We start from the raw sequence: 144,179 nt of genomic DNA, 5'->3' as shown, positions 1-144,179 counted from the left end.
ATGATCTAAAGTTTTGTTTGGTTAAAGAAATCTTTTTAAAGATTGTTTTATTGTGGAATTTTAAGGGAGTTTTTCAAACCTAGCTCCTGTTGAAATCAATAGGAGTTTTACTAGCAATTTCCATGGGACCGGAAAAAAACTTGAATACTTTTGAAAAATCTCAGCCATAATGTTCATATTAAATATATTCATATTCTGTCTTTCTGTGTATTTTGAAGTTGTGTGCTTGATAAGTTACTGATTAATAGCTTAATTCAATTATCTATAACCACTGAGGAACAAACATGCTGGCATTACTTTATGAAGTTCAGTAAGCATATCTGCTCATTGCTCATCCTCTGTTACAGTCACAGAAGATGTTATGTTTTATTAATAAAAAGCTACAAATTAACTGTGAAAATACAGGGCTATTATATAAATCAGTGATGTCTTGTCACCTTGAATACTCTATAGAGGTGTTTCATTCTGTCTCAGAAGAGATATTGTAGAATCTGTGAAGGTTTAGGTTTAAAGCAGGTTCAGTGCTTAGATTGGAAATGTAAACTAAGATGAAATGAGAGTAATTTTTACCTGGGATTGAAAAGTCATCTAAGTATTTCTAATTATTCCAATTCATAAAATACAAGAGAAAAGGGATGCTAAATGAAATTTAAATGCAACAATTTGAAACCTGGTAGAAATACTTTGTGGCTTGTATTTAAGTCATATGATAAAGAGGAGACTCAAAAAGGTGTAGATTTTCATAAGGGTGATATGTTTGTGATTAGATGGAAATGTAAGAAACTAAAAGTTTAGCTTCGAGTATGTGGGCATAAAATTGAGGCTGCATTTAATAATTTGTTGTAAGGTATGTGATTCCTTGCATAGATTGCAAATGCAGTAATTAGATATCAGAAGATTTGTAAATGCAGGGAATTAAGTTCATAATGTTTTCTCTGGTTTGTTTTCTTTAATCAACTTGTATGAGATGGAGTATGTGTCTTCTGGCTCAGGTTTAAAGTTCGGTGGTAACTGTCTGGAATGAATAAGAAACTGAGGTTGTAGAACAGCTATTGCATCATTATTCTTTGAATATTTTAAGCTCTTTCTTCTCTCCATTTTCACTACAGTTCTGATATTGTTTAACATCAGAAATGAACTGGACTTAAAGACCCCAGCATGATTTGTATATTTTCAGGTATTTATTATATTTGTAGACCTTTTTTTGAACAGAATTCTCCAGTCTCCTACCAAAAGAGAAGACTTTAAAAATTCTCAGAGGCTATTTAAAGAGTTTCTTAAAGAGACTCTGAAAATGATGTGCTTATTCCCTTTTGTTTTCCAAGTCTGTTTTGATATATTTTTCTTAGGTAGACCACACAGACACCCAATTCTTATGTTTCCATGTGTACTACTCTGAGGAGGAAGTATTAGACGGGAGCAGAATCTTTCCAACTGGTTAGTGAGTTACTTTTGTAGAGGCATTCCTATATTTGCTTGTGGATACTGGCAGAGTGAAGTTGCAGCAGGACTTGTTTTTATGTTTGCTTGTGTTAACTGTTAACTTAATTATATTTAAACTTACAAAAATTTAGTTTCTGTTTTCCTGTAGCTAACATTCTTTAAATGATCCCCTAATGTTAATACAATCAATCAATAATGGACATGTTTCTAGGAATTAATTGTTGTCAGGAGATTTATTTAAGGTGATATCAAGTTCATTGGCTTAAGCAACTGATTAAGTTTGTAAAGAAAAAGTGCTACTGATCAATGTTAGTCTGGGGTTCCAATGGCTAACAAGCTTTAATCCCAGCCTCCTCACATCTGTTTTATGCTAGTGTCACTACTGAGGTCAATGGATTAAAAATGTAGGAACTGTGAACTCTACAGACTTTTTTCTCAATGGATTGCTTGTCACAGGTGTATAAGGCCATATTAAATCTTTAGTCATGTTTATGGACTTTACTGAATTTTGTGGGGATAGTACTGGATATACTTCAAACAGGAATTAAAACCATGTATTTTCATTGTCTGAAAAGGAAGACTCCATTCCTTTCTCTGGTGTATTTTGTAAAGAAGCATTAGACAAAGAAAATAATATCTGTGCTGTCTAGGTCTAACTCTGCTGCCATTTGAGTCAACGGTAAATCTGTTACTGAATTTAATGAGGGTCACTGGGGACAAAACAATGCCTGATAAAATAATTATTTTAGGCAATTTAATAAGAAACTGTAATAACATGTTGAAACAAAGCAATTATTTGGTGGCCACAAATGGAAGTTATTGCTTATATGTGCAGGTTTTAGAGTGGGTTTGTCCCACTTAAACTACATAAAATTAGGCATCTAATCAAGGGTAGTCATCTGGACCTTCCTTCTGACGCCACAAAGAAGGTGGACACCCTGAGTGGGTCTAGGCTAATACCCTTCTCTTCACCTCAAGAAAATTCCCTTGCAAAAGTGTTGACAGTCTTTTGTTAATTCATAGTCAATGTTGTCATGGTGTTACAAAGATCTGCGAGAATATTTGGAGTGGGACCAATGTTTGTTGATTGGGGGATAATGTTTTACAAATAGTATTCATTGCAATTTTTTTCTTTTGTAAATCCATTAATTTCTTTACAAATAAATATTTCCATTATTTAATACTCAGTCTAGACAAAAATAATTGAGGTGTTTGAGAGAGTAACAAAATGAGCAGTACAAGGTGGTGTTTGTCCTGGTACTGTCCAGAGATGGTATCGATTAGTGTGACGAGCACAGTAAATTATGCTGAAAAGAAAAAAGGTGATAATCTTATGCAAATGTTAGGAATAAACACTTATGTATATATGTGGTTGGTTGACTATTGTAGATTACAGTAAGAACAGTATTTTAACATGTGTGATACATTAAGCCAGGCAAAGCAGAAGTAGGAAAGCATGATTCACTTTTTCTGGCAAGTGAAGTCAATTGGCTATGAATGCTCTAAGTATCAGAGATACAGTCTGTACTATATAATTGTTAGATGAAAATGACGTCACGCAATTTTGAAAATATAATGATTATGTACAGTCACACTCAGGATGAAGTGGTTGACAGTGACTGTTAGACTAGATGGGAAACTACAGTGGTTAAGATTTAAGCTCATATAGGAAGCTTAGCTATCCTTCCCAATGCTACTTCCATCTGTGTGTATTTAAAGGCCCTTCTTTCTTTACTGCCATTTATTATCGGACCCTGTAAACACAAAGACAGAAAGAATAGCAAGGAAAATCCATTGTGTTGTATTTAATAATGTCCTTATTTCTTCAAGTTTTGTGTGATTTTTTTTTTATTAGTTCCTTTATCTCTATATTTACAAGATCCTGTGATAAATGGCAGTGAGGAAATCAATAAGGACATTATTGAAGACTACACAATATTTTTTTTTCTTTAGATTTTCTTTTTTTCCCTATTTAAAAGATCCTGCGATTAAACTCTGTTCAAGGAAACAATATGACATTATGGACACAGATTATGAGTCATGCTGTCAACTTGTATCAATCCATGTCCATCCATCTATCATTCATACTCATATGTGATTTGTATAACTCTGGGAACTGCAGTGGGAGTTGATTATAAACAGAAGGAAAACCAGCCCCTTTTGTTTGTGAGGAGTACAGCATTCAACAGCAGTGAAATGGCATGTTCAGCCTTTTCCGGAAACAGAAGGAATGTCTGATTCATTTTAATTTCTTGCACTTCTATTTGGATTTACACTGATTACTCCAGTTAGCACTCTCAGTATGTGATGTGTGATTTTTCTGGTGTAGAATTTGGTCTTTGTTATGATTTTTCTTCACGCTGAACAGCTTTCTTTTTTCCTCCCAGTGGCTGGTTTGAGGCTACATCATTCTCTGCAGCATTCTACAATGTTCACATTTATTTTCTTCTGCATCCTTCTCCTACCTTCCCCATGTTCTTTATTTTGCTCTCTTGCTTGACAGTTATTTTAATTTCTATTTTTTGACTCACATGTAGACAGATTTTTTTTTTAATTACGCAAATATCTTACCTGAGCTTTGAAAGATAGTAGGAAAAGTAGGATTTTCTTCTTTCTTGCTGTTAAATCCTAGTGACGTCTTTCACAGCATTGCTGCTGTCTCACATTGCCCTAGCAGATCCTTTTTTTGTCTCTGTTACACAGAAATTCTTTTAATGGTCATAAGTGCCCCGTGTTGATGTCTTACTGGTTTCCAAAAAATATTCAATCAAAATTATTTGGATTCTCTGAATAGTTACTTAATATGTGACACTGATTTCATTTGGAAAGTCAGTGTCAACAGAAGTTCTATTGAACCAGTGCTAGTGATTATTTTCAAGTAACACTTTAATTACCTCTGACTGAGTATGTCTCTCATGTCCTACTCCTCTGAACTATTTGTAGAGTGCCTCATCCATGTACTGTTTGAATGCCACACTGTATTTGGATTGCAGATATTCCTGGAATTCGGTTCCAGATGTTCCTTTTCCATCCTTCACTGATGTTCTCCAATTGCCACTGTGGCCACAGCATGGATATTGGGACTGCACTTTCTTAGACATAGTGTCTGACAGAAGGTAGCAGGGAGTTTTCAAAGACGTTTAATGCTAAAGTTTCCTTTCTGTGCTGGCTCAGTTTAGGCAGAATCTTCAGAAAATGCAGTTTTATTAAATGGAAACTAGTCACAGGATTGCATAAAAAGTCAAAACAGATGCTGCAAACTTGTTTCATTTTGATATTGTTGAAATATTTAAATATTTTTTTCCATCTTGACCCCTTTTTAAAGTATTTGTTATTAATATACTACTCCTTTCACCTTGCACATGTTCGATATCACAGGTATAGCCTGTGAAGTTCAGCAGTTTTTCCATGTTATTGAGGTACAATGCCCCAGCATTAGATAAAACTAATTTATATTAAAATGTGTGTTTTAAAAACTTTAATTCCGATTCTAATTCAAAACAAAATGAAATTAAAGCATGTTGGTATATTATGGAAAATATAAATGTCTGGTTACAAGCTTTATTATTGAATGTTATGGTATATGGCCAGGGCTGTATTTCTGATTTATGTGTTTATTCTGCTAGTTTGACATTGTGCCTGGTTTTAGGGAGCTTGTGACTGAGGTTTTCAAATGGGGTTATATAATATTAGAAAGATGACCTATATTTAAGGAGATAAAACGAAATGTTGACTGCATCCCCTCTCTCTCACTGTTTTCATAGGCAATAGCTGCTTCTTAGAACTTCAGAGAAATCTAACAATGTGATAGTGCACAGGTTGCCGCAAAGTCTTGGGCAAACTTGAAAAGTTTGTGTTGGGTTTTACTTTAATTTTGCATATATGTCTCATTTGGTAAAGTATGCCTTTTTGTCCAGCTCTCATGTAATTGGAGAAACAGTCACCATAAATGCTATTTCCAGGTAGAATTATATTACATTCAAGAATACCATGGGGGAAACAAAGAGCATCGTCATCATCTTTTCAATTGATGCCTACTGCAGTTCAGTTAAGTTTATTTTTATCAAGCAGATAAAGATCGATTTTCACCATCACAGGCAGAGATTACTGCATATTCAAAAGAAGTCTTGTGTAGTGAGATTCTTCCAGTTTATCTTTTCAACTTATTTTTAACATTTGATTTTAAAATAGCAGGAGAAATGTGCCACCTCTCTCTGACTCCTAGTCAAATCCTGATCTGACTGAAGACAATGAACTGAGCTGTTGTATTCTGCCCATTGTTTGGGCAGAATTTCATTGTCCTTCTTCAGCACTGTGTCAATCTATAGTGGATCAAGACAGTGTTTATCCTGGCCATGTATAAGCTAAATAAATTTTCCAAATAAGCTCAATAAAGCTGTTATTTATCACCAAATATGAAGAATTAAGGCAATGAGGTGTAGGACACAAAAAAAAAGATTAGATCTTTAAGCTTGTTTAACTGCCTGGTGATGTAAAAAAACATCAAAATGGGCTTTTCAAAAACATCTTTAACTCAAGGGATTTATATGCATGTGTAAATCCTTTCTTGACCTTGTTTTCATCTTTAGATATGTAAGCACCTTTGAAAATACAGCTTCAAGACCATTAACAAGTCAGAGGTAAAGTGGACAGACATAAAAATACTAAAAGATTCTCAAGTGAGGCAGTGGTTAAATTTAAACATATCCACGTTCCAGTGTTATACCTATGCCTTATATATATATATGGGGTTTTTTTGGTCCAAAAATCTGCTCTGGTGCTTCATTATTTGCTATTCATTGTTCATTGTTTGTTATTCTCTTGTTTAAACCATTTTAGTCATCCAGTCAGAGCACTAGAAACATTATTATATAATCAAGTTGGCCAAACATTCCAGAATCATACAATGGTTTGGGTTGGAAGGGACCTTAAAGATCATATAGTTCTGTGATGGGTTGACCCTGGCTGAACACCAGGTGCCCACCAAAGCCGTTCTATCACTCCCCCATCCTCAGCTGGACAGGGGAGAGAAAATATAACAAAAAGCTTGCGGGTCGAGATAAGGACAGGAGAGATCATTCACTAATTACCGTCACGGGCAAAACAGACTCAATTTATTACAAATCAACTAGAGCAAGGTAATGAGAAATAAAACGAAATCTCAGAACACCTTCCCACCACCCCTCCCTTCTTCCCGGGCACAACTACCCTCCCGGATTTCACCACCAAGCCCCTCCAGTGGCACAGGGGGACAGGGATGGGATTTATGGTCATCACACGTTATTTTCTGCTGCTTCACCTCCTCAGGACAAGGGCTCATCACACTCTTCCCCTGCTCCAGCGTGGGGTCCCACCCATGGGAGACAGTCCTCCACGAACTCCTCCAACGTGGGTCCTTCCCACGGGATGCAGTTCTTCACGAACTGCTCCAGCATGGGTCCATTCCATGGTGTGCAATCCTTCAGGAGCACACTGCTCCAGCGTGGGTCCCCCATGGGGTCACAAGTCCTGCCAGAAAACCTGCTCCGTGGGCTCCTCTCTCCACAGATCCGCAGGTCCTGCCAGGAACCTGCTCCAGCGCGGGCTTCCCCACGGGGTCACAGCCTCCTTCGGGAACGCACCTGCTCCGGCGTGGGGTCCTCCACGGGCTGCAGGTGGATATCTGCTCCACCATGGACCTCCCTGGGCTGCAGGGGGACAGCCTGCCTCACCAGGGTCTTCACCACGGGCTGCAGGAGAATCTTCGCTCCAGCGCCTGGAGCATCTCCTCCCCCTCCTTCTTCACTGACCTTGGTGTCCGCAGGCTTGTTTCTCTTACATGTTCTCACTCCTCACTCTGGCGGCTGTTTCTCCCCATCCTAACTTTTTTCCTTCTTAAAAATGTTATCACAGAAGCGTTACAACTATCACTGATTGGCTCGGCCTTGGCCAGTGGCGGGTCCGTCTTAGACCCGGCTGGTATGGGCTCGCTTTCTTTCGAACACAGGGGAAGCTTCCAGCAGCTTCTCACAGAAGCCACCCCTGTAACCCCCCTGCTACCAAAACCTTGCCACACAAAATCAATACAAGTTCCAACCCTGCTGCCATGGGCAGAGACACCTTACACTAGACCGAGTTGCTCAAAGCCCTATCCAACCTAGCCTTGAACTCTTCCAGGGATGGGGCATCCACAGCTGCTCTGGGCAACCTGTTCCAGTGTCTCACCACCCCCACAGTAAAGAATTTTTTCCTAATATCTAATCTAAATCTACCCTCTTTCAGTTTAAAACCATTACCCCTCATCCTTTCACTACACTCCCTGATAAATGGTCCCTCCCCATCTTTCCTGTAGGCCCCTCTAAGTACTGTAAGGCTGCTATAAGGTCTGCCTGGACCTTCTCTTCTCTAGGCTAAACAACCTCAACTCTTTCACCCTGACCTCATAGGAGAGGTGCTCCAGCCCTCTGATCTCCTTTGTGGCCCTCCTCTGGACCCACTTGAGCAGGTCCATATCATTCTTATGTTGAGGGCCCCAGTGCCGAACACAGTACTCCAGGTTGGACCTCACAAGAGCAGAGTAGCAGGGGAGAATCACCTCCCTCAACCTGCTAGCCACTCTTCTTTTGGTGCAGCCCAGAATGTGATTGGCTTTCTGCTCTGTGAGTGCACATTGCTGGCTCATATTCAATTTTTCATCCACTAATACCCCCAAGTCCTTCTCCTCAGGGCTGCTCTCAATCCACTCATTGGCCAGTTTGTATTTGCGCTTAGGATTGCCCCAAGCCATGTGCAGGACCTTGCGCTTGGCCTTGTTGAACTTCATGAGGTTGACATGGGCCCACCTCTCAAGCCTGTCAAGGTCCCTCTGGATGGCATCCCTTCCCTCCAGCATGTCGACCGCACCACACAGCTTGGTGTCATTGACAAACTTGCTGAGGGTGCACTCAATCCCACTGTCCATGTCACTGACGAAGATGTCAATCAGCACCGGTCCCAATACTGACCCTTGAGAAATGCCACTTGCCACTGGTCTCCACTCAGACATCGAGCCTTTGACTGCAACTCTTTGAGTGCAACCATCCAGCCAGTTCCTTATCCACTGAGCGGTCCATCTGTCAGATCCATGTCTCTCCAATTTAGAGACAAGGGTATCATGCAGGACAGTGTCAGATGCTTTGCACAAGTCCAGGTAGATGATGTCAGTTGGTCTTCCTTTATCCACAAATGCTGTAACCCTGTTGTAGAAGGCCACCAAATTTGCCAGGCACAATTTGCCCTTAGTGAAGCCATGTTGGTTGTCACCTCCTTATTTTCCATGTGCCCTAGCATAGTTTCTAGGAGGATCCATTCCATGATCTCACTGGGCACAGAGGTGAGACTGACTGGCTTGTAGTTCCCCGGGTCTTCCTTTTTTCAGTTTTTAAAAATGGAGGTTATGTTTCCCCTTTTTCAATCAGTGGGAACTTCACTGGACTGCCATGACTTCTCAAATATGATGGATAGTGGCTTAGCCACTTCATCTGCCAATTGCCCCAGGACCCGTGGATGCATCTCATCAGGTCCCATGGACTTTTGCACCTTCAGGTTCCTTAGATGGTCTCGAACTTGATCTTCTCCTGTAGTGGGTGGTTCTTCATTCTCCCAGTCCCTGCCTAAGGGACCGTACTACTAAGTAGTATGGTACTGAGTTGAAGATTTTACAAGCATTCCAAGGACTGAAATTTGTTGACATAAAATATTCAGCAAATGCTTGCAGGTAGTGCATGTCTGAATAAAATTATGGTCAATTCCTGGAGAATTTGTGATGATTTGCGATGTCAAAATTCACAAGAATCTGATTCACAATGAATAATTCAGTTGAAGCAGAACTAACATTTGAAAGTTTGGCTTGCTTCATATTTCACAATTTTCATGTCTTGTCATTTATTTACCAAGAGTTAACGTCTTTTAATTAGTTTTCTAAAAATCTGAGGACTTATCAGTTACACAAACTTAAAAAGTTCCTTTACATGGCTGTTGTTTTTCTTTGAAGTTCGTTCTGTGTTTTCATAAGTATGAAAACATGGTTTAATTGGTCCTAATGAGGTGAAAAATGCTATATGCATGTCTGCAGAATGAATCTCTGAATATGTTAAATAGTAAATTCTAGAAATTCTGGAACCTAGATGTCTTGTTAAACTTAGTTTGGTGCTTTTTGATGTTTTTCTCTTTTGTTGAATGGAAGCACTTTGTCAGTTTTCTTGCAGGAACAGGAGGTTACACTTGGGTTGATGTTAAAATTATATCCTTTTTTTTTGGTGGTCATGAATTATTTGATAACAACTAGAGACACTGGTGTTTTACGGTGCACACAATGTATTTTGTGTATTTGTCCTCTTTTCAGCTTACAAATTACCCATGAATAGGTTAGTTTATTTGTATTTTTAATTATTTTCAAAATAGCCTTGATCTGCAGACAAATGAGGATTCACTGTTCTCAGACTTCCTAATAATATATTAGATACCAGTAACATTTATGGAGTGGGAATTTGCTTCATAAAAGCAGGATTGTGGTACAAATTATTTCATGGCACTTTCAAAATTAACTTTCAGAAATATGTTGCATTAGTTTATTTATAATTCATTGTCAATGTTGATCCTGCCCCTTTTCCAGTTTGCTTGCAGAATATGATCACAGAAAGAACATGGATGTAGTTGGTGAGAATTCCAGGCTGTGCATGAAGTTGTTTGATGTAAACTTCAGGTTAGCCTTTGACTAGCTTTAGATAAAAAGATGTGAGTTTGTTTCAAGTATAACACTGGTGTGTATCAGCAGAAAAATGTCGAAATGCTTTCTGTAAGACATATTTGACAAGATTGATAATGAAAAAATGGAGAAAATAATGAGATTATTGTATCATGAAGCATATAAGCTAGAGGCAGCTTTTAAAAAAAAGTTTGCTGTAATTACTTTAACTGTAAATGTCATAAAGCCTTGTCATCTATGTGCTGTATGACAGACTGTACGAATAAAATTGTAGAGATAGTGGTTTAGCAACTAACTATTAACTACAGCTTATTCTGTGTAATAACAGATTTTAATTAGCATGAATTATGCAACTGCTTCCCAGAACTGGCAGAATTATATTATTTCTTTAGTTTCTTTTCTATAAACACAAAATTGCTTAAGTTATTCTCTCCAAACTGACAACTGCAGTGTTGGCAAAATAGGCGTGCTGCTCAGAGGTACCTTATGTTTCTTTAGCATTTGTCAGACATGTAGGACTGCATCTCCACATAAAAAAAAAAAGTGCTGGTAAGGTCATAGTTCTGAAGATACAACAGTAATAACAAGGAATACTGTAATTATGTATTAGAAAAAAGCAGAAAGGACTAGCATTTGTTAATTCAACAAAGATGTGAGACTTGCTTCCTGGGAGCTTTTCCAAGCTTGGAAATAGCAATTTTTGCTGCTCTTTCCCCTCTGTAATTTTCAGCTGAATTTTGTGGAGTTTTTGGAACAGGAGAACATGGGCTGATGGGGAGATGGAGCAGCTGAGGAAACACTGATTTAAGGAACACCCAAATTTTCACAGCAGCAACTTTGGCCTAATGCATTGCAGTGTATTGTTAGGTCTATTTCTCTTGTATAACCATGCAAAAATAGGAAACTGAACAGAAACTGAGTGGCCTTAAATTTGAGGACTAAAGGATGGACCCCAGCTAGGGCTGATCCTTATTCTGTAATTTGTCCAGTAATGATGAGTCGCTCAGATAAATGAATACAAAGCCTACTGTTATATAGGGGTAAGAAGCAATTGTTTTCTTCAGAATGTTTGTCCTGTAGTAATTTCTACAGCCTCCTCTGTATGCTTTTCAGGTCTTTGTGCCTCTAGTTCTGATTTTTTTCTAATTGCATATCAAGATAATTTGTCACTTTAGCCAAAGGTCTAAAATAACGTTTTGTAGAACAAATTTCAGTTGAATTCACTGAACATTAAAAATCTACTGAACTGTCCATGAGAGGAGTTCAAGTTGTTCTGCGAGACAGAGTCTGATTTGAAAGCTAGTGATGGCATCAGGAAGCTTTCTATTTGTTGCAGCAGGTTTTGGATTAAGCATTTTGTATGCAGACATTTTAATGAAGAAATAAATTTTTTTCTGTCCTTTGTATGTACCAGTGGGTAGTGGATTATTGAGCTGCACAACATATTAGAATTCATCACTGTTTCTATTTGGGTAAATCACTTGTCATATATTATTAAAGTTTTAGTCAAACTTAAGAATTCCCAAGAGATAATTCAGAAGAAGGTATCAAAGCACTACATGCTTGATAACACAAATTTTAATTTCTCCAAATACATAATATCTAATCATTAAACAATTTCTATTTTATGAAGCTTTGCTTTTGGAGAAGATAGGGACTAGTGGATATACAAGAAGGGTTTCTGAACATTGAAGTAAAAAACTGTGAAGTCGTTACGGCCTGAGGGTTTGGAAAAAACCAGACAGGGAGTGATATTTTGGACTATTCACAGTTTCCAGCATCCTCAGATAAGGTGAAGTTAATTCCTTGATCCTCAAGGAAGATAATTACTAATTCTCTATAATCCCCCAGAGGAAGTCTTCTTATTATGATGCTAGATCATATACCAGTTCGTCCCTTATCTAATATGACTGGCTAATTATTAAAATACTCCATTTTTCTCCAGCTGTTGTCTTCCTGGGTAAACAAATTGCTAAGTTCAATTGGCTTCTATTTGCACTTCATTGCTTCTTGACAGCAAACACTGTAAAAATGAGCTGCCTCAGGGTGTTTATAATCTCCAAGGGAAGAAGACACAAATGTATGCATAATTACTCTAATTTTTTAATATTGGTTTCCACAAAACATAGCACTTTAGTTTTGAGTGCAAAACTGTTTTTTCAATAAGCTAATATCAAGGTTACAATATTACCCTTTTTGTAGCCGTGAAGGCAGAAAGAGTCCTTCATCAGTGTTTCAAATCAGTTCCTGTTACACTGCAAATTGTCTTCTGAGAAGTGCAAGGTAATTAAAAGGTCAAAATAAGGGCAAGAAGTACATGATTTTACTTGCATGGAGTATTTCATTTAGAAATGGCTCAAACCAAGTTAAACAGTGAACAAACTCTGCTGAAACATGTACTAATCGAGTATTTGGTTTCTTTCCTTTGTATTAGGGGGCACAAGTCCATCAGTGCATCTGTGCCAATACCCTTCCTGTAGGGATTTATACTGTGGGCGTTCTAAGTCATATTTCTGGTACAAAATACTCATCTGTTACAAGCTTTTCAACTCATTTTGTTTCCATGTCAGGTCAGGGGTAGATAATTACTAAGTAATGGGTGTCAAGGAATTAAATTCTTTAAGAAGGTTCCAGAATCTCACACAAGAAATAGCTACAAGGCTAATAGTTGGAGCAGTGATTTTACCTGCCAATTTTTAAAGGTTCCTTAAAAAAAGGAAGAGCGGGGGGGGGGAAGCCTGCATAAGTTTAACTGTTGAATTACTGTATATTATTTTGCTCTGTACTCCATTTTCCTTTCATGTCAGTTTTCATGTGAAAAAAGATTTTGTGAAGTAGCAAGAATTAACTTAAGAAAACCATGATGCTGGGATTCCACTTTTTCTTTATGTGCAGGCAGCATGAAAAGAGTGGCCATAGAAGAAGCAATTAATATCCAGGGTGCATAATATTTTGTGCCTTGTGAAATCTACTGGAGTAAAAAGGGTCTCCATGTGAATTTTATGACTGTATAGTGCCTGTTGGATTGAGGGGAGGATGGCAACAAGTCATCCTCCAGTTTGGACATATGAGGTCTATCCTGCAGAAAGATCAGGGTTGTGAAGATATTCTGGTCATTATATTCTTCAATGTTTGGTAGCACACAAATTTTGATGAAATAGAAGATTTTCTTTCAATAAAGTATTTAGAGTGGTAAGAATAGTTTAGAAATAATCAGCTTGTTTAGTGAATTTTCTTAATTAAATACTAATAAAAAACTCTAGAGAAGTACATTAAGTCACATTTTTTTAATAATATAGATAAAAGAAAATTCTTTTGCAAAAGCTGTCTTTCCTATTAATAATTTGAAGTTATGATCAAAAGTATACGAGATCTTACTCTCATATAATACTAATGCCAAAATTAGTACACCCAGAGCTAATGACAAACCAAATAGCAATTTCCGGAAGCATAATGTAATGTTCAATCATACTGGCACTTGTTAGAAATCCATACATGTGTTCTTTTTATTTTTTCCCTCTCTGTATAGTGCCTTCATGCTTGGTCTCTCAACCTCCCTTCTGATCATAAGCCAAGACTTCTCCCTTATTGACTAGTGCTTATTTATATACTTGAGTTCATACACATATATTAAAATATATGTAAATACATGTGCATATATTGTTCTTCATTCACATATGGGGAATACTTTTGCTGTTGATGAAGTCTGGAGCCAATGATGATGAATTTAATTTCCAGTAGTAGGTGTTAGCATCTGGTTTATGACAAGGATGGCACAGATGTGGCTCTGGATGAATCATTTAATTGCTTCACCTGGGTTTTCTGTGCAATCATATAGCTTTTTTTTTTTAAGGAAAGAAGTTAGTGTTTCATGAAGATGCGTAAGCATAAATTAAAAAAAGGTCTATTAGTAAGAATTGATTAATACCATATAAACACTGCATGAATACTGCAGCACCTTCAATACTGGAGTAACGTGGAAGAAGACAGTAGGAAAATGCCCTCAAATCTAACTTCTCAAAGTGAAAGATCATTTAAAAAAACCCCAAACACCAGAGAAAGTTGGTAACATGCTACAAGTATAATCCATGCCATTCAAGAAGAAAAAGTATCCTTTATTGAGGAGCCAAATTGGCTGAAGTAGTATGTGAACATCTGTAGGTATTTGGCTCAGTCTGTTCTTGTGGTTCCTTTATCACACCAAGACATGTTCCCAGGTTCTTGGGTTTTTTGGCTTTTTTTTTCTTCTGTAGAATTTATTAATATTATAGTCTATTGGCAATCTATAAGATAAAAAAAAAGGGAAAAAAGAAGAAAGCACATAATATTACCAGTCTGATGTATTCTTTTTGCAGAGATCCCTTTTGGCATCTGGCTGTACTTGCTATCCTCATATTACTACTAGATTAACAAACAGAAACAAAAAGCTAATGATGTAGTATAATGTTATAAACTCAACCTTTTTGCAATGTCTGAAATATCTTTTTTGGAACTGGTTTGATTTATGTGGGAGCTACCTGGAAGACTCTCATTAAGTAAAATATGTTCAGGTCTAGCTATTGTCCTTGATTTTCTTTCTGAACAAACCAGAAACTTTTATGCCAAGGACACAAAAGAGAGAAAGATAGTGATCACAAAATAAATGCTAGCATGAGGGGTAGGGACCTGCAAAGGGACAGCCGTCTCCATGACCTGCCTGGATTCCTGTGGGGAAAGGACCTGGCCTTCTCTCATGCCTAAGCCAGGTGTCCTAATGAGAGCACAAGGGGCTTGCTGGCTGCCCTATCTTTAAGACAAGCTCTGCTCTTCTGACTGGGCACTCTATCCCAAACCAGGGAAATCCTTGCACAGAAGTTATTTATAAAAGGTGCAAACAAATGTTGATTTTTGGGAAATTAGCAAATGGTAGAGAAATGGCAGATTGACCCAACCAGGTCAAATGTATGTATGAACCCAGTTTTAAAAACATTATCAATACCAAAAGTATTGATAGGAGAGAAACAGTATGCTTTTACCATTCTTGGTTTCATTGAATCACAGAATGGAAGACGTGGGTTCTCCAGTTTAATTATGCAAGAGGTAAAAAGGAAATTAAAAATGAACATCTCTTTGGGGCCTATTAAAGAAAGAGTGCAGGGAATACCAGAGACTAATGAGATTGCTGTAGCACTGAGAAAGAAGCAGAGAATAACTGTGACAGGAACGGGCAACATAAGAGCGGAAAGAGTTCTTGGGTATTTCAAAGCTGCAGTGGGCACTCTGGGGAAAATACTCAAGAAGCTAATGGAAACAATAATTCATTAATATTTTATTTAAAATATTTATGAAAGTCATGTTTCAGATATTTCCAGGATAATTCTATGAGGTAGGAATATAATGAAGCTGAAGAATTAAGGAGAAACAACATGACTAAATGACACGGCGAGGTTTGCTAATTGTGCTTGATCCAGATTGGCCTCTTCAAGCAACATAAAGTGAATGTATTGCTGTAGCTTACTGTTTCTTGCAATACAGGCAATCTCTGCAAGTCATATCCAAATGATCCCACAGTTCAGAGAAGGGGAAGGGCTGAGAGATTCTTGTGTTATACAAGACATTTCTGTGACAGGTATTTTGGTGGAAGTTAATCATTCAGAAGCCTGTGCAGAAGATTGTTGCTGATTGTCAGTGATAAAAATGGGCAAAACCAGCTACAGCAAACTAAATTGCTGAAGTGCTCTGTGCTTTGTCAGTTGTCTGCATTCTAGATCATAGTAAGCTTAATATTTAAGAATGAACAGTAGACATATGTGGTAGAAAAAAAGAGCTGTGCACTTTTCCCCACTTCTGCTTGTCTCTTCTGTTTTAGAGCAAGCTGTCATAATAATGGCATGGTACATGCTCAGCCTTATGTTAACAACTTTCTGGAGATGATATACTATTCCCTTTGGGCAGCCTGCGTGCCAGCATTTGGCATATGCACAAAGAGAGGAACTGAGAAAGGGAAAGTGGATATTTCTGTCATCAGCAAATATCTGGGAAAGTACAAGATAGCAGACTATTTTAAACAGCTTAGTGATTGTCATGGTTTAACCCCAGCCAGCAACTACGCAGCACCACGCAGCTGCTCACTAACTCCCCCCCATCCAATGGGATGGGGGAGGAAATCGGGAAAAAAAAGTAAAACTCGTGGGTTGAGATAAGAACGGTTTAATAGAACAGAAGAGAAGAAACCAATAACAATAATGATAACACTAATAAAATGACAACAGTAGTAATAAAAGGATTGGAATGTACAAATGATGCGCAGTGCAATTGCTCACCACTTGCCGACCGACACCCCGCCAGTCCCCGAGCGGCGATTCACTGCCCCCCCACTTCCCAGTTCCTAAACTAGATGGGACGTCCCATGGTATGGAATACACCGTTGGCCAGTTTGGGTCAGGTGCCTTGGTTGTGTCCTGTGCCAACTTCTTGTGCCCTGGCTGGGCATGAGAAGCTGAAAAATCCTTGACTTTAGTCTAAACACTACTGAGCACCAACTGAAAACATCAGTGTTATCAACATTCTTTGCATGCTGAACTCAAAACATATCACTGTACCAGCTACTAGGAAGACAGTTAACTCTATCCCAGCTGAAACCAGGACAGTATCCACCCCTTATTCTATACCATTGACGTCATGCTCAGTTCCCATACCTTTAGTTACATCCTGATTAATCATCACCACCTTTCCATTCCTTTGAGACATATGAACAATGATATATATCTATATATATATACACACAGAGAGATATCTTTCCTTTAGTTCATGAGTTATGTTCATAAAACATTTGTTGAGTTCAATTAGTTTCCGACTCTGGGCTCCATCTGTCATACCAGTCTGTCTGGGCAGGAGGAATGGTGCAAAGTCCTCTCAGTCGGTAGAGCAGAATTGGGTTTCAGTGCAGTGTGACGAGCAGATGACATTTGACGTAGCAGGAGGATGGTGTGCACCGTTGGATTGTTGCATGCTGGAGTCAGTTCTGGTTCCATCACTACTGCATTTTGCTCAGTTTTATCGCAGTTCTTTCTTGCTTGATCCAAATGATTCTTACTATAGTACTATGGATATAGCATATAACAATTATAGTAATGATAACATACAGTAAGCAGGGTTATATAGCAACTAATATCATACAGTTTAATTTTGGCTATTTTCACCTAAAATCAAATCCCCTTGAGGCACACATCGGACTTCTCCATCTTTTCGCATCACCCACCAAATGCTCCCAGGCCCTTGAGAAAAAGCAATCCCACGAATGGGTTTACCTTTGCCTGAGGCAGGAGTAACCCAGACTGTTTTCCCGAACATATTTTTCATGTGCACTACAGGGACTTTGTCCCCTTCTACAATATGTAAGAATTCTGACTGGGCAGGACCACCCCTATGGGCAGATCCTCTGGTGTTGACTAACCAGGTGGCTTTTGCTAAATGTGTATCCCAATGTTTGAAAGTTCCACCCCCCATTGCTTTCAATGTAGTCTTTAACAGTCCTTTGTATCGCTCGATTTTCCCAGAGGCTGGTGCATGATAGGGAATATGATACACGCACTCAATGCCATGCTCTTTGGCCCAGGTGTCTATGAGGTTGTTTTGGAAATGAGTCCCGTTGTCTGACTCGATTCTTTCTGGGGTGCCATGTCACCACAAGACCTGCTTCTCAAGGCCCAGGATAGTGTTCCGGGCAGTGGCGTGGGGTACAGAATATGTTTCCAGCCATCCGGTGGTTGCTTCCACCATTGTCAGCACATAGCGCTTGCCTTGGCGAGTTTGTGGGAGTGTGATATAGTCAATCTGCCAGGCTTCCCCACATTTATATTTCAGCCATCGCCCTCCATACCACAGGGGCTTTAAATGCTTGGCTTGCTTAATTGCAGCACATGTTTCACATTCATGGATAACCTGCGTGATAGCGTCCATGGTCAGGTCCACCCCTCGATCTCGAGCCCATCTATATGTTGCATCTCTTCCCTGATGGCCTGAAGTATCATGGGATCACCGAGCCATAAATAGGTCACCCTTATGTTGCCAGTCCAGGTCCACCTGAGCCACTTCAATCTTGGCAGCCTGATCCACCTGTTCGTTGTGTCGATGTTCCTCGGTGGCCCTACCCTTGGGTACGTGAGCATCTACATGACGTACTTTTACAACCAGATTCTCTAGCCGGGATACAATATCTTGCCAGAGTGCGGCAGCCCAAATGGGTTTACCTCTGTGCTGCCAGTTGCTCTGCTTCCATTGCTGTAACCACCCCCACAGGGCATTTGCCACCATCCATGAGTCAGTATAGAGATAGAGCACTGGCCACTTTTCTCTTTCAGCAATGTCTAACGCTAACTGGATGGCTTTCACCTCTGCAAACTGACTTGATTCACCTTCTCCTTCAGCAGTTTCTGCAACTTGTCGTGTAGGACTCCATACAGCAGCCTTCCACCTTCGATGCTTTCCCACAATGTGACAGGACCCATCAGTGAACAGGGCATATTGCCTCTCATTTTCTGGCAGTTTATTATACAGCGGGGCTTCTTCAGCACGTATCACCTCCTCCTCTGGCGACATTCCAAAATCTTTGCCTTCTGGCCAGCCTATGATCACTTCCACAGTTCCTGGGTGACTGGGGTTTCCTATGCGAGCTCACTGTGTGATCAGTGCAATCCACTTACTCCACGTGGCGTCAGTCGCGTGATGTGTAGAGGAGACCCTCCCTTTGAACATCCAGCCCAGCACTGGCAGTTGGGGTGCTAAGAAGAGCTGTGTCTCAGTACCAACCACTTCTGAGGCGGCTCGAACTCCTTCATACGCTGCCAGTATCTCTTTTTCAGTTGGAGTATAGCGACCCTCGGATCCTCAATATCCTCGACTCCAAAACCCCAGGGGTTGGCCTCGGGTTTCCCCAGGTGCTTTCTGCCTGGCTCCAGGTAGGGCCATTCTCCCCAGCTGCAGTGTAGAGCACATTTTTAACATCTTGTCCTGTCCGGACTGGTCCAAGGGCTACTGCATGAACAATCTCCCGTTTAATTTGTTCGAAGGCTTGTTGTTGTTCAGGGCCCCATTTAAAATCATTCTTCTTCCGGGTCACCTGATAGAGAGGGCTTACAATCGAACTGTAATTTGGAATATGCATTCTCCAAAACCCCACGACACCTAAGAAGGCCTGTGTGTCCTTTTTATTAGTTGGGGAAGACATAGCTGCTATTTTGTTAATCACATCCATTGGGATCTGACGACGTCCATCTTGCCATTTTATTCCCAAAAACTGGATCTCCTGTGCAGGTCCCTTGACGTTACTTTCTTTTATGGCGAAACCGGCTTTCAGAAGGATTTGGATTATTTTCTTCCCTTTCTCAAAGACTTCTTCTGCTGTGTTGCCCCATACAATGATGTCATCAATGTATTGCAGGTGTTCCAGAGCTTCACCTTTTTCCAGTGCAGTCTGGATCAGTCCATGGCAAATGGTGGGGCTGTGTTTCCACCCCTGGGGCAATCGATTCCAAGTGTACTGGACACCCCTCCAAGTAAAGGCAAATTGTGGACGACACTCTGCTGCCAGAGGGATTGAGAAAAACGCATTAGCAATGTCAGTTGTAGCATACCACTTGGCTGCCTTTGACTCTAGTTCATATTGAAGTTCTAGCATATCTGGAATGGCAGCACTCAGCAGTGGGGTAACTTCATTCAGGCTGCGATAGTCAACTGTTAATCTCCATTCCCCATTAGACTTCCGCACTGGCCATATGGGACTATTAAAGGGTGAGCGAGTTTTGCTGATCACTCCTTGGCTTTCCAGTTGGCAAATCAATTTGTGGATGGGAATCAGAGAGTCTCGGTTGGTGCGATATTGCCACCAGTGCACCGTCGTAGTAGCAATTGGCACTTGCTGTTCTTCAACCTTCAGCAACCCCACAATCAAAGGGTCTTGTGAGAGACCAGGCAGGGTAGACAACTGTTCAGTGCCCTCCGTCTCCAAGGCAGCTATACCGAAAGCCCATCGATACCCCTTCGGGTCCTTAAAATACCCTTTCCTGAGATAATCTATGCCAAGGATACACAGAGCCTCTGGACCAGTCACAATGGGGTGTTTCTGCCATTCATTCCCAGTTAGGCTTACTTCAGCTTCCAATACAGTTAACTCTTGGGATCCCCCTGTCACACCAGAAATACAGATGGATTCTGTCCCGTTATAACTTGATGGTATTAGAGTGCACTGTGCACCGGTGTCTACTAGAGCCTTATACTCCCGTGGGTCTGACGTGCCAGGCCATCGAATCCACACAGTCCAATAGACCCGGTTATCCCTTTCCTCCACCTGGCTGGAGGCAGGGCCCCTCTAATTCTGGTCAGAGTATTCAGTATTCACTTCTCGTAGAATTGGCTCAGAAGTCCCTTCAAGAGGATCGGAAATAAAGTCAGCCCTTCTACTCTGTTTGGAAACTGGAGCGGCATTTTTCCTGGTAGAATCCCCTTTTGTGGGGGTTTTTCCTCGCAGTTCACGTACCTGTGCATTTAGGACCGAGGTAGGTTTTCCGTCCCATTTCCTCATGTCCTCTCCCTGATCACATAGGTAAAACCACAGGGCACCTCGTGGTGTGTACCTTCTATATTCTCTCTCTTGGGCAGAGGAGCACTCACTCCTAATAGCTGAGACATTGGTCCTTACAGGTGGGGAATAGGACATATCCTTTTTGAATTGCTGGAAATCCTCGGACAGCTTCTCCACAGCTGAAATGCAGGCTTGTAGGGAGGAGGAGAGATTTTCTTCGTATTGACGCATTTGGCGAGCCACTTCATCCACTGTCGGTGCCTCTTCATCCTTCCAGGACATTACTGCCAATGTGTTGGCATAGGACGATGGCGAGCTCTGTACAAACTTCCGCCACATGGGTCGTGTGCATTGGACTTCGTCTGGGTCTTTGGGTAATTGTTGGTTGTCCGGGTCATGATGAATCGTCTCTAGCACGGCTAATTCCCTCAGATATTGGATACCTTTTTCCATGGTGGTCCACTTGCTTGATTGACAAATAACATCTTCCTTAAAGGGGTACCTTTCCTTCACACTTGACAGGAGTTGCCTCCAGAGGCTGATGGCTTGTGTCCCTCTTCCAAGTGCCTTGTCAATGCCACCTTCCCTGGCAAGTGATCCCAGCTGCTTGGCTTCCCTACCTTCTAATTCCAAGCTATTAGCCCCATTGTCCCAGCATCGGAGGAGCCAGGTGATAATATGCTCACTTATACGGTGGCCAAAATCTTTTCGCAAATCCCGCAGCTCACTCAAGGATAGGGACCGGGTTATTACCTCTGGTTCTGCCTCTTCCTCCGGTTCCCGTGATGACCCTGGTTCACCCTCATCCTTCACTAAGCGAACTGATTTTTTTGTATATTTCCTTTTCTGTATGGGGGCAACTGATACTGGTCCAGGTTGGTTCTCTGGTTCAGTTGCAGTATCGCTCGCCGGGTTCTGGATAACCGCAGTGTCTGTTGTTGAGGTTTGGGTAGCCTGAGTTCTCGTTGCCGGGGCTGGAGGGGTCATGGTGCCTGTTGCCAAGGTCTGGGTGCCTGCAATGCTCCTTGCTAGGCCTGGAGGGGCCGCAGCGCCCATTGTCGAGGTTTGGGTGGCCGCGGTGCTCATCGTTTTGTTGTTAGGTCTAGAGACTTTCTCTTCCCCTTGAGGGTACTGAGTAATGTCGAACAGGGCTTGATAGGCATGGGCCAGGCCCCAGCACGTTGCAGTGATTTGTATCTCTCTGGAGCTGCCGGGGTGACAGCATACCTTTTCCAAATATTTTACTAGTTCTTCTGGATCCTGCACTTGTTCAGGGGTGAATTTCCAAAACATTGGAGGTGCCCACTTTTCTAGGTACTTGCCCATACTACCCCACACACCCTGCCACTCATAATTATCTAGCCTTGGGGCACATCTCTGGGTGATCTTCTTAAATAGCTGTTTAACCTTAAATGATAGCTGAACCACATTCAGAAGTATGCTAATTCGTAGCAGTAGGGCTAGGACCATGCTAGTCCCAACACCCCAGGAGTATTCAAATTTTTCAAAATTCTCAAACACTATTGTAACTGGACTGAAGGAGAAAGGAGAGGGGAAGAAAGGTACCCCACCCATAGACTGGTTTTCCATGGAGGAAAGGTAAATGGTATAATTATTAATAGTTTCCCACAGGTGGCTCCTGCCGTATAAAGGTACAATGCTAAGTGCAAATACTGGATTAATCCCACAGCCGATGACTTTATCATACCATAAACCAGTGTTATACCATACATCAAAGCGAAAACCTTAATCCACCTCCCACGGATGATAAGCAGTAGAAGAGGAACTATATACAGCAAGCGAGGTGATACATAACAGAGCTTTAAAAGCCAGAGCAACAACTCTAAGAACACATAAATCAACATAATGAACGCTTGGAACAAATTTGTTTTAACAAGCTCTGGTCAGGTTTGTTGTTATCTCAACCCTTCGTGCCCCACGTTGGGCGCCAAAATGGACTGTCGTGGTTTAACCCCAGCCAGCAACTAAGCACCACGCAGCCGCTCACTCACTCCCCCCCATCCAATGGGATGGGGGAGGAAATCGGGAAAAAAAAGTAAAACTCGTGGGTTGAGATAAGAACGGTTTAATAGAACAGAAGAGAAGAAACCAATAACAATAATGATAACACTAATAAAATGACAACAGTAGTAATAAAAGGATTGGAATGTACAAATGATGCGCAGGGCAATTGCTCACCACCCGCCGACCGACACCCCGCCAGTCCCCGAGCGGCGATTCACTGCCCCCCCCCACTTCCCAGTTCCTAAACTAGATGGGACGTCCCATGGTATGGAATACACCGTTGGCCAGTTTGGGTCAGGTGCCCTGGCTGTGTCCTGTGCCAACTTCTTGTGCCCTGGCTGGGCATGAGAAGCTGAAAAATCCTTGACTTTAGTCTAAACACTACTGAGCACCAACTGAAAACATCAGTGTTATCAACATTCTTCGCATGCTGAACTCAAAACATATCACTGTACCAGCTACTAGGAAGACAGTTAACTCTATCCCAGCTGAAACCAGGACAGTGATAGCCTGATATTTTTTTCACTCTTTTCCTTAAAAAGTTGGAGAACTGATTAGAACTCAAATACTTTTTTCGTTCTATTTAAAAAAAGAAAAAAACCCCAAACCAACCACCACAAACCCCACCTGAAACTGTATCTTACCTGCTTTGTTTTGGGAGTGTTTTATCACGACGGAGGTTAGCCAAGGTTTGGAAAAGACCTCTGCAGACTAAAGACTGATACCCTCAGAATGGTAGTGGAGCGTCTAATAGAGAAAGGCAGGGTTGTCTGAACTGCACTGCAGTACATGTGAGGGTAGTGCTGGCCCACAGAGCAGTCTGCAGAACGTGAATTCCTCAGTGCTCTGAGCCAGCCTCCCTGAAAGCTGTAAACACCAGTGAGCTCACATACACAGTACCCTAGTAAGATAATTAAGTATAATTTTGTTTCATTTCCAAATATGGGATCTGAAGTATATAGGTCAGCTCAAATTTAATTCTGATTTTTAGCTTTTGGGTGAAGAACAATGGTCATCCAAAAATCTGCTATTTATACCACAGTCATCATCATGTCCTGTTTAGAGTTTGTTTTATTTTACGGTGGATCATTGAAGACATGGTTCCTAGCATAGCTTTGCATTGTAAATATCTTCTGTGGATTTGGAGACGGTCAGTCCCTGCCTCTCCATCAAGAAGTGGAGATTATTTCTTCCACATACTCTAGGAATGGCCAACCCTTCAATTCCTCTTAGCCAAAATTTTCATTTCTAGATTTAATACTCAAAGTTCTACTAGCTTGCTCTTGTCCAAAATACTTTGTCTTTTTCCACATAAATATCTGAATAGTAATAAAAAAAGTTCAGTTTTGTTGTACCAAGCACCCTTCTGATACAGTCTCTTGACAGTATATGAGCACCACTAACCACGCTCACAGTCAATAAACCCTGTTTATCAAAGACATTCAGATTTCTGACGTATCCTTGTTTCAGTGTGAGCTGTATACCTTTACATATCTTTAAAGCTCTGACCCCCAATATATTTCAGTGTGGTAAAATATTGTTTTTAACTCAGTAAAGCAGAATATAAACTCTAGTATAATAGCTATGCTTAAATTCCTTAAATACTATTTGTTGGGATGTTAGGTGGATCCTAATATCTTTTCTTAATCTCTCCTTTGTTTGTTTGTTTGTTTTTGTTGAACAAGATTTCAGCAGTTGCAACTGTTCTTTGTCCTGAGCCAAACTATTAGCTCAGGGTTACATTGTCTAAGCAAATTTAAAGGACATATGGTGGAATTACATGAGTATTTTTTCCACTCACTCTTAAACTCAGAAGAAAGTGTGTTACTTCAGAATAAATTTGAAAAAAAAAAAAGAAAAAAATAAAAGAGCAATCCCAGTGTATTTAGTTGAAGTTTCTATGGTAATCTATAATATGCAGAATACAGTTTTTGGGAAGACTTAAAGTGAAATATTTTCTTTCCTCTAGTGTTTGGCTCACTCTATTATTAAGAATTTCTTTTACCAACAGACATCTAGAAACAGAAATATACTTTTTTCCTTGTCTTTGATTCTGAGGAATTTAACATTTCCAGAATAGCAACTCTTGAAATAATAGGTATTTAAGAAAAAAAAAAGGTGCGTGTGTGTTTGTCCATCACCAAGTAGCAACAGCTTATTCTCACAAAAACTGTATGTAACATGCTTTATGCATTACTCTGTGTTATGTGTTTCAGTTAGATTTGAACTGCTGTGGTTTTACTGTTTCAGTCTTGATTTATACTGGTATTAGTGAGGTCAGAATCAGGCTTACTGACTTTCAAGATAAAACATAACTCAGAGTACAAAAATAAATTTAAAAGTTCAGAGTATAGCAGCACACTGTAGATCAGAGTTACAAATGTAGTAAAAGTAATGTCCCAGTAGAGTTTTAGACTGCCAAGCTATCTGTTCTGTTACCTTGTAGGAAAAGGCAATAATGCATATGTGAAAGTAGTGTAATTGCAGTTGCTATGGGAACCTGCCTTGGGCTAGGAAGTTCTGAGTTGTGTGGATTAAAATGTCTCAGCAATGCATCAATATAATATTTTGAATAATATCCCTCTAAATTATCTCCCTGAAGATGATGTTAAGATTGCCATAGACAGTATTCAACATAAAATAATCTCCTCTGATATAATTCTTATTAGCATACAGTTGTATGCATTGTCAGTTGATCTACCTAAAAGCAAAAAATTCCACTGAGCCTTTTACACGAATATTTTTTTTGTTTTATTTTTTTATAAATTGATTTTTATAATGAGTGTTAAATTCTAAGAAAGTCCAGGATACAAGTCAGCTTCCTGACTTGCTGCTTTTTGGAGAGCAGCTTAAGCTGTTGTTATTTTTGAAGACTTCAGATAAATTTTCAGATTTATTTTCCCCAAATAAATCAAATCAACTAAGAAATATGTTTTAAAAACAATTCAGAGGGATTTTTTTGAAGTGCTGTTTCCTGAAAGTAATGATAAATTTTTAAAAGCTTTTGGTTTCTGAGATTTTCATTAACATTTGAAGTTCAGATTCTTAAAGTAGCTCCCTTTTTTAAGTTCTGCTTACCCACAACTTGGGCCAAAATTTCCAAATTAAATCTGCGTTTTCATGAATACTTCTTCATGGTTGTCATGTGAAATATAAAATGCCAGCACACAGTAATTCCCATCACAATTCTTACAGACAGTTTTTTAAAACAAGCCCTTTTGAAGATTCACTTGTGATTTCTGGTTTTTTCCTCAAATCTAGTCCTCAGAGGTTGTGTTGATATGTGGTGAGGTGTGAGTCTGTGCTATTGGCAGAAACGTGCTGTGCATAGAAATATGACTGTTCGCTGGGTAAGACCTCTCTCCAAGAACTGCGAATTTCATTAGCTGTCGTTCCACTCTATATTAATAAGGGGTGGCAGCTGGTCCTGTCATATTCTGTGTTACTGCATTAACAAGGTGACCTTCACAAAAGCTTTCCTAATTTATTGTTCTAGAGAGAAGTCATGTAAATATAATCCATTAAAAGTAATTATGTGCGTGTTTTCTCCATTACATTGCATCATGGGAAGCTATACATAACACAAAGTAATAGAACAATGTAGGTAAAAATGAGTAAGTTATGTACTGGTTAAGCATCTTGCTTTCTCTGATTGCCACTCTGCATTGTCTTCCCCAAGGCTACTACATTATTTCTTCATTGTTATTGCAAAAGGAAGTTAAAAATATCAGGAGATAATCACCAGGAGAAAAAGATGGAGAAATGAAAGTCAAACAGCATGTAAGAGAAAATGTGATCCTGGAGAGTAGGGAAATGAGAGTGCAATGGCAACTATTATTTTCCTGACTAGCACAACACGTGATATTTCACACTATGTACCAGCAGTCCACTGAGTTTAGCTCATGCCATTGTTCTCAAGGCAAAAACAACTACTAGGCTTGTTCCCTTCCTTCCTAGAGAAAAATCTGTGGTAAAGATGGACAATAGTCCGTATTTTGCCACCAAGTGTAGTTTGAAAATAAGCAGCAAGGAGTTTGTGACATCTAGTGCTTATAAATTCAGCAAACTGTCAAAACAATGGCGATAACTTTTCTCCTTTGACAACTTTGAAGGATTTAATTTGCCAGCAGGAAATACATATAGACAGTCATATCCAGTAGTAGCAGCTGCAACATAGCCTTTCCTCAACAGTTAGGCTTCTTGTCAGGATATGACATTAAAACCTAATGATATAATAAATTGTATTTATTTTAATGGCAAAAAAGTCTGGCCGAAAATATTTTTTCATCTGTTCCTAGCAGCACTATATAACACAGATGCAGTAACATGTACATGGGGATATATACTATGTGTTAAAATACAGCAGACTTGGGTTGAACTTCAATTTCAACACAATCATTTGAGGAATAAGATACTGCTCAATTTGAGCAAATTAATCAGAATCTGGTCCAAAATGAATGTTCACAAGCCTGAAGCTTGAGTTTTCTGGTTGCTTGGATAGAGTAGTGTCAGGATTCAGCCTGCCACTTTGTGCTTGGAATTTTGTATTTTCATTTAGGATTATGCATCTGAGATGTGGCAAGCAGCACTAGTGCATATTTTTCAGCACATGTTGTTTGGACACTTCAAAGACTGCATTTTGAAAAGATCAACATTCTTCTGTAGAAATAATCAAGCTTGGCACAGTTTTATGAACTCAAACTTCTTCCCCATGGAGCATGATTAAAAATGCTACAATGCTAACTTTTCCGGTAGATGTGATGAAGTGGACTGTTTGTAAAAATGGATATTTCCCATGTGAATTAAGAAAGAGCAATCCTGAGCAATAGGTCTGATACTGCTCACAATTCATCCTTTTGGAGGCTCACCCTTGCCAGCTTCCTTGGAGCTATATTGGGTCCTATCAGAAACTGAGAAAGATGAAACTCCTAGGTCCTTCTTCATAACTTTGATAGCTAATTCCTACTATGGGATTTCAGCCAGGCAGAATCCCTAAAAGCTGTACTCTTCATTGCTCTGTCACTACTTTTGTATTTGTGGAGCTGGGATAACCTGGAAGCATAGACTACAGTCTCTACAAAAGATTATCTAATCCTATACAAAGGATTATCAAGATAAATCTTAATTTCCAGGGTTGCTGTAAAACACTGTAGAAGTGGTCCAAAACTGCGTAACCAAGTGTTTGTGGCAATCTCTGTACAGGTGCTTTTCCACCCAGGAATGGTTTTGAAACATTTCTTCTGGCTTATTACAGTGTCTCTTCAGGAGTCTGAAATGAACTATGGACCATTGCACATAGCCACAAATGCTAGACAGGTTTTTCATAAAGAAGTTAGTGCAGTTGAGACTGGGGTGAAGTGATTCCTCTTCACCATGATCTAGCATCTTTTAAACAAACTGTGTTCTATAGATCAGTGTAAGAAAACACTTACCATGTAACCTTTTATCATGCTGTTGTTAAAAAACAAATTTGCATGTACAGGACTACTAAATTACACATATTCAATGTATTAAAAATGAGAGTTAGAAATTGTTCTAATTGGGCAGCTAAGGTTGGTTACAAAGATAAATCCCTATGCAGAAAAAAGGCAGCAGGTTAGCTCTCTGCTCTATTCTTCATTCTCAGAATATACTGTATTGCAGCAGCCTCTGGCAGGCATAATTTCTCTGGCTTTTGCAGACAAAGTGGAATTTAGAGTAGCTTTGAAGCTGCTCTAATTTACATCAGAGAATAAGTATGTTCAGTGTGTCCCTGAAAGGCTTTTTGTTAGTGGGTCAAAATAATCCACTTTTTCTGACCTCTGGGCAAAACCTTTTTAAAAACATGATAATATGAATTCTTTGAGCTTGGTCATAATGAATCTCTCTCAGAATCCATAAAATTCCTTATAAAAATAAAATATGAAGTCACCCTCAAACATTATTCTTTCACTTATATTTTTCAAAACAAAATACTGCAAGGTCTCTGCATGAATGTCATATGTTGAAGAGCTGGAAAAATGGATATGTGGCCATGGTCATCTTTACTGTAAGATACAGCTGGGACCAACCCAGTTTTTAGTTTTACAGTTCAGATTCTGTGCCTGTGTCTTTATAAGCATCAGAGAAGGAATGAAACTCTGGCATGAGTTGTTCAGATTGTATGCGCACTTACAAGCATCAGAGAGGGGATGAAACTATCCCCTGAATTGTTTTCCTTTGCTATGCAAATGATAGTTCATTTATATTTTCTGTTTGAGTCTAGATCCTCAAGCCAAGTCTTTGATTTTCAATACACTGCAGGTTTTGGAATGGTCTTTGAATGAACTCTGCCTATCAATATTTCTTTTAAGGCGTCCTACTTTGGGCATCCACAAGTGGAGGTGGATGAAGTCACTAATCAGTTTCTAACCTAATCATGGACTGGCATGTCTTATCCCTTAGATATATCTTATCTGTAGTAAAGTATGACTTTAGCTGTGCCTGTGGCTTCAGCAGGGGATATTTCCTAATACACTTGAGAAAGAAAAGATTTAGTAACAGAGGAGAGCTGGCTGAGTCATGATTATAGACCTATTAATTTTGAATGGGCTATAGCATATAGCACATGGATTGCTGGGTGATTCTCTGGTTCAGCAAGAGAAGGGGTGAAAGGAAAAATCCAGCAGCCAGGATATCTGATCATATCTACAATCCCTATTTTAATCTGTTTTTAAAATATTGTAGCTAAAAACATCTTGCAGAATTTTCATACCAAATGGTTTCTATTTTTGCCAGCAGCACACTTTCTTTGGCACATTTTAAAATTTTCTGATCTCTGTATCATTCTGAAGGCAGCTGAATGTCACATTAGAAACCAGTTATTTACATGTTGCTGCTGACATTGTGTGAAAGCGTTTTGTCAACTTCTTTAATTTGCTTGTAAACAAGTATTTTTATCAACATTAGAGTGCTGGTATTCATGTCAAGTTGCACCTGCCTTTCCATCCATTTCCATGCCTGCAATATTCATGGACAATTAACTATCCAGCAAGCAATTACAGTCTCAGGTGTATTCTGGTCTCCAGTGAAAATTGGGCCATTGAATCTAATGAAGCCAATATTTCAGACTCACTGTTTAAATACTAAGGACCAGAATGTGGTCTCTTTGCTCACTCTTGATTTGTCCCTTCCTCTACTTGTAATGCTCCAGAGAGACATATTGTGCAACAGTATAGTTGCTAAAAGTATGACTAGAGAAATTGCTGTTTCTATTTAACTTAATTCCCTCCACTTGTGCAGGGCATCCAGAGAAAGAAAAAAGTGCAGAACTTGCAAAATGTTGAGTATTGAAGGGGTGAGATATGTTCTCATCTTCCTTTGCCTGGAATGAGACGAAGGAATGACCAGAGTCTCCAAGGCAGCATTCTGTACAGGTATAGTGGAAACAGCAGAAACAATATTCACAGAATATTATGCCTAAGAACTGAATCAATTTTTCTTTGACATAAGCTATAGCAAAGCATAACATACCATCTTCTTTTGTAATATTTTTATACCATTTAATAAGTAGAACTCATTAGCATTATTTGATTAGCTATACAAATTGTGGTATAAAGGAGCCTAAATAGAGAAATTTGGGAGCAAACTGTACAGTGCCATGTTACTACATTCCATTGAGAAGTATTGATAACAGTCAAATTTTGCTGAAGTTAAAGGTAGTTGCAGGCAGTCAGTATCTGGAGAATATACAGAATCTGATTCTTTACACCTGCTTTTATATATCTAGCTGTTATGCTGGGAGGAATCTAAAAGGCCAAAGAGGCCCTGCCTATGTTTTAAAATCTATGATTTCTTTTAGCATATATGTAGGTATGGTGTTGTCTGCTTAACTGAGTGCAGAATTAGGAGTTTCTCATCCTCCTTCTTACTCTTAGTTTCTTGGCTGAGATCTGCCTTTGTAAAAATCACATAGCAACCTGCTCCTTTACTTTCACCGTTTGTGCAGTAAGGATGAACTTAAACATGCTCTGTAGACTGCAATGGAAGTTACTTTAGTCCTTTCAGCTTGAACAGTGTTAAAATAGAGAGGAGGTAGACTATAGCATCGTACCCTCTCACTAGTTATCTGCCAATTCTTACCCTACCTGTGAGGGAATATGTAAGCAGTAGCACAGCTGACAACTCCGAGGCATCTCATCCTGGATCCAGCTTCTGCCAGCTGCCTCCTACTAGGTCTGGTACAAGCCTTCTGCTCTGCTGTCAGGTCACTTTGTTGCAAAGGGAAAGCATTGTTATCTTATAAATATACAATCTTTCTCTATTGCGGAGAATTCTTGGACCTCGGAGATAAATAAGCAGAACGTACTGCTAGTATAATACTAACTCACAAAATATTTTCCTAAGAGAACAAACACAGGTCTAACATCTTGGAATTTATCCATGTTGCTTCTGCAGTTCTGAAGTTCCTACAGCAACTTTTAATCTTTAAGTTCAAAATTGTTTGGGTGTGCAATACATCCTGGCAGGTACTTCAGTTTATTTGTGGTATCATTTAATTTATGGTTTATCTAAATGCTATTTTAAAGTCCCACGGTTAGGATTACAAGTTGGGGACATCTTTTAATGGTCTGAAACTATTGCTTCACAAACATTTCAGGATGAAAAGCAAGGGTATTTTCTGGTCCATTGTTTGACCCTGTGCTTGCATTATGTTTAGTATTACTTTCCTCAGCTATCATATCAAATATATTTTGATTAAACATCTGATTAGAAATAAATTAATTGTGTTCTTGGTAGTAGAACTGACTCTTATTCTTCAACTGAATTCAGACTAAAGCTGTCAGATCATGGAAAGAGATATCCAAAAGCAACGGAAACAAATCCATTAGTGTCAAGTATGTGTGTATTGCCATAACGTTATTGCAGCATTAATTATTTCTAACACACAGTAACAAAATGGCACTTCAGTAAGAAGATAGATAGAATATAGACTACTGTTGTGGTTTAACCTCAGCTGGCAACTAAGCACCACACAGCCGCTCACTCCTCCTGCCTGCCATGTCACGTCCCCCCCAGTGGGATGGGGAGGACAATTGAAACCAAGTAAAACTCATGGGTTAATATAAGAACACGTTTAATAATCGAAATAAAAAAAAATAGTAATTGTAATGAGATGAAAGATAACAAAAAGAGAGTGAAATATAATCCAAGAAAGACAAGTGATGTACAATGCAGTTGCTCACTACCCGCTGACCTATGCTTAGCCAGTCCCCGAGCAGTGATCTGCCCCTCCTGGCCAACTGCCCCCAGTTTATATACTGGACATGACATCACATGATGTGGAATACCCCTTTGGCCAGTTTGGGTCAGCTGCCCTGGCTGTGTCCGCTCCCAATTCCCTGTGCCCCTCCAGCCTTCTTGCTGGCTGGGCATGAGACGCTGAAAAATCCTTGACCTAGTCTAAACACTACTGAGCAACAACTGAAAACATCAGTGTGTTACCAACATTATTCTCATATTAAATCCAAAATACAACACTATACCAGCTACTAGAAAGAAAATTAACTCTATCCCAGCCAAAATCAGGACAACTACATATAAACTGGATGAATGATATATAACTATAGAAAATCAAATACCTTTGAATCAAAAGTATCTCAAGTTTAAATAAATTGAATAGATTGGCCCCACGTCTTCATAATTTATTGATTAAAGAACCAGGCAAAATACACTGAAGAGCTAATTAAATGCTTAGTGTTGTATACAGATATTTTCTTTATTGCCTGAATTCAAGAGAATTGTTAGAGTCATTTTGGCAATATTCACTAAAATCTTTTTTTCGGAGGCGTATCTCCTCTAAATGATAAGCTTTGTTACTGTCTTTGCCAAAATTTTGTAACAAATGTAATCAGCATACAGTTGATAGCATAATGAAATAAATGAAAGAGGTGATGCTTTCTGAAGAAATGTTGAAGATGCAGTATTTATGTTTTCAAAATGAAGAGGCCTGTCCAGTAAAACTCTGTAAATTCACGTCATTTCAGACAGGCAGAAAGAGTTTAAGTTTTACAACAGGGTGGAAATGGAAATTATTCTCTTTCCATTTTACAGGTGAAGAGTGGTGGCAAAGGGAACAAATTGCCCAAGACAATTTTAAAATCTAACCTTCGATTGCAAGCAATGGGAGCTAGGTGTGAAAATGTACTTACAGAGACTTTGTTATGTATAAGCAGACAGAAGCATATATTAACCTGAAATTTGATAAGGTCTAGTTCTCAGCAATAATTAACAAAATACGCAGATCTAAATGGAAACCTGAGGTGTTTGTTATGCTTACATAACATCTGCAAGCATCATTCTCTTGCTCTGTTTTAGCATTCAAAAGTGCTCTTTGTAATCCTTACACATAATATAGAATCATCACTTATTCACCAGAAAAATCTCAGTATAGAGCAGCATAACTTAAAGGTGGTCTAAGAACATGATAATTGGGGCGGAGAGGAGAGCTTAAAACTGTGACCCCAATGTTGCAGAGGCTTGTATGTGTATTTGTTTGAACTCTAGAATCTGCTAATCACTCTGAGTGTTATACTTTCAGAATAAATTCAGTGAATATAAAGTCTATGTGGAGTTACTCGTAGGTAGCCTCAATACAGTGCCAGTCCACAACGCAATGTCACTTCTTGCAGCAATTGGTATGGATGAGCACCTGTTGTTGGAGAGAGTGAGAAGAGTCAGAAAACCTGATCAGTTAGAAAATGTAATGGAAACAATTATCTCTTGCCAGCTGCTGCAGGGCCGTTAGACCCACAGGCACTCTTGGATATTGCTTCCATGCAGCCCACCCTTCAGAACAGGTTGCTGTCTTGGCAGCCGCCACAACATCGTTGCCTTATGAACTTTAAGGAGGAATGGATGAGTCAGAATCCAATTTTGTCTTGGATTCACTGGGTTGTCTGCTTTGTGAATAGCTGCAGAAGATTAAATACAGAAATACAATCAGTTCAACCTTTTTTAATTCAAACTGCTATAATAAAGTAGGTATAAATGGAAACCATTTCACTCATCAAGGTTCATTATGGAGTCACAAGGTTTCAGCATTTTGCTAATTTTTTTGAGTGCTTGATCAAATATTTAGCTGTGAAATATTCTATACTAAATTGATAATGTTCATATTTGAATATCCTTTGTTACTGTTTCTTTGAAAGTCTCCGACCCTAAGGTTAGTTAATTTATTATCTAAAAATTCTTTGTACTTTCAAAATAATAATAAAAATAATAAAAAAATTAAAAAAATTAAACTCACAGTACTATAGTTGGCAATGTACATCTAAATCTGCTCCCAAACTGGAGGAGTTTTTTCTCCTTATAAATTCAGAAAGACAAGTAATTGAAAACCTTTTGTAACAAAAATTCCATCAGTTTTGAACTGACAGGCCACGTACAGACTTTCAGCTTGATTTGATTTGAAATTGCCTGATAGTAAACGTAAAAAACTGGGGGCAAACTGTTAAAAGTTCGCAGAGCATGATTTGAGCTCTTGTTCAAATAATGCTGAAAAAAGGTGGTTTTTCACCCTGTATTTTTGGCTTTATCTGTAAAATATTGCTCTTGATGTAACTGGGAAGATAATTATTCTGTAATGCCTTGTATTTGCTAGACAAGCACAGGGCTAGGATTCATATCTGATTCACTCAATTACTGTTTTCAACAATGTTCTTAACCAGGATATTGCTTTTTGGGCACTTAAGAAAACTGAATAAGATTGGATTTTATGCAAGACGAACCATAAAGGAAAAAAACCACACCACCAGCACGTGGTTACTGGCCTTAAAACCCATAAATTGTCAATTTAAGACTTGATGTTTCTTGAATGTTCTGATTTTTTTTTTTTTTCAGTATCAGGGAACAAAGGTGTCTGAAAATGGTAGCACAATCAACATGAAATCTATTAAACAGCATAGTAACTGCCTTTTACATGTTTCAAAACACAGCTGTAGTTCTAATTTTAGGAAAAAACAATCCCATTTGTTCGAAGCACTACAGAATCCCTCTTCATGTACCACTGGCTAACCACATCCCCCCCCCCCCCCCCCCCAGTTCTGCAGCCACTGCTACTAACATTAATTTCTGCTGTGGAGATCACACTCAGTAAAATATTTCTTACTCTGTCTCTTTTTACACATACCCAACTAGGAAAGAAAATGCAAATAAAGCCATATCAGCATTGCATTTTCTTATGGGAGAAAATCCTGAACCTGTAGAAATTGATGGGTTTTTTTTGCTGTGCTCTTTAGTGAACTAGGCACCTTTTTCATGCCTAATATATTTTTTCCTTTTTTTTTATTAACTCATACACTTCACAATATGTAAAGGCTGACCACATATTAAATATATTCAACTAACAGAAAAATAGATTAGGGTTGAGACAGTAGTTTGAGCAGCTTATCTATTTAGTAAGAATATTTTACATAACTTAATCTCCTTCTGCAATTTAAGCTTGTTACTTGTCCTGCCCACAATGAACATGGAGAACAGTTCTTTTTTCTTCACAGCAGTCTCTTATAAGCACCTATCACTATGTGAATCCTCAATTTTTTCTCCCATACAGTAAAGAAACCTTTCAAGCAGAGGTCATATTTTCTAGATTTCAGATGATCTGATGATCTTCTCTGGGCTTTGTCTAGTTGTTTCTCACATTTCTTGAATGGGATGCTATAAATCAGCTACAGCATTATAGCCTATGTGATGAATTTCCAGAGCTTCTAAGATTTAGTTCACATATTTATGTCTAACACCTTTACTTTTATGTGGCATGTGCCAACATGTATATTAGTACAGTTGATTTTTTTTTTTACAGCAGGAGAGTTTTAATTTTGCTTTCAGCTGGAGGTAAAGAATAACCCCATATTCTTTTTTTTTTTTTTTTTAGAACAACTGTCATTGCTACCCTGTGTTTTCCTATTAGGCTGAAAATAGCACTTTATACTCACAGTTACTGCACTACATTGCATATATTTCAGACCATTTCTTTGGGTTTTTTTCCAAGAATTTTTATACCATTTCATCAGAAATAGCTTCATCAGAAGAGCCTTACACTTCCCACCAGCACACCAACCTTTTTTTGGAACCGCAGTGCTACCAACAGTAGTAAAAAAATTAGCAAGTCTTAGTTTGTGGCTCTAGGCAAAATAAAAGTTGACTTGGCATTGAGAAGATAACATTGATTCCAGCTGAATTTTTCTTTTTAACCATACAGAAAATCTGCCAAACAAATGGCAATTCTCAAAATGGAGCATGGAAGAAAACTTCCTTTAATTTTCAAATCCATCTTGGCTAAATAGTAAGGCTAGTGGCAGGGACTTGTCCAGCGCTTGCTAGGAGACTGTCAAGGAACTGTTAAGTTAGCTGATAACTACATTAGATTATCCAGAAAAGCTACTGATTCCCAATGACACTGTGCATTCAGTAACTGAACTGCTAGAGGAAGAAATGGTACAGATAACACAGCTGCTGTGTTTGCCAGTTCAGGGACTGTTACTTTTGGGATCTGAAGGGGCTGTAGATAGAGAATTAAGTAAATTGATAATTCCTTCTAGAGGTCCACTATAAATGCCTGTTGCCTAACAAAAGAGAAATGAAAGCAGAATCGAAGAAGCATTTCATGATGAAGTTAGGGGCTAGAACTGAGGCATCTATCTAAATGGCCATTGCTTCATTAGAAATGTTTTTTTCCTCAGGCACAAATAGGTGTGGGTGCTGTGTGCCCAAACTGGTGCTGGGACCAGGTGAATGGAAAGCAGTGGAGGAAAGTTTGGTGGCTCTTAGTAATTGATAGAGAATGTCAGGCAACTGCTGAATAGTTCCTGTTTATACATTATTTCGTAGGAATAATACAACTCATATTATGACTTATGTCTTATCTTCAGCAAAATATTATGGGTAAATTTCCCTTTTATTCTTTGATAATTGTATTATTTTTATGAGTAGTAAAATATACAGTGTCCTGAGTTGAATGTGAACAGTTCTCACCATCGGTTTCTTGGTGCTTTAAATAATTCCACAATTCCTTTCAAGGTGGCTAGCCACAAAACACGGACACCAGCAGACACCATGACTGAATATACATATGTGCCCTGAATCTTGTACTGATGCAGATGGGAGATCACTTAAGACCACCTGTTCATAGGCAGGTAACTGGAGCATCAAAATTGGGATTAGAGCTCCCTGAAGTTGTTATCCTGAGGGATTAGATGAGTTAATATATATACACAGTTTAGGATTACCACATTTCTAGGTTGATCATTTTGGTTAGGTGCTTAAAGAGGTGGAATGGATCTAGGCAGAACTGGCTAAAATAGTTTTACTTTAATGAGATGCTGTCAGGCTGCATTTGATTTTGGCAATTATTAAGGGAAAAGCCGCTGTCCAAGCATCACTGGTACAGGCTGCACCAATCAAGGAATTGCACACACGCCACCTGCTAGGACCGGAGTCCCTTCGCAGTGGGTGTCTCCAGTGAGCCAGTGGGTGCCCTTTTTGACTACACACACACACACACACACACACGCACACACTCACTCTTGGGTGCTGCTTCTTCCCTCAGGCTCGACCCTAGGTTCCCCAAAGCAGAATCTCTAATCAAGGCCTTCAACATAAAAAGTGTGATTTATTCTATCTATGGTGCACAAATTTAGACAGCTTGAGCTGGGTGCCTCTGGAGAGGGACCTGAAACTCTAAGTCCTTGGGCAATTATACCCTTATAATCTAAATTCCCACCCCTCACACCATAGTCTAGTCCAATAGTAATACTCGGGTCTGGGCTGGTCTTCTCTCTCATCGGGTCCTTTTTCTCATCTCGAGGCTGGTTCTTTCTCTTTCCTGGTTTATAGGTTAGTTGTTCCTCTATCTCCTTTTCCTGGCTTGAACTGGCTCTGGGGATTTCCAAATCTTCTTATTTCTCCAACCAGAGAATAGGTCAATCTTAGGCAAAAGCATTAAGCAAGCTGAGTTCTGCTTTATCATGAATGACTACTTTTAAGCAGCTGAACAAAGTCCTTAAAGCCCTCCAAAACATATTAACAGCTTCTATAATTTATATACATTCCTGTGCTATTATAGCTTCCCAATCTTATCCCATTATTGACATGTGCTGTTTAAGTCTCATTTGGGTGTGGTCTGCATGCTCAAGTAGCTCAGCTTTGCCACCCTCTGCAACAGCGATATTTAGTGGTTTTACCTCTTTGAATTAATTTGTATGCATGCAGTCTAGGGTCAGGAATATTTTTATGCTACCCATTATGCTTGAACTAAAGGCAGAAAGCCAGATATAGGTGCCTTACATATGTAGGAAGAATTTCCGCAATAGTGCTTAATACAAATCAAAAGTGCTGTACAAAAGTTGTTTTCAGTACAATCCATGATTTGATAGTATTAACAACAATGGGAAGTATATGTCCAATTCACTTCAGACATTGTTAAGATGTCTTGGTAGTACAGTTTGCCTATATTACTAGTTTTATTCATTTAAAACTTGTCTTCAAGGAAATGTCAACGGAGACTGGCTTCAGTAGGTATTTGAAAACATTAAGTTCAAAAAATTTTCCCTCATTTGCATCGATTCTGTCTATGGGATATCAGTAGTAGGACAGATTATAAAGGAGTGTCATGCGTGATCACTAATATTCTATGTATGAACATATCAAATTTTAGAGTTTTTATTTGCTCTAAACTTGTTTTTTTTAATATATGTCACTAATCCAAGAAACAATATATGCTGCGACATTGATTATATCCCTGTCTTTGATTTGGACCTTGGATTTACTGTTCTACTTCTTTTCTAACTCATTGTCAGCCTATGATTTTCCAGACTCAGAAAAATGAACAGAGTTGTAAAGAAGCACGACTGTGCTTCTCTACACTCCTGCATCCTGAGGGAGCCCATGCTTGTATGCTTGTGGTCTCATCAGTGGGACTGCCCTTAGAAGCTCAGAATCAGTTTGGCCTCTTAAAGCTCAGTACCTGCGTGATGAACAAAGAACATGAACAATGAAATATACAGTGCCTGCATATGTGGTAAATGGGCAGATTTAAGAAGCAGAGTAGTTTCAGGGGCAATACACTGGAGATGAGGTGTCTCTGAAATACCTTGTTAAAGATTCTCCTTTACTTTATACTTAAGGCAACATGTTTGTCTGGAGCTTTGGAACAATTCTCATTATGCTTGAAACTAATATTTCGTTCAACTATGCAAACTGAGAGGAAATGAATAAACATTGACTAAGAATGAGATGAGTGTTTTGTGTTATATCAGGCACACAGGAGACACTGTATGTTGCTGAAATAATTAGTGTTGACATATATACATATCTGAGGCACAAATGGGAAAAATTGAGAAAGCCCTAACTAGAGGTTTCAGCTGTTTGCTAACAATGTGGCTGCAGATGTCTCTCACCCTTAAAAATGTTCTTTACATTCTTAACGCTAGTGGATTTTTTTTTTCCTATGGAAAAGGTAATGAACTGTTTAAATTAATGAAACCGTCAGGCTGTTTTTTTTCTTCAGATAGCTACATTAGTCTTATAAAATACCTTAGCACTTTCCTTGGACCCTTGTATTCACCGTGTTGAATTATTATTTGTTAGATATTCTTGAAGGCTTGTAAGCTACTTTGGCATGGTTAAATTAAGAGAACTGGAATCCTTAATAGTTATTCTGTACAGACTGAACTATTGTATAGTTGGTGAACCAGCTGAATGTGGTCTTTTCATCTACTGAGGGATGAAATGGAAAGGATTGCTATAGAAATGTGAATGTTTCTGTCTTAAGTTGAAAATATTCTAATAAAAAATGAATAGTAGGCCAATTTTAGCACTCACATAAACTTCAGAAAGTCATAGTGCATTCAGTGGGTAGTATTTTATTAGAATTTGCATTTTGGAAGCAGATATTTAGCAACTATTTTTTTTTTTCCATTTGATTACATACTGTGAATTAAAGGCTCAGGAACTTGGGGGAGGTAAAGTGACACTATTATGATACTGCTCCTTTGACATCTATAGACTTGTGTTAATTCCCACCAATTAAGCATTTGACATAATGTGCTCCATGGAGTTCAGCCCTCATCACCAAAAATTAGATGTAACACTGGATGCAGTTTCCAGAAGTCAGATTTGAAAATTTTAACAACTAAAAGCCTTGTTTGATGTGCTATTTGAGGTTTATTTCCTGATGAAGTGCAATTTATTCTTTCACCAGTAAGGGAGTCAGTATCTCCTAGACAGGCATTAGGATAAATGCTAGATTCAATAATTAAGTGAATAGTAAAATCCAAAATTTGTCACATTTCTGCTCCCACTCTTGTGTTCAGCCATGGCAAGATAGCCAGAGAACTTTCAAACCATTTCCAAAATTGTTATAATGTTGCTTCACAGTGCCGTTAAAAAATGAGTATTTACATATAGTACATTTTCTGAACAAAAATTCTTACATCTATTGTAAGAATATTAATGATATTTCTTTGCATGCTCTTAGACTTGAACAATTAGAAAAATAGCATGAGTATGCACAGATGTGTGCAGCAACAGAGATGCTTCTCCAGAGGTAACAAAGCAGTGCTTTTTATGTAGCTGTTTATTATGGATCTGATTCCTTTGCAAGGTAACCATGCCAGCTTAAGGAGTCAGTTCTGTATTTTTTTCTGTATGTATCTGACAATTATTTTATGCAGTCATATGTAACTGTGGCTTTTCTTTGTGGAAAAAAAAAATCCAATATATAGTATTTGAGTTCCAGAAATAAGATTTGACAACTGAAGAAACCCATCTGATTCCTACACAGACAGAGTGAGGGATTTAAGAGATTTCATGTGGAATACTTCTCACCAAGCATCTCTGCTCTTTTGTGTGCTGTAGCTTTTGGCCAGCGTTATCGGTTAGGCACTCTCATAATGCTGTAGGTTGAGCATACATCCGAACACAAAGTTCATGGTCTAATAGGAAAAACCCATGGTCATGTAACAGAAGACATGCTTCTCTTGAAATTATGCTTTAACTAATATGTAGATACTGCAATATTTATGTACAGCGCTGCCAGAAACAAAAAAACAGAAGTCCTCAAGGACTTGCTGTGATGCAACTATATGCAGAAGGATCTTTTATAAAATAGCTGGCTTTTGAGTCTGTCAACATACTTACAGGTGTTATTCTTAATGGCTTTGAATTTTCAAAACACTTCAGATGCCTGTGAAAATAGACAATATATATCAGTCAAGACTATCTATCCAAACAATATTTCAATCTCTCCCTTTTCTTCTAAATGTTAGTGGGGAGGGATCAGGATTGAAATTTTTGGTAATTTTTGCATGGGCTGCTTTCCTGTTATCTTTCAGTCATTAATTGGATGAGTATAGAGCTTCTATAATGCTCAATTAATTACTTTGTTTGCAAAACCTGGATATTAATTTCAATCTGTATCCTAATAAGCATATGTATAAACAAAAAAACACATTTGCAATTTACATGAGATGTCATCATTTAGTAAGTGAATTTGAAATACAAGTCTGTGAAATGTAACAGGTAAATTGCCAGTAAGAATGATGTCTATTCTCCTTTCTCAATTAGGGAATCAAAACATCAGATGTTCAGTTTTTATTTTATTAGAAAACTCGCATTGGATTTTTTTTCCCACAGTCCACTCAGGTGAAGAACTTCCATTGACTTTTTATGGGATATAACTTTAATAATTCCCATCTGCTGTAAGAAACCTTCCGTAAGAGATATATAATTACAATAAACTATAATTATTTCCATGGGTCTGTTTCTGTAGACTAAAGATGATCTGTGTAGTATATCCCCAAAGTTAGTAAGTGTATACATGCTGTACAGCCACAGCTGTGAAATGTAAATATAATTTCAAGTCCCAGAAAACAGGTAGGCATTTTTTGAAGTTTGCCACATATTTATTTTTAATCCATGCTTAACAATGTGCTGTGTTTCACAGACACTTCCAGCATCTTCACACCATTTGATGAGGCATAACAAAATCTTTCACTGTCTACAAAAAGTGCCTTTATCATGTGGAACCAGAGATGTGCACAGAGGCTAACAGATCTACTCTAGTGACTGTAAATCAATGTTTAGCCGTAGGGAAGCAGGGAACAAAGAGTCTTTTAGAGTCTTTATTGATCTACCGAAATATGAGTGAAGAGATAATGATACGAAGCTGTGTATCGTCCACTGCCTTCACAGGACAGGAGGAGCAAGAGGCAGTGTCTGTGGGAGGAGCTGTGGCACAGCACATGTACGTGGATGGCTATCCTTTGTTAATTTATCTGATCTGTTTTGCCTTTTGTAGCCTTCAGGTTCTATGTATAAACAGGAATTAAAGCGAAGTGAAGGCAGCATTTATTTTCTCCTCTTTCATCCTCTTATTCCTTTCTTCTTAACAATGACATGGGAATTCCAGGTTGTAATGTTTAGCATACATGTGTACTACGTCTCACTGCGTGCAAGGAAGCCTGCCCTGGAGAGGCTAACCATGGGTTAGGGAAAAACAACAGGACTCAGAGTAGACTGGAGGTCACGAAGGAAGAGAGAACAGAGGGTAACCTGCCTGATGTCTTCAGTTTGCTGTACGAGGACATGATCACAAAACACTCCTTGTTCCATAGCTAAGGCAGATACTCATCCTGTTATTTTGCAGAAGTGAATTTTAAACTGCCGAAGTCTCTGTTGTGCGCTCTATATCAAAGCACAGAAATGCAGGAAAGAGACCATGCAGTTGCAAAAAAACAACTTAGTGCTGGCAGTCTAGAGTGCAGGAAAACCTGGTTAATTAGAAATGGATTTTGTAGAGAAAACATAGATTGAGTCTGGATTTATTATGTTTTTTTTTTCCCGTTTGACACACAACACTGTAACTACTAGCTAGATTAAAAGGAATCAAAGTAAACACTGCTGAATATTCCTCTTTGCAATTTGATCAATACAACGATTTTATTGTCTATCACCAAATCCTGTAGAGCTAAATAACACTTATTTTTCAATCATATTTAGTATTTCATAGAGGGAAAAGTAAAGAATACAGGTTGTCTCTCTACCTATTTTCTTTTTGTTCTTCCATAGATAAAAAATGATTGTGACACTTTGACTTTTCAAAATAATTTGCATGTAATCTTCCAAAGCAAGCCAGGTATTTTAAGTGTGTACAGCTGCTGACTCTTCTAGTTCAAAGAAAGGAAAAAGAAAGCAAGAAGGGAAAAGAACAGATACAGTAGGTGGCATTTTTTTCTGACTACTCTTAATACATCATTTTTTCTTCATGCTGTGACAGTTTAAGTTTATGTATGGTTGTACTGTCAATGCAATGTCTATCCATCATAAATGCTTTATAAAGGTCAGAATAGAAAAATGTCACAGCTTTAGGAGGGGAGGATTATAAACATTTATCTGAGCCTAAGTACCGGTGGAAAAAAATGTAGATTTGCTGTAGTCACAGTCAAAAATACTGTCAATTACAGTTTAACTATATATTTTGATGAAGTAATTTCATTTAACAAGACACCTTGTAGAGTAAATTACCTATATTAATGGAATGCATAAAGTAATCGTAGCTGATGATTTTACAGTGCATTGAAGTGAATGAATGGACTTCAGTATTAGTTAACCTTCAGTGGACTTCTCATTTTATGAATATAAGTGACATTACAGTGCACATTTAGTTTATTTGTCTTATTTATCCCCACGATCAATGCTGTTCAAGGTATGGAACTTCAGGTTCTCATGTTTCTGTCTACACTATGATGCTTCCTGTAGCTATCAGACTCTCTGCTTCTCCAGTGCTTGAAAAAGGCTTGAATAAGTGCTAAGACATATTTATCCTATATAGCCAACATTTGTTTGATAGTTGTAAGATTCTGCATTAGTTCCTGGCAGAAACTAGAATAGGTAGAAGGATGGAGACAGTTGCTTTAATTCAGAAAAAGATGGTAGGCATTAAATATTGGTATTTTTTAAGTCTAATACATCTCCATGGGTGTTCTATTCTGGTAGTGATTACCCAAATCATTGAATTCTACGTTGCTTTATTTTTGGCTGTTGGGTATGGCAAAAAAAAAACCTTATCCACAGCCAACATCGGGTCCCTTCAGGTCTAAATTGAAGGTGTTTGTGGTGCTATTTTGCAACACGTATGGTGCACAGTAATCAGAAGGTATTAATCCCCTGTAGTTTTCCTGTTGAGGGCAATGTAACTTTTTGTTTTCTTATGCATGGGTGTGGGTCTAGGAAGTACAGTTTATGTTGGACTTGGCAAAAGCAAATTCTCTTTGCTGCATCCTAGTCTTTGTTGATTTGCTTTGAAATAGCCTGTAAACTATACAGTTTACTTTATCTTACCACCTAATTATCTTATCAGCTGCTGCACTTTTGTTTTTTAATAGTCTTAGGAATTTGGAAACTGTTGAAAGAAATGGTGTAAAAGCAGGTCCATCTAAGAACAATATAAGGCAAACTCAGGAAGGAGGAGGGCTGGTCTTGAAATTACACACACTGGCACATCTCTGTTTCATTTCTCATTTAGTATTTTAGAGACTAAAGCTCCATTTCCGTTAGGGTTTTAGCTCAAACAGCACATATTTATTGAATTATGTTTTCTAGGCTAAACGAATAATATAGGTTTAAACTCAGGTCTGATGCTTTTATGCTGCTTGAATAATCTGATTCATTACTGTACGTGGTGTTCCTGTGTGGTATGATGTGCTCTCTTTCATTGTAATTTTCAGTCACGTGTAATCTGAATTCTATCATTTCTGTCTTATCAATAGAGTCATAAAACCAAACTAAAACCCCTCCAAATATTAATTGAAAATACTTGTTGCTAGCAAATATGAAGAAACTGAGAAAGCTTGTCTGATTCTAAATATAGCCATATATAAAGACAGAACATTTAAAATTGCTATAGTATGGAGGAAAAGGCTGTTAAAGTCAGCTATCAAAATGGAACTGCAAAGGTACATTAAAAATATGAAATATGAAACTTTTAACTATGGGAAAGTCGGCATAGAAAATGCCATAAGGAAATTCTTCAGAAAGTTGAAGACTTAGAGTAGACTTGTTATATGTACATCCACAGAGATTTTTTTTTTAACCTGTAGTCTCTGTGAACAAGAAATGTATTTTCTCCAAATGTTTGTCTTTATTCATGCAGCAAAGGTAGACTGTGCAGCTACCATCACTGCATTATTGGAGACAAAATGCTCTTTCAGTATTGGTACTGAATTGAGTATTTTCTAAGGCCACTGAGGTGAGCAAATATCCTTAGAGAGAAGAAAGAATAGCACCAAAGCCAGTATTTTCTTTCCAGAACCCCTGAAGTCATCAGTGTGGGTAGCAGCACAAGTTCTGAAGCCCATATCAGACTAGAAAATGGCTAAATCAGAAAAAATTGCTTTAGGCGAGGTAAATTAACTTTCTCTGAGGGTTTTCTGTAATTCTGATGGGCAATTTCCATGAAAGTATATTAAAGATCTCAAGTCCTAGTGAAATAAATGCAATATTTCAAAATATAGATAAACATAATGACATCTGAATATTGAGTCTGCTCCCTCTGATTCTGAGAGGTGATGAGCAAATCTCGATCTGTTCTCTTTCTTTGACAGCCAACAGGGAATATTTTCCTGGTTCAGGATCTATCCTGAGTGTGTACAGGTTTGGCTGGCTAAAGACAGAGAAGTATGCCAGGATTAGGCACGCTCTTCCCTTCAGCCTTTGAAGGAAGCTATGGAAATAGTAATTAAGGGTAAAGTATTAAAGTAGGTTATATAGGCTCAGAGGCAGGACTTACGAGAAGGTAATTTTAAGGGATCCATGTGCCTCAAAGGCACTCTCAAGGACTTACCTTTCTCTTAGTGTGAGCTATTGCCAAGTTTGATTGTTGAGGAGCCAGGACAGAGGGTGAGTTAATCCATGGCTGGTCCCTGAAGTGGCATGCGAGTGACATGAATGGACTAAGACCTTCTGAGAAAGTGCTGACAAATGCGTTGTAAGAATGGATGCCAACAGTTTGTTGCTGGTAGTCCAGAAATGGAGTCTTGCACTTACCTTGATGGAAGAATCCCTGTGGATGCTTAAGTCAGTGACTTTTGCAGTTGGAAGGATAGCTCTCTGCCGCTTATCAACCTGTGTCTACCAGTTCCTGTGCAATTCCCAGTATGTTGTTTGTGTTGCATCTAATTTCTGCCAACCAATGCAATTGTTGGGTGAATGACATTCTTCATAAGGTTGAGAACTCACTTTCATCTGTAATGGCAAAACAGATGTCTCTTCCTTACATTAAGCGAAGTATGTTATCTTTGCACTAGTAGTTCAGAAACAAGATATTCAGAAGTATCATATTATTCTACAAGTTAAATCTCTGTGTGCAAGTATGTTTGGGGTAAAAGTGCCTTTTCATGTTTGACCTGGATTTGTTTTAAAACTATTGATATATTTTATGTCTTACATCTGCTTTCTTCTCCTTTCAAAAAAGTGTTTCAGAAGAAATCTTCCTCCCTCTTGGATAAGTTCATACAATCTACTCCCCCCCCCCCCAAATATTTTTTCTCATACATCTTTCTATGTTTTTTGACATCTTTCATTTTCCACCAATGTTCAGAGTATTTTGGGACAAATCTGACATAATCCTTCATTCTGTATTCCTGACCATTATGCTACTAACATAGCAAGTTACAGTAAGAAAAGTGATCATCTCCAGCAGTTTTTCTCATGGTTTGATCTTGCTAAAGTTCTTAAAGGTACTTAGGTGATTTAAAATAATGTTGTCAGTAACCTCTTGATTTAGGGAGATTAAAACTAATTTTTTAAGATTCATTGTTGTTTTGTTGCTAAAGAATGAGCCAAGAATGATAGCTGATCGTTCTTTCACAAACATAATACCTTATAGAATTCTTTCTATCTATTTATGCACAGAGCTGCTGATGACTGAATGGAAATAGGATTTAGTGGGATTTAATAATATTCATGGTAGAAAGGCTTAACTTAATATGCAAGTTCTAGGGGGAATTTTATTTCCCAAAGATATTTTTACTAGCTTTTAGATACTTTAAAGTGTACAAAATAGAGATCCAGCTCTCAAGCAGAGAAACCAAGTCCCATCAAAGTATTATTGTATTTAAATGTAGACCTTTAGAGAAGATGCATACTAAACTCATGAAGATAAAATGTGGGCTTACTTCTTTTAAGGCTTTGAAGTGTGTTCTCTCTCTTGTTGTTGACTGCATTTAATACAGTCTTTGAATTTATGCTTGATTTAGTGCCAGTAAAATAGAATGAAATTATCCACAACTGGTCAATGATAAAGAATGATGAATTAACCATCAGCTACTGGGCACTCATCCTCATACAGTCTGAGCTTCCTCCATATGGGTATTTGTTATCAGCAGTGATCCTGAGAACATCTTCCACTTTCCATGAGTGACGGATTTGATACAGCTGCTGCACCCTGGTGTGACAACACAGATAGAAACTTGGCTGTAAAACGGACTAGTTATATAGGTTTAGACTACCACAAGGTAGCTGTGAAGCTGGTGCACCATCTTTTCCCCCCAAAAAGCCTCAATGGTTGTGAACAACATGACTGATATGGTCTAGCAACTTCAGCTTCTGTAATAAATTATTAGCCTGAGAAAACCTATTTAGTATCTCTGGAAATTATAGCTGAATGCTAGGATAGCATCTCAGACAGTATTGTTGTAAGTGATACTGATGCATGCGTTCTGTAACTTTGAAAGAATGGAAGAATTTTTAGAATATTAATGCAGTAAAAGCTATGTCTGTCAGCTGAGTCATTGAAACAGCAACAATCAGTTACTTAGTGCAGATTTGGAGATTCTTGAAGATGGTGTACTAAGCCAGAAAATTGTCTAATAAAGTGACTTTTTGTATAGATGTTTTGTGTAAGTTCATGGTTATCTGCTAAACTACATTCCATGTAATTTTGTACAGTGTGAAAGGTATTTATATCAGCCTTTTCTGCTGAAGTTAGATGGAGGGGCCTGGATCAATTAGTCAAGAAAATACTTTCTGAAGGAATGATAGCTATTTTAAAAAGAAGAGAACTCAGATACCTCAGAAATATTCAGAAAGGTGAGGCTGGTGTCTTCATATATTCTCTCAGAAATATTTCTGTTCATGGCTATTTTAAGGTGGTTTCGAGGATTTCTGAGAACATAAACACATACACACACACTGACTATAAGGGAAAAAGTAAGCATTTTATTAACTCTACACATGCATTACATTAAGGATATTTTACAAAGTAAACCAACCCCAACTATTAACATACCGATTCAAGGCTTTTGAAGAAGATGAACTATCTGTACATTCTGTACATTCTTGTGTTGTCTAGTGTTGTGAGTCTAGCCCAGCAGTCAGTAGGTGTCAGCTTTACGTCTATCTCTGTTTTTGGGATACCTTGCTCCAACAGCTGTTTAAACAAGCGATTTCACTTTCTGGACTGTCTTCGCTTAAAGCATATTTCTTTTGTGATTTGGGATCGGGGAGTGTTATTTTCTGTTGTTGCAATGCCTGTAAGGTCCCCCATTTGACTGAGCTTTTCAATTACCTGAGATATGGGGTTCCCCTGCTCCGCCATAAAAAGGGGAATCAAATATGGTCTCCAACCCGTCGGATAGCCCTCAAAGAGCAGGTTACGACTCCCACGGAGGAGTGGCTGCTCAAGATAAAGACTGGATTCTCCCATACTCACTGCTAATTTCATACCCTCTGCCTTCAGGAGGGCGATAGCCTGCTGTAAAGCAGCCCAACTTTTTGCACTTGGCAGTTACGCCCCATCAGTTGTATGTCGATCTGCAAGTCCTTCAGCTATTATGGTAACTAAGGTGTGGTTTACACCTGGAGTCATCTGCCACAAGGCTGAATGAACATATGAGTCTGTTGTAAATCCCAGGAAATTATTAGTGTCTACACTGCCTATCAGCGCTGTATCCCCTCCTTCTTCCATAAGCCATATTAGCCAATGTTGTGGCTTTTTCCCTGGTTTTTGGTTATATTTTGTTAAGAGGTTTTTAATGCCCTCAGGGGAATAATCTTCCATCTGGTCTTGTCGGATAAATATGCTGTTGCGAACTTGTACTGCCTTTTGCTTTACTATGGGAGCAGTTTGCTTCCCTGACTCAGGCACTGCAGAGGTCAGGGGTGCTGCCTCTTCGCCCCTCTGTCTCAATGGAATCATCGTCACCACTTTTTTATATATTATTGTTCCATGTTTCGGGATTTCACCCAGGGTCAGTTACAATTGTCTGGACATGATGACCACCCTTCAGCTTTTGGGAGCCCTTTTGCCTCCGGCAGGCTGCTCGCACTGCAAATCGTGTAGTGAGATTGGCACATTTCTGCACCAATACCTCCTGCTGTTTTGTTTCACTAAGGAGGGCTTGTTGTTGTAGGACTGTAGCCTCTCTAAGCTCCTGCAACTGATTCTCCAGCTGTTTAACTTTTGCCTCCAATTCTTGTGTTTGTCTTCATTGTATTTTATAAGCAAATAGGACGGCACTCCCCATCCGCCCAGCATGCTTAAGACGGTCCCTTCATATTTGTATGTGAAGTTTCTACGAACCTTTCCCAATATTTTAAAACTTCCACAGGGGATTCATTAGTTTATGGTTTTGGGTATATTTGAGTATAGGTTTTTCACTTGTCCCAAAGGGTATTCCAGGGTTTTGGGGTCCAACTTAGTCTCTCAGCTGGGGGTGCCAACCCACTGGTACCTGTCCCAGATTTCCAGGGTATTTTCAGAGTTATTATATTGACTAAGTAAAAACTTCTTTTCTGTATCTTATACAAAAAATAAACTACTCTACCGTGTGTCAGAGGTGTAGTACACCCGCAACGGATACAAAAGGACTTTAGGGATTTATTCAACAGTAGATAAAATGTGTCGTCCGCACCAACCACAGTCTATATTAACAAAACACAAACAATTCTTACACAAGCAACAAGGACTCCATCCCGTGGTAGACCTTGTTATCAGATTTCTCTCTAATCCTTCATGCGGAGAGCTTCCCGTTCACTCCCTCCACAACTGAATGGCGCAACTGACAGATAGTTACCGGTTCCACTATCTGCATCCCACCCACTTGCGTCTGTGTGCCTCCTTCTTTACAGGAATCCCATCCTCATTACCAATTTATGTTTTAGGGTGGTTTCAAGGATTCCCAAGAAGGTAAACACACACACACACACTGACTATAAGGGAAAAAGCAAGCATTTTATTAACTACACACATGCGTTACACTAAGGGTATTTTACAAAACAAAAAACCCAACCTATTAACATACTGACACAAGGACTGTGAAGAAGAACTTGAACCATCCGTACATTCTGTACATTCTTGTGCCTTCTTGCGCTGCGAGCCCAGCCTAGCAGTTGGTAGGTGCTAGCTTTACGTGGGTGTCCCCACGGAGGCAACGGTGACCTTGCCGTACACCAGCCCACCACTCTTCGGAAAACTCTGTTATTTTATACATTTGTGGAGGAAAGGGTGTTGACACTTGTGGCCAATGAGTGCTGAAACATGCCTCAATTGTAACATAGGGAGCCTATGGCACATGCGCCTGCTGACCAGGCGCGCTGCACGTGCCATAGCCATCCCTTCTCTTGGTTCCTGGGCTCTGTGCACGCGGTAAATTACCATCATCTATCAGTCACATCCACTATGCTCTAATCAATAGTAGGATTTTTGCAAGGTAAGCAAAATTATGTGTGGTGCCTTGTATTCCTCCGTTATTGCATGTACTACCTCCCCTAATATTGCTAAAGTTCCTTATCCCCATGGTTAGCATTTCAAACAATAGACAATAAACTATCTGTTCCCTGTGCTGACTGCATTTTTTAGTTATCTACTTCTTACTCAGTGTTAATCCATGGACCAAAATTCCATCTTTTATCCCTTCCGTACACAATGGCATTTTAATATACTGACTTGGAAGCTGAGTAGACAAAGAAAATACTCTCATAGGACTATTACTGCATCTTCAAGGATGAAAAGCAAAAAAGTACAATGACAATATTTGGGCTTCTCTCTCTGATAATAAAATTAAATGGAAATATGGAGGCCTCTAACTCACTCTTGTATATTTGTAAAATAAAAGGTGGTGGTTAGGAAAGATGGCTGTTATTTATAAGCATCATCTATATATACACCACAGTATTCACTGAAGTGAATAAACAGCCAGTTCTTGACTCATAAATATGTAGAAGTAACGGTCAGGTTATCTGGTGGCTAATATCTGCCAAGATTATCTGGCACGTATTTTTCCAAACTATTTGGGTTTCTTTAAGCCATACCGAGACAGGCTGAATCCTCTCACTATGCCTGAGGTTTGTGTTTCAAATGCAGACAATCCCTCTAATGCTTCTCTCCTTACCCAAAGAGGTTTACTCAGTGAAATCCATCAGTAGCTCACCATGATCTTCCATGTAGCTATTGTAACATGCTTTTGTTTTAACCAAGGCAATTTTTAAACTTCATCTTAAATTTCTCCAAAAATAGGAAAGTCAGTTTGCTGCATCCTGCTGTTTGTAGTTGGTGCTTTTGTGTTTTGTGCCTTAACATTTATATTCCATGTGCAATGTTAACTTTACTACAGTCAAGACAGAGGTCTGAAAGGGTCTGTATTTTGTTACAATTCAATATCCAATTTTGTTGTCATGTTCTGAAATGTAGCGGATACTAAATCTTTCTTTTCTGTTTAACTTAATTTCTAATCCAAACCAATAAGTACTGCATTTTTCTACCTCATGAGATGCTTTTGGCTATTTTTCCCAGTCTATGTGGCAATATCTATCCAGTTGTCTATATCTCCCCCCCCCTTTTTTTTTAATTCTTAACCCTATATTATTCCATTTATCAATTTTGCAGCATACCCCACAAACAGTTGTATCGTCTCAAACAGGCCGTGAGTTGCAGCAGAGAGGGGGAAGCAGGGACAGGGAGAGAAACATGGGAAGCTCTTTAACTGAATTTACTACTACTACTGAAAATGAAATGTAGAACTATACTCTTTGTAGAAACTCGTGATTGCAGTCTTGATTCATGCCAAGTCTGTAACAGTCATTGACAAAACAGAAATCACTGTACAATTTTTTTCAAGTAAATTACTTATCCAATAAAACCCCAAAGTTAATGATTTTTGTGTTAAGGACAAATTGTTAAAAATTGATTAAATGCTGGTATCTTACATGTATTACCAAAAGACAGCCCAAAGTAACCATTGTTTAATATTATCTGCTTTTGAAAAGCACAAAGTCATGAAGGGTTATTCATAACAACTTTCATAAATACATGTGACTTTCTAGATCAGTAATTCAATAAGCACAGGAAAGTGTGAATCAATGGGACGATGTTTTCATGTTGACCTTTTTATGTTTCTTGAAGCATTGCTATGTGTTTATTCAGTCTTTATAAATCCGAATGGAAGAATGGACCCAAAAGCACTGATAAATGCTTTAGATCTAAATATGTCAAGAGACTACTGCAGTCAGAGTTTAAGGCTATAATGAATAATGCATCACCTAAGCTGACCTTTCCTATTTCACAGACCATTACACTTCCCAAAACTGACTCCAGTATGGGCTCCTTGTTGAGTCCGATAGCTTGGGAATGACTGAAGCAAAACTGAGGTGGAACTTATGACGGTTCACACATAGCCAACATCGCTGGGTACAGAAATCTCCTCAGTCAGTTCTTTTACAACTCTTACTGGTATTAAAATGTTTTCTCTTTAGAAGTTGTTCCTTAATGCCGCTTTTAAAATTAATGGATGGTATTGCTTATGTAACAATGGAAATGGAAAATAGAGCATTTACTGAACTGGTATCTAATGATACCTAATTACTTGAAATGCTAAAGCCCTTTGTCTGTAACTTAGTGAAACAACTTGTGAAAGGGCTCAGAAACTTTACAAGTGTGGGCCCAGTAGTGTCAGTGAATGATAATTCAGCTGATGATATTGATAGGTAGGTTCAGACAAGACCATATCCAAACATGATAGTGGGGCCAATTTGTATGTCAATGTATGTAAATGTATGCTAATTTAAATGGGTTATTTGGCAGGCCAGAGGAATCCCTATTTAGCAGCAGATGAGTAACTATCCAAAAAGAATACAAATTAGAAAGAAGTTGTAAAAAGCCTGATTAGCTTTTCTGGGCCTGCTATAGATGTCTGCTCATTTATCAAAGTTTCTGTAGTAAATCCCTCATCTCCCTCACCTAATTCCTGGGACGCCAGGTGGCAAACATGGAAAAAAATTCCCCCTTTTCTGAGTCTGTGCCACCAAGTGGACCAGCTAGACAGTGGCATGAAACATTGGTAAACGGGGCTTATTCTGTCAGACAGAAGCTGTTTACACTAAGATTGCTTTCTTACACAGCTTGTTACGCTGTACCGTTTGCTTCACTTTATTTAAAAAGGTTCATTTGATTATTCAGGTCAGCAAAGGAGGGGCATTTTGATTTCTCAGGACCATCTGCTGAGAGCTGTACAGCTTCCATACGATGAATATATTGCTGTTTGCACTGCACAGTGGTAGCTGCCTGGGCACTGGGGTCCATGACTGTCCATCTCTAGCAGGCTGCAGCCCCCGCATGGCATTACAAACTTTGTTCCAGGTAGAAGAAATATCTCCATTTCAGGGAGTCAGACTAACAAGGGGGTAGTTTTCTTATATTGCCTGTTGTTGGATTTTTTTCTGGCTATTTTTTCATCAATGTGTAAGTGATTGGCCAGAGATGCTATATTCTCTCCAGGCATGGTTGTAAATACCATGTAGAATTTGGGTACAGTCATGTATCTGTATTTACATCTGCATCTATGTCTATATTATCTGTAAAATCAGTTCTGTGCTTTTTCTAAGTGCAATTTGGAAAGGAAAACATAAAACTGAAATTTATGTAGGTCTTTCATCCAGACATATATGATGCATTGTATATACTGATTTCTAATTTATATCTTTAATATAAGTATCCTCTTATACTGTGGTGTAAAATATTTATATTTCCATATGTTTTCTTACTTTATTTTAGTATGGCAAATAAGCAGTGTTCCATACTCATAATTATAGGATTTTCTGGATTTTTTGTGAGCCAGTTGAATTACATAAATATCCATTGTCATATGGTACATAAATATCCAATTCCATAATTACCTAGGCTTATGTCATGCATATTGACATTCAGTAAATACTAATAAAATCAACTGAGTTGGTATTTATTTAGTATATTCTATTGAATAACTATAACTGAGTGCTATTAAGCTAGAGGATGTATTGTGAAACAGTCCATTAGGATAATTTTATTTATTTTAATATGTTACATTTTACAGTGTTTATTGCCTTTCAGATAAGGGACTCTGCTGTCTTTGGTGTCATTTTTCTGTTCTGTGTTATGATATTGCCATACTATTAGAATAACAGCATATTAACATTCACTGTAAGAGTGCAGTTTAGTCTTTCAGAGTGAAATTCATTCCTGGGCATAGGGCCAGGATGAGGCCTGTGAATCTCCCAAGTCCTACTTCAGCTCTCAAATCAGTGTAAAAACATATAAAAATTGCCATGTTTTCCTCACTCATTTGGCCTGGTGAACAAAACTGCTTTTGTATATACTTTGATGAGGTTCGCGCTCTGAAGTGAAGAGAGCTAGTCCAGAGATCTAAGAGCCTAAAATATGTTTAGGCAGGTACGCACTGTTCTTTCTGAATGCATATGTGCACCACTGTGGGCCAGTGCACAGTTCTGCTAAGGGCTATGTGTGAGGTTATACTCCATCCCCTATACTGCCCTGCTGCAGCAGCATCTTGAGTTGGATAAAATGATCTGCACTATGGCTAATCCTCTTCATGACCAAGGGAAGCTAGTAAAGTCTAGCAGTATTGGAGTTACTGTAAGTCAGTCTGTAGGAAACATAGACCTTTGCAGCTATGCAAAATATGGGCAGCAGAAAAGTAGTCCCATACAGCACCCTTTGGATTCCTTCTCCATGAAATAAAGTACCTCCTTATAGAAGTGACGTTTTTTCCTCAGAAATCATTATAAGTGGTTATCCGTGACAGGCATGATGCGATTATGAATTAACCAGCCACGTCTGCAATACATGCCACCGAGGCTGGAACTCTTGAGTTAAAATTAACATCTTGCCAATGAACAAAGTCCTCCTTACTAGGTTGAAAACAAAATAGGAAAAGCCATTAAAAAATCAGTGTAAGAGTGTGGGAACTGAACGTTTGGGCACAGATGCTTGCTTCTGCAGGAGAACTAATGAATGATATACTGACTTGAGAGATTGGAAATCTAACATCAACTCCTGGTGAGCCAGTGAAACCCTGTTGGGCTTAAGCTGAGCTGTTCTTTGTCCAAACTGCTCAGCCTGAAGAATGGAATTTGTAAAAACGTCCTTTCTTTCCTGACAGAGTGGGAAACTGTGTTAATTAGCGTCTGTAAATTGCCTTGCAGTCCTAGGAAGTAGCTGCTACAGAAATGCCAGGTGGTGTGTGCTCTTTCTCCAGGAATAAGCTACTGTTAGAGTTGTAGTAATGAGTTAAAGCAGTCGTCCTGTGTACTTTAAAAGACACTTGTACCTCGAAGTGCTACACTGACAGTGGCGGTCCTGAGTAACCATTAATCTGTGATGTCCTTCAAGGTGACAGTAAGCCCAGTGTACCCAGATGAGGGAAGCCTAAATAAATGGCCTGTCTGTGTGGTGTGACACAGACTTGGAGCTTAACTCAAAAGGCATAAACACCTTTGACAGGATGCACACTCAATTACTGTGATGCCTGTTTTCCTGGAGATGGAAGTGTTGCTGACCGCCTTGAGGGTGTGATCCAGAAGGGAGAAATGGATGTCTAAACCTGCTCTGGACAAAGATGATTCTAATTTAACTTCTCACCATTGCAGATATGAAACAAAATATTTCCTTAAAAATAAATAACTAAAAGGGAAGAAAGTTATCCTGAATCTGTTTTAACTTATTTCTGGAGAGCAACCCATGATATACAATCAGTACTGCTTGTAGGCAGTTTTATGGGCATACTAGAGCTAAATTTTACATAACTGGGAAAATAAATTTAGGCCTTCTCCAGAAGAAGCTTGCCGTGCTATAAATCTGTGCAGTTTGTGTTCTGTCTGAACAGCCGTTCATTAAAATTCGCACTGCAAGAAAGAGGGGTTGGGGCAGGTTTAGTGAAGATCAAGAAGATTAGAATGAACAAAAGAAGATAAAATGCAAAGAAAAATAATCTGGAGAGGTTTGTACATGTGCCTGATACTGAGTGAGGGAAAGTAAAGGAATGACTTCAGGAAGCTTAAGAAAATCAAAGGAACAGCACAATTCAGTAATACAATATGGTACATTTCTTTCAGATTACTTTAAAACAACAACTGTGCTGTATAGGTATTTTCCTCTCCAAATATTTTTCATGTCGTCACCTTTCAAACTAACTCAATGTATCACTTTACATAAAGCATGTATAGCAGTTGAAATTTATTTGCACAAAAATCCATTTTCCTTATTCTCACAGAAACTCAGAGCAGTGACACTCAAAGCCAACAGGTCCGTGGAGTAGAGGAGTTCTTGTCTATGTACACCAGATCACATTGCCTTAGATTGGAATGGAATGGCTGCAGATTGACTGCACCTACTTAAGCACCCAGTTTGGACTCAGGCCTATGCATCTGCAGAAGGGAGCAACATCCATTGGTTACCAACATGCAAGTACTCCATTCCTTCTGGCTGCAGATAGTTGCCCAGTACCCTGTTCTTGGATCCTTGTCCGTCTACCTCCTGATGTACTGGCTGGGATAGTAGCACTCACTAGAAACCTAAAATAAGCTATTCCCTCCACAGGGACCAGACAGGAGTAGAGAATACTGGGCAAGTACTCTTTACAGAAGTCTGAAATTAGTGGCTTCTTTGATGCTTCAGTGGCTCATATTAACAGTAAATGTTTTCATCTTGAAGGGCTCCAAACCATTTATGTTAAAAAAAAAAAAAAAAAAAAAAAAAAGGATATGGAATCAAACGTAGTGTAGAGTAAAATATGCAGCCATCACTTTAACCAATTTATAAATGCCACTGTAGGTGCAGTTTTAGTATTGTGAGTTCTTCTGAACAACTAACAAAAGTAATCCTAAATTATACAAAGCATATAAAGCTACAGATAACCGTACCTGTCAGTAGGACCTTTAAGTGTAACAATGCTTGAAGATACTTGACTTGTCTATAAATAAGCAGTTGCAGCAACGTGGAGGGCCTCATGAGCTCGTTTGGACTCTTTCAATGGAGAGCTGTAAATGCATGTACCCCAGTGTGTTCTGACTACCAGATCCAGAAGAGTCTTTGGCTTACCTTTAAGAGCACCATGTCAGGAACATAATTTCTGCTGTGAGATGAATAAGGCTTAAAATACTGAGCTAGTGTAAAGCTCAGAAAAACTGTTGGCGAGAAAGATTTCATTAGCTTCAGAAAGATGCAACTGGCTGTGGAGAGTTGCTGCTGGCTTCGATGTAGGTTGTCTGAGGAGGTATTGACTGTGTTTTCTGCTGGGAACAAATGTTGGGAATATCTGCTCAGGGTACGGAGCCCACAGCATGAAGCACTGTACTATGTCACTGCAGGCTGAATAAAATGAGTATTTCTGACCTAGTGGATTGCTACCCTTCACGTTCACTGCAAAAGCTGTGTAAATATGAATTCAAGCTTCTGTATAAAAAGCACAGTAAAATGGATTGTATTTTGAGACGCCAGATCTGACCTGTTAGCTGCCATTTTCGTGTGTCTTCATATACTTTTCTGTGCTGCGATGATATATCAGTTGCACAGCTTTCAGGTAAAATGGGACTTCTGTATGGTGGACTCAAAGGTGGGGGCAGAATGCAGCTGATCTAAATATTATCTGCATTTATAGTGGGTTGTGTTTAAAACTGCCATTTTTGAAACAAAATTCTGAAGAAGCTTTGTTTCACTTGGACTGCTGAAAAGTTTCTGCAATGTAATTATTTTAATTGAGTGTTCTGAAGCAGTAGATACAGGAAAACTCCACAGGCTCTGCTGATGATACTCAGCTGGCAAGCTGCGTATGAGTCTAGCAGAAATTTCTGATTCTAAAGAAAATATGAACTTTCTTTGCTGCTTCCATTTCAGAGATATAGACAAATATCCTTAGTCTTGAAGAGGCTGAACACTTTTATGAGAAGCATGTACAACTGCTGTTGATATAAAAATCAATAAACATGATTTGTATTTTCAGAGTGAGGATTTCCTCCGTATGGTGGTTTCAGAGGAAATAGAGTTTCGATGTCCAGGGCCAATCTCTACATTTATGAATAATCCCTTCTGACTTGAATGAGAGCTGCAGAAAGGATGTGTTCCTTGCACTTGTCACCCTTGCAGCTTGTCTGACACAATGTGTGCTACTTACGTTAGAGGCCTCTGAGGAAAAAGAGAGAGATGTGGAAGGCTAGAAGTTGTATTGAAATGCTTACTCAACGCGCTGATTGATGGCAACTGAAAGTCTACACGAGTTCACAGATTATAAGAGTGGTAATTAACCATGATACCAGAATAATCAGGTGGATGACCTGCTTGCAGTTTGGAGAAAACCCCTGCACATCTCGGTTTTCTAGAGCCCAGCAAAAGCCATACTGCACAAAACATTCATGTTTATATAGTCTTAACAATGTGGTGCTGGGTAACTCTATGTCTCCTCAGTTTCCCAGTAACTGAATGTAGAAACCCCGGTAGTAATGATCTTTGCATAACCTAAATGGTCAGCTTTCTGTGGGAGAAATGACCTTATTATTTTGTAATTCTAGGATTAGTTTATAGTTAATTTATTTGCTTGCATATTGATGTGCATGTATATGGTCATGCGTGGGATAATTACTGTGGAAAGCTCAGCTTAGAAAAAGGGTTTTGCTTTTTGTTTTGGGAGTAAGATGGACTCTATTCTTGGTGGGGAGGTGAGTTTCAGAACTTGGCTTTACGGTCTGTGGAGGTTAGTCTTTGCATGCTTGAGTCCTTTTGAGTGTAAGCTTCTGGTGGGATGCAGTTGTTAGAGTATCATGGAGCAGGAGTCGGTCTCCTCAGAATTAGTGCAGTGGGAATCTTGTCAGCCCAACGGGCTGAGATGCAGCTCTGTCCCAAACCTCTGCAGCTGCAGCCCTCATCGGCCTCTTGTGGAAAAGATGCCCAAATGCTCAGCATTGGTTCCCGAATGCCAGGGACATAGAGTAAGATTCGCAGCAGGGAATGCTTGGGTGATTTATAGGAAGGTACATGCTCATCCAAATGATTTTCAAAACCATTGTGACAAGCATAAAAATCAGTATGAATCAAGACTGTTCCCTGGCAATCCTTGAACTGGAAAAGGATACAATTTATTGGATGAATAATTTGCTGTGAATGGTTTGTTCATCGCTGCACTAGTGTTTTCTAAGCAATTGTTTCTTATGACAAATTACCAGGTAACAGATTTATGCAGGCTGTGGTTTGAAACAAAGATCCTGTCTTCCTTTGCTGCGAATCTAGCCTGCTGAGCTGAGTGACAGCTAGTGCCCCTGAGCTTGTCTGAAAATGAATAATCTTAGATATAAGCAATCTGTGATTAAAACATTGTATCACTCTGTCTCATTCAACTATTCTCTTTTAATTTTTCAAATTGAATACCATCTTTTGCTAGCAGTGACTACAGGGCCGAGTAGGCTCCACAGAGTCACTCTGCTAGTGGTCTGCTCAGCGCACTGTGACAGATATGGTAGGCTGAACAAGCTATGTGCATGACAATAGACTCGGTAGTTACTCACTGGAAAAAATAGCCAGAAGGGACTATAAAAGATTATTACTATTCAGGAAGCTTTCCCTGGGGAGGTTTGTTCTACCTGTTTTGTCATGGGGAATGGTTAGCCCGTTCCAGGGAGAAAGCTGTGGGCTTTGCAGCGTGCATCGTTCATGTTCCTTAGGCTCCCTCAGGAAAGGCATGCCTGATGGATTGGCAGACTTGTGTTCGTTCCTGTGCTAGATTTGTGGTTGTGTGCATCCCTCTCTGCTGGCAGCACAGCAATGATGTGGTCCTTTTATATGTTTATCCCTTGAAGCAGGAAGTCACTAAGATATTAAAATAGGCTCTACAATTAATTTTCTCATGTTTAAAGAGAGATGGGTTTTTTCCCCTATAGTACCAGTACCTCACCATAACAAACAGCCTATGCTTCAACTATAAGAATAAAACTTTACCTGCTGATATGTATGTAGGTTGCTGCTATATTGTGAAGATTTTCTGCTTGTGCTGCTCAATTACGAAGGCAAAGCTTGTAACACAAATTTGCTTATATTGAGGCATGGTGTTTTCAGCCTTTTGGGAATATGACTTTGGAATTTCCAATTTGGGAAAGACAAGTGATCAACACTGATTCACAGAAAAATGAATGCTCCTTAGTAGGAAGCAATGCTACTTGATAATGTCTCACCAGGTTTCATTGTATTGATGCTGTGCAAGCTGTTATTTCATGTTTAAAGGTACTGGAATCCAACCCACTGTTACAATTTAGAAAGGCAGGATTTATCTAGGTATGACTTCTATGCTTTAGAACAGTAGCTTCATCAATAAGACAAATCACCCTTCAAAGGTGCCTTTCCTACCCCTCTTAGACGCCCATCTTTAGTGCCCTGTAGTAGTGTCTCTTTCTTTCTTTCCTTTGACTTATAGGAGTCTGTTACCCTTTAAATGGCTAACTAAATGGCATTGAAATCAGGTAAGATTAATCTTACTCTAAGCTTGTATTAATGTATGCATGCTAATTACACAGTACGAAATTCTTATAAATATGGTAGTAACCATTTTTTTCAGATGAAGTGATCCTCATGTCATGACTATTAGTCTAGTTTATGATGATACAGTAGAAAGAAGTTTGATTTCTCAATCTAATGACTAAAGTTTTTAAGAATGCTGTGTTTGTGAAAAAGTTCTATTTTGTTGAAGTTACTCTCTGTGTGTGAAAGTTTAGGGTTTGTTTTAGGGCTTTTGATAAAAATCTGAACATACTTTGTTTTCATAAAACATTCCTATATGACATAAAATACCTTTTTTAATAAGTAGTCATACACTTTCACATGTCACAGAGGAGGTTTCATTGTCAATGCAGGAAAGCTGGTTACAGGAGTGAAGTGGTTTAATTTGTTTCTTTAGCTGAACTCGGTATCTCCAAATCCTGTGTAACTGATTGTAAGAGGTAACAGCTATCATTTCAGCTAGGCAGGAGGTGGGAAATGGAAGCAAGAGAGTAACTTTTCTCTGGTCATGTTGTAATGTAATTTGTTGGTTTTTCCCCCTTTATCAGTTCTTGAAACCTAATTAGTAGTTTTCTGTTTTGCAACCAGTATGAAAATAACACACTTTGTTGTTCAGCTTCACATGGGCTTATATTGTAATAACTTGTAAATGTATGTAGACAAATATATTTGTAATAATGAAAACATTCATGAGACTTAAGATGGTCTCGGCTGGTATGTTGGAAGAATCAGTAAAGCAAATATCTTCAAAATAGATCTGGCAAAATGTCAGTGCATTTAATTTTTTCTTTTTTTATTCTTAAATAGGAACATTTTTGGAAATGTTCTTGCTTTTCTATGAGCCCAGTTTCAAAGGGTGTAGAGAGGAGAATCTCAGAGTTTGTGAGGAATGCAGCTTTCACACAATATTTCAGATACCTGTCTTTTTGCATTATGTGATAGCCCAGCTTAATAAAAAGTCTTATACTGGTTCTTAATGTTAGTTTCTTTCCATTTATGCCAAAACAGATAAATAACACCTCATTCCTTTTTTCTCAATAAAATATGCCCCCTCCAAAATTTCTCATGAGATAGTGTAGCAAGACACATAGCTTTCAAAAATGCTTGCTTCTTAAAGGCATCAGTTTTGACCATAAGTAACAATACTACCGCTAGCAACCCCCAAACTTCTTTGCAAGAGGTTGGCCTCAGTGTTGTGGCTGTTTTCTAGAAGGGCAAGCAATATGGTGGCTACCAGGTACCACACTGATCATTTAGGCTTTGAACCTTTTCCTTTGTATTTTCTCCCTGATTACTGTTATCCCAGAGAAGAGCTTTGTCAACAGATAAATGTTCTTCTATTATGAGCAAGAAGACAGGCAGATTCAGGAAAGCAACTTGACTTCTAACATTGCTCCTCACTGCCCCAGAACAGTGCAAATATGGGATGCACTCACACACTTGGGCTGGAGGTGTGGGCAGCAGCCCGCTTTCAGATTCTCTCCTGTAAAGCCCAGATCAGGGAGTGAGCATAAACAAGGGAATTAAAGTGGTGGAAGGAAAGAGAGTAGGGAAAAAAGGGATTGAGACAGAGGCCAGCAGCATGAGATAAAAATTGGTCAGGGCAAACCATTGTAAAGCTGGGACTGGTATGAGGCTTCAAAATTGCAAATTTCCCAGTAAGCACCAATGGTGAATAAGAGGGGTCTACCAAGCAAAGCTGAGAATAGGGATCATGCACCTGAGAAGCTATTGGTCTTTCTCAGAAATAACAACCGTTTCTCAGATTTTTACCACTTTCAATTGACCCATCGCCAGGACTGCAATTAAGCTTCGATATATTTTATAAAAAATAGTACTTGGTTTACTTTCACATAAGTGAAGAGATACAATTGCACAATGGTGGTTACAATGGTAGAAATACATACTGTCAATAAAATGTTTGCAAGAGATTTAAAAACATACTGTACAGCACCACATCTGAAATTGGGTGATGGCAAAATGAATCATATTTCATGTCCAAATAAATTAAATTCCTAAATCTTTCTTTTGGAATAAATAACAAAAAAATTACAATGTGCAGTATGTCTGACACTACCAAAATATTTCCTGAAGTTGAGCAATAGATTAAAAACAAAAATGAGGTAAAAAAAGACATTCATGCATTTAAGCCACCATTAGTCTCTGACTCTAAAATAAGGCAGATCATAATCTTTTAAAAACTGTCCTTAGCCACTTAAATCCTCCTTAGTGCTTTTCAACACAAGGTCTTGACAGACCTTGTAGAATCATGAGTTAAGATGCTTTTATTTCCAACAGGTCATTTTTGACAGGCTCAGCCGTATTTGAAATGCATTACATGGTAGAAAATGTTTCTTTTCTGTAATGAAAAAATAAATTTAAATTAAAAGGAACTGAGAGAAATGGATGCTCTTAGAGTTTATCACAAATGACACTGCTTTAAGGGAGGGAAGTCAGGGAAAGGGAAGGGAAAGAAAATTATGTGTCATCTTCAGTTTTAATGACGTGGAAAAGGGTGACGTTAAACAGGACTTGATGTCCATTATTCCAGGCATAGAGAGCTCTATCTCTTGCATTGTAGTCAAGCATGGATATATGAAAATACTGATTATGGAAAGGAATGTCTGTATACTCGTAAGTGGAGGTTTTTGTGGAATAAGAATAGTAGACCTTGGCTCCTGTTAAGTGAGAGTTAGTAACATACAAGGTGCCACAGATCATGAAGGATTCTCCAGCACTTCTCTTTGGGTAGCCTGTGCTCCAGCTCTTCAGCACCTCCAGTGTATCCTGGTTTAACTGGCTGATGACAATGTTGCCTGCATTCTGGTTGGTGGCATACACAGCCCATAGCCCAATTTCATCTGCCATCAGGTCAATATCAGAAAAGCCACCCCAGGTGTAAGGGTAGACATTGTGAAAGCCAGCATACTCAAGACTACGCTGTGCCAGCACCCGCCCACTGTCAAAGCTGTATTTGATGATGATGTTGCTCTGATACTTGTTGAAATAGAGGGAGCCATTGTAGACAACATGGTTGGTTCCTGCCCATTTGAATGGAAGGTTGTATGTCCTTGATTCAGCCCCACTGACAAAGTCTGCAATTGATTTATATTCACGGACAATTTTATTGTTAGTGTAACTATCCATGTACCAGACCTGGAAAGAAAACAAAGATTGGGAGTAAACACCTGGAACACAATCCATGGTACATGATCATGATATGGCTTGATGGATACATTGCAGAAAAAGAAGCAAAAAAGGTTTTAAGTGTGCAGCAGGCTATCGAAGTACAATATTGCCCACGTTCCTGTTACAAAAGCATGAGGAACTCCTGAATTTCTGAACCAAAACTTACCTATACAGGTGAACTCTCAAGAAGACTGCTACTAACTACAGTGTCTGCATTTTCAGAGAAATTTAATTTTGGTTTATTCAGTGTTTGGGTCTCTGCTCCATGGGGCTTGTTCAAAGATATTCCCAGAGACTAATAATCAAAGAGAGAGATGGGAAATGGCATGTGAGCTAAGCTTAGATTTATGCTTAGGAATAAATTTGGTTGAATTGTCTTCAGCTGAACCTCTAACTGGTGAAAAATAGTGTATTAGTAGAAACTAAATACAATAGCAATGAAGCCAGTAAAGTTTAGGAACCATTTTTTTCCCTTAAAACAAAAGAAAACAATTTTTTTTTTTTTTTTTTAATGTTCTGTATGCCGACTTCCATTCCCCCATTTTTTCCTTCATGCATTTTGCCTTTTTTTCCTTTTAGTTTGTCAGGGGACAAATCAAATCCTGCCTAACAAAAGAACAGAATAGTTTCTGGAGATATTTTTTGTGCTGACTTCAAAACTGGCATTAACAAAATATTTATATAAACACCAGCTCAGCTCCCCATCTTCCTATTAGTTGAGATGCTGTGAGGGATATGGTTTGCTCTAATTTGCATGCACGCGGGTAGTCTTTGTGTTTCTTTAAGAGTGTGGCAGTGGGGGGAAAGCAGAGGCTGTCTGGGGAGGGGGTTGCAGAGCTGCAGGGTGTGCAGGGAGTGGGGCCACAGTGGGGAGCAGGTGCTGGTGGAGGAGAGGGGCCATGGCGATGGTTCTGGAGATGCCACTGGTGCTCTGAGGTGTCAGAAGAAAATTCCTCAGGACAAGATGGGGCTGAGCAAAGTTTGCTGCTCTCCTAAAGGTAATTGAGATTTCTGGGGCCAGTAGTAAACCTGCTTGGACACACCGGGCAGGGGTGAGCTGCATGCAAATCTTTAATTATTACCATTTGTATGTTGCCTTTTCTATTGCCTCTGTTTTATTCCTGTATTAAAATAATTAACCATGTGGGTCTCATACAGATGAAACCTAGTGTTTTGACGTCAAAAGTCCTGTGATGGAGAGAGCACCTCCTCAAAGCTGTGGACAGTTTGAGATCCTATTGCAGATCCAAACAATAACATAGCTTGGATCTGAGGCAGCAAATGGTCTGAATACAGCGTATATGGGCCCTAATCCTGCAAATTTTGACTGTGCTGCATTATGGGTTATGCTCTTGGGTAAAAAGCATTTATGTTTGTGTTTTATTACTTGGATTCTTAAAGACCCAAGATGAATTAAATATGGTAGGAAGAAAAAAATTGTGTAGTCAGTTCAGACAGGTGTATGCCATCCCTGCAACAGTTGAAGGAAATGGCACAAAGGTGCTTAGCTAACTTTTGTCTTTGGATATTTTTGCACAAACACTGTTGCTTTTTCTCTGAAGATGTTTAACAGTGAAAATGATGAAAGTAGAAGAAACATGCTTGTGAGTGTAACCTCCTAGGGGGATCTTTTTAAAGATTAAAATAAAGCAAGTAAATCTCCAGAAGGACACAAAGATATTCAGTGCCTTAACATACTCGGTTATTTTTCTCTGATGCTAATGGATCTGTCATCCAGGCTCCAAATCGGGTTCCGGATATCTTGACTGTAATGGGGCCTGTAATTTTCATCAATTTGCCACATGCTGAAATTAGAAAAACAAACACATTAATGCAAATAATTACACAACTCTCCTTGACATCAGTCAGAGCACAAGACCAATTGCTCTAAACTAAATAGTGGCTTCAGGGGATTGAGGCTTATGTTGAAGATGGATTGTCATCTTCACCATACAAACTTTTCCATATCAAGCAGTAATATAAATATGTAAAAATATACAAATAAAAATTTATTTGTGTATATTTTTGTTTTTATATATTTTAATGCACAGTTATATTTTCTGGGCATAAAGAAAAATACAACCTAGTAAAATATCTTCTGAGCTGAAGTGAATAACATTTAATTATAAATGAAGAGAAGACATAACCCACTTTTGCCTTCAGAAAGTTCAGTGCAAGGCTAGGATTGATGGATGTTTCAGTTTTCCATTGACCAGGGCAACAAGGAGGTTAAGGGCAGACAGGAAGAAATGAGCTTGTATGCAAAACATATAGCTGTGAACAAATACCTGTGTCTGACTGCCCTGTGGTTACACACACGTAGCTGTTCCAGTACTAGGGGCCTGTCTGAAGTTAAGAAAGTGAATATGAGAATTATTCAGCAACCTTGGCTGTATTGGTTGGCTTCTAATCCATTAGGCTGTCTCATATTAGACTGTCTGGGAGGAAATAATGAAAGTCGATACGTTCTTGGATGCTGACCTTCCTAACAATCAAAAAATCCATATTTTAGGGGACATTAATAACATACCTATTAGCAACAAGCCCCTGGTGGAATTCATATGGTTACCAAGAGGCTTAATATCACACAGTGGTGTGTCGGTGATTAGGTGAAATAGCATGTTTTTGAAGAAAAGCTATTCCATAGGAATGGAAAAAGAAGTGATGTATTAGGGGTTTTTTTCCATTTAAAAATAAGTGCTTCTCCGTGATACATGGTTGTGCTATACTGTAGAACCCTATCTATCTAGGAAATGTGGAAAACAAACTGTATGTGGTGTTGAGAGTGAATTTATTCCGTCCAAAAGAGAAGGTCACATCCAGCCTGGATTTTCTACTTTATGTAACCGGCAAGGAATGTATTGTGCAACCCTGTTTCAGTCAATTAGAAGGGGGTTAATGCTGTGGTGACAACTCGGGCTGCTCCCAGGGATTTTGTTCACAGCCAGGGAAGTGGGGTGTAATGGAAATGAAAATAACTGAGTACGCGCTGAGACTTCAGCGAGCAAGGTAGTTTGTGTCTGTTTTCTGGGTCAATTGAAAGGCATTATTAATTACATATCTCAATCTATGTACCTTACAATCTTTTGAAGATATTTTGGAATTTCCCATTTTAAGGAATCTTATAGATTTTCTACAGTTGGTTATCATAGTACATAATTTTTTATTCTGGGAGTTTTTGTAGATAGGCTGCTAGTATTTTGTGCTGACTGCTGTTTTTCTACAGCAATGAACCGCTATTAGCTTGGAAAGTAGAGGACTATATCCTATCAAGGCAAAGGCTTTTATTTTTAGGTGGCACGTCAGCGAATAGTCTCAGAAATGGGCACGAGGTAAACTCAAACCTTCAGAGGGGTTTAACTTGGAGTTTGGAATATTTAATTTGGAATAAAATTATCAGAAAACTAATAATGAGTAGAACAAATTCAGGAAAAATTAACTACTCCTGAACTGGTAGTTTTTAAGACAATCAAAGTACAGTGAATGTACGAGTTAAAGGGTATACTAATTGCTGCCTTTAAAACGCAGTATTCAAGTAAGTAAGAAAACTAATAGGCGAAGAATTTGGAATTCTGAAACACTGGCCTGGGTAACGCTGTGTATTGGGGTAGGCAGGGGAACGTGCACACTGTGAGCTGAATTTGCAAGACTATCTGCTGGCACAATGACTTCTGCTGCGGCCAGGCGGAGCAGCCGCCCCACCAGGCAGCGTGAGCCGCCAGCGCTCAGCGAGGGGAGTCAGCGCACGGGGGCAGCGAGCCGGGTCCCACGGCCAGGGCAGGTGCGTGTGAGCTCCCAGGCTTTCTCACCAGCGTGTGCGCTAGTGGCTTGTGGGGAGCAGCATGGGCACGCACCCAGCTCGAGGCCCCGCATCTCCAGCAGAAGAGGTGTAAAAGTAGGGGTGTGCTTGTTAGGCCGTGCTGGCTGTCGTGGGGGGCGTGCGCACAGAACTCCGTGCGTGCTCGTGCGCGTGGTGCGCCGGGCGTGACTGGAGCTTGTTGATTCTGGCTAGGGAAAGGTGTTCAGAGATTCGTAGGTTTAGTAACGTTTCTTAAGTGTCTAGTACTGACGCTTGTCTGTTGTATTACTTGTGTTGATCCTGAATGTATAGTTCACCGATTGCCAGTTAATTACATGTTGTCAATAATTAATAAACCTCATCGGTTTTGATTTGGTTTAAACTATATGAACTGAGCTGCTTTCCCCTGTCACAGGAGTCAGGTGCTTTTAGAGAATGATCTTTCAAACTGTATTGAGATACCGTTCAATGTGAAAAAAGAGATGGCATTGTACTTCAGCCACTAAATGATCAGCAGTTTGAGTCAGGGTATACTTACGTGATTAAATTTTTATTCCCAGATACAACGTAGTGATCAAGAAAGGAGAGCTGCTATATAGCTGAGGGGCAACTGACTCAAAAGGTGACAAAACTCTTTTCAGCATACCAAAACAGAGCATCTTGTAAGAGGCATGAAGATTTTTTTTTTCTCCTGCCCTACAGTAGGTCCCACCCTTTCTTTTCCTTGTTCACTAAACAGAAACCCATAAATACCTATTTGTGATATAACTTGATGGAACTGGTATTTAAAACTAAGGAGTAAAACTACAAGTATTTTTTCCACATTCGGTAAGCCATTCCCATCGTAGTGGTAATTCACATCCCAGCAGCAGGTTTCTGCTGTAAAACTCAGCAGTACCTGAGGTCTGTTGGCCTACTTGCTGACAGCACGGACAGTAAGAAGGAAGCAGCAGAGCTGTCAGTGCCCACTGTAATTCATTTCACGCTTTATTCTGTCAAACCTTCAGACAGTCCTCTAATGCAGTGTTTCCAATATTTGATTGGAAGTTAAGAGAATCAAGTGAATGCAATTAAGAAAACAGTAAAACTAATTTTTCATTCTTCAAGAGACAGGTGTCATTGTTTTCCCCAGTTCTGTCTTTTGGAGCCCTATCTTCAAATATGTCTACCCATTCATTACAGCGGACCTATGTAAATTGGCAGAATTGGGATCATTTCTGTTTTGTTCATTATAAAGTAGCAAGTGTGCTGTCTGTGCTGAAGTATTATTGACTTACTAATACAATTAAATAATTCACTCCAGATGAATATCACAGCAGTTTGATGACGTTACTACAATATGCAGTTTATCAATCTAACACTGAAATAATTAGCATTACTGACTTTATAAAGATAATTCCCTTATAGATTGCCCAAGCCTGATCTTGCATTTGATACAGAACTTAAATGAACGACAACTCCTTCAAGAGTAAAGCTCAATATAATGTTTAACAGTTCACTGACAAAGCAAGGTGAGTTTTCTGTGTGGTTGTAAGCACTTCCAACTCTGCATTCAGTGCAAGAAATTTTACTCACTCCTCCGCCAGAATTGGAAACAGCTGCTTCTCTTCTTCTTAAGTGTAAAATGTGTCGATCTAATCCCAGCCTATATTCTTAGCTGCAGAATGAAACTTATAATTGTTTGTGTGGCTATATTAAAATTGATCTGTCATGCTGAGTTTTTTTGCTAGGGAATGGTGATACTAATATACTGAAAGGCAGGATCATTTACTTAACACTTTTGTGGCATGGCAAGTTCGGGAGTCTGAAATTAAGAAGATTCCATTACTTTCCAGCTGAGACTTTTGTTTAGCTCATTTTATATGCAGGGAAATAGAATATAGACAAACGTTGTGTGAAATGGGAAACAGTTCTGGGCTATGAATTTTCCATAGCAGTGAGGTAGCTGAGAATTAAAACTGGCCTATGCTTTTTTTTTTTTTAACATGGCCAAAACCTTGGGTTTTTTTTTTTTTTTTTTTTTTTTTTTTTTTTTTCCTCTGGCAGAAGGGAACATATGAGGATGTGGAAATAACTCTTGTGATGGTGGGAAGGCTTTTTTTTACTGGTTGAAAAGTTTTGGTTTATAGCAAACCTCTGCTCTTTAATTCTGTGACAGCAGAAGGACCAGATGCTAGTGAGAAGGTAGGTCAAATACATCTCCATACTAGCAAATGTCAGGAAGTTCAGGAACACTAAGAAAAAAGAAAAAAAAAAAGCTATTTCTAGGCATTTTTTCCACCACTAAGAGGTTCAGATGGGGTTACACAGAAGAAGAGTTGGATTTTTAGAAGCACTCAGTCTCTTTCCCTTGACTTTGAAAGAACCCGCTGCCTACGTTAGAAAATCCCAACCATAACTGATTGTGGTAATTGAAAAATCAAACCTTTGAGTGTTTATCCATCCTAAATTGAACTGTACAAGGAACATAATATAATGCACAATCTGGGTGGTTTTTATGGCTTGATTCATCTCTTGTAACAGTTTTGTACTGTGGACTCCAGCAAGTCTGTTTGTGATTTCCTGTATTTATTTATATTAAGGAAGAAGTTGAGCACGAAGTGACCATTAAAAAACAAAGTAGATGTACTACTCCTGTGGGCTGGGAAAGTCTATGGGGCAGAACGCCTCTGAAAAGCTGCTCCAAAGTGAGCAAATACCAGGAGAAGGTTGTGATAGACCAATTGGACAGGAGCTGTTTTGAAGTTAGCTAGGAATAGGTAGTTGATAGCGCCAGTCTCTGTGATGCAAATGAATATTGATAGCTGCTATATATACCAAGTGAGTGTATGATTTATAGAAGGACTTGCAAGGGAAAAAAATCAAAACATTCTCTCGAAGTGTTCATAAGCATCATTATTCTATTTATTGTTGGTAATAAACAGGAAAATGAAGTGAATATTTTTTTCAGTGGTTGCACGGATTACTTCCAAGTGTTTTACTACTTGCACTTTTCTGCTTATGGCAAAATTTGTCATAACATTGTAATGTGAGGAAATGAAGAATTAGTTCTTACTTAATGGGTGTATGTCTGTTGTCCTGCATACTACAAATCCAGAAAGCACTATAGTCTAGTTATTAGAGCTTGCTGAGAGGAAGCCTCTGGATTCTTCTGCACGTATGCAATAACTTGCCATGTAATCTTTGGGAAAGTCATTTATCCTCCTGGGCTGCTTGTTCCTTTGTCTACAAAATGAGGATAACAATATATATTTCTATTGCATAGCTTTGTACTGAATGATATTTGTAAAGTTCTTCAAATCCCAAAGGGAAGGATGCTTTGGAAGTATAAGTACCAATGCAATCAGTAAAGTAATCTCATGCCTGCACTAATACCTCTTCTGCCACTGATGTAACAGAATTTCTTTGGATACATGGAATACTCTACTTTTGAACTTCTAGCAAAAAATGTTACTGTAAAATATTGTTTAGATTCTACTTTATAATCAGATGTAGCTACAAATGAATCCAATGTGTATCTGCTCTAATTATTTCTTCATATTTCATAAGCAACATTTGACAGAGTATTGGCTTCTATGAATGCTACCCATATTATTTTTTTCCAACTTCATGAACACATTATGACAAGAATAGGAGGGTGTGAGAGACTGAAAGAGTTAATGTCTCAAACATTGTGGTGGGGCAAGTTCTACTTAAAGACAAACCCTGCACAGGAACCCAGGTGAAAAGCCCATCAGCTCAGACATCAGCAACAGGAGGGGGAGGCCGTGCTGGAGGGTGCGCAGCTCCCTGTTCTGATACAAAGATCAAACAATGGCCACATCTGCAGGGAAGGAGAAGTTACTCCACAAACAACCCCCAAACCCAAAGGCTCACAAACTGTTCATTAACCTGACAAGTTTGGGTGCCTGCCTGAAGGAGGGGCAAGGATGATAAAAGGACACAAACTGAAGCCCCAGGTGCGCAAGCCCACCAGGACTGGAGCCCTCGGCTGACTGAACCAACGCTGGACCCAGGACCGGGGAAATCTTTCTCTGTCTTCTTCTCTCTTTCCTTTTCCGTTCCCACAATCCCTACACCTCATCCCTTTAAGACATAAAACTGTTGACCAAGTCTGGGACTAAGAGTGGATCCAGCTGCCTCTGGGCCCTTCTCTGACGAGGAGTCTACACAGCAAGGGGGTCTGCTCTGAATCTCATGACTCAATGGGAGGGATCTCCTTATTCCCTGAATTGGGAATAACTTACCCTGGGTTACACAGTTTACAGAAGTAGTCTTATGCCAACTCCTGTTGTGAGAAACCCTGCCACCTACTACCACGGCTCCCCAGTTCAGTTTGCTTCTGTCATGAATAAAATCTTTAACTGATCATTTGGTGTTGTTTCACCTTAATTTAGCCTGAGGGAATTTCGAATTAAACATGACTCCCTGGTCTGTCCCATCTGGGTCATGACAGAGGGTCCCAAGCATCCTGTGCAACCTGCATTCTCTTATAAATGCACATGCCTTACATGACTGCTAGCAAAGGACCCATACGTGCATAAGTGTATGTGAATTTGTGGTGTGTGCAATCATATGCACTCTATTCCCACGTGTTTAATTGGATGCACCCTTTTAAAGTTTTGTGGACAAATTTCTCAGCAGCTTCAGCCTGAATTTTCTCTTATTTCAAAGAGAAGGAGGAAGTTTCAGTCATCACAACTGCTGTGGTAATCATTAAACCTCAGTGAGAGTAAGATAACTGCTTACTGTAAGTTAACGAGTATTGAAAGTGTTGCTAGTGCAGATGGAAGATCCCTTTTAAGTGGCCAGGACAATATAAATAATGCATTATATTGCTGAAAAACACCTGCTAGGGAGAAGAATGGAAAACAGCTATTACACACACTGGTTAGATAATTATATTGTGAAATGTAACAAAATCTGTGAAGAGTCAAGCCAGATCCTGTGGCACATTGGGGCCAGTCTGCCTTCTGTGGCCATAGGCTTCTGGCCATCAGATTGGCATGGACGGTCACAGCTGGATCATCTCCAGTGTGGTGAATGTGGCTGGGGAGAAGGTGTAAGCATGAAAGCTGGTTTTCCTTTATGCTTGCTGATCTGAACACACAGCACCACTTTCAGGAGTTACTCACAGTAAGCCTAACCGAAGCTGGTTTTGCTTTAAAAGCCACACAGGTGTAGGCCAGAAATATAGCCAGTCCATTAGTAGGCAAGCATGAAAATCACTTAACCATCTAAGACCAGGGAATAATGCCAATAAGGATGAATAAAGCTGCATTAGATCTTGAGAAGGCCAAACTCCTTTTAATAATGGATGTGCTTAATAATCTATTTTATACAAAAATTTTCTCTCTATTGTTAATATACATAATTTTAATAGTTTGGGTTTTTTTTGGTTTTTTTTACATTAGTACATCAAGAGAAGTAGAATGTGTTGCAGGAATTCAGGATAGATAGGAGCGGAAATGTGGATGAAAAATAGGGAAATAACCCCTGTGAATACACCTAGTCATTCTGATGTATAAAATTTATCTGCAGTCACTTCACTAATCAATGTTACAAGAATATGCTGTAAATGCAAAGAAAAATAAGATCCTTGTTAAAGATAAGTTGATGATCTTTTGGTGTCTAATAAACTTACTGGAACACTCATTATGAGAAAATACTGTCTATTTATATGAATTTTCTTGCTTGCTGTGGTATTGCAATGCAGCCATTTTCTCCTGACTGCCTCCTGTCAATGCAGTAATGTGCTATTATGTGTGTGTACTGAGGGGAAAATAGGATCATAAGAAATTTCTGTTTGAAGAAGTCTTTAATGTATTTTAGCCCAACATCACTGTGTTATTTCTAGCATAAAATAAAGAAATTGAAAATAAATAATTTAAGGGGCTAACCTAACCTAGATTTTTCTCATTCCATTGCCTCACAAAAATGAAGAGGCACTGCTTGTTGAGTTAGTAACATATTTCATGTCATGTGTAGCATTTAAAAGTAAGCATCCCACACCTGATAACTAAGATACTGACCATGGGACTGAAACCTGGAATTTCTAGTTTATTCATGTTCAGTGTTAACTTACCAAGTGTTTATTTCTCATAGAGGGGCTGGGTTGTTAGCTGTAGCAATCCAGATTGCAACAGTGATCCATTCGGGAGTCTCAGAATGCGTGGATAAGTTGGGGAGAGGGGAGACTGCATTGTGATTGTAAAACAGGTAGGTACTAATTATCCCTCTTTGGGTAATGGAAGGTAAGGCTGACACTTCATAATGATACTTCAGACTGTTAGTTTTGGTAGCTGATACTGACCAAGTGCTGATTTTCAGAGGTGCTCAACATTTGACTTTTTTTTTTAACTAAAGCCAGCATGTAAGCACCCAAGATGGAGGCTGCCTGATTTAAATCTAGTGCAGTGCTCACAATGGATTGTTGCTATGCTTCCTACAAAAATCATGCTTTGTTCCCTTAAATTAGGTGTAATGCTTAATTATGTTGTATTGCAAATTGGAGAATGGCACATCTCTCTTAATGCTAATATTACAGGTCTAAAGACAGTACAGTACAGAGTGGCCTCTCAGGTGTCATAGCAAGATGACAGGGTTGTGATGCGGACATCTCAAAACTGATTCTAGTCTACTTCCCACTAAATTTTTTTTCACACTGACATCCTAAAGATGACCCAAGTAGCAATGCCTGCCTGACCCTTTTCAAAAGAATACTTGTAGCTCTCCAACCACTTGTAAATCTCTTAGATTTTAAAGTTGCTGTCTGTTATAATTTTCCATCTTAATTCCTTCTGTATGCAGTAGGGCAGATCATTACACAAAATACACTCGTGCAAATTTAGAATGTTATGACTGACCTTAGGTTGAGTAACTCTTGACTTTTATTAGGGTAGCACAGATCAGAATATAATGCGGTCTTTCATCAAACAAGAAAAAAGAAAACTTTATCTTTCTATAGAGAGACAACTAACAATATACAGCCAAGAGACCAAATTTGCCATGAAATTGTTAACTTACTGAGCTTTTTCATGCAGTCTCGAAGCCTGGTTTCTAAACTGAGTACGCGCTGGTGTAGTTCCTCATAGTCATAAGCACCAATTTCTTCCTGAATCCCGGTGAGGACAGTAGACAGATTCCTAATTTCCTCCTTGAACTGCGTGATTAATTTGGCATCAGTTTTGTATTGTTCCAGAACTGGGATCAGTGGCAGGAGCTCATCCATCTTTTCTTTCAACTCCTGTTAAAGGCAATCGAATGTGTATTAGAGCAGTTTAAAGGAGTTCAATCCCCTAATTCGCTTTAATGTAATATTTATGCCTGATTATTAAAATGACTTGAAAATGATTATTGATTTTAGTTACAGATCTATTATTAGTGTATTGTGAAAGTCTTAGAAACCCCAGACTTAATGGTAGTAAGCAGTAGATAAAATGCATGAGAATAGTTTTTCTACTGAAAGTACACAATTACCTTCCAGTGTTCTGAACCAAACCTGCTGAAGGTCTGACTTTCCATCCAGAAGATATAAACGTCTGCTAAGTGCGTCTTTCTTGAGAGAAAGTGATTAGGCCTGAACACACAGTGATGTTCAAGGAAGTCATACCTGGTTTACAGTGCTGTCATAGTGGGTGAGTTGTTAATTTCTGTTTCACTCTTTAGAAATACTGAATTCATTTTTTTTCCTCAATGGCTGTTGAACACTGTTTAGTTCTGTTCCGGCCACAGTGATATATATATCTTTCTTCTGAAGTAAAAAAATCCATGGTTCTTAACTGCGCTTTGTATTTGTTATACTGCTACATCACTAGGCTAAAATAAAATAAGGCTCCACTTTGGAATCTTGGATTACCTCTTTCTCAGACTTTTGCCAAGTCTCATACTTTGAGAGTTTGTCTGAATTGGGCTGCTCATCTTTCATTTCTTAATTATTCCTCTAAATGCACTTATCATAGGGACTTTACTAAATTTAAACTAATTGTTTGAGGTTGTTTTTTGTTTGTTTATTATTTTGTAGAAAACCTCAAAGAATCCTTGCAGTCAAAAAGTTTTGCTTTACTGAAAAGCAGACGGGTTTGTTCCTGATGTATCATCTGTATATAGAGATTTGCATATCTTTTTATAATTTGAGGAAACAGCAGGACTTCCATGAGCAAATGCCAGAGGGAAATGAGGAGATGCAAGCCTGGACAAAACAGGGCAAAGGATGGAAATAAAGATTTGTTAGGTACTAGCATTAGGTGGTAATAGAGATTGGGAACAGATGAGGACACAGAGAGAGGCTATTGAAGTGGTTAAAAAATAAGTCCTAAAGAATAGCTGGAGTAGTCAGCAGGTTGAAAGGGAAAGCAGAAGAGAACTAAATGGAAGCCCAAGCACAAGATAGAGGTGCAGAAGAAAATATGTTTAGAGTTTAGTGTAGTCACTGAGGTGTGAGAACACATGCATGTATAGTTTGTTATGTCACTTGTATTAAAGGATGCAATAAACAGGGTAGGACATTTCCAAAATAAATAACATGATGATGCCAAATGCATTTTTGCTAAGGAGATGTGAAGGAAGCTGATAGGCAGGGTCAGCATTTGAGCTGCTTGAAGATCTGCCTCTGAATTTTTGCCTCTCAAACATGTTCTAAGACAGCTTGAGAGTTCTGCAGTATCTCTTCATCACCTAGCTAATATATCTGTACTGTTTTAACAATTGCTTTCATATTGGAATTATTATTTACTCAAAATAAAGACTCATGTATTGTTAGGAGGTATATTTTGCACATAGGTTATCTTAATAGCTAGAAAATTGCATTTTAAATTATAAGCAGATATATCATTATAAAGGGACTTGAGAGTATTGGGAGTTCTATTGGTTCTGTTCTCAAGGGGTCTTCCAATTACATTATAGTAGCAGAATTACTGAAATGTACAGAAGGAAGTGGAGAGTCTTTTTGTCTACAGTTAAAACTATTTTTATTTGACTGTTTTTAATAAACACTTAACTCGAGCCTACTTTATGCCTGTTAAAATGAATAGTGATTTTTTTCTTGATGACAAGGAGAGTAGATTTTGTGACATAGAAAGCAGAGCTCCAGAAGACAAATTTTTTGTTACTTCATTTTGAAATTATGAACCTGGGCTTCGGTTCTGTGGGGCAGTGAGCTGCCAAAAGTCATGGGTAAACCGTGGTGGAAAAAATGCAAAGCTTGCAAAAACTCAGGAAGATAAAACATGTTTAAGAGAATTACTGAAGATAACTTATTCCTGGTAGCATTTATGCCAGATGAGGTATCATTTGAGCAAACTGCTGGAACTTTTTGAGGCCATCAGGTATCTCCTGCCTGGCATAAATGCTGATTTGACCGAAGCATGACTGTATGCTCAAATGTGATGTGGATCAAATGCGTACTCTTTGGTTCTCATCAACATGGAACCACAGCATTAGAATATCTCACTTCAGTAAATGATATAAAGATGGCTTTCGTATTTTCATGATAAAGAAAATAATTTTATTGGTTTCTGCTGACAGTCCTAGCTTGTTGGTATGATGAGTGGTACAAGAACTAATTTGTATTGCAACACATATGGGTGGTAGACATATTCTGGCACTTTGTGCCTGCTGATATAAGGGGTTATGCCATATCCAGAATGAGTTTCTTTGTCTCAGGAAAGATAAAGCACTGGAATTTTAGTAGATCAAATTTCAGAAAGCCAGCAGCATATTGTATTATGTTGACCTTTTAAATTACCTATAACTTGATTTGCTGGAAATGTGTTTTAAAATCCTGGCAAACTGTCAAACTGAAGTTAAATGACTGGCCAATACAAATACCGAATATTTAAAAGGTTAGGGTACTGCAGAAATCTGCTATCTTTGACATCATGTATCAAACATTCAAATGTTGATATTTTGTTCCCAAGGCAAACTATAATGAGAATACAGAATATATAATGGCATTATACAAATGTGTTGTTGTTGTAGCAATGAGTGATGAAGGGAAAAAAAGTGGAAATGTTTCTTGCTACCTGAAAATAACTGGAAGTATGTGCTCAAACTCTAATCTACACTAAGAATGATGACATAAATAAAGTTTGGTAGTCAGATCATTAGCATACTTAATTCCTGATATTATTAAGACCCATTGGATATTCAGTGCCTCTGAAAAATACAGTAGACCCTTAGCTATGTAATCGTTTAGGTATCTAACTTTAGCAGCAATTAAAAAATTAAGTCCATTTTATGTGAACTTTCATAAACACTTTAAAAGTATATATTTGGTTAACATAATGTAATCCTCAGAATGTATTTTCTAGATCTTATTTTGCTGTCTTGCAGTCTTGAAATATCAGTTTATCAGACTTGATATTTAAAGAACTTAAACATGCTCTGGTAACACTTTTTCCTTAAGAGTACTTCAGATAGTTTTTTCAGAATACACAATGCTATTTTGTAATCTCTTCAACCCTCCTTCCCCACAAAGGATTGGCTTGTGGTTTTTGTTGTCATTAAAATTCCTTAGAAGTCTTTTTTGATCACACAAATGTGACTGGGGATGATTGCCTTCCTCCCCATCCCAAATTCAAAATAGCAAACCTTCAGACATGAAATTAGATCTTAATTGTACTGGATAAAAAGTACAACAACCTGATTTATTATAGGCTTTCTTCCCTTCAACTGCAGTAAATGTCAGGCAAGAGTAAAAGTGCAGAACTCTCTAGTTGTTTGCCATTAATTCCATCAGATCTCCCCATTTTTCACTGGAGCTTGAATGAATATAAATTTCTCAGTATGACATACACATTGATACAGAAAAAACAGGAATCTGTTTATAGTGACATTTCTCTAATGACTTAATAATTAATAGTTACTCCCTCTCACAATTAAATTGAACAGAGCAAAAGATTATCATCATAAAGGAAGATTTATTATGCTTCTCTTTTTAATGCTGCTCTTGTATGAGCATTTCAAGCTGAGATCTTAGCAGTCCGTGCATTGCTGCTTAGTACATTGCTTCCAGCAGGCTTTCAAAGTTATTGTTAAAATAAAACCTACCTGAAAATGCTTTGTCATTAATGTCTTCCGATCATCTTCAATTTGCCGAAACTTGGCCTTCAGCCCTTTCATTTGTGTTTCCATTTTTAAAACGTACTGGAAATCCCTCTGAGTCCGTAGATTTAAAACTTCAATAGATTGGGACATATTCTGAACCTGTTAAAGAAGAACACTCTCTAAATGCACTTTTTGTTGCTTTACTTTTTTCTTGTAGTTAGGTAGTTAAATGTCAGGCAATAAAATGTGCGTATGTCAGTGCTTTAGTTATGAGTCATTTATACCACGGTATAGTTTTAAATTCCATAATTGCATGACAGTACAAAAATTTGGAAACAGGGCTAACAGAGGACTATCAGCAGCAAGACCTTGAAGCCACTAAATGATTTGGACTAGCTTTGAGGTAAAGAGAGAGATCCTTTCAGCACCATTATCAATGGGTTCAAAAAAGGCTGTTAAACAGTACAGTCTACCTTGACACTTGTAGTAGATGCTGACTGTTCTTCAGGATGTGCTGTATAGCACATGTTTCCTCCCAAGAACTTCAGGAGGACAGGGCTGAGATTTGGAGATTTTGGTTAGTGTGAACAGCACGATTTTTATTGCTTGTAGGCATTTATATAATAATTCAGTATAAGGAATTAATAAGACTATCCAAAGATAAGCTTGGGTGTGCCCATCATCAAATAGGTGTTTGCTCATGATTTTGTAGGTAGATATAAAATTATAAATTTTATCCAATTGTCTCATTGGTAGAAAACCATGTTTTTTCACAGATGAGTAGTAGTGAATGTTCAGGTAACTTTCATAGAGCAAGTGACTTTGTAGCTACAGCGAGCACTTTTACCACAATGAGGGAAGAATAACTGTCAACTAGAGTAAATTATACATATTTTTAAAATTATCTGTTATAAAAGCAATGGTTTGGCCAATCATAAAAATGACACATTTTGCAAGTGCAGTGTAGGGTTCAGTTATATGGAACTTAGTTATTGGGCCTAAAAATAGCTCATGGTCACAAGACTGTTCCAGGCGCCTTTAGAAGGCCTTGAACAGAATAAATAAGAAAATAGAAGAAGAAAGATCCCAATTAGGAAAACACAGGTACACTTTCCACGATAAAGGGAACTTGGCACAAACAACCTCAATTCAGGGGCTTATCTTGACCAATTGGACTAAGACAAGTCTTGTATGCTTTAATTAACACAACCAATTACGTCTTGTGTTTGTGCGCGTGGACAGTACCGATGTAACCAATCACTGCTTATGCTTGTGCATGTGGACACCACGTGCTTGCATGTAGTAGCCAATCAAAGTCTCTAAACAACTTAGAGAATTGTATAAAAATGATTAGCTAAGCTCATTAAACTGGCGACTTTAATCATCACATTGGTGTTCCGTCGTCCGGGCCCCGCACGGATTAATCCCTAAACCCTACAGTGCAGTTATTCTATTTCAGCAAGTGTTTTGTTTTCCCAAAACATGAAAAAAGTAGACTACTGTAAATGTATTGGGCACCATAATTGAAGTTTTGGCTCAAAGAAAAAAAACCCCCAAACTCCAAACCCTACCTTCCTCTTAAAAGACAACCTGGCAGTATTCCTGTTGTTTGCAAGAATATGCAATGTTTGAACTGATATTCATGTTTGATACTAATACATTTTGACCTATAGAATGTATGGATTCAGGAAATACTCTTAAAAATAGTATATTTTAGTTATTGCACAGTTCCCATTAGGAGTTCTTAGAAAGTATTTTTAATGAAAAAAAGGTAATGTTTCTTTTTTCTTTGCTTTCTAATTATTGCAAGCAGGTAAATAAAGTCCTTCAGGTCTTAGAAGAACTTTGCGTATTTCCATTTGGCAGAAGATGCATTCACATAGACGCTCTAATTAAATGACTGCATGGACTTTGTGAAGCAAAAATATGACATTACATACCCATAATTATGCAGTTCTAATCATAAGAAAATAGCTTTTAGAGACTGATGATTTAGGTTCTTTTCTGTGGCAGCTCCAAAACTGTTGAGATCTTAACACCACTCTAGCTCCCACCCCAAAAGAAAGTACGATTTTTTTACATTAATATTTTAGTGTTTGGGAAATATGCTAGAGCAAAGACTCTGGGACCTGAAGTCTTTCCTCTGTTAAGTAAACAGACAGCCTGAGGGGAAGTAGCTCCTCCTCTGTGTGCTGGTTCGTCAATGTCCTCTCCCTGCATCTCATGCTATGGGCTTTGTCACAACCTGGAACTAAGTCCCTGCTGAAGTTCATGGAGGTTTAGGGAGGGAAAATCTGCGGGGATCTGGCACTATATTAGCACTGGAGTGATTTTTCTATAGCTAGAAAAAATACTGAAAATTGTACGCTATAAAATGTATATTTAAGTTTACATTTTATGTTGCTTTCTGCTGCTGTTCAAATACTCTCTCAGGCCTCAGGTTCTGTACCACTAGCTGTGATACAATAAGTATAACCTTGGTTACTTATACAGGGAATACAGAACAATAGTTTCTGTTTTCATGGTTGCAGCATTTTTTCCATTGTTGTTGCAAAATAACACTTCACTGGTTTTACTATATATGCAATAGTGGATAATACTAGAAATAAGAATGGGATTGTTTGGGGAAAATTTGCACCACCGGAAAATAAATAAATAGTACTGTTTGAGGAAAGAACAAATGAAAGAAAATTAGAACTGTTTCTCTTCTGTACAGCACGCTTCGCAGATGCTGTCATGTCTGTATCTTGTTATTTGTTGATAAGAGACAAGGAATGACCTTCAAGAGTCTCATATGATTGAAGCAGAAGCTATAGTTTAAATCCCACAGCAACTAGCTAGTTTGAGGTAGAATTTGTAATTGTTTTTACACAGAAGAATCAGTCCTGTCTGTCTGTAAGGAAGAATTTTGAGAAGAGTGAACAAGACAGAAGATGCACCTTCAGTTTGCTAGATAAGTGGCTTGGGTTGGGAAAGGTGTGATATAAGGAAAATAGACAAATAATGATCAGTGGTGAGAACACAGGTAGGCGATATACCCTGAAGAAATATTTTTATTAGATAACTCTTCAGTACTCCATTATATATTAAACTTAGAGGCAAAGGAGTGGATTTTCATGGGAAGTTTAGTGATCAAAAGGAGGAATGTGTTGGCAAGACTTACCTTCTCTAGCAGTTGTCTGAGTTGCCTGCTTTTGGCATCTCTTGAACATAGGTTTTGTTCAGGTGCAACAACAGTGCAAATGCAACGGCCATCAGGATCTTGGGCAGAACTATAAACTTGCCATCCTTCCTTGGGGCTAATCTGAGTCTGTAACAACAAAATAATAAAAATAAAGGGAACTGAACTGATTTTTTTTTGTTGTTTGAAAAACCACTACCTCAGAATATTTTTTTTGTTTATTTTTGCAGTATACGTTTGCAATGAGGTTCCTCCTAGTCAACATTTCTTACTCTCTTAACTAATTAGACGGGTGCTTTCACACAGTTTTGTCATATCTCACGCCTTCATAATAGTTCTCCAGTTGTGTCCAGCACACACTGTTTCCAGGGTGGATGAGAACACTTTTCTGCTTGTGATTCAGCACGACCTAGTTGATTTAATTATTTGCAAAGGGATGTTACAGTTTTTCATCAGCAGAGAACAAACACGTCCTTTCAGCCTGAATGACTTTTACTTTACACTAATGGAAACAACAAAGACATTAAAGCACAAATATAAAACCTCAAAGAGATAGCACAGTGTATGTGACTCACGCCCTGGGAATTGGCTCAGAAGGTATTCGGGATGTGGGTTAGCAGGATTGCTCTTAAAGATGCAGCGCACAGAAAACTGCTTTCCATTGACTTCTACTGCAGGAACACCAAAGGGAAAAGAGGCTTGCTGCAGGGTAGTACTGAAAAGTGTCTGGTTAGTCTAGATGAACGGGTGTCATGGCAAGCTTGACGCAGTGCAATTAAGACATTGCACGTCCTTCGCTGGGACAGAATAATTCTGGAAATTCCTAACCTGTTCTTTTTTACAGCAACCACAACCAAGAAAGAAAAGCAAAAAATCGTGTTTGCTTGCAGAGCAGGCTAACAGTGCACTGCATTTAAAGTTTGTGTGATACCTTGTGAGACTAGGTATCTGTCTATTTAATAGGATGTATAGAAATACACAGCATAAGAATGAGGGAAAGTGATATAATTAGATGATTGAAAAGATTCAGGTGATGGAATTAAAAGTAATGAACAGAAGTAGTAATTTTTTTTACTTCCTGTTTAAACTGTAGTTTAAAGTTAATATTATGCATTATTCTTTTCTAATAATATAGTACTGACTACTGAATTTCATAGTGCAAATGCGATTGAAGTAATTTTGGTCTCGACACAGCTAGAATCAATTACTAGTTATATTATAAAATTGTGCTTAGTGTCAGCACAGAAAGCGATTATTTAAACTGGCAAGCTTTGATATAGATGCTTTACTGGCAGCTTAGTCCAGAATAAGTTGCAGAGTTCCTCACCTCAGAAGAGGTGCAGTATCTCTGTAGACTGAGGTTAGAAAAGAGCACAGACTTCTCACAACAATGGCTCTTCCAAAGAAGTCATTGAACAAAACAGTGACCTCTTCTACTGCAGTTAATTGAAAGATCAAAATTGTATTGTTCCCCTGTTTGGCAAGGAAAAACAAACTGTCATAATGTAGATGGCTATAAAAAGAGTATTCTCAAAAAAAAAGATGAACTTGCCTTAGAGTTTGCTAGAAAGGCATATCCAGAGTTCAGTGCTAAATCATACTGTCTCTATGGCATTCTCTTCACCTTAATTTTTAAGGCAAAGGGAATCTAGTTTAAGACATGGAGAACAATAAAACCTAAACAAAATTATATCTGCAGAGACAATTTAAATTGGTTTTGAGCAGCTACTAAAATTGCGAGCTTGAACAAGTGAAGCCTATCAAGGCTGGTAACACTTGCGAAGTATAAGCTCTACTCACTCCAGTAGTTTCCATGATTCTCTGTAGAACTTATGCCCAGACAGTGTTGCCATGCAAGAGCAAGGAAACCAAATTTTTGTTGAAGTTCAGGAACATGTTCGGGAACCTGGAATTTGTGATTATAATTCCTTTAGGACAGAAATACTTAATATGAGTTTATGAAAAATTGTGATATTTGAGCCTTATACCTGCTACATTTAGATTGGTAGCAACTGGTTTTACTGCATTCAAGTGAGTTTTCTACAATGGAGAATGTATGAGATACCAGGATCATGCACAGTCTATAGTAAAGCCATTATAATCCAGGCTGTGTTATCAAAGGTCTTTATGTGTTCTAGTGATGTCATGAGTGCATGTCTTGGCTTTATCTAAGGGAAAAAAAAAACCCAAACCCCAAAACCTTTATTGATTAACTTAGATATCTTCTTACAGAGTCTAACATATGGCTTGATTTTAAAAAGTGACTGCTATTTGGGAAAATATTTCTCATGGTGAGAGACTGCCAGGCCCAATATGAGTGCATGGTTATTGGCTGTCCATGCATAAATAAGCACTCACATAATACTCCTACAACTTAGGCTACAGTTCTTTGTGGTAATCTGTGGTTCCATGTATTTGGGCCATTAGGGTTCCTCCATCAATTAGGATGGGTCATATGAGTTATCACAGAGAAAAGCAAGCCCGTGTGTGTAGGTGCACTTTGTTTTTTTTTTCTCCCCTCTTATTTTTGACATTTAATCCCTACCTCAAGCAGAAACTGCTGTGCTGTGCAGGGAAAGAGCTAGAAGGCATCAAAACCTTACAAAAGCTACTGAATCTACTCTTCAAATGCAGGCTTACTGCTGACAGGCCTTAGTAAACAAACAAGAAAAGAAATAACAAGCAGAGAACAGCAACAATAATAAATTATGCTAGTTCTTGAAAATCTAGGGAAAACAGAGGAGTCCCTACAAGACCAATATTAACCATTGCCTTGGCAGGCTGCTGTGCTACAGACTCACTTCACTTACCTCCAAAAGATTTATTTTGTCATTTGCACTTTTATATATTCTGATAAAACTGTTAATAGTTACCTCCACTGTTACTAGTGACAGGGCAAATGGCAGTACGTATGCTTAATACAGTTGCTTAAATATAAACAGTATTTTTTCAGTTTATCTTGCAATTTCAATCCTGGGTCCGGAACAGAGCTCAAAAGAAGAGGTCCTTTCCCTGATCCTACTTCCTTGTACAATTCTTCTAGCTGAAGGGAGTAAATTAGGAGGTTTTTTTTCTTTTTTTTTTCCTCGTACAATATACAAAATTTATGAGCTGTGTACGTGCTAGGAGAGAACTTCTGGAGAAGTGCATGTGCTGCACTGTTCACTGGACAAGCTGCCAGTGGATAACTCTTGATAGCAGTTAAAAACCAGTCAGTGATGACCTTGGTATTACTGAGCACCTGGGACATGAAGTCTCTCAGCCAACATCTAAAGTTTAGAGAACAGTAGCAGATTTGCAGTCCTTGGTTTTATGCAAAAAGAACTCCACATGATTGAAGTTCATATTTTTTTTTTTACTTGGCAGATGTTGCCAAGCTCAGATACTCAGGTTTTTATGATTGTTTCCCCAGCTCTACCGGCACTCCTCTTACCCCTCTTGAAACACAAAATATGCATATACCTCCAACTCAATGAGTACAAAGAGCATTACTGAAATAATACTTAGGAGGCATTTATATCAGCAGTGCTCTGTTGTAGCCAAGGGAAGCATGACAGTTTACACTACTTAGAAGCTGAACATGTTAATCTATATAAACACACTGTGTGTGTGTGTATAAATAGATATATGTGTGCTATAATAACTAGTGTGCATCTCATAGTAACTCAGCTGCAACTTTAAACTTGGATTTAAATGTGATAGGGAACTTTATTACTTGTAATATCATATTACCACAAGAACTAGCAACATATACTGTAGTTCAATGAGCACAAGTTACATTTAAGGAAGATAAAATAGAGCTTTTCCTTGTCTTCTCACCTTCTTGCTGCTCTAAAACACAACAGAATTCCTTCTTACAACATCTTCTAATTAGTTTTAAAGTAGTAATATTTAAAGTCTAAATGCAGTGATTTTCTGCAGTAATGTTTTCCTGCATGCATATATTCAAATAATTAAACTTTGATTAGTAAATCATCATCTTTAGTTACAACTAAAAAACAAAGTTCTGAGTATAGTGAACTACTGTACAAATAGTTAAATTTACATTTTACATAACATACTATTATGTAAATATCTGATTGCAGTTACACAGAAAGATACAGAGAGAAGAGTGTTTTACTAAACTTTTAGGAAAATAGTGTTCTAGTTTAATTTATGAATACCAGTATAGTGTTCCCTCTTGTCCAATTAAAGAATTACTTTCATTTTTAGGCTTCTCATGAGTAGTTAATCGCAGCTTTTCTGTAGGTCTTCATTAACAGAGGCTGCTGTATATAAGCATCAAGGATACAAAGTGATACTTGTGTCATTTGTATTATTCCCATATCAGCCTTTCTAAAATTCTGGCACCCAACCTCCTAGTACCAATTTTATTTTGTTTCTAACAGCTGTCTATTTGCTTAACTGTATGCTGATAAGAAAAAATAGGAAAGAATCAGACCCCTTGCATATTGTAGTGAATAGCAAATATATAACGTTATTCGGACAAAAAGAAACCTACTGCCAGAGTTTTTTTTTCTTAATAATGCAATACATTTTTCTGGCACAGTAAACAGGAAAAAAAGTCTAGACAAATAAAATGACATTGCTGTACTATTTTTAGCATTTCATGCTCAAGATGAAGGCATTTGTTCTTAAATATTTAAGGATGCTATTTTAAAATCTTGCCTTTCATAGTAAGACCACATCATGCTCACTAATGTGCAGTTTTATGATGCCCAAAGAGAAGCATGCATTAAGTGATGATAGGAAGATTAGTAGCTTAAAAAGAGATTTACAAAGAGGCAACAAACTAAAGCTTTTGCTGCCACTTAAATACTACTTCAGCATTAAGATGGCTTGCAATACATCACAGCTACTTACTAGAGTATCTGAAGTGGTTATTCTGGTGGTATTTAGTCCTACCAGAGATGGGAGAGTTTGGGACATCCAGTTAGAGATCATTGCCATGGTACTAAGAACAGCACCAAGCTTCAGCAGTGGAGGACTCATTGCTGTGGAGCTAATGAGTTTTCATAGTGACTGATTATCAACCCAGTGCAGGCTGGCAGAGAGAGGCGTGACTGCAGCACACAACATCCACAGCATGAAAGGAGATCAAGCTACCCAGATTTAATCATCCATTAAAAACACTCATATCCTTATTTGCCCTCTGTCTTTCTGCTCTTACTAACAAACACTTACGACTATCTTATGTTGACCACTAAATAAACAGTCTTTTCTATGCTAATAATCATTGCAGTTTCTGGTGGGAGATGGCATGGGTGAATTACCTCTTTTTAGGTGCTAGAGAGTCAATTAGCACTTAATTAGTTTAGTCCTTGCAGAGTGGTATGTGTTCCTGTCTGAAATGCAAAAGCTCAATCACAAACCCAAACACAAATAACCCCCCATTCCCCATCACTGCTTTGGTAGAAATATGCTCAGGTCTGTTTCTAAATGTGATACTATACTTGTCCAAGTGGAAGGGGAAGAACTGTCAGACTGCCCATGAAAACACCAGAAACCTTTCTGAACCTTCCTTGATTTGTTGATCTCACATAAATTACAAACATCAGTGGCTTTCTAATTCGCACATCTTGTCATTACGATATTTGTTGTTCATAAAAGAACACTGAAGCAGTAAAGATTCATGTTTCTCAGTGTTCTTATTAGTTTACAAGTTTTTATACTGAGAATTACTGCATTACATCCAGGGCTGGCAGACTCAGTGCTGTTTGGATGGGAACAGAAGACAAATTGTGGGTTGCTCATGTAGCTTTTTGAGGCTTCTCTTGGCTCTAATCTGCTTTTAAATCTACTATTCTCTAGTGCTGTAGAATGATCTCCAGGTTCAGTAGCAATTTATCTTATTCATAAATTTAAGAAGTGTAGGGGAACCCCCCCCCCCCCTAGAAAAAAAGTGTAGAAATCACTGTGCCATTGAGGTCGTTTTACTTTCTTAGAATTATTTAAAAAAGAAGGTATGCTGAGCAAGGGTTTCTAACAGCAATTATTTTAGAGAGAACTTGCTTAAAAGTTTGCAGAGAGATAGACTACTGTATTTTTCCCAGAGGCAGTTATGCACTTTGTTTCTGAATTTGCTTCCAAAAGACTGTATTTTTCTTAAGGAATTTTGGTGGCTTGTATGGAGGAAATCTGTAGTGAAACTGAAGGGGTGTATTTTTATAGGAGTGTGTGATCGTGAACGCATTTATTAAAGTTACTAAAACCCTACAAACAGTTTTTCAGATTCTCAGAGCTCATACACCAAATTCAGGCTAGACTTTTCCAATATTCATTCAGCATTATTTCAATAAATGGCTGCAGTTTAATGAAGACACATGGAAATTTAATTTTCTAAAAAGAAATTGAAAAACACATTGAGAGCTATTATATAATCTTATAAGGAGTCTTCCAGAAATAGAATACAGAGAGAAATTCTGTGTATTCAAGTATTATATATTTTCTGGGAATTACGCAGTAAGGTGAGCTGTGAAATGTTTCAAATACTCAAAAAACCTAATTCACTGAAAAGATGCATTTGAAAACAGTGAAAGAATATGAGATTGCTTATATATGGCTTCTCCACAGAAAAATAAGCTTTTTGCTGGTTTCTCTGTATATATAGATATTGTAGTAAAAGACCTAAATATGAAAACGATAATCAGTTAAATACTAAACGTGTTGTAGTTTTATTTACCTGTAGCCTGTTGAACGCACACTCTTGTTTGCATGCATTTTGACTTATTTCACATACTTTGTCTAACTGATACTAAAACTCCTGGACAAAATAACACAAAAGGGCCGTTTTAACCAGAGAACTCTGATAGCTTTCTAAATATGAACTGATAGTTGATTATGCTGATGTCTGAATAAAAAAACCAGTTTTTTTGCTCAGTTCCAAAAAAGTATCCCAGTAAAAAAATGCTGTACTGGATCAGTCTCCTTGATCCATTTAGCTCCTTTCTCTACCAATGGCCAACAGTGGATGCTTAAAAGAGGACTGTAACAGGAGAACAAACATATAGTAATACTTTTCTTGGTGTAACCTTCCAGCAAACTGTGGTACTTATTGCGCCAGAAGTTGTAACTTTTTGTTCAACAGTCTTTCATGATGCTTTCTGCCATCAATTTCTCAACTAACTTTTTAACTCATCTGTACTTTTAGGAGGCACTGGCATGGAGTTCCACAGTTTAATTATGTCTTGTGTGAAAAACATACTTACTAGAAGTCATGATTAGATTGCAAATTTGAGAAATGCTGTGTTCAATCCAAATCTGCAGTTTTCCATTGGAAAACCTTTTTTTGAAAATTATAACATTCATCTACTTCCAACAACCAGAATTGCTTTCAGCTACTTAATAGAAAAAAACCCTTCATCAGTGCATTTGGATACTGCAAATATCGTAATCAATCCCATGAAACAACTCCATTTTGTTAAATCTCATAACACTGTTGATACCTTTGAGAGCCAGTGGTGACTCTACTTTCTGTTGTTCTATTGACTCCAAAGGAGAAAAGTAAACATAATCGCTCCCCTCCTGACTGTTTTAATCTTGGAGAATGTATATTCAAAAGACAATAAAAGGTTTTTCTGAAGTCCAGATGAATAATTACTGCTGATTATCCTTAATCTAGTGTATTGTCAACTCCTGCAAAGAACACTGGTTATTATGATTATTCCTAACAGATGACATGCTGCATGGTTCTTGTGATACAGTATTCATTAATGTAGTTTAGAACCTTATTTTCTTCCAACTAGTTCACCTGCTAAAGAGAAAACCTGCTGACGTGTGATTCACAGTATCGCTGCTAGATACATCTTTAAAGAGCATAGCAGGAGATAATCCTCTAGTACTCTTGGTTGGTTATATAAATTAAAATTACCATATAGTTCATATCTGGTTGATATCTCCATAGTGCTGAAGTTAGATTCCCCTATAACTGCACAAGGTCTTTAAAGTGCATTTGCACTGTAGTGCAGGGATGATGGCAGGTTGTAGAGGTGCTTGTGAGTCTTCTAATGCAGCCCTAGCCTAGGGACTAACAGTAGTGTAGCTTACACTGGAAAGCTGCAAAACTGTTCTTCTAGGACTGTATGTAAGTATGCGGCAGCTGTGTCCTATACTGCTGTAAATTTAATGCTAAACTTGGGTTCTCTTACATAGGCTACACCTTTCCCCTAGATAGGGACATTAGTTGTTCAGTGTAATGTCAATCTTCTATGTATCTAACATTCCTCATCTCACGCACCCATTTGCCAAATAGTTGGTTCAGAGTAGTATTGCAAGAGAAGACGTATGTGGGAACAGAGACAGTCTCTGAAAAGTGGAAATAGTCACCGGAACTATATTTTGTTTGTGTTCTTAGCAGAACTGTAGAAATGTCCCAAAACCCTTTCCGTTAAAGAACTAAAATTTTTAAATAATTTTAGCTGTATTTTGCCATAAATATTTGGGTAGATTTAAAAATGGCAAGCAAATAGTACAAAATTTTTGTGAGAGCAACACCTCAAATCACATACACAAAGATCTTACCAGAAGCCACATAACAACTGAATAGTTATTCTCATCTTGTCTCATTAGTAAGTAGAAACTAAACCTTATGATCTGTGTTTCATTTCAGCTCTGTGTTTTGCTTTTGTTTTTTCTAAAAAGGTGCAATTCACATTTCTAGTCTATGGTAAACTGCTATGAAGTAGTTTTCTGAACAAGAGCTAGAAAGCAACAGCAGTTCTAAAATCTGAACATTATTCTTTATTACTGTGACATTTCTACTGGTATGATAACTGCTTCTTTTCATAGCTAACTACTCCAAAACTCAGTAAAAGCTAAAATATTTATACAGAATAACTACAGATGCCATATTTTGATCTTACATAAAAGTATGTGAATTTGTAATGAAGTTGGTGTTGTTAGCAGAGTTACTGTATACCAGTTCTATAATATTCAATTATTATATTATAAATTATTAGGGGCATTAAAGGTATTATTAAGATATTGTATGAATGGCCTTATTTATTGTTATTATATAAGAAGTTAGAGACTCTTCTAGTCTCTGATATTTACTTTCACTTTGAGATCCTGTTGCATTTTGATGTGGGTTAAATAAAGTCTAATGTATACAGCCCAACGCTATCACTGCTGAGGTATAATAATCTCTGTATTATAACAGGTAATTAATGTCAGTATTAGGAATATCAACAAAACAAATGTCCTGAGAGTTAGCAGTATGTGAACACACACACATAAATGCATGAAGAATGTCTAATTATCTCCTGGCTGGAGGAAAAGAAAAAGTGATTGTAAGAAAGAGGAAAGAGTGAAGTTCAGCAGCAGTTCCTTAGCTCTCATGGCAGCTTTTTTAATGTATGTGAAAAAAAAGTTACCTTATTCCCGAATACTTCTTACAATTCAAAATCATGGGCATGGGTAAATGCTATAAAGCCTTTGCCTAAAACCTTGCTTTTTCTGCAGATAGAGATCCAAGTGATTGCATACTCGCAGCTCAGCTGTCTTAAATAGCTTCCTTTGGAGCAGAGCAAAGTCAGGAATCTTAAATCTCAGTAAGTTTGTACTTTGGCAGGTTAGGTTTAGAAAGTAAGTTCATGCATAAAAGTCAAAGCTTCCCTTGTTATAGTGTTGTTCTATAGTGTATAAAGTTCTTTTTCTTCATGTGATATATTCTAGTGGTGACTCAGTAGTACATTGATTTTAAAAATGTATGTCAGTACATTAGTCACGTTCCTGAGCATTATTATTTATTCACATAAGGTTAATGCATGTATAAAGCAAAGTTCTTGGAATTTGAATAGCAATTAAAATTCAAAAAGCTGCAGGTGGACTTAGAAAGTACATCTTTGCCCTTTCAGTTCAATTCCAAATCTCTGACTTTAGAAACACTGAGAAAACATTAGCTTCTTTGTCTAACTCTATGTTTCTGTTCAACAAAAACCTCTGGCTTTGCAGTGTTACTTGTGAGTAGTAATATCCAGGTTCTTTGTAAGAGCAGATTGAGAGGTATGTGCCCTTTCTAGAGAATATCTTTTCACCAGCTCATCTGTGCCTACACAGTGACATTCTTCAGTTAGGCATCTCCACTGGTAGAAAAAAGTACTGAGCAAGGAATTTTTAAAGTCTGTTATCCATGACATGCTTCTATACCACTGCTGTTGAGGTGACATTCTTTCTGAAGTAGTCTTAACTATCTGCGTATTAATTTTTCAGGCTTCAGGGAGCTTCCTTTGAATGAAGGAAGACATTGTTCTTAGAGAGCATTTTCATGTTCTTTTCCCACCTATTCTCTTGTGTTCTGCTGTTAGCAATACCCAAGCGTACAGAGTAACAAAATAGCATGTCTACAGTGGGCTTAGTTCATGATGAGAATTGCCTGAACCTAGAAGCAGGCTGGGCAGTGTGCTTTAGGAAAGTCTGCAGTTAATTGAAACAGCTGGGGAAGAAAAAAAAAAAGGGCAGGGAAGGACTAACTGAAATGAAAACAAAAACTTCTTCAGTTGATTTCCTGCCATTTTAATTTGCAATAACATTTATATCAGATACTCAGTAAAACCTCATCACTTTTCCCCTCAAATGTGTGATATGATGATGGATCTAATGGGAGAAAAGGAGTTCAGTGAAAACACCTGTCGTGGTTTACCCCCAGCCAGCAACTAAGCACCACACAGCCACTCACTCACTCCCCCCCATCCAGTGAGATGGGGGAGAAAATCGGGAAAAAAGAAGTAGAACTCCTGGGTTGAGATAAGAACGGTTTAATAGAACAGAAAAGAAGAAACTAATAATGATAATGATAACACTAATAAAATGACAACACTAGTAATAAAAGTATTGGAATGTACAAAGGATGCGCAGGGCAATTGCTCACCACCCGCCGACCGACACCCAGCCAGTCCCCGAGCGGCGATTCCCCGCCCCCACTTCCCAGTTCCTAAACTAGATGGGACGTCCCATGGTATGGAATACACCGTTGGCCAGTTTGGGTCAGGTGCCCTGGCTGTGTCCTGTGCCAACTTCTTGTGCCCCTCCAGCTTTCTCACTGGCTGGGCATGAGAAGCTGAAAAATCCTTGACTTTAGACTAAACACTACTGAGCAACAACTGAAAACATCAGTGTGTTATCAACGTTCTTCGCATACTGAACTCAAAACATAGCACTGTACCAGCTACTAGGAAGACAGTTAACTCTATCCCAGCTGAAACCAGGACAACACCCTTTTCTGTTCTGTCCCCTTTATTTCTCTGGGTGATCAAGGTTATTCATGCTTACTCAGAAAGCTTCTTTTCTAAAATATAAAGAGATATCCACTTAGTAGAGAGTGACTAAAGATTGTGCAGAGAGTCCTTTTCGTTTCAACACTGGCTGGGAATCTGCATGCTTTTGGAGGATCCTGGGATCCCTCCTCTTGCTATGAAGATCTATAGAATGGCAGGGTGCAATGTTCGATGGTCCTGAGTCTGGAATTAGTTGGGCATCGCACAGTAATGCAGTTTCAATGTTCTTTTGATAACTTTAGGGATTGGATATAAGGATTTACGAATAATTCCTCCTGGAGTATTCCTCATGCTTAAGGTTTTTAACTATGTGTAATTGTGTCTTTTTTCCATCCTCAAAATACATACTATTCTGTTGAGGGCAGGTGAGGCAGAAGAGCTGGCTTTCACTGAGGATTAATTTAGAAAGAAACTTGTTCTTCTAAGATGTCTAGAAGCTGAAATTCACCATGAAGTTAGATCATATATAATCTGGAGTAGAGCTTGAGCCATGAAAATTGGTGAATTCTGTTGTAATTTAATAAAATAGGTGGTTTCAGCTGGCTCTGACTGCAACTAGATGTCAGAAAACACATGTAAGATAGAACAGAAGTCCATTTAGACTCTCTGAAAATGGCCAGTATAACTGAACCTTCCTCTGGTTAATGTATGCTTACAGCTTTTGGCACTCAGTGGTTACAGACCCCTAAACTGGAGGTTGCCTGTGGACTGTCACGTTTAATAGCCACAGGTAAATTTGTTCAGTCCCTTTGTAAAAACTCCTTGAATCTTTGTAAGAAAGAAAAAGACAAAAATGAAGGAAGTAAAAAAGGTTTGTACAATGAAATTCCCTGTAAAAGGGGAATTTTGGCTTTGGGAAAAGACTAATGGGCTGTGTTTGTACTTATAAACACAACAGGGTTGGGGCATGGTGTTGGACACTGGCCCACAGCAAACCATACTGTTTGTTGTTAACACACACCCTGATCACCTTTTCCTTTTATGCTGGGCATGATTCAGAGTTAGATGGTTTGGAGATGGATGCAGCATTTCAGGAGGGAAAGAGAGTAGTTTTGGTATATGGAAAGGAGCTGTGCCTGGGGGTCCAGAATGCAGCTCATCTGCTTTTTATTTAGTAGCATAGTTGTATTGACATTTGGCTAAGTGCTGTCTTTGGAACTAAGAGCAAAGGAACCATCTACTGTTGTCTGATTTCTGCTGTATTCAGACAAACAGGCCTTTGTATGTTCTTTGTAAATTAACAGCTTTGCATTACAGAAACACAGCTTTATCCTTTTAATTTCCTGGTGCAGATAGTTGTCAAGGCTCTATAAACTGACTAATGAAAAAGTGAAATGGGGAAGGTTATCCTACTGACTTGCCCTTCATCCCACCATGTTTCATACGTTCTTTTGGCAAGTCTCTTCTCAAACTGTCAAGTCATACTGATTCCCTCTGCTCACATATCCCTGTCATATCCTCTGTAAGGATGAAATAAGGAAAATTCTTCAGAATCCTAAGCTAGTGCTTACTGCCAATGGTCTGGCAGCCCACAGGCTGTTTGTTAGTAGATACTAACAAAAAATGTATTTGTTTAAGCAGCATGGCACTGGTAATGGCATTTAAAGGCTGTAGCACCTTCCTGTTAGGATTTGCTAAGAACAGTGGCATTAACAATATTTCCCTTCTGAGATATGAAGATTTCTTTCAGTAGGCAGAAAGACTGAGAAAGAAAATTATGTGGCTGTTCAGAAAGCACTGCTTGTGTTTCCTGCAAAATCCTCAAACCCCAAGATTTTGTGAATGTGTCTCATTGCAAGCGAATCCATTTTTAATGTACACTGTTTCTCGATGCCATTCTGGAAGGACTAGTTTACTTTTAAAGAGGGATGAAAGCGTACAAGGAGTGTAAGTAAGTGAATACTGAGAAAATTCCACGGGTGAGCTTTCCTGCAAGACAGAGGTGTTAATCTCAATGGTACGGCCAAATTCCAGTAGGGTTAGCTATGTTTTGTCTAGCAAAATGCTTCCTGTGGTTTCAGCTGGATACTGTAATCTGTTCTAAATGCTGTATAGTGCCTTGAGTGCAATGAAACAGATGCTGTGTTTCACCTCAGAGATGGCTGCATTATAGTAGTGGGTAAAATAGCCCATGTATATGCCACAAAGCATGATCTGAGATCAAAGATGCTATAAAATACTTTTGTGTTTAAATAAGGGTATAGAAAGCACTTGCTATTTTGTAAGGCTGTAACAATCCTGAAAGTTTCTGATTTGAATAATGCTGAGAATAACTAAAGCTATTTATTTGGAAATTAATCAGAATTGTATTACTTGCAGAAAAATAATAGAGTATCTCATAGGCCTCATTGAAATGATGACGTACTATTTTTCTAGCTGCTTATCTTATTTCCTATTTATATTTTACAGAACAGAAATAAAAGTTTTAAAACATATTTTACTTACAGGATTCAATTGCTCATTTTTATGAATCTTGCATTTTACCCTGTTTGTTCCGCCCCCCCCCCCCCCCCCTTACTGAAATTATCAAAATGGGCATGCAGTGCTCTGGGTGGCTGAGCTAGGTCCATCCTCGTGAGGGATGGGTGCCACAGGGCTCCTGAGGGCCAGAATGCTACTAGCAACAGAAGCTTTTCATGGATGAGGAATTTGGATGTCAGATTTGAAGGTCCAAGGTTCTGTTCCCAGACCCTAGTGAGTGAAAAGACAAATTTATTAAATTGGTGCTGTTGTCTGAAGATAGTACTGTGAGAAATGCATTTCTGTAATGCACAGCAGTGAACAAAACCAAACATAAATATGAAAAAAACCCACAAATGTGTTCCCGATGTTGTGAAGATCAGTGCTCTTACCTTTCATGTAGTTACACTGGCTTGTACAAATAAATAAAAAACTAAATAAAATGTGGTTTAATCTTGGCTACCATTTTTCTGAAATGACAAAATGCTAACTTTGTAAGTTTTGATATGGATGATTGAGATTTCTGCATATGGGTGAGAAGCATGATTGTAAAAGCTGGTTTTAACATGAGAAGTTCACAATAAATTTGTAAAACTTGTAGTAGAAAGGAAAAGAAAGCTGCAGGGAAGAAGAGAGAGGGGAAAACAAATGGAGCTGCAAGTACTGAGACATACTTAGTGGTGAGGTATTAGGGACTGCTGCCTCTTTGCTCCTAACTCATCACTTGAATATAACGAAAGATACCTGGAAAGCATCTTTTTATAAATTTAGTATTTATGCATGGGACAGTGGCAGTCATGCTAGTGTGCCCATCGTCAGCATGGTCATTCTCTCACCTCAGGTATACTCCTTGCTTTGTGAGGGTTGATATCCTTCCTTGAGAATTAACAAAATCTTGAACTGGTTAATATTCTTAGTATCGGAAGCTGCCTCTTTTTTGGGCCCAATAAGGCATATAAGGCTACTGTAGTTCATACAGCTTATGATTTTCCAGGATCCCAGGCTCAGCAAGTGTGTTGGACAACCACAGATATCCACATTGTTTTGAAAGAAGTAATTTGTATTCTGACTTTCCTTCCTCGATTTCTACCAGCAGTTTGACTTAGGTGTGATTGACGTACCACTTTGCAGAGTTTTAATATTAGCACAATGCTCAGAAAAATCCATATATGCAACAGTTAGCAACTATTAGGAGGCCATGTTCTTTTGATTAGAAAACAGTGGTGTATGTTGAAAGTTCTCATAAAACTTGGCACAGAAAACTGTGAGCCAATGTAAACACTGAGATAAATGTAGAATATTTCTTCAAACTTGTGGAAAATAAAAACTGGAGAGATAGTCTAAATGACTGTGTTCATAATATAACTATGTGGCTTGCATGGTGGTACTTAAAGGTTAATCATTTCAGTGCTTGTGATTCCTCACCCTGTAATGTGTTATCCTTTACCCCATTTTTCATGTGTCTCTGAAACAGGCATTGAATCCTATTCTCTGAGTTAGAAAGCTGTGGTCTTGGACTAATAATGAGTGATTTTTCAGGGATTACAGAACACGACTGCAGCAGTTGAGATGCTGGAAAATGGCTGGGCTTTGTGTTGCTTTGCAGTCATGCAGTGGAATGTCTGATACTACAGGCTACGGCAGTGAAAGAGAACAAAGCTTTTACAGCACAGTAAGCAGTTCTGACATCAAAACTGATCAATGACTTATCCCACACAAAAGGCTCACATTCCAGCTTCCAAATGTGAGGTATTCTAAAAAAATAATGGTACACATCATGTCACTTTACGCTTATTCTTTTATAGTTGCATTTTATGACCAAAGGTAACAAGGTGATTCCTAATTTACGAGATGACTGGAATTTTGCAGTTTTGCAGGGTTCAGTGAGCTGACAACAGAGGAGTATAAATGATGAAGACTGAGGCAATACCAGGTCAGAAGCCTTCTGTTTACTGACATTCTATATACAGTCTGTAACCTATATTTTCAAAATGTCTTTTCAGCAGTTTAAGGTTATTTTTTATCATCTCCAGCACTTAATCTCTGTGTGCAGTCATATTCCTCTGTTTACAATATCAAAATTAAAAACTGTAGAGATGACTATTATCTCACAGGAGAAAAATATGAAATGTGTGAGGAGTGGGCATCAATGAATAGCTTAGAAGCAAAGATTCCATTTCCAAAGAAAAAGGTTTCTGTCCACAAGAAGTTCAATGCAGGCATTTTTCTTTCTACCTTGAATTAGGGGGAATTCACCAATTAAGAATTGCCAAGTCAGTGAGTCTTTAAAGGACTGCTTAGCAATGTGATTGTGAAGAATAAAATTCATTGGCAAAGCTGGTGAAGTTTTACATAAGCTTTTAGATCTACTTAATAAAAAAGGGCCAAGATTTTGGCTAATGAATGCATTTACATATCTTTCAAGATTTGATATTAATTTTACAGGGAGATTTAACTCATTAGCAAATGAAAGAGAACTTTAATAAAAGATTTCTACTAAATCTTGTAATTTGTTTCTGCAGCTTGGCTAACAGTGGTGCAGAAAGTGAAGGAACTATTTGCACAAAAGCAAAAAATAACTTTGGACACACAACTTGTGCTGGAGCTCCTGAAAGGTGTTTTCAATCCAAAAAGATAATTTAAAAAACATGCACAAACTCATCTCAAGGATTACGAAACAAGAAAAGGAGGTTTTAATCCAAACTACTGTAAAGGTCATGAGGGTAAGACCTCCCTCCTTCCCCCAATATCAAACAATACACAGCATTTGGAAAGCAAAATCACTGTATTCTTCAGGTATGTTGAAACCTGAAATGTCTGCAGAGGAAAAGTTTTAATTCATTTCTGTGATATAACCATATCTTAAAATGGAGATGACTAAACTACAGCCAATTACACAGTTCACCTGAGATGCATATTTGGTTTTTATGAAAGCTTAAGTTCCAGACTGTCTGGTATGCACTCTTCTGTAATTTAAAAGGAAAAAAATCCCCCATCAGTCATATAACATAGTACAGAATACAGTACTCAAGATCCAGATACGTAAATACAGTCCTCTTGCACTCAAACCATTCATATATCAGTCCTTCATACACTGGAAGTAACTGAGAATATTGATACTTTGGTTGTCAAGACAGAAAAGCTGTTGAAATTGAGTCATCATTATTGCTGGAGCTAAAGGTGAACTTCTTTAATCATGGGAAAGTATTTTGCTGTATGATTTCTGTGAACCATCATTTAGTATTATGCCTCATAATAATGTCTTTCATAAACAAACAAAGCACCATAATTTTGGTCTTCATAGTGAGCAGAAACACTTTGATTTTCACCTGGAAATCCAGTATGCCCTTGTTAATAAAAACATCAGAGACACGATGTGTGCTCTACGTGACATATTGCTTAGAGGGGTGAACTGTCTTTTTCAGCATCTTGATAGCAAGAGAGAGGTAGGAAATGTTGTAAGTAAGTAGAGCTTACATTTTCAAATGTAGCTTGGGAGGACAAAATTATGAAGTATTGAATATTTCCAGTAAAATCCATGTGAAAAAAATCTGGCTGCTTTTCTCTTAAAATCTTAATCCATCTTGAGAACACTGGAGAATAGTGCCTCAGAACTGAACTAACTTTTTCAAAGATCTGATTATACCATATCTGGAATTTTATTTCCTACCTTTTATCCTGAGCTAAGTAAAGCATATCAGAGTTATATTTTTTGAATCATATTTGAATCATTCAGTACTTCAAAATATCCCATAGAGAAATGATTCAAGAACACAATGAAACATCCTTTTCAGGCACTTCTAAATATAAGGAGGTTGATAATTGCTGGTGGGCTTAAAATATTTGGTATTTGAAATACAATAAAATTATTATAGCTTTCCTTTCATTATTTGAAGCCTAATAAAATTACCTGCAAGTTCCAGGCAAGGTGTTCTTCCTGTTAAGGGGTGTGACTTCCCATTCTGCTGCTTAAGAGGTGTAATGCAGAAATAATTATGACTATACAGTTCTTTTCTGTATTTTACAGCTGTCTGTCCTAACCAAGTGAAAATTCTGTTCTGAGTTTTTGTCTTGCATTAGTGTGTTCCTAGCCAAGGTTCAGATCTCGTGGTGTTGAACATATTACCCACTGCACATTGACTTTTAAAAAGCACCAAGACGTTAAACCATAAAAATAAAAACTATTAATGTGAAACTGGAAAAAAATGGATACATCTTAGCCAGTTTGTCAAAGCACTGGTGGTGTTAAGGCAATTAACTAGCAATAAGAAAGCATTAAGGTCCATCATTGTTAGCCTTGGAAATCAGTCTTAAATTTATAACTAGAATAAAATAATTTAAAATTTATATAAGAAGAGATGGTTTGACAGAAACAGGAGGATGCTGAAGAAAATACTGCAGAAGTCAAAAGTGGGAAGCTGAAGAAACTGCATTTCACATATATTTCTTTTTTATTGACTTCTTGCTTTTGATGGACCAGCAAATTATTGTTTATTTGTTTTCTTATGAATGTAACACATAGTCAAGCTGTCATAAATAAGGAGAAAAGTGATTCCAGATGGAACCCACCTCAGCCAATGCTTAGGGAAAATACTTGATTTTTTTGAGCCAGATGGGATGCCATAGGGCTATTTGCAAGAATTAGGTGGGTTTTTTTCTTTAATGTAACATATAATGTGGAAAAAAAAAAAGATGAAAATATATTCTCTAGCTTGAAAACATGGTTGCTGCAGGGAAATGCCTGCTGCCTGTGTTCTTATTTTTCATAAGCTTTCTTGCAGTTAAAGGGGAAGGAAAGGGTCAAAGGAGCAAGGAAGGTAGAAATATTAATGCATGACTTTAGCAGTGTGCAGTCAGCGATAACAAGAAAACTTGCCTAATGGATAGGCAGTAACAGATAATTTTAAAGATGTTGGCTTTGTCAATAGAAATAAAACCCAATAAACCAATAATTAGCTTGTTGCAGCTTCTTGCCTATTTTAGACTGTTTAGGAAACAGACTTCTGCAGATCTTAAATCTGATGCAGGGGATGACCACTTGAGGCTGAAGACTGTTAATAATACTTTTCTAAATTATCTCCATTGGGAGCTCTTTTTCTTTTACTACCACATGCATGTTTTACAGATAATACATTTCCTGAAGGGCACTTCAACAAAACCCAGCTTGAATTTATACCATGTTTTCCTGGAAGAATTTAAGTGGGGTTTTAAAATAAAGTGCTAAATTTTAGCTCTGGAGTAACTTAATTCAATGACAGTCACTTTGCAAATGTTTTTTGCTCATTATAGTCAAATAATCAAAATCAGTTTAAAGGCAAAGCATGACTTGCATGATTTGCACAAGAGGTATATCACTATTCTTTTGGTCTGGATAGATTACCTTTGCTTACATTGTTAAGCTCTGCTCTGGACTGTGAGATTTTTGATTCATTATTCAGTGTACTAAGGATGCAGATGAGTTATTTCACGAGTTAAAGGGAAACTCAGTAGATAAAGTTAGTGACACATATTTTTTTCATCTGTAGTATGATGAATTAAAAATAGTCTGATGAATTTAAAATATTAAACTTACCACTGGAGATTTTGTTAAATGACTTTGATATAAAAAGAAACATTTTAGAATGCTTCCTTTTAATCAATGGTTAATATATGAAAGAGACAAGTCCCTAGGCTGCAAATGACTTTTTGATTCACAGAAAGCTTGTCAATCAAGTCACTTTACATAAATTCAATGGTTTATTAGTAACGTGAATGGATATTTTGGGCTGAACAACAAATTCTCATTTCAAAGGGTTTAGAATAAATACCAGCTTAGACACTTTAATTATTTTGAAAAATTGATAGAGACTTGAAATATACTTACTTTGTTGTTTAACAGGGTACTGGATATATATAGTCATAATCTAAAAGCACAACAGCCTATGGGAATGATCTAGATCCTGGGAAAGCAGACTACAAACCTACACTTAACTGGGGACATTCAAGCAATCTTGTTTTATTCTGAAATCTAACCAAATGTTTTGCTGTGGCAGTCTTTCATGTTTATTTATTGTTAAGATACATGTCTGAGCTGTACAGAAGAAGCTGTTCACAGTTCTTGTATGTTTTTGATTTTTCAGAACTCATGGTTATGATTTCTTAAGCAATACAAATTGCCAAATTTTTCCCTTAGCAAACCATTTTCTCTAACTCTATCAGTTGGTTTAATAAGTGATAAGACCTCTTCCTAAAAAGTTTATATGGCTTATGTACATACATGGATGTAGAACACTCCCTTAACATGTATTAGTTTTCTGTGCTATATTTTGCTTTCTGGGTTTAGAACAATTGATTTCAGAATCAGATTCCCAGATCTGGATCTCTTTTCAGAAGAACTCTGTAATCTGACTCCAGATTTTCCATCTTTCCTTGCAGGGTCAAATACTTTCCTAGGTGGTGTAGTTTGAGGGTACTTGTATAAAGAAATTGAGGCATCGGACTGTAGACTTAGATTTGCTAAGGTCCAAGCCATCCTAGGATGGACTTCCCTAGTAGTTCCTTGAGGGTATGACTAATTGCCTATAAATAAATTTTGGACTGTGCAGTATGTTTAGAACAAAGTGCAAAACACAAAGCAGTATCCCAAGCAGTCTTCCCTGATGACTTTCATTCCCACTGTGAATTCCTAGATGTATGGGAAATGTCACGGCTATAAATCCCTTAGGCTGATCAGCAGTCCCAGAGACAAACAAGAATATATTGGATTTGTAAATATTTCTTTCAAAATGTAACAAGATATCATCTATAAATGAGCTCATTTGTCTGATGCTATCCTTTTTCAATGCATATCGTTAACTTGAAACATATGGAAAATTAAATGGAGGTAAAGGTAAGGTTCAGGCAAACTGTTTCAATTGGTTTAAAATAACAATAGCCTGATCATGAGTACAGAAGAAACTATGTCTGACTCCTGCAGCCTGAATGGAGTACTCCTCTCAAGCCTGAAATGTGGGATCATAGACACATTGGACCAAGGGGGCAGAGTGGAGGAGATAGGAAAAGACTGGTTTAGATAGAAGATGAGAAACTCCAGCTTTTACCTTGGTTGCATTTTGCTCTAGAGATAAAGCTGGAATGCTAAGGTTGAATGTATAAAGGTTACAAATACTATCTAGATATAAATACCATTTATTGTTTTTCTCTTTGCACTTTGGGCCTTGGAGGAATTAGTGTTTAATTCAGAAGATATTGTTCCTGTTGCTGCAAATTCACCTTGTCCTGGACTTGGCAAGGGTGCGAGACTCTCATGACACCAGTATGGGAATGAAGGTTGGGAATCAGGCGGTGCGAGAGATTCACAAGAAGAATGGCCAAATCTCTTGCTTTGACTCAAAAGTGAGGTATTAGAAGTCAGATGATTAAGGAGGGAGCAAATGGAGTCTCTAGTGGAGCTTACTTGGCAGTAAAAAGAATGTGATTATAATAGCTTTTTACTGGGGTGGAAATATCCAATTTCCCCAGAGACCAATCTGGCTTAGCAATGCAGACTTTCTGACCTCATATTCTAATGCTTACTTCACAAGATGCCTCATTTCTCCTTATGTAATGAATCGGAAACAACATTGTTTCAGAGCACAAAATGCAAGTACTGCTCCATTAGACAAAACAATTCTCCAGGAACTTACGAAATAGAAAAAGAGAGAAAACTGGCCCTACAGTCTATATGTGAAAAATTTCAAATTTTAAATATTAAATACCCATAGAGAAGATAATCAAACATATTACCCATCACTGAGATAATCTGGAGAAAAGAGTGTGGCTGAGATGACTATACAGACCCTTTAAAAATGAAATAGAAACTGAAAGGGCTGAGAGTTGGGAATACCAGTATCTTGGAGAAGAAAGAATGTGGTTTATCAGATGTTGAAGGACAGATGATAAATTCCGTATTACTTAAAGCTGTTACTTATGCCAAAGGCATATGAACTGCAATGTAGCTATAACATAGCATACTGTTTTATGCATCATGAATGTAGCCATTAGGATAAAAGCCTTCCAGCATTCCATGCAGACATTTATGTTGCTGCACAAAGTCACTTGTTAGTAATTATGAAGAATCTAAGCCTTCTGGGTTGGGAAACAGTTGTCTGCAATCTATTGTAAAAGAGGATACAAGCAAAAATACTTCATAGGCTAATACTTACAAGATTAAATGAGAAAGTAGGGAAGAAGAAGGAAAATAGGATTATACAAATAAAAATAACAGATTAAACCAGAAGGAAATGTATGCAGTAACAGAATAACCTGAGCTGTAATGGATAATTCTGTCTCTCTTAGGCTAAGGGCAGTCAAAGTAAAGAAAAAAAGAGTGGCAGTGGGTGTTTGGACTTACAATGGTCAGTCTGGAACGTTGTTATGGAAAGCTGAATGAGCTAGTATTCTTTATTCCTTATTCTATAGTGAGCCTTTTAAATAAGATTTTTCCTCAGTCTAGTATGGTGTTTCTGCTAGGTAATATGCTAACAATCTACCAAAAGAAAACTACTGTAGTTGAAAATTGAGCTCTTTCACAGGGAGAATGAAGCAGAAGAGTAAGAACTAAGGCTGACGTAATTCAAGAAACAGATGCTTTCTGGTTTCTGTTAGGATGCTTTGGAACTTTCTAGCTGTCCTGTGCTGGCTGAGAAAGGATGTCTCAGCATGAAGAGATCTCTGGGTTACATGACTCTCTTGCTAACTGTCTTCCTGGACCTCTGAGAGAATCACTTGTTGGCATCATAGGCTTCAGTCAGCTCTGATTTATGTTATGATGAGCAGGTTCTCCTGGCAACACCAAGACTGCAGTGCTGCACGTGATTTATATCAGAGGCTGGTGCCATCGGTGGAATTTTGAGTATTTGGATCAAGGGGGAGGTTTACACGGTACCGGGCTTGCTGGCAACAGATGGAGTCCAGCTGTCTCAAAGGGGGAAAAGGATCCTCGCTCATGAGATGGCAGGGCTCATAGAGAGGGCTTTACATTAGGTTTGAAGGGGGTAAGGGATAAAACTAGGTGCACCAGCGATGAGCCTGGGGGCAGCATGCCAACGTTGGGGGTGGATTCAATAACCCAGCTCAAATGCATCTATGCCAATGCACGCAGCATGGGCAATAAACAGGAGGAGCTGGAAGCCATCGTGCAGCAGGATAGTTATGACTTAGTCGCCATCACGGAAACATGGTGGGACGACTCCCGTGACTGGAGTGCTGCAGTGGATGGCTATAAGCTCTTCAGAAGGGATGGGCACGGAAGGAGAGGTGGTGGGGTGGGTCTCTGTGTTAGGGAGCGTTTTGATTGTACAGAGCTACACGATTGTGATGACAAGGTTGAGTGCTTATGGGTGAGGATGAGAGGGAAGGCCAACAAGGCAGATACTGTGCTGGGAGTCTATTATAGACCACCCAGCCAGGTTGAAGAGACAGATGAATCATTCTACAAGCGTCTGGCAGTAGTCTCAGAATCGTCTGCCCTTCTTCTAGATGTCTGCTGGAAATACAACATGGCAGAGAGCAAACAGTCTAGGAGGTTCCTGGAGTGCGTGGAAGATGATAACTTCCTGACACAGCAGGTAGGTGAGGCAACCAGGGGAGGAGCCTTGCTAGACCTACTGTTTACAAACAGGGAAGGACTGGTGGGAGGTGTGATGGTCGGAGGCTGTCTCGGGCTTAATGATCATGAAATGATAGAATTCTCAATTTTTGGTGAGGCAAGGAAGGTGGTCAGCAAAACCACCACTATGGACTTCCAGAGGGCAAACTTTGGCCTCTTCAGGACACTGGTTGAGAAAGTCCCTTGGGAAACAGTCCTGAAGGGCAAAGGGGTCCAGGAGGGATGGACATTCTTCAAGAAGGAAATCTTAATGGCTCAGGACCAGGCTATTCCCATGCACCGCAAGATGAACCACTGAGGAAGATGACCGGCCTGGCTGAACAGGGATCTTTTGCTAGGACTCAAGAAAAAAAGGAGAGTTTATCATCGCTGGAAGAAAGGGCAGGCAACTCAGGAAGAGTACAGGGATCTTGTTAGGTCCTGCAGAGAGGAAATTAGAAAGGCAAAGGCTCAGCTGGAACTCAATCTGGCCGTTATTGTAAAAGACAACAAAAATGTTTTTACAAATGTGTTAACAATAAAAAGAGAGCCAAGGAGAATATCTATCCTTTATTGGATACAGAGGGGAACACTGCCACCAGAGATGAGGAAAAGACTGAGGTACTTAACGCCTTCTTTGCCTCAGTCTTTAATAGGGAGACCAGCTATCCTCAGGGTACTCCACCCCTTGAGCTGGAAGGTAAGGATGAAGAGCAGAATATACCGCCCTTAATCAAGGAGGAAATAGTTAGTGACCTACTACGCCATCTGGACGCTCACAGATCTATGGGACCAGATGGGATCCATCCAAGAGTACTGAGGGAGCTGGCAGAGGTGCTTGCCAAGCCACTCTCCATCATTTATCAGCAATCCTGGTCAACAGGGGATGTCCCAGAGGACTGGAGGCTTGCCAATGTGACGCCCATTTACAAGAAGGGTTGGAGGGAGGATCTGGGGAACTACAGGCCTGTCAGCCTGACCTCGGTACCGGAGAAGATTAGGGAACAGTTCATTTTGAGTGCGCTCACATGGCATGTGCAGGACAACCAGGGGATCAGGCCCAGTCAGCATTGGTTCATGAAAGGCGGGTCCTGCTTGACCAACCTGATCTCCTTCTATGACCAGGTGACCCACCTAGTGGATGAGGGAAAGGCTGTGGATGTTGTCTACCTGCACTTCAGTAAGGCCATTGACACTGTCTCTGACAGCATACTCCTTGAGAAGCTGGCGTCTCATGGCTTGGACAAGTGTACTCTTTGCTGGGTAAAAAACCGGCTGGCTGGCTGAGCCCAGAGAGTTGTGATGAATGGAGGTAAATCCACTAGGCAGCAGATCACAAGTGGTGTTCCCCAGGGCTCAGTACTGGTGCCAGTTCTGTTTAATATCTTTATCAATGACGTGGATGACGGGATCAAGTGCACCCTCAGCAAGTTTGCAGATGACACCAAGTTGGCAGGGAGGGTTGATCTGCTCAAGGGTAGGAAGGCTCTACAGAGGGATCTGGACAGGCTGGATTGATGGGCTGAGGCCAATTGTATGAGGTTCAACAAGGCTGAGTGCTGGGTCCTGCACCTGGGTCACAGCAACCCCATGCAGCGCTACAGGCTTGGGGAAGAGTGGCTGGAAAGCTGCCCAGCAGAGAGAGACCTGGGGGTACTGGTTGACAGCCGGCTGGATATGAGCCAGCAGTGTGCCCAGGTGGCCAAGAAGGCCAGTAGCATCCTGGCCTGCGTCAGAAATAGTGTGGCCAGCAGGTGCAGGGAGGTGATTGTTCCCCTGTACTCGGCACTGGTGAGGCCGCACCTCGAGTCCTGTGTTCAGTTTTGGGCCCCTCACTACAGGAAAGACATTGAGGTGCTGGAGCATGGCCAGAGAAGGGCAACCAAATTGGTGAGGGTCCTGGAGCACAAGTCCTGTGAGGAGTGGCTGAGGGAGCTGGGGCTGTTTAGCCTGGAAAAAATGAGTCTGAGGAGAGACCTTATTGCACTCTACAACTACCTGAAAGGAGGTTGTAGTGAGGTGGGTGCTGGCCTCTTCCGTCAGGTGGCTGAAGATAGGACGAGAGGAAATGGCCTCAAGTTGCAGCAGGGGAGGTTTAGGTTGGATATTAGGAAAAATTTCTTTACTGAAAGGATTGTCAGTTATTGGAACAGGCTCCGCAGGGAAGTGGTTGAGTCACCATCCCTGGAGGTATTAAAAAATCATGTAGACAAGGCACTTCAGGACATGGTTTAGTGGGCATGGTTGATGGTTGGACTCAATGATCTTGAAGGTCTTTTCCAACCTAAATGATTCTATGATTCTATGTTAGCCCTTCTCTTCTGGTCTTTTACTGGATACATGTCCGTGGATCCTGAAAAGTGAACCTGTAATCTTTAGGACATTGCAGGAGAAATGCGAGGCTCCAGTACTGAGATAGAGTTTTAAAGGAAAAGGACTGGTGCGTTTACTGTTTCTTCTGAGTTCCTTATCTATAGTAAAGGAGTGTGCATGCATCCCTAAAAAATCTCATATACAGTAGGGCTTTTGGATGGTCTTTATTCCATGCTTGAATTAATCACACTGCCCGAGTCTGATTTAGTTTTACTGAAACACAAAGGAATGTACATAGGAATAAAAATTCCTATGACTACTACCCAGTGAAATGTCTTTAATTCCAATCAACAACTGGAGAGAATTCCCCGCTACAAGTTGACTATTTAATCAATGAAATTATGAAAGAAAACCTCTTATTTCACCTTATGGAACCACTGATTGTTATTTTTTCCTGATCGTGACACAGATTCATGGATATCTGGTAACTAAAGGAATATGCACAAGAATGCAAATATAGGTTCTGCCTCTGCTCTTGAAGTAATATTTAAATTAGTGGTTACTCACAGGAATTGAAAAGAACAATTAGAATTAAGGAAACTGTACTGCAACTTTTTAGAGAGTTTTGTAAAATATAATATGAATTTCTATAAAATGTGTCATCGTTTCCATCAATTAGTACATTGTTACTTGCAACGTTACATGATCGAATATCATTGACTTCAAAGATATTTAACTGTGCTTTAGTGGATTTCTGAAATAGGAGCACTGAGGTAAACCTTTCCAGGCAAATGTGTTCTGTCCTATGCAAAAGAGAAGAGCACTTCCAGCGGACAGCAACACCCACCACGTTCTGACCAAGACCTTGCACAGTGCTGTAGGAGGGAGGATGCATCAGTGAGAATGGCTGAAGTTGTTTTAATACAAGTAACACCCTATAAGTTGAAATACAAGTACTCTAAGAAACTTTTTTGGGAAACAGAGGGAAAGTCACTGCTTTCTACTATGTTTTTTAAAAAATACAGTATAAGCTAGTGTCTTTTGTAATTAAGTCAACAGTAACAAAGAAATTAATGAACTGGAAGTGACTTAAAGCCTAAAGGGAACATAAGGCCTGCCACTTATGTTCATAATAATATTTCTGAGCTACAGGCCACACATAATTGGCGACACTTTTCACAGCACTGACTTGATCACTTTTTTCCTTTCTTTTCCATAGCACAGTATTTTAGATCTGCTCAATCCCACCTGCACATTCCATCAGATAGCCCAATGTGTAGTTACAAGTTATGAGTGAGAGCTCTGTAATGCTTAGATGATAAATTCAATAAGTGATTTTGAAGACTTTAGAGCACAAGTGAAGAGCTGCATGGCCTGAAGTCTTTGTTAGTTTGAGACAAATTTGTTCCTTTCCCATTTAAGAAAAAGGTCTTATGGTATCCTCTGTCAGCATAAAGCACTCAAAGGTAATTAATTTCAACTGTATTTCTAGGATGATGCAGGGCTGAGAGTTTATGATGCAAGTATGTTAAATCATGCAGTTTTGGAGAAACAGATTAAATGTTTTTTTTGAGCTTCTGTCTGTGGTTTATTTTCTGTGATTGATTCTGTGATAGTTCTGATGAAGGCTGGGAGCACAAGATTTGCTTCTGGGTAGAGGGAATGAATTGGGAAGGAGAAAAGTTTCTTAAGTACCCGAGAGAATTTTCCTCTTTTCATATGAGATTACAGGGTGGTAGGGGGGGAAATCCCCCAAAAATACCTTTAAAATGAGCTATGTTCTTAGAGGGCAGCAGCATGACAGAAAGTGAGCTCTTCTGATGCAGCTGACAAGGAAACAAGACACAAAAGTCAGAAACTATCGACTAGGCTCTGGTCTACTAAAACCAGGCAAAAAGAAAACTGTGGTATCATAGTATAGATAAGCTAGCTGTGCCTCTTAGCTTCTTCTTAAATCAGTGGTTTGTTTGATAAATTTTTAATCTTTTTTATGATACTGGTTCATGTATATCTTCTTTCTGTTTGTATGTGAGCTCAGACTATGAACTGCAGAGGTGGCATAATGAAGATTAATGGAGCTCTCAGGTTCATGTAACTCATATGAGTTAGAAATAACTTACTAAAACAGAGGAGGTTCAACAAAATCAAATCTAAAAATACTTCATGCAGAGTTCATAACAGACTAAATAACACTTCCATGCAGCTGCAATGTAATTTTGCCAAACTGAGATAAATGCCAAGGAAGTGTCAGAGTGAACAAAGGAAGGGTCCCTCCTGTGTCCCTTTACAAATATTTTTTCTGTATTATTCCTTTAGTAAACAGGGATGGAATAAGAATGGAAACAGCAAGAAACATTAAAAACCAAACTGAGTGCTGGAATACTCCCTCCCTCCTACAGTTGATACAGGAGTATATGTTCCTGAAATCTCTCATAATTTGTAGTCAAACACACAAACAGCATTCTCTCCTTTATTTTGGTAAACACTGGCAGCATTATGAATTCAGCATTATATTGTGAAATCAGCCCTGTGACTGCTCAGGAAAATAAGGAAGAATGAGTCCTATTCTTTTGTTCTTCCTGCAGAGAGCTGTGCAGAATTTCAGGGCAGGGAGGAATACAGAAATGGATATAGGATTGCCTCTTCTCTTCCCAAGATAATCTGCCACTGCAAACGAGCCAGTGTGACAAGAATAGTAAATACTTTCTTATATTAATAGCAATAATTAACATCTTTGAGAGGAAAGGGGGAAAAAAATTCTTTCTTTGTGCTGTTCATGTAATAGTAAAACAGTCTAATGCTCATTAAGAATTGTATCCCCAGGGCATAATTTGGAGGTAGACGACCTATATAGTTTCCAAAGGCTTAATCTTATAAAGAGAGGAAGAATGGTCTTAGATCATTGGGAAAGGAGTTGTACTCTACACACTAGAAAAGCTTGAAGTGTTTGGAACACAATTTTCATTAAGGACAAGGGATCAATTTGTGTCACTTGGCAAATAATTCTACTGCGCTTTCATCTTTTCAGGTTCAGTCAGTAAAGAGTAGACTAATTTTACAATGAGGGTTTCTGGATAGGCATGCTGTGGAAACTCTACAGAGGTGGCAGCTGTCCCAGCAGCACAGTTAATCAGCCATCTCCCAAGTGCCATAGGAACTCCTCAGAGGGACCCCACAAAACTATTTCATACGGGTTAATTGTAGATTATCCAACCTCAGGTTCTTTGTTCAACCAAATTTTAATTCACAGAAAGACATTAAGTCTGGAACAAGTCTGACTGAATTCTTTTCCACTTCATTGTCTTTCAAATTGCAGCTCAATTTCTCTTTGGTAATAATAATGATTTTAATTTAGACAGAGACTTTCATCTAAGGGTGTCATAGTATTTTAACGTGGTCAGTCCAGCCCAGCAAAAAGGAGTTCTAAAATCCTGTTACCTTCCATATGATATGAATAGTGTGTGTTCTTGTCATGGATATGAAACTACAGTTAAATTCCTAAAACCCTGGAGTACCTGCAACAGAGGTAGAACTGAATGTAATGTCTGTTGTTTGTAGTTGAATATGCCTCTGATAAAATCGAGTCCCTAAGCTGTAGATTTGGTATAAAAAGGATACCCTATATATGCTATAAATATACCTTCTGTATGATTCTCAGTAATATGTCTACATACTACTTCACAATGTATGGACAATATATGTGCATGTGTGAGATAACATCACATAAATGCACTTTGTTTCTAGATTATGTACAATAAATACTGAACACTAGATGACAACATACTATCTCACCGTTAAACATGGTAAAGGTAATCATGTATTAATGTGAAGCAATTGGTATGTAGAGCTAAACCCCTAAGTTCTTATTCAGTTGGACAGGTTAAGGATTATGGATTTTGCTCCATATTGTCTGTTCACTAAACATAATTACTTGGTTGCAAGTGTGCATGGTAAAAGAAATTGTGTTGTCTGTCACTGTGTACAGAAACAAAAGATACCATTCTGTTTTTCACACTCTGCTATCACGCTGTTCTCAAAATGGTCTCTGAAAATTGAGCTGAAAAAAAAAGACATGAGTTCAAAACTGCCGTATCTGTGTTTTGTAGATTTCCAGTCCTGGTGTTTGTCAAATAATGAAACAGCATCTCCATGATAACTAATAGAAAAATGATGAGCAAAATCCTTACTGCGTATAAACGATGTTTAGCTCCATAGGCCTTGCTGTGTATGAAATGCAACTCTGACCTTACCTTAAGGTGGTTGTTAGTGGTGACTCTGGGTATTAAATGTCAGTGTATTATGTAGGTTTAGCTGCCTTCTCAAAAAGCACTGAGCCCCATTGTGTCTTTTGATATCTAGGAGTAAACCTGAAGTGACTGTCTTCAGAATAGCACCTTCTTTACACCAGTTTAAGGGATGTCAGAATCTTGTTCTCTGCTTTTGCTCATTGGTTCACCAGATAAATGGAATGAAAACGCTTAGGGTGATCTATCCTTTCTAAGGCATCATAATTCTGTTTATTGTCTGGGGGGGAAAAAAAATCTTATATATATCTGCAATAAGGGATGTGTTTGTTGGAGTATGTTGATTTATTTGAATATTAAGGTCTTACCAGAATAAAATATTTATGCAGCAGTTTTACTTAGCTAATGATGGACAGGGAGTAAATAGCAGCATGAATTTCTTTGTTAAAAATTTTTCAAGCAGAGGAGAAAAGGCAATTGAGAATTCTACTGTACATAAAGCAGTCAGACTTCTCTTTAGCAGTTCTGCATTAGCACTAGCTTCTGACTCAGCCTGACCTCTCTGAGAACCTCTGGTGACAGAAATGACTATTAAAAATGTCTTGTTATTTCAGCTTAGGGTTCCTTTAGTGAGGAGGAGGGAAGGGGAAAATGGGGGCAAGGATGTTAAATAATGGTGGCCAGATTCTGTCTCACCTCCCTAGCTTTTTAGTGCTGTGTGGTTGTCAGTCCCAGGCATAGCCAGTAATTACTGGCTTGGGGATGGCAGGATCACTCTAGGACTCATTAACACCACAAAATTACAACAAAAAATTTAGTTAGGGTCAGATCCTCAACTGGTATAACTCTGCCTGTCAGACTTCTGACAGTGCTTAGCGGCTGCAGCATCTCTCAGTTAGAAGTAGAGACCAGACATAAGCTAATTTTATGCTATCCTAGTGCACCATATACAACCTGAATGGCCAAAGCAAAAGGGCTTATCAGAAGGGTTACAAGTTCTAGCATCCCCACTGTAATTCTGTTTTGTTCTTTAGAAATATCTCAAGTCAACAGAACCATCCAAGCAATATGCTGCCTGCATTGTTTTGCTGTGGATGGCTCCTCCCCTTAAAGTACAATCACTTTGTGTGGTATTAATGAAGAAATTAACTTTAATTCCCATTCTGGCTTTCCTGTAGCTCATATATGGGCTTTTACAGTTCTCATCTTCAGAAGTTTCTTTTTCCTTTTCATGAATCTTTGGAAACAGCAAAGCAAAAATATCTAAGAAATCTAAACTTGAAGAAACTTTGGAAAAGGGTTGTGTTTTTTTTTTTTTTCTTCCCCAGGCAGTAAAAGAAAAAGAGTATTGAAACAGGAAAATAAAATCCCCAAGGACTTGATTTGGAGTGCAGTGTGATTGTATTTTTCTAATAAAATGTCTTTATAACTCTGCAGCATAAAGAAATAAAAACTGTAAACCAGTTCTGTAAGACACCTTTTAGGATCAGATACCTCTCTGATACTCTTTCGTCATAAGTCAATCCTTGGTCTGTGCCTCTGTTTCCCTGCTGCAGTGCAGGTATTGTTTGCAACTATGTTGATCCTTGAGCAGAAACATTGACCTAGGTGTCCTAATTCTTTTTAATTGCACCTCAGACTAACTTAACTCCAACACATCCCTTTTCTAGCTATAGAATAAGGAAATTTATTGCCTTGAGATTGTGCTTGTGAACCCCATAACAACAGTAATCTTGTTTACTCTGTTTACTCTTTCTCACATGGAATTTATCTGTTGTTTCTTCTGACTACTCAAAAGAAAAGATTTCCTCAAAAGAAAAAAATCTGGACAGAAGCAGAAGAGGATGGCTTAGCAGTTCCTAGGAACACAATGAAAGATTTACTTGAATAGTAGAGTTCAAAGCAAGTCCATACATTGGATCCATTCATAATAGGCCTACAGAACAGTATTTGTTTCCCTGATAGACAAGAAAATGTGGACATTACCTTGAGAAGTTTTAGTAACTTTTTTTATATTACTAAAAGACTATTAGGTCTCATGAAGTTCTGGAAAGCACCTTCTGGACTCATTGTGTACTGTATCTGTTACCTATCAGAAAGACAACTGTCGGAGCTGGGTGGACTGTTTGCAGAAAATATCATCTGGTCTCCTCTAACCACAAAGTAACTGATACTAGACTGATGTCCTAAAGTGTCTTTGGCAAAAGCTGTGGTATTGACCCACCTGAAACCTTGCCTTGAAGTTTTGTTACAAATCTGTCTCTGAAAGCATCTGCCATTCTTACTTATATGGATAATTTTGACTGGTCAGGTTAGTCATATGTGCTTATTTCTGAATCCTGACAGGACAATTTTTTCTAGTGTAAATACTTGTCTGAATTTAAGAACAGGACTTTCTGAAAATACTTAACCTCACAACTTTAAAATTGTATGTATATCTATGCTATTGAAAATCTAATACCAAAAATGGTCTTGAAAGTGAAAGTATAAGTATGGATGATATTAGTTTTTTTTTTTTAAAATCTTAGTGGAATATCCTGATAATATTTGCTTTAGTCTTAGTACAATGTGAGAATACTAAGAGTTAGACATGCTATTTCTGGTCTTGGTAGCAGCATACAAAATGCAGTCTCACCTTAGAATAGTATTGATATTTTCATTTATGGTGACAACTTATAAGATGACTTCTATTCACGTACATCCATCTATCTATCTATCTAGACCTATCTTGCAAAGATCTGTATGTTTATAGTAGGAAAAATAAGCAAATAAAACTGAGAAATTATTTTAAAATCCAAGTATGTAATTTTCTCCCTTATTGTTTAAAGTGCATTTAGGTAATTGTGCCCATTATTTAAAGATATGAATAAATGACTTCAAAATGTAGCAAATGATGTTGCAAGAAACTATAAAACTAGTAGGAAAGAGCTTTTTTCTTTGTTACAAACTATTTGAGACTGATGGCCAGCTAAAGAGTGGTAACACTTGGGAACAGCTGTAAATCCCATTGCGTAGGATTCTGTTTCAAATATATAGTAGCTTATTCTTTGCTTTGTTTGCTTTCTGATGTATTTGTGACGTATGTGACGTAAACACAATTCTTAGATGTATGTTGAAGGAAAATCAATCATCTCTTAAGTCTTTTACTCTTCCCTGCCATTGAATAGTACTTAATATTCTTCTGTAAGGCTTCAGTGACTGATCCCTTTCTCTCCCTTTTTAACCTTGGGTCTACACAATGAGTCAGAGATCCCTTCCCTGTTTTCTCTAATTTTTCATAATTTTGTGGAACTACTTTTTAGAAAGTACAACAACAGCGTGTATTTCTCCTCCCCAGTGATCAGTAAAACAGATACTGCTTTGTAAGTATTACTTAACTCCGAGTGGTTTTGTTATAAACAACAGTAGGGACCGAATGTGAGCATGAAGAAGTGGGAAAAAAAATGGCAGCAGTGGAATGTGTTAGGCTGTCTTATACTCTCTGGGGAAGTGCTGAGAGCCCCATTGCATAGATATAAATAGACTGCACTGTATATTCAATAAAAAGGCTAAGCAGATAATTTGATCTAAACAATTTAACAAAATTAGCTTCCTCTTTTACTAGAATCAGTCTACAGACAGAGTACTATTTTCAGCAACTTATTTATAAATAGTTCCTGGTGTGTAGCTTTTTTATGAATAATTCACAAACCTGAATGCTAAAATTTGAGCTACTTTGGACTGATAAGCCATAAAATAGATTGGTATTTCTTAAATAAGTAGGCAAAATTTGTTATCCTGTACAAATGCAAGTACAAATTATAAGCTTATATCCAAAAATATAATACAATATTCATCTAACACTCTGCTCTGTCATCGATTTTGCTTGCTAGAAAAGGAGTACAAACAATTTTTAACCTACGCTTGTTTAAAAATTGGAATGACTATTTGTGGAAGATTTTATTTCTGTTTTCTTTCCTATCTACCAAGGACAGTGTGTTAGGAAAGAAAAATATTGAATCATTTGATCTCTTTCATTCTCATTTTCTTCATAGGCATCTTGCACTGATGTACTTGTCCAGCAAGGAAGAATCTTTGATGCGCATAGGCCTGCTGACCTAGTCACAGGTATGGTAACATTCTAACTCACAAGTGATTGATGCATGGGAGAAATGAACCTAGCTTTGCTGCTGTTGCCATTGCTTTTTCTTTGGAGATCTCTTGGTTTTGTCCTTGGTGGAAGGCAGAGGGACGTACAGCCATAGGGCTTTCTTTAGGCAAACAGCAGTGTATTTTTTAATGAAATATATCCTAGTCCCAGTCTACTTTGGTACTGTTAGTCTTATTTTTAACATGCTCTTTTATTAATAGGTCAGTATGTTTATGAAAGACAAAGTAGTCCTCAGGATGTTATCATGTTTTTTCAGATACTTCCATTTTCAGTGTTTCCAGGATGTTCCCAGTAGAATTATTTATTTTAATCTCACTTCGTATCATTTGGGTTTCCCGTTACCTTCCCTTCCTAACCCTGTTCTTTCCACTTTTCAGAGTACCTAGTACTTTTTTCACAACGTGCCCACTATTTAGCACATTCTGCTAAGTCCTTATTACTGCCATCCTTCTTCCCATCGCAAGCTATAACTGTATCACAGTCTGTTCATTTGAGACCGATTTTGTATTTTATCCCATAAGAATGATATCTCATGCATTCACCATTTATAATATAGGCATTTTTCCAAACAACACAATTCAGAAGAAACAATTTTTGTGCCATGTGACAACTGAAGTAGCAAAGGAAGTATTTGGATGCATTTATCTGCTCAATTCTGATTTTTAAAGTTTGGGCTCTTGAGAGTGCTTGCAAGCCATTAGCTCTGCATACAGGCTTTGGCTATAAGCCCACATAAGGCTAGTTATGGGCATCTAACCAGGTTCCCCCATGCCTTGGTTTCAGTGGAAGACAAACCCAAGAAGGAGAGCTGCAAAGAAGTCCCAGTGCCCACTGACCCTGACTGGACAATGAGCAAGTCAAGCCTCCAGATGTACCCTAGCATGTATCTACTGCTCAGTCTAGAGGCAGTCTTTGTTATGAAGAGATGTTTCACTTGTAGAAAACAGATTTTGTAAGGGAAATATACTAGAAACTATACCTATCGTGCTGGTTCTCACTTCAGAATCAGTGGTGCAAAAAATTAATAAGAAAGGCCCAGTGAAAATGATGTGCTTGCCGCTCAACAAAAAAAGAGTACAGGCCACCAGTACATATATATATATATATATATATATGCAGTTGTTCTTAAGCCTGTATGGCTCCCTCTGTGCTACACCTAAGCTACCTGGTTATGGGAATGCCCATACTGCAACTGGATACATGACTGTACAATGGTTTGCTGGAAAGCTTTCCCTCTGGCATGCCTCAAGGTAAACAGTGCAGGTGGTCTAGCATGTGGCTTTGAATTGGATTTAGAGGTCACTTTTAAAAGTCAGCAGTGGCATAGCCTTGTAATCACAGTTATGCATTTAAGGGTTTATTCTTAAGTTCCCATTACTCCCAGTAATGGTCTTTCAGCCAGTTACTCTTCAAAGAAGTTAATCTTCAAGTAGAGTCTTGCAATGAATGGACACCATGGTGCTCACCTATACTGAGGAATCAGCCTTGTCATTTAGTCAGGTAAGAATTCCCCCAGCATCAACGACTATAGGTCTGAGCACACTGGTCCTAATGAAAACAGAATTGCAAAGACTTATTGACTGAAAATGGGGAGGACGCGCTCTGTTTGGTGCAAAAATGTCTCTAAAAGGTTGTTGCCAATTTTAAAATGCTCTGAATTCAAAGAAGAGTTCAGTAGTAAATGCAGAGACTCTAAAGTAATGTGCCTGATCTCCAAATGTGAATTGTCTGACGGGATATATATATTTTTTTAATTTAAAATAACCAAATAGATTACTTAAGATCTTTCTTAAGCTTGTTTTAAATTGATGGTAGTAGGTATGCTGATCATTAGCTTCTCCCACTACAGTCAATGCTTTGTTTGAGAAGACTTGTGTTAAAAAGAGGCCTCCCCAAAACGACCAATATATAAAAAAGGGTACCTTTAGGCAGTGGTGGTCCCTGCCCCCCCCTCCCCCCCGCCATGAAGCATTTTAGTTAAACTGATACTAATGGGAGTAACTGTTCCAGAATTTGGATATATGCCATTGGAAGGATAGCTGAAAGTCTTTCTAGTCAAGTGAACAAGTTACTAGATCTGTCTGTCACTTTAAGTAAAATCAACTTTTAAGTAAAATCAAACATATATGGTGCATGAACCATAATCATGTGAATTCTTGTAATCTTGGGATGTTTTCCTTAGGTTAACAGTGCATTTGGCTTGAAATGCACTTTTTTGTAGCTCAGAGGAATTGGTTTCAATTAGTATTAAAAATAATAACAGAAATAACAAAGTTCAGCATATGAAGTGATATGGAAGGGACTGGAGGAGTCTGTCAAAACTTACCAAAACTCTTAAGAATCTCTCAAAACTGAAAAATATAAAAAAAGTTTCCTCGAAAAAGAAGCCATCCTCTAAAGACAACTGAATATGGCAAAAGCAAATGCCTAGCAGTTAAGGGGATCTGTGAGGAATATGGCTAGTCAGAAAGCATTCCAAGATTGCAAACAAGAAGTGTGTGGGTACAGACTAATAGCATTTTGGGGGGAGAAGAAAGGAGAAGCCTAAGGCCTTGTCGTGGTTTAACCCCAGCAAGCAACTAAGCACCACGCAGCCGCTCACTCGCTCCCCCCATCCAGTGGGATGGGGGAGAAAATCGGGAAAAAAGAAGTAAAACTCGTGGGTTGAGATAAGAACGGTTTAATAGAACAGAAAAGAAGAAACTAATAATGATAACACTAATAAAATGACAATAGCAATAATAAAAGGAATGGATATACAAGTGATGCACAATACAATTGCTCACCACCTGCCAATCAGTGCCCCGTTAGTCCCCAAGCGGTGATCCCCCCGCCCCCACTCCCCGCAGTTCCTATACTAGATGTGACGTCCCATGGTATGGAATACACCGTTGGCCACTTTGGGTCAGGTGCCCTGGCTGTGTCCTGTGCCAACTTCTTGTGCCCTGGCTGGGCATGAGAAGCTGAAAAATCCTTGACTTTAGACTAAACACTACTGAGCAACAACTGAAAACATCAGTGTGTTATCAACATTCTTCGCATGCTGAACTCAAAACACAGCACTGTACCAGCTACTAGGAAGACAGTTAACTCTATCCCAGCTGAAACCAGGACAGGACTTTGGTATGAAAGAGCTAATGGTAGCATATTTTCCGCAGAGGAAGCAAAAATATTAGAAAAAAAAGATATCACATTTACTAGTTTCTTAAAAACTGCAAATGTTTGAGAAACTAATGACATGATACATTAAGTCTTTGTAACTGAAATTTATGACAATGGATAAGAAAAGGGTGATATTTTAACATGAAAAAATCTGCCTAAGAGATTTGTTTCTGAAGGTAGGGGTCCAGAATAATTAGCAAGTGAAATGAGAATAAGTTGTTCTTATGTGCTAGAGGCTATTAAACCAAGAAAATCAGAAAAAACAAGTAGCATGTACATGTTCAAAAATACTAACGAGAAGGGGAAAGCAAGTGTTAGAGAATATCTAATTGTACATGGTTCGGGAAAATTCTAAAGGAGAAAAAAATTGCAACCTTGTTTCTATTTAACAGAAAAACTAGGCAGGTAGGGTTAATCAGGAATTTTTTTCAATAACTACCATCACTATTACCATTTGTTTAGAAGGTGGTTTGTGGAACCATATGAGAAAACATGAAGTGGTCGTGTCCCTTGTACAGAGATGGACTCAATGACCTAACCCATCTTAACCGTATTTAATTTCTGTGGCATTTCTAAATGGGAAAGCTATAAGCAAGAGCAATTTATTGTATTCCTGACAGACACCAGTGAATGTAACATGAATGCCCAGCAGCATCTGGGTAAATTTTTCTTCTGTATGAACAACAGTGGTGAACCTTAGCCGTTAGTGTATCTTTCTCACTTGACACATCTAGAACTGGGCAAATTTGAATACTACAGCTACTACCAGCATTGCATCAAAATCCCTCTTCTTTCATTTTCTCAAAAAAATTAAAGTTCAAGGCTCTCAGTATCACCTGGTGATTTCTTGTGCAGTGGCCTTATCAAAGACATCAGGGAAGCCATGTCATTCTGTCTTTGGAGAGTGTTTTGAAATCTCCAAAGGAGGAAGAGTGTCTCTTTGCTTCTCATTCAGGCCAGAGGAAACACAAATTAAGCCGACATATACCTTCCCTCTCCTTGTGCATCATATCCATCAGGGATAATTTTATTGTCTAGTCCAACAAGAAGAGGAACAGATCTGCCTGTACATCCTTCCAACACAGACAATCTTGAAGGATTTGGAAGAGCAGATGAGTAGCATTCTGTTCTTCCTCATGTGCTGCTCTCTGGACCTGGTAGCTCAGAGTGGGAGAAGGAAGAGGGGGAAAGCTACTGCCGACTGCAGTATGAATACAAGCATTTTGGGAGAAGAAATTGTACTCTTCTGCCCACTCCACAATTCTACAATCTAGTCCCTGGTGGCACTCACAAAAGTGGCACCCACCACTTCATGAAATACTTTTTAATGATGATTTTGTGTTTCAGCCAATACAGTTTTTCATTCTTGAGTCCTTGAAGTGAGAAAGACCACCTTAGAGAAGGGAGTCCTTAGTATTTAAAAAAGATAACCACCATGGTCTAAATAAATGGGACATTCTGAGAACACTGATTCAGTCAATATTTCCATTCAAAATTTTCTTCACATGCATCCTCTTTTTCATTGAGAAAGAGGAGGAGAACAAGCATGTATGTCCTCAGGCTAAAGTTGTATTTTGCTGCTTGAAACAAAGGGCAGAACACTGCTACTACTGTGAATATGATTTATTGTCCAGCAGTGTTTTACACCAAAGCAAACACGGTGGACATAATGGAGGATGCTGCACTTCTGAAACAAATGTTTCCCACAGTGGGCTTCTGACTGAAAGGACTGATACAAATGTTCAAGGATTAATTTATATAAAGGTTATTAAATCAAAATAAACCAGCCACTTCCTCTGCCCTTAGTCCTTAATCCTCAATCCTCCACACCCCCCAACAGAAATAATTTTATAAGAAATGAGTATTTAAAATAGAAGCTATATCTTTAAATCAATAAAAATAGATATAGTGAATTAAACACTTTTCATAAATAAGCAGGAAATAAACATCAGAAATAATAAAGATAACTTGTCCCTGGAAATGAGAGATTATGAAAAAGATTGATTGGTGGCATAGAGTGCATAATGTAAAATGAGATAGAGATCTTATTTTCCTTAAGTAAACATTTAGCCTTTTCCAGAGAAAGGGTCAGCATTTTTGTCATTGTATTTTTTGATAATAAAAATCACAATCTTGCAAAGTGGTTTGAAGTCTAACTTAGAGCTGGTAGTGAGAGACGTTGCTGAGGGGTTGATACTGCTTAACGTCTTCAGGATGGTGGAGCAGAATGACACCAACTTAGTGGAAATTGCTGAAAGAGCTGCTGTTGAGAGGGGCTCTGAAATGCTGGAGGTATGGACTAGAAGACCTCCAAAGGTCTCTGATTGCACTGATGATAAAGTTTCATGACCTGTTTTGTTTAAAAAAGCTTCAGACTTTTAAGGAGTTCATGAAAAGGTTTTTGTCATGTATTTAAGGATGCATTTGCCATGAATGAGCAACTACCAAGTATGATTTTAATTTGGTAGTGACTGACTGAAAGGTTAGTATCATTTCCTGTGTTTGTCCTCAGGAAAACTAGTTTTATTACACTACATTTTACTATGATTTTTTCTTTTTGAGTTGCACTTAATTTTTTTTTTCCATTTAATTTCTGTATATGCATGTCTTGAACTACTAATTACCAGCAGGGGTAACCTCCAAAGGAGTTATTCAAGGTTCTGATTTTGGCAGATTTTACTGTACTGTTGTCATGAAGACATCCTGATTGGGTAGCCAGAGCCATAGAACAGATCCTGGGAATGCACTGAGACCAGTACTGGGGGAAGTCTGCACAGGCCTTTACTCCTCTTAGTAAATTCATTCCTGAAAGTATGTTAAGTCACTGTTCAAGATAAATCAGTTATCAGAACAGAAATTATTTCCAGGCTGAATAAAGTGAATATAATGTTGTAACTGACACCTTGAAAAAGGCTTTTTGTATATCTGAAAAATAGCTACTGATTTAAAAAGTAAACCACTGAATGTATCAGAAAGGCTAACTCAAAAGAAAATAATCCATTGAATGATGCCGATCCCATAAGAAATGTAATTTTACCTTGAAGCAAACAACCACAATTTTGAACATTCTTTGAAACATATATTTTAAAATAATCCCTTGGCTAAGTTGAGGTGACAGAAGTAACTTTCAGGCTTAAATTTGCTTTTCAGAAACTTTTTCTCCGAATAAGGTATTTCCAAAAAGCCTTCAATTAATTGTCAGTGTGAGTAAAATATGTGCAGGGCATATTATAAATAATTTATAAAGTCAGAGTTCTCCAGGAAAACTTAAGAACTTACCAATTCTGATTTCATTAACCAGTATTTTGTCATTTATTTCTACAATGATTTTATTGATGGAATAATTTGAATAATACTTAATATCTGTGTTTTTTTATTTAATATAGTTGTGGACTTTTGTGATGTCTGAGCTTATTTGACCTTTTTGTAATAAGACAGCAGACATAATCGGTAATTGATTTCTGCAAATATGAATTAGTTACTAAATAGTCAAAGTTCCCTACTTTATGCTTCAGAAAAAGCATAATTGTTGTAACATGCTCATTTGCTACTCTCCCTGACATGCACCTCTGTATTCTTTATGCAAGTGCCCAGAAATACCTGTGATGACAGCAAATAATATTGATCTGAGATCTCATTATAAATTCAAACCTGTCATAGACTTGCTTTGAGAACTGAGTGCATGTATCTACAGCTGTATCTAAATGTTTCATACCATCGTCTATTCTATGTACTGTTTGTTAGTACACTAGCTCAGGGTTACAACTATGCTGTTTTCTATGTATTTTCTTGGAAAGGTCTCAATACCATATATTGAAAATGTACAGAATCTTATTATAAGAAGGTAGACTTGTTAGAATAATATGTAAGAGATTATACAAAATGAATAGGAAAAAAATAATTGCAGTAGGGAGGCTAAGACTGAACAACCCCCTTTAATATAAGTAAGCAAGTGTGTGACAGGTTTGCATTTATGAGAACTCAAATCAATAATATTTGCTGTAACCACATGTATTCTAAATGTACTGAAGTTCATATTTCTGTAAATCCAATTTTAAAACTGAAGTCCAAACTCAAATAACATGTCCAATTTCATATATGGAAAATTATTTAAGTGCTTAGTTATCTCCTTGAAAAGGATACACTGAAACACATTTTAAAGTATTTTCCTAAGGGAGTGGTTCTAAAAAAGGAGGTCAATGAAAATCTCTATAAAACTCTGTTTTTTAATAACATGCACCAATAATTTAATAATATTATTCACAGTGTTGTGATTGGCACTTAATAAGAGAGTTCATGAAGCTGCAGTCCTCTGAACTGAGCAAGTCTTTTCCAATTGTTCTGGCTCCCCCCTATAGGTTACTTTAGAGCTTCAGGAGAATGTAAACACTATTTCCCAAAACCATAGGAGTGAAGAGGGCTGCTTGCTTTCAGAATTTGCTTAAGCTGCTGTTATGCTGACTGATACATGCTTTTCAGTGAAATAAGTAAAAAGAAATATTAAAGCTGCATTCACAGTTACAAGGATTTGTTTGGTTAGAAGGCAGTGCAGCAGACAGATGACTGTTCTTGAGGGGAATGCAGGATGAAAAAATTACATTTGTGTTATCTGGGGCTGCTTTAGGTTAGTTAAGTGATTTAAAAGCCTGAGAAAGGCTCAGAAGGGGTCAGAGTATTAAAATTACTTTTAATTTCTCTTCAAGAAAAATGTTTAAATAAATAGGAGTCCATATTTTGTGAATAATTACATAATATGTTTTTCTTTCTTGTGAAAAGACATAATACAGAAACAGCTGGGTAGGAGTTTATGAAATTCCATATCCATAGGCCTCATATTTCCTATTCAACCTACTTTTGGCTATAACTCAAGTTCCAGTTTATGATTGTTTACTGACTTGTGAAGAATATACCTAGTTAGTTGTTTCTTTTGCTTTTCTGATAAGTAAACCTCTGTCATGAAGTTGAAGAGGGCACAGGATAGTATGAAAAAAATGTGTGACGGTGATACCACCATGAAACTTTAAGTAAGCAAATTATTGGGTATACTTCCATATCCATTAATACAGTTACTTCCTCAACGTTAACTGCTTGTATGACCAACATTTTGTGCTCTGTGTTTCCTTCCCTAAGCATGCACATTTTGTGGTGTATTTAGTTAATTAATACGAATCAGTCATATTGTCAGAAAAGGTAGTTATTAGTAGACTATTTCTAGAAGCTGGCCAGTAAAGAAGACTAGAGATCATTTAGTTTTAGTCAACACAGAGCTAGCTAGACAAATGGTACTAACTTTTTTTGATACGTAGGTTATTTCCTATTTATTAAAACATCTTTCAGTACTGTTCCCAGTGAGATGGTCTTACGAATGGGAATAAAATAATCCATATGGGGGGGGGCCTTGTTATTTTGCATTCTGGTGTCTTGGTGTCTCTTTCAGACAGAAATATGAATTCTCCAATTCCAAACAAAACCAAGTCTAGACTTTAAAAACCTTTAACGACAGGAATAAAACAATGACAATAAAAATAGTAATGTTTTTGAAATCGGTTCAAGTGTTCTGATAAATTATGCTGCTGATAGAAGTTCAGTTGCCTTTAAGATTGGAGTCACTAGTGAAAAAATCTGAAGGTCCAGTCCATGCTTACAGTGAAGTGTCACTGATTCTTGGAAGTAATGCCGTGATGTAAGAGGTTATGTCCAAGATCAGTCTTCCTTTTTTTCAGAGACATTTCTTGACACCATGCTGTGCACAAGATTAAGAAATAATCTCAGAATTGTCTTTGCTTCACCATCACCCAAACACTGTAATATGAATCTTAAATTCATGAACAGAGACAAATGCTCGCTTAACTGAACTACTTATGTTTGATTCTTGCATCTTGAAATAAGGGTAACTCCTTTATTTCAGACAGTGAAAGGTATCAAGTGGCCATCAGTAGTGGGTGCGTGTCCTTCAGATAGCTAGATAATAATGCACCATAGACAGAATTGTTAAAGTTACAACTTTCTGCCCGTTTCTAATTTAGAGTTCTATGCAGCTTTCACTCAAAACAGCCACCTTTACACTTCTGTTTCACTTATATTCTTACTTGGATAACATGCACCGTCCTTTCTGGTTAATATTCAATATGTTCCAGTGCCAATATGATAAACAAAAGAATGAACTATCTGAATTGGTGGTAAAGATAACTTAGTACTGAAGTAAGAGGAATTGTGCCCTCTAGAAAATGAATTTCTTTCCAGTGTTAGGATAATGTCCCAGCTGACTGAATAAAGGAATGGTTAAGACATGTGCCGCCTGTTTTTTTCTTTTTAGCAAACTTAACAAAAAAACATCATTAATGCCAGGATGAAGTACATGAAGATTGATGCTGTGTACTTTGAGAGTTCTTAAGAGATCTCCCTGTGAATGCATTAAGAAAATTTCCTCTTAGAAAAAAAATAGTGAGTAAAAATACTGAAGGGGGACAGATTTGGTGCTGGTTTTTTGTTTGTTTGTTTGTTTTTTGTGTGAAAGAACTCCATTTTGAAAAATAAGGTCAGATCAGGTGAACAGTAAATTGTTCTGTTCTGCAGGTGAACCAAGTGCACACTTATTAGCTGATCATGTGGGAAGTAGTGCACACTGTATCCTTACATTAAATGAGTATAATTTAAGCTCTTTGATCTTCTTTCAGAATTCTTGAAATACAAAAATACGTTTAACTCCTGAATGTTTTTCTGTAGACCATTCAAAGTATTTTTAAGAGTAATATGTACTGCTACTGTATTTCAGTTTTCTACTGGCTTGGAGGACTAAGAATTCTGCTAGCTAGGTTCTTAGGTGGAACATTTAAGAAACATGTGCTTGTGTCATACATCTTGGTTTAAAAACAGGAATAATAGATCTGGTCTGGAGTTCTGAGGTATATTCTTTCTTTCTGTTTTTATCCCACTTAAGCTTAAATGCAAGAATTTCTGAAATATTCAGTTCATTTCTATAAATAAGAGAAGTTTTCCACTTGTTCCTGAACGCTCCCTCATGAAAAAAATTCTGTATTCAAACCCAGGCACACAAAGTCCTCACTTTCTCTAGGTTTTATCTTAGATGAGCAATCCACTGCCTTGTGGAGTGAAGCAGTAGGATAGATTGCTCTTCTTGTGAAAGATGGTCTTTGAGAGGACTCCTCCCAGACTACTGCTTCAAAGACTTACACAAGGCTTTTGAATTTTACCTGGCTTTCAGTGAAGATCCAGTAAGAATGTCTAAGTGATGCCCTGAAGCATTTTTGTCATACTACAGTATTGAAAGGGGGGATTTCAGTGCCCCAAATAGACTGGACCCTCTCTGAGGACTCCCTGTTCATTTCCTAATAGGCCCCTTATGAACTTCACGGATTTGAACTTGAAATTTGTAACTGTGTTAAATCTGTAGCCAAATAGAAACACCACTTTTAGAGCTATAGCTGGATGTTCTTTTAATAGCTGTTATACTGCATTTTCTGTTCCTGACAGTCACCTTCTCTGCTTCAGCTTTTTCTTCTTTGCATATTTTGTGAATTGTTACTCCTTTATTGGCTTATGACTGGACCAATTATAGAAGAAAGGTGGAAGCCCAGTTATTTGAAGGCAATATGCACCTAGTGGGAAATTGTTTCCTGCAAGAAAAGAATTACTTAGTATATGTATACACATATACATATATAATTTTTTTTTTTTAGATTATATGTAATGTATATAATCAGTCTATATGTGTGTGCAAAGAAGTAGCAGTCATATTAGTAGTGAACAACAGAGGAATCTGGTTTTAGCTAGAGAAAAAAAGGTCTCTTCACATACCATCAACAGTTTAAAAAAGCCCTTCAAGACTACGTGATGTCTGATAGCACCAGAAGAGTTAGCAGTCATGCATATGTCACTCGTGTGTTTTTGCATAGTCTCTTATAATATCTTAATATATGTTATTTCTGTGATTTTATATAACATATGGTGGATGTGTGTCATTGAGTGCCAATGAATAGGAAATCTATGAAGCATCTTTTTTTCCAGGACTGAAAGGTTAGAAGTCATTGTATTGCCCATTGCAGGAAGAACCAGTAGTGTTAACAACAGTCTTTGGTCTTTACCCATAGAGTGAAGTTACTAGAGTGAGAGTAACATAACTGGAATGACACCTGGGAGAGGGCCCACGATATATTGACAGCAATAAGATGTCCTTCAAGGGCTATTGAATCACATTGCTCAGAAATGGGAAAGCAGACACCAAGCGAGAGCTGACCATGTTCAGCAATTAAGAATTTAGAGCATTCTTAAATCACGCAGGCTAAATGATTATATACGATTTTCATATTGACTAACTACTAATACTACAGGAAATGGGGTAAATCAGTTTCCAAGTAGCCAATGAGATTTCCATTTAATTTTGCAGTGTATTGTTGTACTATGAGTCATATTTCCAACAAAAATAGTGTATTGTGGTAACCCTTGTTTGTACATAGTATTCTTGTTATAAAATCTCACAACAGGGATGAATTAATTTCGAAGCAGCATTAAAGCAGCACACTCTTCCTACTTACAAGCTCTTGAAATCTGGGGAAAAAAAAGATTTTAGTGGCTAGTTGTGTAGTCTGTTTATGTGTGAAAATTTTAGGTTTTTGAAATCTAGAAACACAGCCATTCTGAAGATCAAAATGCAAAATTTAATTAACTATTCAGAAATAGATGACTAGTTCCAAATTTGCTTTTATTTTTTAATGTTAATATTCCCAAACATCCTATTATCCCAAGCAATGAATACAGATAACAGTTGCTTTCTGTGACTGTCCTTAATGATACTATACTTAGCTTCTGTTTGGGATTGTACTTGACAGTCTGCTTCTGAATCATTTTTTTGTGAAATTCAAATAACTGAAACCAAACAGATGTAGGACATACAGCCATTATAAAAGTTAAAGGCATGAATTTCATTAACTGCATTGAAAAAAGAACATATTTTCCAGATCTATTTAAATTTTCAAAATGAAACTTAAAAAAAGCCATCTAGACTTTGAAACCTGCTGAGCTTGATGTCTATATGGAGCAGCATTACATCACTTGTAAAAGGCTTACTTGGTTATGCTACTGTGATTATCAAATGATGACCAGCAAAAGCAACCCTTATAAAAGAAGTCCACTTTACATACTATTGAAGGTCATTAAAGAAAACTCCAGGCTTGTAGAAAAGCAGCACAGAGATGCCATCTAGCAGTAACTCTTAGAATATTTCCTAATGTTTAATAGTTCTTTCTTTTAAGATACTGCACTTAAGTGTAGGAGAAAGGAAAGATTTTATATTCCAAGTCCTTCCCCAATAGCTGGCTTCCTGCTGGATATCTACCCACCCTGCTGGAAATAAGACTTTACTGAAATATATTATCATGAATAATTATATTTTCTTGGGTTTTTTCCTATGTAAATACAGAGAATAATTAGAAACAAATCAACAGATATAACATTTAAGAAATCTCTTAAAATTGATATTCTCTAATTAGCACTAAGAGTGTTTAAAGTTAATCAGTAGTGAGCTGTCTCCTACTTGTTAAAGAATTTCCAGAGCTGGTCAATATTCTATATTGTGTTTAGCAGGAAAAACAAAACAAACACACACACACCCCCCCCCCCCCCCCAAATACAAAAGCATGCAATGAATTACTATGGTTGAAATAAAATCTTAATGTGAGATGTGAAAATAAACTATATATATATATATATACATATTTTGTTACATATTTTACCATAAGATGGCGACACTGAAACAGTTTCTTATCGGTAAATAACCTAGTGAGTTTAGCATAAAAGCCCTATCATAGTATGAGTGCCTGTGGACAGCAGTTTTGAGTCAGTGATGGCCTGATACTAAATCAAAGCTTTTTTCCCCAGGTATTATTTTAAAGTAGTTGATCAGTAAAATAACTTATAAATTGAATATTAATTATGTAGGACATGAATAGGAATGTATTGTGTATACTTTGAAATGTCTGATGTGATTTATTTTCATAAGCTGAATACTTTTTGAGTGTCAAGGGCATGTAAAAAGTTGTCATCTAGTCATGAGCATATTGCTCAATTCTCTCTGGAAAAGAAAGAATTTGGCATCCCCTTGTTTCCTACAATTAATTTCATATGATATATTTGCTTCCCAACCTGCAGGGCAGAAAATTATTATTCCGTTTCAGTTTAGCATAAGGCAAGATAAATAACTGAGCACTACTTCTAAACAGAGATTTCAATCACAAATTGTACTTATTTGCTAAAAAATCCTGTAAACATTTTTACATTCATTATTTTTCACAGAAATATGAAATCTATTGTTTGTCGTCAACAAAACTAAATGGTTATCTGCTGCGTGGTATCTTTTTAATGCTTAATGTGGTGTGGCATTTTAAGCAAGGATCTGAGTAACCACTTGATGTCATGTTTTTATTTCTGAAAACCCAGTTTAGCTCTGATAAACACCAGACTTTGATTAAGGGCTCTTATTTTTATATAATCTTAAGGACTTTTGAGCTTTCTGGCTCATGAGCCCTTCACAAAGTTAAAAGAGCCTGCAATGAACATTTTAATATCCTTGAAAATGTCACACGCAGTGATGAATAAAAGGCCATTTTTATGCCCTCTGCACAGTGTGCCACAGAAAAAGGGCTAGAAGCAAAGTTTCAAAAGTTAATTCATGCCATTTCATTCCAGTGGCTCATCCTACTTTTCAGTGCTGGATGGTGATGGGCAAGTAGGACGGACCATTTCTTCCCCCTGTTATTTTGGAGCATATCTCTGACATCTGAACTAAAAGAATAATTCTGCCAGCTGAAGCTTGTTTGCTTCGTTAATGGTTTTACTCTTCTGTGGCTAGACAGTGATACAAATTTTGTTTTTTCTGCCTTTACGCAGTCTCTTTAAGTCTCTTAACATTAATAGATCTCGCTAAGCCTGACAGAAGATAGAAAAATAAAGAAAACGAGTGTGTGGAAACCTGTATTTATAATGTGGCCCTGTGCTGCTATTCACATAGATGTGGAGCTCCCGTGCATTGACTGATGAGTCTCTTTACAGACACAGCACTAGCTGATACTTTCAAATAGGTCCTATTTAATAACATTGATATAATTAATTATTTAGCTAATGTTATTAATCCTATATCACCTCCCGCTTTTTTAAGTTGTCACTGTATCTTACGGATTACGAAGTGGTCAGAATACTGCAGCTGTAAATCAGATTTCCACTGAATTGCTTTTTAAGTTCTGTCTTTATATTTTTAGAGGAACATGCCTCCCATATTGTTGGAAATCCAGTACATTTTTGTATATGATTAATTTACGTGATTAATGCTTTCATTTTAAAGGAAAAGATCTGCCTGAAGAACTGAACATTGCCTCATAGGGTTGTCTGGTACCTAAATGGTATCACTAAAATGACGTTCAGCAACATACCATATAAATTGTGGCAACACGGTTCGGACTGCCGCTGGTAAGGGACTGCAATACTGTAAGGACGTTTTCTCTCTCGTTACTTTTTTATGATGCTCACAGTTACAAGACTGCATGTCACAAAAAGACAAATGAGACAAGTTCTACATCTGTAAGGTGCAGCACTACAGACGTCTGCAGGCCTAGGGGCTTTCTGTCATTACTGCTCTTAAGCGGTCTAGCGCAGTTCTGATTTTTTTAATGATTTAATCTAAAACCACCTTGTCACGGCAGGTTGCGCGGCTAAACCACGTTGTTTACTTTTATCATTATTCTGGTATCAGACGTGATCTTTTGGTGACCTGAACACACTTGAAGATAACGAAACTCTGCAGCAGCCCGGAGCGCGCCTCTAGTACCGGCACCAGTGTCTTCACGTGACGCCTCCGGTTCCACTCGAAACAACTGTATTCCCCGTCGGAGGCTGTCGATCCCTGCTTCCAGCGCCTAGCTGCTTCTCCAGACCCGGTGCAGCCACCGAGCACCGTCCAGACCTCTTTGCCTTGAGTCGGAGAAGTCGCTGCTCCTTCCGGCTGGACAGCTGCCGGCCTCCAGCGGGGGATGAGCCCCGCGCCGCCCTGCCCTGCCCCCGCCGTCCCGACTGCCCCCCCCCCCCCCCCGGTGCAGCCCATCCAACTTTTGCCTGGGGCGGTGCCGGGGGGTCGCGGGGAGGTCGGGGCTGCGGGGGACGTAGGGTGCGCGCGCTCTGCGCGCCGGTGCCGCGGGCCCCGCTGCGCCGTGCCCGCGCCCGCAGCCCCTCTGACGGCTGGCACCGGCGCGTCCCCGCCTCGCGCCGGGAAGCCGGCAATCCCGGGACCGGGGACAGCCGTTTCCGCCACGAACTCCCCCCGCCCGGCCGCCCGGCCGCCCAAGGACGCGCACCCGCCTCTCCCCGCAGCCATCCAGCCGCCCGGCAGAGCCGCGTCGCCGCCCGCTGCCGCATACGGGCCGGCAGCGCCCGCCTCGCACCGCCGCCGCGCAGCCCGGCGAAGCCGCCGTCCGCGGGGGCGCCCGGGCCCGGTCGGGGCACGGCGCGGCGCGGCGCCCGGCCGGCTCCTACCTTGGTCGGGTCGAGGCCGGCCAGCAAGGCCAGCAGCAGGAGGTTGAGGATGTTGGCGGGCGCCCGCATCCTGATCCCGGGGCTGCCTCTCCGCGCCGCTCCTCTCGGTCATTCACTCCGCTCCCGCTGCAGCGACCGCGCCGGCAGCCGCGCTCTCTGCCCGCCCGCCGGAGCCCGACTGGAGGCGGCAGCGGCAGCCGCCCGGGGGACGCTCATTCCGCGGGCAGCCTCGGCGCGGGGAGGGCGAGCGAGGACGGCGCTGCCCGTGCTGCCGGAGCGGCTCCGCTGCCCCGTCCCACCCCCGCCCCTCCCCTCCGCCCCCGGCCAGCCCACCGCAAAAGTTTGGGCCCGGGAGACGGCGGCGCGAGCGCGGCTGGACGGGCGCGGGGCGCGGGCGGCGGATGTGACATCACCGCCGCCGTGAGGGAGCCGCGAACCGTTAGCGGGGAGCGGCCGGGGAGGCGGTGGCGGGCTGGGCTGGGCTGCGCTGGGCTGGGCTGGGCCGCGCTGCCGAGGGGCGCCAGCAGCCGCGGGGCTGAGGAGAGGCGCGACCCCGGCCGCCAAGGCGCGCCGCGGCCCGCCTCACGGCGCGGCTCTCCGTGGCCCTTCGCTCAAACTTTGCGTTCTTCCCCCCCCCCAGCGGCGGCTGGGGGAGGCTCTTTTCTCCGCGGAGGGCAGCGTGCAGCCAGGCACGGCTCTCCCGCTGGCTGCGGGCGGGTAGGTGCGGCTCTCCTGAAAGGAGCACCCCTGGCACCGTGGCACTGGGCAAGGGGCACGGGCGGGCTGTTGTGGGCAGCTGCGGGTGCCGCGGCGGGGAGAGGAGTTTCGTCTGGGGGATCCCGCCCTTTCACTCCCCCACCTGGAGAGTCAGGTCAGGGCTTGCCTAGCCCGCCTCAGGGGAAAGCTACCACTCTGCTTTCCAGCTGGACCGTGGGCCGGTGAGGGACTGTCGTGTCTCCTTGCGTTGGCTGATGAGCTGTGGTGGGGAGGCCTGTAGGTGAAGGTTGGTGGAGGTCATTGGTTGGAGTCCTTTGGGATCCCTCCCAAGGACATGCTGCAGCATGCGGTCAGGAGTTCCCTTTTCTCTACTTCAACCAGCATGTTTGTAAGTCGGGCAACGCTGGTTTGCTAGCCAAGGTGCTGGGTGGGCTCCTGTCTGCCTACGCAGCAGCTCATGGTCACTCTTCCACAGCTACAGATGAGGAGGTACGGGCAGGGATGTGGTTTGGCCTCCTCAGGGTTGCACATTTGGCGCAGCTGAATATGGCCCAAATGTAAATCACGCTTACAACAGCACCATCCTGTTAGCATGGGCAGCGTATGTCAATGTTTCAGTTATTTTCCCTTACAAGACTCAAGCTCATGATCTATGGTCAGGGTAACCTTAGTTGTAAGATTATGACTAAGATTGTCCTAGATCGGTTTTTCAGCTTTACGTGGTAAAAATGTATTAGCTTTACCGTTGGCATTTCTTTTTGTCTTGATTAGATCCTCTGGGGTCTACATCGTGTACTTTTTCAGCAGCTAGCACAGAAAGGCCAAAGCTGTTGTGGATGTTTAGGTGCCATGTAATCTTAACAAAGACAAAAATAGCATAAAAGTATCCTTAAAGAAGGAAAACTTCTGTATAAAAAATAAAGCAAAAATCCAAGCTTGGGAGGGTGTTTTGGTTGAGTGTCTATTAGGATGAGTATGGTCTGGGCGTGGTCTTCTAACTTGCTCTCTCTAAGTCTACAAGATTGGTGCCTTTTGTCTTCAAGAATTAAGACCACCGCTGAAAGACAAATGGAGCAGAAACTGTTCTGCCCATATGCTATCTGAAAAGATTGCATATTCTTGCATAATATTCCCAGATCAAAAGTGCTAATTTTCCCTACAGTGGTTTATTATATTTTTGAGTTTTGCATTTCTTCTAGGATTAAATTTTTCTTTTGTGAGTGAATCAAAATTTATGTTTTATGGTAAGATGACTTAGAGAAGCCCCCTTTTGCTTAGCAGTATCTTTTACAAAGATACAGTCTTTCATTTCCATGGAAAGTAGATCTACAAAGTATAGTTCCTTATGACAAGAAAAGGAAATTATAGAATTTGTGAATGAGCTTCCATTGACAGTCCAGGGTCTACAATGGAAAGAGAATCCCCTCAGAAACAGACTCTACTGAATTTCCTTCTACAAAGAAAATATAAAAGATACAGAAAGGAGACTAGTTTAGTTATTTCTTTTTTCTGTAGAAAAGATGTAAAAGGTCTATTTTCTATGAAATAATGATAAAAAAATGTAAAAAGGGACAGCTGCATATATTAATATGGATTCAATAATAAGTAAAGTAACAGTACCAAAGCATGGAAAGTCTGAGGTTCTCCAAAGGACAAAGTGAATGGTGTTTTCAAAAGAAACAATTTCTTATGGAAAAAGAAAGATTGTAAAGTCACAAAGGCAGGTATGAAGGGATTTAGATCTTTTCTAGTGTACCTCAGTGACTAGTTCTCTTATTTTCCCTACCTTTATTTTCCCCACACTTTTCTCCCCTTCCTTTTTTTCAGTTGATCATAGACAAAATTGGCAAAATATTTGAATTATTAAATCAATCATAGAATGCAAACTTTTTGAAGAGCTTCAGTGGTGTGGTATGTTTGTCCACTTCCTGATGTTGCTTGGAATATCTGTCTTTGAAGTCAGTAAAATACTGAAGACTACAAGTTAAAAATAAAACAAATGGTTCTCCAGGCCCCTGAAAAAAGTGAGACTTCAGATATCCTGAACTCCTCCGATACTTTTATGTGTTACAAACTAATAATTTTTTTGATATATGAAAAGGTACCAAAATGTGTTTCAGAAGGATGGCATAAAGTGACACAATTCATTTAACTTGATTTTAACATTAAGAAGAAAAAGAAAATATGTAATAGACCTACTCTTCTACCCTCTAGCAACCTGACAAGTCGTCTTCTTTTCAGAAAAGACTGTCTGAAGAGTGGTGAGAATCACTAGCAATTAGTACCTGAAATAATTGGGTTTTTTTAAAATGTATCTGCAAAATTAAACAAAATCCAAGTCCATATGAGAAGCTTTTACTTCTGCTGTATGCCCCAAAGTGGCAATGGAATACCTGATTCTGAGGATTTCTAACAAAGCTTTTAATCATCCTTAAAGCCTATGAAATTCTACATGAATTACATTTCTTCTTGAATTCTTTGCATGGAGATGGCTGCAGTCAGGGTAAAATACTCAGTCATGAGGGAGAAGAAAAGAGATATCAAAAGCTTTCTTGCAGGCATCAGTGACAGAGTATTAGCAAAATGGAGACATGCTAGGTACAGTTTGTCTAGATAGTGAAGGATATTCTCAGTGTGTGGCTAAAGTTATAACAACTTCTTTTGCATACCGTATTGCAAGACATATTGCTAGCAGTTGGAATAAGACAGATACTTGTTCACTTGGGTACACTGGAAACTGAAGTTGATAAATTGGATGTAGGTACTGAATTATATATACATAAGTTCCAAGTTCTGCAATCTGAGTTTGACAGCTCGAAAGTACTGATGGGAGTTATGATAAAAGACAACATATACATGCATCTGTAGAAGGACACTCTTTATTTATAGCAGGTCACACCTGAAAACTGTATTTTTAACTGCAGTGCTATAAAATATTTTTTCTAGACATGGAAATTTTTCATGAAATCAGTTTTATATGTACACTGAATATTTCATGGGTGTTGAATTTTCCACCAAGTTAGGAAGGTGGTCCAGATTTGGAATTTTAGGCATTTTCCATATTTATTATAAGGATGAAAAGTTTAGGGAATTGGGAAGAGGGGTTGAATACTGACCCTTGTTGACTTTAATAGAGCTGAAATGTCCTTGGAGAGCATAAATGTGTCTTTCATTATGGAAGAGATTTTGATATTTCAATGAGAATGAAGAGAAAAAAAGATAAAAACAAAATTAAACTATCAATGATACAGAAGATAAACTTTTATGATAGATGTTATATTTGATTACATTTCTAAGGAACGTGAGAGAAACAGACTGCTTGAAGTGTTGTTAAATCAAGTGAAGAGAAAAATCGGTAAAATACTGATTTATTTAATTTATCCAGTGAAGAATACATAGATGTTAAATAAAGTACAGAAATATTTCAGATATGGGACAAAATTCAGGACTGCTGTAAATTATTAAATATGCTTATATTTGGATAGATTTTGCTATCTGATTGAAATATACTTTATGGTTATTAGTCTCGTAAGGAGAGTCATCTTTTTTGGAATCTGTCAATATTACAACCTCACTTCCTAATCCACATTGCTATATTAGTTAGTTGCAATATTGAAATGAGGTTTTAGAAGCATGTTTTTTCAGTGTAACTGTCCTAGTGATGATTACTTTACTAAATAGAATTGTACAATTACGTCAACACTGAGTATTTTCTGAAATCCTACTAATACCTGAAAATGTATTTTATTTTTCTGTACATTATCAAAATTGAAAGGTGACTAAATAATTATTAAAAATAAATCTAGCAGTTGATATTTTTCCTACTCCCTGCTCTCTTAAAGTTAACCTTTTAAAATAAATTTTGTTACTCAGAGGTTTTTTAGGAACTTTTCTGTGAAAATTACCTTCCTTTGTGTATATATCTATAAGAGTGCACGGAAAATAGTTAAAATTCAAGTTTCTGAAGAACTGCAATACTAATGTTATTTCCCAATAAGCTTACTCTTAGTGCCAGTGTGAAGTGTACTGTAAATGCAAGTAGCTGTGAATCAGCATAATTGTTATTGGCTTCTATGAAGTAAGCAAAGTAGCCCATGACAGATGTACAGAAATATTTAGGTACTGGATGAAGTGGACAGGTTTAATTGAGAACTAGTGAGTTAAGCACCTCTTTCAGATCTCCAGCTCTTCATCTAAAACTGATCCATATTTAGAATTTACTTTTGTTGAAGTTTGACCTTAATTTTAATTGGTGAAGAAACCGCCCTAGTAAAGTATTCCCAGGTGTTTATAGAGTTCGTATGAAATCCAACAAAAGCTTAACTCTGTGGAAATGTAAGTTGTTTTAAAGTGAATATGAATATCTATTTATAAATATTTCTATAAAGTGATTAAGTTAGCTTTGTTTTTCTTTCAGGTATCATTTATGGGTTTTTTATTCAGGACTTTATGCATCAAAAACTAATTAGTAAAATAAATTCTCTTTCTGGCTTTCTAGGAGTTAACGTTATCTTTACTTTAGAGCACCATATGGTTACAGTATTTTCAGATTTACAAATCAGTTATATTTAAATTTGAATTACTGTATAAATAGACATGAAAACATGTAATTAAAGATTTCATCAGTTTGAAATGTAAGAATGTCATTCTTCATGAAAGTGAGAGCATATTATGAAGAATGCTTATCTACCAAAAATGCTTATCTTTCCTAGAACATCATGGAACTCTGCTCACAAGCTTTCTGATGTTTTCCCATTCCAATATGGACAAGTACAATACAGTGTATCCCATCAGAGTGGCCTTAGAGTGTATTATTGGTTATGTGTGACTTTATAATTTTAAATGTCATAAAGTGTAAGGATTAAGATTCTCTTTTAAAAGATCACAAAGACAGTAAATGTATTCTTGATGAACTCTCTGATGTTCTTAAAATTGCATGATCACATAGAACAAATGAAACTTGGAGAACTAATTTTGAAATGTTTTATTTCACAATTCTAGTGCAGATAGTAAAATCTAGTCAGTTGTTTAATAGAAATTTGGTTTGGCTGACAGATTGTGAAAATAATGAACAGGAATAATATAATTTTTAAACAGTAAAATATTCAGTTGGCATAATTTAAAATTGAATATTACCTTTTAAAATAGATAATTTGCAGCCTGTCAAATCACAGTTAAAGTTGAGCTAAGTAGCTGATGATCAGAAAATTAATTCCCCAGCTAAGTCTTAGGAATGTCTAGAATGTTTTAATATTAAATATTTCTTCTAATTTGGGACATAAGGTACTTGGCAAATACATGCTGCAAAATAACAAAGACAGAGCAGTATGCTGTATGATGACACATTTATGAATTTATTTTGATAGTAATTTTAATTCTCTAAATTCTCTAATTCTCTGTATGCAAGCAAAACTAGTTTGTGTCTCATTGCATATACGTAGATATTTATTGACCAGAGTGTCATAGTAAAGAGGCTGCTTGCAATAACACTGTGTAGCAACATGATGTTTGTGGGAATTGAAAGGACCTGAGTATCCTCAGCAATTGATCGCTGGGGAGTTCCTGGGCTCAGCATCCTACAGGACCAGCTCTCAAAATAGTAAAAATAATAAGGAATTACTACTAAAAGTTCAATTGCAATACCAGTCTTTGTCATAATCACTTAAGGGCACAAGTACTTAGAAGAAAGATTAGGTCATGATTATAAATTATGATGCGAACATTCTGATGGATTTTATGTTCTGTTCTATTTTAAGGTTGTGAGTGTTGCCTTCATACATGATATTTTTCCCCAAATGAAGAGTCAGTGTATCTAGTATGTCTGTCTTCTGTGCAGAAATTTCTGCTGGAATGGAGAAAGAAAAGTTTGCGTAAGAACTTGCCACAAGGACAAATGAGATTGAGAGGTGGGTGTTTTCTGTAATGCAGTAGTTCATTGCTTTGATTTTTAATCAGTTTCAGTTTTTAAAAGAACCTAGTAGTATGGTGCTATTTGTGGTATTATTGCAATATTCGTGGTTCTGTCCCATATAGCCAAGAAGGATGCTTTTTATAGCTGATGACATAAACTCAGGCACTGTTATGATAATTTTTGTTAGTTGACTGTTGTGGTTTAACCCCAGCCAGCAACTAGGCAGTACACAGCTGCTCACTCACCCTCTCCCCGCCGCCCCCCCCCCCCCCCCCCCCCAGTGGGATCAGGGAGAGAATCGGAAAAAACGGTAAAAATTGTGGGTTGAGATAAGAACAGGTTAACAGAACAGAAAGGAAGAAGCTAATAATGATAATAATAACAATAATAAAATGACAATAATAATAATAAAAGGATTGGAATATGCAAAACAAGTGATGCACAATACAATTACTCGCCACCCACCGACCGATGTCCAGTTAGTTCCCAAGCAGCTATCCCACCCAGGCCAACTCCCCTCAGTTTATATACTAGACATGGCATCACATGGTATGGAATACCCCGTTGGCCAGTTTGGGACTGCTGTCCTGGCTGTGTCCCCTCCCAACTTCTGCCCCTCCAGCTTTCTCACTGGCTGGGAATGAGAAGCTGAAAAATCCTTGTCTTAGTCTAAACACTACTTAGCAACAACTGAAAACATCAGTGTGTTATCAACATTCGTCTCATACTGAACTCACAACATAGCACTATACCAGCTACTGCGAAGAAAGTTAACTCCATCCCACCAGAAACCAGGACATAGACACATATTTGATATTTTAATTCCAGCTGGACGCTAGAATATAACTAGTCTGAAAAAAAGTAATCATCTAAGCTGATGCTTGCTGGTATTCCCCTGGTGCTTCTGTAGGATTAGATTTTGAATACTGATGTGGGATTGTGGCTGTGAAAGTTATGTGTCAGTGTTCTTCCTGAGATCAGTTTAAGTAGGGTGACAGCTTTTTAAAAGGCAAATGTTAGGAAGAGAAATATTTAAAAAAGGTATATTGGTTTACTTCGTACAACATTTGTCAGATTCTAAACTAAGTCTTTCTAAAAAGCAAGTTGTTGTGTCTGTTGGCAATTATCAAATGGTATCTGCTCTTCTTAATCTGTAAGGAGATTATCCAGGTTATACACTAATTGTCACGAGTGAAGAGACCTCCAAACTAGCTCCAACCAAGTCTCAAAGCTCACTAAGAGTTGCGCTGGGTAGGCTTAACAGCTCAGCAAATTCTGCATTCCACAATGTACAGTGTCACTCGTTTTCTATTTTCTCAATGCAATATCAAATTCAGGAGACTATAACTTCCATGTGGGACATGATACCCCTTTTTTATCATAGTCCATTTGCGCAGTGTTACCCCAAATGCTCTAGTTGGCTAGAGAGTTGGCTCTAGTTTTGTTTTGATTTTTACTCCTATCCTGTTGCACAGCAGCAACAGAGGGGCAGGTAAAATGATTCCATTCCTTCCAATTCCACTCATTCATAGCTTTGGCTACGATACTTGGTCAAAGTAAACACAGTATCTCTTCTTTAGAGAGGAAAATTTATAAAGATTTTCTTCAGTTTTCTGTAGGATATCAGCCCATTTGTAAATTCTAGAGGGAGTAAGTGGATTAAATCATCCATAATAAATAATTGTAATAAAACTATGCTTTGAAGCAAAAGGTCTTGTTTTTCCCTCATACTTTGGTTTATATTCCAGTCATTTTTGGACAGCTACCCCTCACTTACAACTAGTGTATCTGAAAAGTGAATCACATCTACAATATCTGATATTCAGGAAGCATAAAAGCTATAAATACCACATGTTTCAAGACATAAGGAAACCCCTTTTAACCATTAGGACAATCAAGCAGCAGAAGGGGTTGCCCAGCAAGGTAGTACAGTCTGTATCCTTGGAGGTTTTCTAGACCAGATTGAATGAAACTCTGAGTAACCAACTCTGACTCCACAGCTGACCCTGCTTTGAGCAGCAGTGTGGACTGGAGACCTCCTGAGGTCTCTTCCAGCCTGAATTATCCTATGATCCTGTATCAATGTGAACAGTGGTGAACTGGCTTGCCTCTTCTGCTGTGTGTGTGGGACTTGGAGCCACCTATCTTATCCTTCAACATATCTGAGAAAAAATAGGTGGTGTGTTTCCTATCAGTATATATTTTTGGACCAATATGATGTATATTATATGGTTTTATGTGTGTGTATATATATTTTTTATGTATATATATATAGTTTTAGACTCATTTGATGTATATTTTTATTTACAGGAACAGTAGTGTACAAATTACTCAGTTTTCTAATTTGATGCAAAGAAGAAAAAAAATATATGGAGTTTTAGTATGCCTCTGCTTTTTTTCAGAAGATAGTTGTAGTCTATGTACAAATGGTATGAAGCTTTCTCATAATTAATTTAAAAAAAAAAGGTACTCCTCTGTGCTGGCCCCTGACCGTTTTTTTTCAGGAACTTTGGTTTATACATTATTGCCACTTTTTTATCTCAAGCCAGAGGAGAGCTCTTTAAATCAGGGTAACACTGAGTCTTGAAAGTTTGTTACATGAACTATGAACTCCCTTGCCCACATCTGCACTGCATGAGTGTTCACATAAACCTCATGATCTTTTTGAATATACCCTAGTTCCAACTGTTAAGCAGTGAGCTCAAAACCAAAGCTTTAATGAATTCTGAGATAGTCTCCTTTTTCATTTTAAACCTGTGGATCAAAGAAATGTGAGATACTAACAATTCTCGTACGGAACCTGAACAGTCTTTATTTGACTTCTGAAATAAGCTATGAATGAGGGGTTTGATAACATATTTCTTGGAAAGCTCTACACAGCTTTTCTTTCAGAGTGAGTAGTACAAATCCCTTGCTGTCATATTCAGCAGATGGCAGCATGCATGTTAACTGGCTGGGTATCTGCTCAAACCTTTAAGCTGCCGTGCCATATTGACTAGCAAAATAATTAATTTGTCAGTGTCTTTAAGGTCAATCACAGTGTGTTAATGTAAAAAATCATCTTTACCCTGAGGGGGCACTGTCACAGCAGGTAAGAATTAATTGTGGAATTATATTGCTTTCTTCCTAGAATACAGCTGTGTCAGAAGAAGGAAAACATATCAAACCAGCAGAGTGCAGTTCAGGACCCTGGTGTTTAAAACATTAAAGCACAGATTTAACATTTCCACACATGCATATCTGAATGGTACCAGGATCAGGGCTTGGGGATTAGGTCATGAAAGGTCATGCAAAAAAAACCCCAAACGAACCCAAACCAAAAAAGCCCCAAAACATGACGAAACAAATGTTTATGTGTGACTTGTCAATAGCAATACTCATGTCCTTTAAATTTGGCCATTTTTTTGTATAATAGCAGATCAAGTGTGGTGTAGATGCCATATTATCAAACCCATGAATATAAGCAATGAAGGCATATGATAACGATGTAAGACAAATTGCCGTGCCAGGTAGAAAAAACCATGATTTTTCCAATCTACACAGGAGATTGCAAGGATGGTGTTTTCCATTGTAGTGTTCTTATCAGATTTGCAGAAGCAGGAATAACGGGGTGCTGGAGGCAAAATGTAGAATGCTATCTGAATTTTTCAGCTATGCTGAATTTTGGTCATAGCTGTTAAGGTGAATATGGATGAAAAATGTGATAGACTTTTGATTGTTGCTGAATATTGAAAATTTGCACTTTACCTAGAGATAAACATATTGTAAGAATGGAATTTGCCATTATTTTCAATGTCCAATTTTATCTTTTTATTCTGTTCTAACTATTCAAGCAGCATTTCTTTTGTTTGTGTGAGTTTGTAGAAACTGAATTTTAAGGCCTATTGATGTTATTTGTGTAAATATGAAGAGAAATTGGTATCATTATCTTACATTTATTTAAGAAATGTTAATGAAATATTGCATCATCTATCAAAAAAGGATCATTATCATGTGATTTGAAAAAACAATCACACAGGCTACTATTAATTTATTAGTGTATATTACTAAGTAATACAAAGTATTGCATAACTCACAAGAAATCTTACAGCTAAAATTTGTTCAGAAAACTGTGAAAATTTCCCAGTGAGTAGATCTTATTATCTAGTTACAGATAACTGGCAATATAGGAAAATGCTAATTTTGCTTAGTAATTTGCTGAAAAAATTGTTCATTGCAATTTAAGCACTTTCTGCAGCAGCCTAGGTTCCTGGAGAGATTTATATGCATAGTTACAAATGTGGATAAAATCCACTGAAGTTGGTAGGAATGTTGTCTGTCTGTATTTCCATCAGTGTGAAGCAGTGGCATTCATTATGTATCAAATGAAATGTGTTTGTAGGTCTTTGGAAAAATAGGGTCTTCATTTAAATATTTTTTTCCAACCCTTAGACACACTTAGTTCTATGTTGTTTGTGCAACCTTATGAAAAACTAGTCCACATAAACTTCACAATACTTTCTTTTCTTTAAACATAAAAAGTTTTGATTATCTTTTTTTTCTCCATTTTAAAATTATTTTCTGGTTTCAGACAAAAAGGTTTTTTTGTTTTGATCTTGATTTATATTAGTCGTAGACTCTTCTACACTTGTATAAAGTCATGCCTGTCTCATACTAAGTTCTACTTATGTTTAGCTTGCTTTGTCTTTATATTGACAACTGGCTTTCTCCAGAAGATTAAGGAGCCTGCTGATAAATACAAGTCTACTGCTATAAGGGTCTCTCTCAAAATGTAGGAGGAACTGTGTAAGGTAATAGACTATAAGATCCCCATTCTAAACATTAAATATCTGTAAAGAGCTACATGTTCCTTAAATCCAATTTAACATGTTAGACAAGAAAGTTGGCAGGCGAATAGTTTACTGAAGAGTTCATTTTACTTATATGACATTTTGAATTCCACACCCACTTAGTGTTCGCTTGCTCTTTATAAATTTTTTGCTGTAGTATGGAAATAGAAGATTGATGTTGCAGGAGAAAATATGATCCCCAAATGACCTTCTTATTCTTGTTTTCAGGCATGGTTGCTTCTTGCAATATTCATGAAGAAGTATATGGACAATGATGATGAAGTCCTGATGAACAGGGTATAAACCGATTTTGTAAGTTTGTGGTTGTGCATGTGTGTACACCTTTAAAAAATCCATTAAGTGACATTTTTAGCCCTAACAAAACAAAACCAAAAAGTACTCTACAAAGTCCGAGTAAAACATGTATAAAATGGAAGTTACTACTGTAAAAAAAAAAAAGAAAAAGCTAAGTAATTCATTTAAATATGCTTTGAAATGCATATCATTTTTCCCTGTATTTCAACCAATGCTAAAAGATAAGCACACTGAGGTTGGAGTTCACCAATTCAAAAAGTGGGATAATACTGTAGTGCGTTATATCACTTAGAACCATGGTAGGATCCTAACCACTACTATAGTTCAGATAATGATATAATATTGCTTTGTTTTGGAACTTCCTCTCAGTATCACAAAAAAGAAATAGGGTTTTGGGTTTGGGGGGGGGGTAGTTTTGTTTTTGGTAGAGACAACCATTTTTGTCATGAACAGCCTTCACCTTTGTGTTGGGAGTCACTTGCATCTTGGAGATTCTTTATGTTAAGTATGGATGCAGAAGAAATTTGCAACTATAATGTATTTTCCCACTTGGTCACTCTTGGTTCCAATTTGGCAGTGCAGTGGCTCAAGTAATTTGCTCACTGATTCACATCTCTCCTTATCTAGCAGACTATCTAATGCTTAGGTTGGCTCTAGCAGATGTACAGGCCATTTAAATAAACAGCAGGAGAATTTCTTCAGCCATCTTTTTGTGAACACTGCTGTCAATGAATACAAATACTGTGAGGTTTTATTTTATCATTATTATTTTTTTATTCTGATGCTTTATTTATTGTCTTATTAAAATATTTGCCAGTTTGGTAGAGTCAGTGTAACATGGGACTGTTGTACACCTTACACTTT

The 144,179-nt window shown here is 38.3% G+C and overlaps 1 protein-coding gene across 1 annotated transcript; it reads right to left on the bottom strand.

Annotated features, from left to right (window-relative positions):
• Positions 1-61,457: 61,457 nt before the first annotated feature.
• OLFM3 (olfactomedin 3) lies at positions 61,458-131,968 on the bottom strand. The gene is made up of 6 exons (XM_049807767.1): positions 131,544-131,968; positions 81,777-81,923; positions 78,617-78,772; positions 74,594-74,813; positions 65,467-65,573; positions 61,458-63,735 (listed from the first exon to the last, which is right to left on the bottom strand). Exons 1-6 carry the CDS (start codon positions 131,610-131,612, stop codon positions 63,058-63,060), a joined length of 1,377 nt encoding a protein of 458 aa, XP_049663724.1. The 5' UTR covers positions 131,613-131,968; the 3' UTR covers positions 61,458-63,057.
• Between the last annotated feature and the right edge of the window lie 12,211 nt (positions 131,969-144,179).

This window comes from Accipiter gentilis, chromosome 8 (assembly GCF_929443795.1).
Source record: "Accipiter gentilis chromosome 8, bAccGen1.1, whole genome shotgun sequence".
NCBI classification, from domain to species: Eukaryota; Metazoa; Chordata; class Aves; order Accipitriformes; family Accipitridae; genus Astur; species Astur gentilis.
This window is presented reverse-complemented; position numbering and strand designations above follow the sequence as displayed.

Bases quoted from the DNA above. Each gene is read 5' to 3' on its own strand.
- OLFM3 (XM_049807767.1), bottom strand. From the start codon at position 131,612: ATGCGGGCGCCCGCCAACATCCTCAACCTCCTGCTGCTGGCCTTGCTG. The intron at 74,814-78,616 runs GTAGGTTTTATT...TGCCTTTAACAG, and splicing joins TAATGACAAAGCATTTTCAG to GAGTTGAAAGAAAAGATGGA. The intron at 65,574-74,593 runs GTAAGTTAACAA...TTCTAATTTCAG, and splicing joins AGACTGCATGAAAAAGCTCA to CATGTGGCAAATTGATGAAA.